This window comes from Thermobia domestica, chromosome 9, assembly GCF_964235325.1.
Source record: "Thermobia domestica chromosome 9, izTheDome1.hap1.1, whole genome shotgun sequence".
Classification (NCBI taxonomy): domain Eukaryota; kingdom Metazoa; phylum Arthropoda; class Insecta; order Zygentoma; family Lepismatidae; genus Thermobia; species Thermobia domestica.
The window spans coordinates 166,633,506-166,777,684 of record NC_137462.1 but is presented as its reverse complement, the minus strand read 5'-3'; the positions used below and the strand labels follow the sequence as shown (position 1 = coordinate 166,777,684).

Here is a 144,179-nt window from a genome sequence, read left to right as displayed (position 1 = left end):
AAAAATATTTGCAACGGATATGAATGTCATTGTCTGAAATTCAGTTATGTTTCTTCAGAAAGAGCTCAGCAGGTATGTTTGTTAGTTCAGTGGTAAACCGCCGGACTTTTAATCGTAAGGTCGATTCCCGTTTGGGTCAGTTTTAGGTATGTAATGCTATATTCCTCAACGCATGAATCTTTATATAAAATAATTTATTAAAATAAATCAGCTGTGTATATATACATGTAATTATTTCAGGACGTAAGTAATTATTATGTTTAAAATACACATCTGAGATGTGGTGGGTGTTAACTGAACGTCGGTATATTATATGTGATTATTAAATTAAGAAAATAATTCCAATATTCTCATTACAACATGGGATTTTCGTTCTTGAAATGAGTCACAGGCGTCAAGAGAACATTCGAGTGTAAACAGAGAATATCCAAAATCGGATCGTTTTTTCCACAATGAAAAAAAAAAAAAAAAAAACTATCCCCAACACCATGTCCACAGCAAGTTCACTATCCTCGCAAATTAATTTAAGACTAAATTGTGCTTGAGTAAAGGCAGAACTCAACTTCTTTTCATAGGTTTTCAGTTCAACACTCTGAAATGCTTTCGTATATGTGAGTGGTGAGGCTTAGGTCGTTCTGTCATCTCTCTCTCTCTCTCTCTCTCTATATATATATATATATATATAATGTATGTATGTACTTGTTTATGTTCCGACATTCTGGAACATCTAGAGCAATTTTAACTAAATTTCCTACACATATTACTTAATTCTGGAAAAGAGTACTCTGTTGGGTAAGACACTCTAGCACACCTATTGGGAGTGAGAGAGAGTATGTATAAAAATGATGAAAAACCATTGATATTAGTGTCCAATCCATAGTTTTCGGAGTCGTTTAGATAAATGTGGCACTCCCGAAACCCTTTAATTCCGATTTAAGCTTCCATTTGCTCTCCCGGGGGTCCTTTTCGATTAAACGGCATCGGAAGTATCACTGTTTATCACAGCAAACCCGCAAACTATGGATTTGGCACTAATATCGGTCATTTTCGATGTTTTTTATACATCACCCTCCCCTTCATGTTGTGAGCCCGGCATCGGAAGTGTAACTGTTCATCTCAGCGACCTCGAAAACCATGGTTATCTTCGATCGTATATATATATAATATATATACTTCCTCCCCTCCCCCAAGTTGTGGTGCTAAATTTGGATTTAAACGGGATTGAACGTGTCATTGTTCATCTCAGTGACTTCGAAAACTATGGATTCGACATTAATATTGGTCAGTTTTAGTTATTTATATGTATCTCTCCCAAGTTGAAGGACTGAATTTGGACGTAAACTGGATCGGAAGTCTCACTGTTCAACCCAGCAACACAGAAAACTATGGGTTCGACACTAATATTGGTCACTTTCGATCATTTTAAATGTCCCTCCCCTAAGTTGCACTGCGGAAGTGATAATAAAAATCATCTCAAGCTCGAACCTCATCTATGTTGAAAATTTGATCGATATCGCTCGGGTGGTCCAAGAGTTATTAAGTTTTATTTATTTTTATATATATCTTTCCCTCCCCTAAGTTGCACCGTCAAAGTGAGATGATAAAAACCATGTCAGGTTCAAACCTCGTCTATGTTGAAAATTTGATTGAGATCAATCGGGTGGTTCAAGAGTGAAGAAGTCACAAAGACAGTCATTTTCATTTTTTTTTTTTCATATCTCCCTCTCCTACGTTCACCATCAAACTGAAATTATAAAAGTCGTCCCAGGCCCGAAACTTATCTATGTTGAAAGTTTGATAGAGATCGGTCTGGTAGTTCAAGAGTTATTAAGTTTTATTCATTTTTATGTATCTCCCCTAAGTTCTAACGTCAAAATGAAATAATAAAAATCTCCCCAGCCTCGAACCTCATCCATGTTGAAAACTTGATTCAGATCGGTCTGGTGGTTCAAGAGTTATTAACTCACGAACATAGTCACTTTTATTTACATTGATTTTTGTATATATTCCCCTCCCTTATGTTGCTCCATCAAAGTAAAATAATAATAAAAAAAAACGTCCCAAGCACGAACCTCATCTATGTTGAAAATTTGATTGAAATTAGTTGTTTGGTCCAAGAGTTATTAAGCTTTATTTATTTTTTATATCTCCCCACTTGTCCCTCTCCTAAGTCACAGAATCAAAATGAATAGATAAAAACACTCCCAGGCTTGAACCTTATCAATGTTGAAAATTTGACCGAGATCGGTCAAGTGGTCCAGAGTCACAAACATAGTTACTTTCAATTTTATAATATGCTATCTTGATGAACGTAAATCCCATGCTGTACTGAGAATATTGAGAAGTAACTTCCGTATGACAAATAGCTGCAGACAAATACAGAACAGACACATTTGCATTATCATTACACGTTTTACTTAATTTGTATTTAACGATCACATATAATACACCGACGTTCTGTCAACACCTATCACATCTCAGATGTTATATTTTAACACTTTGGTGATTTTTGGTGCAGATCTGTACCATGGCGTCGACCTTCGGAATTTGCTTTATAAATCTCTAGTAAAGCTATTCACACCTTTTTTTTTTTTTTTTTTTTTTTTTTTTTTGTCACGCGTACGATGCCTGGGAGCAGTGGCGTCACAAACTTGGACGAAGGAAAAAAGAAAAGGGTAAACTTTAGAGCTTCTAAAAAATCCTGACACATCGCAATTAATCCTAGGATCGTGGTCTGTATCTCGTTGTGTTCGTAATGAAGGAATGTTTCCAACTGTACCACTCAAATTTCCATATTACGTACCAGAATCGGGAATATCCCGCCCAAAGTGGAAAAAAGGGATTTTTTCCTTTTTCGGGAATTTCTGCCCTTAGGGACATGTGAGTGGTAGCGTTTAAAACCTAGCATTATTCTGAACAAAACGAGGTACAAATCATGATCGTAGGGTAAATAGAAATTTTGAAAAAAATCTGAATTTTTTCCCTATTACACATTTTTAGTCAATGTGCTTAGTAGAGTAGCTAAAGTGTCATCTTTATTTGTCGTAGGATCATGGTTCGTACTTCATTTTGTTCATAATGATGCAACGTTTCAACAGGACCACTACCGTTGTGCTGTCGTGTACCACAGGAGATGTGTTTCCGAAAAAGGGAATTTTTGAAAATTTGAATTTCCCGCTACTACTTTATACATTTTGGGCGAGAAATTCTCCCCTCAGGTACAAGATAGGGATATGCAAGTGGTACGATTGGAAACGCTGCTTCATTAAGAACAAAATTAGGTACAAACCATAATCCTAGAATAGTCTTGGTACTAGAGCTGATTTACTAAATTTCCCTCCCCATTTTTGGGTAATAATTACTAATGTATTGTTATTCAATAAGCTAGGGGGCGCGGTGGCTCAATGGTAGAGCGTTCACCTCCGGTGCTTGGGGTCCGTGGTTCGATCCCAGCTCGCGCCGTGTGGACTTTGTGGTGGACAAACATCGTGCTCGTGGGTTTTCTCGGGGTTCTCCCGTTCCCTCCCACTTTCTTCATTTCACTCATTTCTCATTATCACCGTCTCCTTTAGCCTAACCGGCATAACCGTGGGACGTTAAACTTAAAGATTTCATTTCATTTCATTTTTTATTCAATAAGCTCTAGCGTCAAGAGTGTTTATTGTAGGATCATGGTTCGTACCTCATTTTGTTTGTAATGAAGCAACGTTTCAAACTGTATGTACCTGGGGAAACAAATTTCGAAAAAAGTTATTTCTTTCCTGACAAAGATATCTTTTTCGCAATTTGAGCGGGATTTTTCCACTTTTGGTACATAAGAGGGGAATTTGAGTGGTACAGTTGGAAACACTGCTCATTACGAGCACAATGAAGTACAAACTATGATTCTACGATAAAGTCTTGACACTAGAGCTTATTGAATAACAATAGATTGGTAGTTATTAGGAAAAAATGGATCGGGAAAAATAGTAAATGAATTTTAGCACCAAGACTATTTACCCCAGAATCATGGTTCATATATCGTTTTGTTCAGAATGAAGCAAAGTCTTTTTTGGTAACATTCGCATGTCCGTGTCGTTTACCGGAGGGTAGAAATTCGCAGGAAACGGGGATATTTAAAAAAAAATCCTTTTTACTACTTTGGGCGGGAATTTTATTGTCTTAAGTACATATTGGAGAAATTTGACTGGTACAGTTGGAAACACTGCTTCATTCCGAACAAGACGAGGTATGAACCATGATCCTACGATAAATAGTCTCGACGCAATAGCTGCTTGACTGAAAGTCTAAAATTTACCTTAAAAACTGGAAGTCTCAAAGGGGTTAAATATAATAATTACTTGTGTCTTGAAATGATTGTGTGAATACAGGGTTTGTCCGGGAAGTAATAGGACTGATTTTATTCCGCCATGACTGTACTTCGGAGCGTGCGCGCACCGACTGGATCCGGTAGAGGGCGTTCCTAGCTAACGAACGAGCGGCTGGTCAGTTGTCTCCGAGCACACGGAGAGTCAAGACAGGCTTTTTCGCGTGACGTGTTTCTGTGAGTGGTGCAAGCCGAAAATGCAGCGTTCGTTAGAGCAGAGGTACGCGATTAAATTCTGTGTTAAACTCGGTAAATCTGCGACAGAGACGTTTGATATGATCAAGCAGGCTTACCCAGATGATGCTTTAGCAAGAAGTGGTGTGTTTCGGTGGCACAAGGCCTTTTCGGAGGGCCGGGAAGAGGTCGCCGATGAAGACCGTGCTGGAAGACCTTCGACTTCAACAAACACCGACAATGTGACTCGTGTGCGCGAAGTTTTGAACTCAGACCGTGGACTAAGTATTCGTTTAATTGCCCAGATGTTACATTTACCAAAAGCTGTGGTTCATGAAATTGTGACGGAGCATTTGAACATGCGCAAGGTGTGCGCGAAGATTGTCCCAAAAGTGCTCACTGACGACCAGAAATTGCGGCGAGTGGAATTGTGCCAAGAAAATTTGAACATGTGTGAAAGTGACCCCCAATTTTTGAATAACGTAATCACAGGTGACGAATCATGGATCTTTGAGTATGATCCCGAGACAAAGAGACAATCTCGAGTGGCACACGCCGGCGTCTCCTCGCCCAAAAAAAGGGAAGAATGAGCAAATCCAAAGTGAAAACGATGCTCATTGTCTTTTTTGACATCAAAGGCATCGTCCATGAATTTGTTCCTCCTGGACAAACCGTCAACGCCAAGTTTTACGTGGAAGTGCTCAAGAGACTCAAACGAAGGGTCAATCGGAGCCGACTGGAAGCTGCACCACGACAACGCCCCGGCTCACACCGCCTTTCTTGTGAACAGCTACCTGACCAAGGCCGGCATCCCAACGCTTCCGCAGCCGCCCTACAGACCAGATGTGGCCCCCCGGGCTTCTTTTTGTTTCCTCGCCTGAAACGCCCGATGAAAGGCAAGCATTATGAGACGACAGAGGGGATCCAAGCAGCTTGCACCGCGGCTCTCAAGGCTATTCCGGAGAATGACTTCCGTGATGCCTTCAATGCTTGGAAATCGCGCTGGCAGCGCTGCATCGACGCAGAAGGAGCCTATTTTGAAAGTTTTTAAAGAATTGTAACGATTGGCTCAATAATTTGTTTAAAATCGATTCAGTCCTATTACTTTCCGGACAAACCCTGTATATATATACACAACCGATTTATTTTAATGTAATTATATATGCGTTCAGGAATACATGATTAAATATCAAAAATTTTCACCCAAACGGGAATCGAACACAAACTTACAGTTAGAAGTCTCGTGATTTACCGCTGAGCTAACATGAACACCCCTGTGGAGCTGCTTCTGAAGAAATATACCTGAATTTCCAAGACAATGGCATTCATATTTGTTGGAAATGCTGTTTTTTTTCTTTGTCTTTTTCATTCTACTATGGATGCGAGAACTATGTTCGCTGTGTTTCCTTTCATTGGAAATGTTCTTTTATCTATGGAAATGTAGGCGAGAAAACCAGCATGTGTTCACATGTATACATTGTTTCGAAATATGTTTTATTTGAAGATTTTATAAGAAATTTCATAATGATTTCCTTACTAGATTTAATACAAGGAAGTTATATTATCTTCCGAAATATTATATCATTATGTACGTATTTCAATGAATGTTACTTTTTTCTGCATTTAATAAAATTTCAACATGTCTTATTACACTTAAAAGAAGAAAAATTCACGTGCAAAAATTTTCCCGATTACGAAGGTTGGCTTGAGGCTCGAACCTTGCCTATTTGATTCACTGTTTCCGAAGATACCCAAAGTTGGATTAGAATTTTTAGCTCAAAATAGCAATCATTAATATGTTCATTGTTTTTGGAATAAGGTGTACATACAATTCATTTGTAATAGAGTAAGGTACGAACAAGGTGGATTACGAATGTACGAGTAGATCGTAATAAGCAGCTCATTTATGTTGATGGTTTATTATTATTGATTATTGGGTTTCCCGTTGTTTTATATTGCACACATTCATTATCGTTGTCAGGATTGTTCTGTACGCTAAGAAACTACCTTTAACATCATACGAAATGATCAAGTATAGGGTAAATGTGCCAGTCCTCGACCACCTAACTCATTTTCTTATCGTCCTTAATCGTTTTTCACTCAATGGAACAACTTAGGAGGATGCAAGTAGCTCACGTGTGTTCCTAAAACTATATTTTATCTATACTTTCTCCAAAACTGAGGTAACTTATACCATTTATGCAATATTAAGTCGGAGAAACACCAGTAACTGATTTATTTTAGTGTTCGGCCTTTTTCGTTAATGTTCGACCGCCTACTGTTTAGTCATCGACCACTACTCGGTTAATGTGCTTTTAATTATAGTATGAAGGCTAAAGCATAACTTTACCAAACTAATAGCATCTGTAGATGTTACATAATTAGTTTATCAGTATCACTTCGCAGTTTCGCACAATAGTCGCTGAGATTAAGTAATTTTGTGATAGTTTTGTCAAGAAAGGGACCACCAAATTCATTTAAGGTTCAGTGGAATGCAGCACCAAACATGCTTCGTCTTCTCTGGGTTGAACGGGTATAAATCCCATCTTCTAAATTCGTTTTTAATTACTAATTGTGTTGCTACCTTGTATATCACTGTTTTAATTAGTGGTGCAGAAATAACACTGTAACATTTTTACTCAGTTTCCATGTAGAACTCTCGAAAACGATTTGAACACTGATACGTCGCAGGGTTGAAGAATATGTGTGCTGTTTGATGGAAGGCAGTAGAGTACTATAGCATGGCTGGAACAAAATTCGCTGACTTCCATTGCCAAGTGAGTCTTGTGGCCGTCGATTAGCAGAAGGACTGGTTTCCTAATAGAGGGATCATTCACCCATTTTAGAAAGCCGTTTGCTATCCATTCATAGTGTTTCACTTCGCATCGAGCCGCTATCTGACCTGACCTGCCTATGAAAATCTCTGAAGAAACTGCACTGATGACGTCCTTTGGAAAATGTCTTACACACAGATATACGACCATCGGGGATACAATTTCTCTTGCTGCGGAAAAAGTGCAAAGCAGTGTTAATGTTTCTTTCTCGTTGCCCTTCACCTCGTACATATTTTTCCACTTTTTGGACCCCAACGCTTTTCCTGATTTGTGACACAGTTGAAAGCTGGATTCATCAGCATTAAATATTCGCTCAGAATCATTTAGAATATCAGATTGTCCCGTTTGTTTCAAGTATTTCTCAAGGTCCTAAAACCACAAGCGAATGTTTCCCTTCGGTTACAGCGTATCGCGCCTTGTTCAAAGTTTAGGGACACGATTTGTGGGTGTCTCCCCAAGTAAGTGTAGTACCAGGTTTCACCAGCTCGATTGTCTTTGAACGGTATTTTGCGTTTTTCTGAATCGACAATTTTTTAACACTGTTCAGAAGATCGTATTTCTTCTGTAGAAAGCCCTTATGCTCACATTAAGGAGCCAGTTTGCTAATCCCTCTTCTTCTTTCTGTGTTAGGCGTGGTTCTGCATCTATTTTTCGCTTTTTGGGACTGTGACCATGAAATTTATCCATCAGCGTTACCCGAAGTTTTTTTTTTTTTTTTTTTTCGACAAGCCTCCAGAGCTTTTTGTAGATCCTCGTTTGAATAAGCTGGCAGTTTAAGCTTAGGCCTACTCACTCATTATCTCCGAAAGAAACAAAACTTCTTAAGGATATGCAAGGAAAACAAATATATTCCAGACGTAAGCTGATAGTAGCTATTCCGCTAACAATATTTGAATGCATTCCACGACGAAGCGAGAATAGTGTAGTTCAGTATTAAACGAATTTGACCAAATATAATAAATTTATTATTCAAATTAAATGTCATACCCTAACAGTGCCGTTAATTTTCCATGAAAATGTTGGGAAACTATATGAATATTCAGTTACTTGAATTTGAATTTATTTTATGGCCTTTAGGCATCTACGGTTCCGACCGGGATAGGTTGGGGGAGAGGATGTTGGAAGTTAGACGGCCAGGGCCTATTTTGATGATACCATCCCAGCATTTGCCTGGTGTGACTGAGGAAAAACTCGAAAGAACTCAAGATGGTCGATCGCTGGGATCGAACCGATGACCTTCCGAATGCTAAGCCAACGCTTTACTATTTTTTCAAAGTTCGTCTCAGCCGAGACATTAAGCCTGAATGCTCCTCGAGCCAATTGGAGGTAATCCAATCTTGACAGGGACACGAACACAGAAATATCGAGGACAATTAAAAATATCCTTGCTCTTGAGAGGGATTCGAACCCTCAGTGGATTGCCTCTTCACCATTACCACTGAGCCACGGCCATTCGGTGAATATTCATGTATTAACGGTAAGACTCAGCAGATGATTATACAAATGTAAATTAATCAATGAATTAGTGTTTGAATCAAGGAATTCTGCGAGAAAGCACAAACGCAAAGCATGGTCGGACACTGAGAAAGAAACAGCTAATCTTCGACCAGTACAAATGTATTACGGAAAGTAGTGGTCGAACACTAGTAAATGTTTTCGTATTCCATTATAACTTCAGAATTGGTAACTAGGTACTCATTTCATGCAGATGAATCGAAAGTTAGTCGTTATTGTTATTTCTACAATTTTTCAGTGCTCGACCACCCTGTGGTCGAACACTTGTTAACAAAGAATATTTCATAAGTCATTGTCCGACCACTACATTTTATTGATTTATTCTTCATACCTGACATGTTATCACTAAAATTTAATTACTAAAATGTGCTTTACAGTTCAATGTAACAGAATAATATGTGCATTTCTTACCTGGTGAGATAAAACTATGGAAAAGCACGAAAAACAGGGCGCTGTCGTTCCCATTTGCAACAGATTAAAGTTGTCGAAAACTCAGTGCGTCTTCCGTAGGCATGCATGTGCAATATATTTTGACAGTATCTTTGTGATTGGTTCAGAATAAGCTGCAATTCAATTATAACGGAAAAGCATGCTTTTTTTTATCGGAAAATAAGCCTAATATGTGGTTTTAAAGTGAAAAGCGGTCGGCAATTAGGGGGTGGTCGAAGACTGGCACAACCACCCTACTTGTAATTTAGTCTATGCTTGCGATTGACATCAGAGAGAGAGAATGTTTTCTGTTAACGTTAACAAGTAGTCTAAGCTTCCTCGTGGTTATATGGTTAGAGTACTCGTCGTTTGTATGGGAGACCCGGTTTAGCTTTCTCATGGGAGCTTATGTGATTCGGATCACACGATAAGCTACAGGTCCACGTATGATGTAGCCTCGGTGCTGAAAAGGACACTTAAACTTCTCTCTACCAACAACGAATACTTATACAGTTATGGTTACCGGAGGAGTTTTGGATTTTTGTATTTATAATTGACAAAGTCTGTTCCATGTGTCCGATCATGTGAATGCGCAGAATACAAGTTACTTGTTTTCTGAAAATCCTCCCCGACTTACGAAGAGTAGGCTCAATGTTCTTTCTATCAACTATCAAAACCTATATGTACCTGGACGTAGTTTTACAGCTAACATCAGGGAAATCAACTATCTTTTCCAAAAAGATCTGCTGTCATGCATTCGTGAAATATTTTCATAAAAATGAACTGTCAGTAATTAGTTATAGCATAGAGTCTACTGACTTGTCCACTTTCAACACCTTCTACGACACGTGAGTACACCAAGTCTTTATTGCAATAGTAGTATAAAGGTAATCAAGAAAGTTCTGCCGCTTTTTCACTCACCAATTTCGAACATCGATATGTCTCCTAAGACGTATCTGGAATATCAAAAATAGTTCCCATCACCATCGACGACCTTTTGCCAACGTTCTGGAAGGTCATGGATTCCATCGCGGGAGAACTTGGTGGGCTGCGAAGCGAAGAAGGTATCAAGTATTTTGCACCTCTATTAGGGATTTGAACTGACCTCTTCTTTGGTGATTGTCCAAGGAGTGGAACAGGTGATAATCGGATGGTGCAATGTCCGGGCAGTATGGCGGATGCAATAGTCTTTCCCATTAAAGGCGTAGAATGGTGTCCCAGGTCATCCTAGCCACATGGGGACAGCGTTTTCCTGTAACAGGAGAACCCCTTTGCGATTCAGAAGTGCTGGCTCCAGAATTTTGAGTTTTTCTTGAATACGGTTCAACTGCGGACAGTACACAATTGCATTAATGCTCTGACGAGCTGGTAGCAGTTCCCGACTCACGATGCCGCGAGCAGCCCAGTAAACACACAGGAGAACGTTCTTCTGGTGCAGTTCTGGTTTCGGTTGTTTTGGAACCGGTTCATGGGATGCTAACCAATAATGACGGCGCTATGGAGCATCGTACAGAACTTACATCTAATCACATGCCAACATCCTGACCAGACATGGCTCCTTCCTCAGACGAGACAGCAAAGAAACACAGGTGTCTGCTCGCTTGGGGCGAGGAGAACCGGAATATCGTCATTCAATTCTCATTTTCTTCGTTCCTGGAGCGAAGAAATGCCACCAGGTTTCGTCGCAAGCCACATAGTAAGGTTTATAATGTCAGAAATTTAGCTCCCGCTCGATTTGAGTGCTAAGTTTGATGTTTTTGTTCAAATTTATAGAGAGGTTAGTAGATTTTCAGATTTTAGCTTTCCATTTTTTTTAAACATTTGCATCATTTTTCAAGTTGGCGCCCAAAATGTTTACATTTATCATGTCAGAAATTCCAGAAAATTTCTATGTATTTTCTCCGATCATCACACTCTGACACGAAAACCACCCCTCAGTTCAAATGCTGTATACACCATGCTATATAACGTTTCTTGTTAACTCTGTGACTGCCGTAATTTTTAACGGCTTGAAATCAAACTTGGCACAAAAATTGGTTGTATTAATATCTTGGACGATTTCGTTAGCCAGAAAGATCGGGGGGAAACTTCAGAATGGTGGCCCTTTGAACTTTTTTAAAAAAATCGTACATTTCCAATTATAAACCGACTGCAACAAATTTAGTCAAAAATGAATGTTTACAATACATAAGGTGTGTGTGAAAACCAAAACAATCCGTTAGAAAATTTCAAAGTGGCGGCCGTTCAAAGAAATTACCTGTCTGCGGCCCTGAACCGAAAGGTGTATTTTAATTATTTTTCTATTCTGGATGTCAAGTACTACGTTTATTAAAATAAAATTAGCAGATATAATACTGAAAATTATTTTATTCCATACACTTGCGGGTGGAGTATAATACTGAAATTACTACTATAATCATACTGGAGCATACTATAATACTAATACTGAGTCTCCATATAATACTGAAATTTATTTTACTGCGCAGTCCATACATAAAGACACTCGCTCGCGTATATATGTATGCATTTTTTAGTAAGTTTGTTGAAGTTGTATTGGCAGAAAAACTGAACTGTAATTTACTATTCTATTCACTGTCACTCAAACCAATGTCCATTTCACATTTATAATCGCAGGTATTTAAACAACCACTGCATTTGCAGAGAGATGTGCAAGGTAGAGAATTCGTAAAGCACTTGCAATTTCCTTTGGTGCATGAAACATTGCATCCACATTTGGTAAATTCAATGACACTTAATGGTGTTGGCAGGGTGTGACTTTAGATGCGGAAGAACCGTCCTTAGTAGTTTCCCATCCATTTCCAGATAGTGGTGGTATAAGTGGTTTGGGACACTTATAGCCTTTGTCAATAGAAGAAATTACATTCGATCTGAATATATGTACTTCAGAACACCTATTTGTTGGCGTTAATTTCTCTCCTTCCAGGTTTTTGGTCAAGAATAAGTGCCATCTTAAATCTGACATGAGACTGTAAATTTGACTGCTTTTCGCATATGTCATACGGATGAATGTTTCAAATCCTTGCAAGCCACTTAATGAGTCAAAGGTTTCATCACCAAGATGTTGAAAAGCTGTTATTATATCACTGTTAATAGGAGGGCTTAAGGAAGCTTCAATCCACTTCTCCTTCGAGATCCTAAAAAAAATTCCTCCCTAGTCTCCTCCCGTAAATACATGTAAGCCAACAAGTCCTTTACCCGTGTCAAGTTAGACCAACCACGAACAATAAAACGGCTGGAACATATCTCAAAATAATGGACTATTTATGGGCTAATTAGTTGCTCTAATACTAATTTTTGGGCTCCTGACGTTTAGCAGGAAATCGGAATCAAAATGGGCGAGTTTAGCTTGACATCAAGCTAGAACCTCGCCATACGGTTACAATGGTCCGATTGTAAAAATTTAAACGCCAAAATTATGGGCTAATTAGTTGCTCTAACCTCAATATTTGGGCTCCTACTGTTTAGCGGGAAATGGGAATCAAAATAGGCGAGTCTAGTTTGACACCAAGCTACAGGGTCGTATCAAGAAGTAGTAGGACTGTTTTTTTCTCGCACGCGCGGAGCAATGTAGGGGGGCTGCAAGGTCGGATGTTATGGAGGGGAGCCTTGGGAACAGGTGTCGACCGGCGGCAGTCGCCTGCATGCGTTAGTTGAGTGTGGACCACTGTGTTAGTGACCTCCTGTTGTGACGCCTCGTCGTCAGTTGCGATGGAGCGAAATTTGGAGCAGTGGTACACCATCAAGTTTTGCGTCAAACTGGGAAAATCAGGCGTCTCCACGTTGCCTCACCCCCTACAGCCCTGATGTGGCACCGCCGGATTTCTTCCTGTTCCTCCGTATCAAGAGGCAGCTCAAGGGGTCGTTTCGACTCGGTGGAAGCGGTCCAAGCGGCGACAACGAGGGCGCAGAACGGCATCCCGGAGGACGACTTCCAGAAGGCCTTCGCGACCTTTAAGGCTTGCTACCAGAAGTGTGTGAATGTCCAAGGGGCCTATTTTGAAGAGTATGAAGTCGATGTACCAAAATGTTCAATAATTTTTTTCTTTAAAAAACCAGTCCTACTACTTCTGGACACGACCCTGTAGAACTCCCATACGGTTACAATGGTCCGATCGAAAAAATTCAAAAACCAGAATTATGAGCTATTTATTGGGTAATTAGAATTACCTTTCTTAAACTGATTACGTAAATCTGTACTTATATTGTGGTAATGAAGAGCTACAATGAAATTCGAAGAACTTTTGCTTCTCGTATATCCTCTTCACTAGTTTGATAAAAGAAATATACAAAAATAGTTATAGAATATCCATTCAACATACATTATAAAAGTTACCAACGTTATGTTGAAAATTTATAAACGTTAACATATTTAGCATTTTTTAAAATATTTTGGCTGTTTTAAAGCTTGCATTTTGCCTTTTTTTATACTTGTTTTTGCCCCCCCTTCTTTTTTCTTTTTACATGTATAATTTTTGTACATACAAAAAAGCTTTGATTGTGTACAAGAGTCGTTCAAGTTGACCAGGATTTTCGTATGTAAATAATCGATGAATAGCCGGATCATGATTAAACTTGTGGGTGACGTATGTATTTCTTCTCGAGTAACTAGTGCCCGGCATGACGTATTTGGTGCATGCGCAGCAGTTGCAGCGAACATGGCGGCAAGCATTGTGTCTGTGGAGCAGCGGCGTATAATCAAATTTCTTGTGAAGGAGAAAGTTAAACCAGCTGAGATTTTCAGAAGATTGCACGCACAGTATGCTAAACAAACGATGTCACGGACAAGAGTGTACGAATGGTGTGAACAGTTTCCCCGAAGGACGGGAGCTGGTGACAAATGAAGCGCATGGACACATTCGTCCGACTGCAGTTACACCAGCGAATACCGCACGTGTTGAGCAAACGATTCTTAAGAACCGGCGAGTAACAGTGCGGGATATTGCTGCCGAGGTGAATATCAGTGTCGGGAGTGTTGAGATAATCATTCACGACCACTTACGCTTCCGCAAAATCTGTGCAAGGTGGGTTCCCCGCCAGCTGACATTTGATCAGAAGTGGTCACCCGTGACGGTCTGTGAACAGCTTCTGAATCGGTTTCGAGCCGAAGGTGATGGATGAATTCTTGCAATCCATCATCACGTGTGATGAAACATGGTTGCACAATTCAACCCCAGAGACCAAAAGAAACAGCATGGAATGGCGGAATAAAGGTTCCCCACCACCCAAGAAAAGCAAAACGCAGCCGTCCGCTGGAAAGATCATGGCAAGTGTCTTCTGGGATATGAAGGGTGTTATTCATATGGATTTTCTGGGCAAAGGGAGCACAATTAATGCCCAGTATTACTCCACATTGTTGAGTGGTGCTGTACGAATGTCCATTCACAAGAAAAGACCTCGGATGTTGTCTGGGCCCGCCCTCACACGGACAATGTGACAACAACAACTCTGGCCGAAATGCGCTGGGAAGTTCTGCCCCATCCCCCTACAGTCCAGATTTAGCCCCCAGTGATTATCATTTGCTTGCACCCTTTAAAGACCATCTTGGAGGGAAGAAATTCATGACAGATGAAGCACTGCGGAACGGTGCCCTCTAGTGGCTGCGACAACAACCAAGTTCTTTCTACGCCAAAGGAATCAGGGAGCTACTACAACAATGGCAATGGTGCCTCGACGCGCACGGAGAATACTTTGAAAACCTGACATAGTTTGGTGCTTCTTGTGCTATCTGTTTCCTCTGGAGAAATAAAAGTTCCGGTCAACCTTGAACGATCCTTGTATATTTTCATTATTTGGAAGTATGAACTTAAAACACAGTATCTATTGTATTAAGAAGTAATTTGCATAGAAGTATATCGGTAAATAATTGCATATAATACACAGGGGCGGATTAGGGCTTTTGGGGCCCTGGATCCAACTATTTCAAGGGGGCCCTCTGTTACGAATAATTCCAGCGCATACATTTTCTTTGCTGCCTTCCACAGTCTCATAGGCTTATCAAAATACCGAGAACTATGCTGTAGCTCAGAGAGCCCAAATTGATTTCAATAGGAATGTTTTATTGTTAAGGAGATTTGGAAAACCTCCTAGATTTGCTCTAAATAATAACAGAGATGTTTCAAAGGAATAGTCACCACAAGCTAATAATTTGGTTTGTAATAAAAGAGGCCTAAATAGCTCACTCCCTCACACAATAAGTATCGCGAGGACTGGTGGAAGAAGACTTAACTCTAGCAATACCGCGAGCGAAGCGAGTGAGAAAAATAGCATGGGTCTGAAGCCTATAATATAAGGGTAGGGATATGCCGAAGATACCTCGCGATCGAGGTCGAGGTTTAAGTCGCTGTCGCACCCTCAATACTGGCACAAACACATTGATTCAAATGGTTAAGCGCATGCCGAAGATGTACGCTACATCGCGACCTAGAAGTCGACCGCGAGGGTGAATTAGTGGTCGCGATGATGAACAACTGAATTTGTTTTTACATCGATGTTCAGCGGAAGCTTCACTTCACTGCTGTTGCGTCACATATGACGCAGAAATGTTGCCACCGTCTTGAATAAGACCTATCGGCAATTTACAGAGGTAACAACAAAAATGTAAGATAGGTCAAATAGGGTAGAGAATAAACTCTTTGAAATTTAAGAGAAAAGCGGCTGACAAAAGAGAGCACTATGAACTGCAGGGAAACATGCGATTTTTAGAGAGATAAAAGAGAAAAAATTTTAGAAGAGAAATCGGTGTCATGAATAGAATGAAATCCAAGTCGAAAGGTCCTGAACCACAAGTTGCATACAAGAGAGAGTACTACTGGGAACGATAGAGAGAGTACAAAGGACATGAGAAAACCAAATGATTACCTGTACCAAGGTCCACTCCACAGTCGCAGCGGGGAGAGGGACGTTGACGGAGGCGATAGAGGCGAACGGGAGTAGATGCGACATGAAAACGGAGTTGGAGTAAGATACGAATTTGAAGGTGGAGAGGGAGGTGGAAAGAAACCAAGGAGGGGAGGTTAGAGGGGAAGGGTGATGCCAGTACCAATTAGCTGTAGGACTTCGGGGCTCTTCCTGAAGCGCTGCACGAAATAAAGTCTTCATTTGTTTAGAATTTCGTCTGCAGAGGATTGTGTGTGTCCATGCTCGAGAGGTTTTGCTGCACTATTATATTTCATTATGAAAGACATATTAATAGAACTAATGAGGAATGTTCCAGCAATATGGAATAAGAAAAACAATATCATAATAGGCACGTTTTAAATAAAGAATGGAAGAAAATAGCAAGTGAAATGGGAATGTTATTCAATTTTATATAATAAGGCAGTGGCGGTCACATGGAGGGCTTTCGGGCTGAAGTCCGTAAATTGTTGAATTTTTAAAGAAAAAATGAAGCTACTGTTAATCATATCTACGCTTAAAAACTCCACGCCCTCCCCCCCAATTCCGAGATTAATAAAAAGGGTTTCTTCTAAATTCGTTATTGATATAAGTTAAAAGAAATACCTGTAAAGACGGACACGTATCCATAGGGAGGAAATGTCAAATAATGGAATTGTAGTGCCGAAACTTTATTTGCTGCAGTTACTACCCCCTCCCTTTCGAAACCTGAAGACACACCTGATTGATTTATTAAATTTTACTGGGAAACGATTTCTCGCCTGAGTGCTGAAGAGGGCATTTCTTCACGGAAAATTGAATAAAAGGTAAAAGTCTTCGATTTAGAATATTCATAGAGATGAACAAGAGATGAGACTCAAATATTTTTGTGAAACAAGAGACGAGACTTTGGCATTTCTCATATCTCGTTTCGCGTTCATCCCTATTTATAAACTGTTTGGTCCTTTCAATTTCAAAATGTGGTTTCGCAGTGATTTTTATGCACTGACGGAATAATTTCACTTGTGGTCACAGCAATGTTTCTCCTTAAATTGAGAACTTAGCAGCGAGGGTGCGACCTCCTCACTATGTGCGCCCTTCATCCACTGCGACCTAGACATCGAGCTAGCGACCGCGACTTAAACCTGGACCTTGATCGCGAGGTATCTTCGGCATGTCCCTACCCTAATAAGTTGATTACTATATTTTATTATTAAACATAGGTATTTGGGGGGCCTGGAGCCTGGGCTACATTGGCTCCGCCCTTAATCCGCTCCTGATAATACATAACGAGATCTTACAAAAATTAAACTGGTCGTAATAAATCAACCAACAATTAAATTTTGTTGAATCGTATAACTTTTATGCAGTAAATGAATTTCTGATTGGAAAGAAAATTTTCAACAATATATTAGTGACTACACCAACGACATCTGGCACAGACATACACAGTCAACACAAAAAAATAGGCATTATTTTCGGAATGACCATCGTAATATAACTCAAACTATGCATAACAATGAACATAATATCTTTGAAATGGTCTTGTGTTTTTTCTACACCATGGGTACAGAAAAAGACAATACTCACTTTACTTTTTCACTTTTAATTAGTTTAATAAAAATTTCCCAACATGCTTGTGGGGCATAATCTTTACCCTACTCTTCGAGAACTACAAAATAGAGTTACGGTTTATGCAATATCTTTATCATAGGTGAGATTACCTGTATATTTCTTGGAAAAATAAAGCCTCCCCAAATGTTAAAAAAAATGCAGGTACGGGGAAGAAATGAAATATCTAGTTTAACGTCCCACGATTATTCACCGAGGCAAAGGGATACAGTGATAATAAGAAATGAATGAAATGGTGGAATAAATAAATGGGGAGAAAGAGAGAACCCCGATAAAACCCAAGCACACAGTGTTTGCCAACCACAAAGACCACTTGGCGCAAGCTGGGATCGAACCAGGAATCACACGCACAAGAGGTAAACGCTCTACCACGGTGCCACTGCGGCCCCCAGCAACGGCTAAGAGGAATTTCCTTTAAACAAAAAAAGTATATATATATATTTAAAAAATAATATATTTCACTATATAAATTCAATATATACAATACTTACTTCCAAACATAATGAACATAAACACGTGTTGCGGAGAATGCAAATAAATCTTCAGTTAATAAACATCGACGTTTCCTTACTGCAACTTTGAAATTATCCCAAGTTAACTAAAAATCAAAACGAATCTTGCATGATATTTCTTGCTAACGATAGAACAAAAGTCGACATTAGAACAAATAATTAGCACACAAATAACACATAATTCCGACATTTGAATTCCTTTGATGGGAGTATTATAGCCCTAGGTTCATAGCTAGAAGCTAAGCCAAATCCCACAATTTGATAAAGAATTCCTGCTAAACGGTAGCAGCCCAAAAATCGGAACAAGAGCACCAATTAGCCCATAATTCTGGCGTTTAATTTTTTTCGATTCGTGCTTTCTAACCTTACGGGGGATGCTAGTTTGTTGTCAAGCTAGACTCCCCCATTTTGATTAAGATTTCCCGCTAAACAGCAGAAGCCCAAAAATTGGGAGTAGAACAACTAATTAGCCCATAAATAGCCCATAATTCTGGCGTTTGAATTTTTTCGATCGCACCTTCGTAACTGTATGGAAGGGGGGGGGGTCTAGCTTGATGCCAAGCTAAACTCGCCCACTTTGATTCCGATTTCCCGCTAAACAGTAGAAGCCCAAAAATTGGAAGTAGAGCAACTAATTAGCCCGTTATTTTGAGGTATGTTCCGGTCGTTTTACTGGTGGTGGTTGGACTAATTTGACACGGGTAAGTCCTTTGGCTTTAGCCCATACGTAATACTGTTTTTATGGATATTGGTTTTCCTATTCAACGAACTTTAAAAAGTTCGTTACTGAATTCTCTGTCTGTTGTCGTCTCTCGGTCCTCCAGTCTATTATTTGCGAACTTTTCAATTTTAAACCCTGCATTCGATAGAGCATAAAAAACTATCTCAGAAAGTGATACAAAATTTCTCGCGTCACTCTTACGTTCCCGAGATATTGGCCAAAAAATGGCCGATTCCTAGAGATTTAAGGAGCCATATCTCGGGAACCATAAGCCATAGAGAGATCATACTGGTGTTGATCAATACTTAAGGATGGTAAATATTTTGGTACCAAAGTGTTTACCATCCTCTTAGGTATTGATCAACACCAATATCGTCTCTCTATAACTTACCGTTCCAGTGATATTGGCCAAAAAATGGCCGATTTCCAGATATTTAAAGAGCCACCTCTCGAGCACCATAACTTATAGAGACATATCGGTGTTGATCAATACCTAAGAGAATGGTAAATATTTTGATACCAAAATGTTTACCATCCTCTTAGGTATCGATTAACATAAATATCATCTATGACTTACCCTTCCCGTGATATTGGTTGAAAAATAGTTTCGATTTTGGGAGATTTAAGGAGCCATATTTCGGGAATAGTAAGTCACAGAGAGATCATATTGGTGTTGATCAATACCTAAGAAAATGATGAACATTTGGGTACCAAATAGTAACCGTTGGTTACTGATCAACTGGCTACTGGCCACCGTTCCCCAGATATTGGCTAAAAAGTTCGAATTTCGGGAGACTTAAGGAGCCATATCTCGAGAACTGTAAGTCATTGAGAGATGATATTTGGCAAATTTTGCAAAACAGAACAAGGTGCGGATTTTTTTTTTTTTTTAAGTACTTTTACATCTAGGATCAATCACAGTTTCCTTCCCGCTCCATCTCTTCATTCTTTTAAGTTCGTTCTGGCAATGCTTTCGGAGAATTCTCAACTAGTTCTTTCTCCTTTCCCAACGAAAAAATCGGTATCACCTTCGACTGAACAGTTGGAGACTAAGTCCATGAGCAAAATAAAAATATCTTTGTCAGGTGAAAATACCTTAATTTCTTTCTGAATATCATATTGCTGAGAAATAATGCCCAGTAAGTGGAGTGGTATCAAAGTATCGGCTTCTTCATGTGTGTACTCAGTTAAATTAGGGTTGAAGATGTTATAGGAATTATTGGTGTATCTCTGGGTTCTATAGCCAACCACAATATTAAAGTCACTAACTGCAATAGAATTTAGTACTACTTTCCCTTGATACAACGCTACCGATGCTAAGAGATCGTCTTTCAGACTAAAGGAAAATATGGGGAATGACAACCTATTCTGCAATCAAGAAAGGATTAGCCAATGAAGAACGCTGAAACAGACGATCAGCCAAGCAGGATGTTCGATATAATTCTGATACCCTCAATATAACTGCTATGAAATATATCATATAATTTCCATTTACTCTGCGCCTGTCACCTGTAACTCCATCTGGCGGCAATCGATGTAACTACTTGATGAAAACTCGTAGAATAATCTTATATATAAAAGAGAACGCACAAATCCTTTGTTCCCTCATCACGCTAATACGGCTGAACCAATTTCTTTCATTTTTGGGGGGTTATTAGGATTTGGACCCTAGATGGTTTTTATCATATCACTTTAATTTTTAATTACCAGTGTCTTGAGATAATTGACCATTCAAGTGTCCATAACGTACAAATCCTTTGTTAGTTCATCATAGGTAAAAATAAACGTATTTATATGCAACCCGCATGACCGTGTCACTCGGCGGGTTAACATAAATGACAGGCGATATAATGTTAACATTTACTGCAATCTACTATGGTTTTTATCATATCACTTGAAAGCGAAAAAGTAAAAATTATCTAAGTAACAACGTTTATTGCGTTCCGGGGTGACCGCAGCGAAGCGGGGCGGGTTAACATAAATGACAGGCGATATAATGTTAACATTTACTGCAATCTTCTATGGTTTTTATCATATCACTTGAAAGCGAAAAAGTAAAAATTATCTAAGTAACAAAGTTTATTGCGTTCCGGGGTGACCGCAGCGAAGCGGGGTGAACGCTGCTAGTTGCTTATATTTCAAAGTTAATCTACAATGTTGCCACATAGTAAATTTTAGTTCTCTTTAGCGGCTGAAGGAGGCCGCTGAGGGCATTACAACATATACCATTCTCGCTTTGGGCTATATAATAGTGCTCTGTGGTGCGTGGGTGCCATTTTTTTTAGAACACCCAAAATACAGTATGTATCAAAGGTAAATCCACTGACTCACTCAACAATAACTCTCCAAAACTGTTAGGCGTAGAATGGTTGAAATTTTGTATAAATATTGTAAAGTTTCCACACCACGTGCTAAATATAAACGCTCCACAGACGACATCCACGAAGAGGACATCGTCCACCATCGCCAACGATCGGCAAATGACGGAGATCAACGAAGGCAGCCGACATTTTAAGCTGAAAAAGGAGGGCACACCACTGAAGACATCAATCTCGCCCGGTTGATCAAACCACCAACTAAGACGTCTGGTCATTGAGAGCTACCCTTCCTATACGCTCTAAGATACATGGTCATTAAGCTCCTTTCTACCTTTCTAAGAAGTTGGGTCATTGAGAGGCAACTAATCACCAATTTCTCTAAGATGCACAGTCATTGGGAATTTTAACTCCCCTCTCTATGACGCCCGGTCATTGAGAGACATCTATCCAATACGCCCTAAGACGCAATACGCCCTTTAAAATTCACTAACAAACTTCCAAAAAATTAGAGGAACTTGTACTTATTTGTAATATTTTGTATTTAAGAGGAAACCTTTATAATACAAGGTGATCAGAAAGTTCGAACTCCCTCGTACCATCTGTTAGTTCTACCTTAAAAGACAAAAACCTTTACAATATTCTTGCATCACCCTTTAGATGGGGCTACGAAAAACGACCCGTAAGGGAAAAGCAGGAAGATTTATTTATTTTTATTTTACCGTTCTCCAGGTCTCCAAAACCAGGGGGCATAATTTCTGGTCGCCATTGGCGACAAATGTAGAGCTGGCGACCAGTGTTCAGTACGAATGGTTTCTGCCTAAACATATAGGGCTGCGCAGCTTCTGTTTCGGCAAAAAAAAAAAAAAAAAAAATTAAAAGTAATACTGCTTATTACGTACTTGCAACCAGATTTTTACAGTGAAAATGTGGACCTTGTCTTAGGAGAGTGGGCAGAATATAAACTTTTGTTTTCCTCATTGACGTTGAAATCACACACTACAAAAGATTTACAGTGAAAACTCCATTAAGAGATTCCCAAATTTGCGTAGTTTTGAGTGCTGCTTCATGTGAGAGAAGCTTCAGCAGTCTTAACAGAGTTAAGATTGCCTACAGGAATTCACTAAAGACTGCCACACAGGATGATTTGCTGACAATTTCCGTGAATTGCCCTTCACTTACGGACTTTGATCCGAAAACTGCAAACAACTAGTATTTCAGCGCAGAAAGAGAGCTTTACACAAACGTGAAGTCTTAAGGTAAGATTTTAACATGTATATGAATTGTCCAATTCAGAATTGATTATCCTGAGTTTGTCTGGTTTCGAGATTTTATGCCCTAATGTAATCTTTTCTTTGTCAAACCAAAGGCTGTGGAGGAAGGGGGGGGGGTTCTTATAATTTGTACGTGTGATATTAGCGACCATCATCTTTGGATAGGCGAGTACGTCTGACTTTAAAATTTTGCACCCTGTCCAAAATTATTAGGCGCAGAACTCAGAAGTTTTGCATAAACGTTTTCCTTGCACTCTGTTGTAGCTAAGACGAGGTTTTGCGAAATGCGACAGGGAGGAGAGTACTAGGCTCGATTTATTTTTTGCTGTTTGTCGAATCTCCGTCACTGTGAGGCGCAAAACATTGAGATGAACTGCCTCAAGACTATGTGGATAGCGTACACGTCTTTGGCGCGGGAGACTCGAGTTAGATTTCTGTCGGGAGCTCATGTGGTTCGGATCCCACGTCAAGCTGTAGGTCCAAGTCTTTTATAGCCTCGCTTTTGAAAGGGGCGCTAAACTGAAAATTAAATGAAAATCCTACAGAAGCGATATATTTTTGAACAATTTTCTGTAATTACGCGAATCATCGTAATAACATCCTGTTAATTTGCACTTAAGCTTTTTTTTTAAAAAAAAAAAAAAGAAAAGAAAGAAAGAAAGAAAGGAGTGAGATGGTTACGTGTTTTGCAATTCATTGTAGATTAAATTATGTTTCACTAATGATAATATCAATTTCTCAATGTGGTGCCACGTGCCAGATATAAATGTTTGTGTTCTCAAAGAATTTCTAAACAGTATTTCGTGCAGCTAAAACGAGCAAGTTTGTCAATTTTAAAAACTGCGATGTGTGGCTACAGAAAACCGAATTTATTTTGCTACTGGCGAACTGTGACTGCGTCAAAGTTAACTGATGCGTAACTCTATACTATGTTACCTTTCTTATCGAATGAATGATTGACCAGGGCGCAAGCTGCTCAATTCTGTTGTTGTCTTTGGACGAAGCGGATCGTGCCTCTGTGCTCCGTCGGAGAACTGCCTGATGCTTAAACTTTTAAAAAGCGTATCAATGGGAAGTTTCTTCTCAAACTGGAAAAATCCGCGACAGAAACTTACGATTTGCTAAGGGTAGTTCACGGAGATGACTGTTTATCACACACGCAAGTTTTTGAGTGATAAAAATGGTTTAAAAAGGGATGACCCGCATCCTGGTCAACCTTACAATGCAAACATTCAAAAAGTCGACGATGTTATTCGAAAAGACCGTCGCTTGAATATTCGAGCTGTTGCTGAAATCACAGAAATTCACAGTGTTCGTCAAATTTTACGTGGAAGTTTTAACATGAAGAAGTGTGTTCAAAACTAGTGCCAAGGAACCTGACACTGGAACAAAAGGAAACTCGGATGGATGTTTGTGCTCACATTTTGATAAACATTGAAAAAGACAGTGATAACCTGTGACGAATCGTGGTTTTCCATGTATGATCCTGAAACCAAACGCCAGTCAATACATTGAGAGAGTTCGAGTTCGCCATGTGACACGAAAGCCCGAATGAGTAAATCAAAATTCAAAGCGTTTTTTTTTTTCGACCACCATGGGATTTTGTACTTTAATTGGATACCCAAAGGTAAAACTGAGCCAATGTTATTACCTTAAAGTCCTCACAACTCTTAGTAAGTGGATAACAAGAAGACGACCTACAATTCACGTCTTTGCCAGCGTATAAGATTCTCACCATTTCTGTATTCTTTTTTTGTGGAAAAAAAATTCACTGCATATTTGAAAATATATAATGTTATACTTTTAGCAAGTAAACAATGTTATTTGAGAATTCCTATTGGAAGTAAGGAAAACATGAAACAACATACAATCGGGAAAATTAATGGAAACTGAAATAACTACAATATCTTTATCTGCTGTGCAAGTGACATTTTTGGGTTCCTTACTGGTTTTTATATTTAATTATTCTTCAATTTATATATTGCTTTATATCTATATATTAAGTTACTATTACTATTAATTAAGGAATCCAGATCTGAAAATTGATATGATTACTTCTTATCATTTGAGCGAAACCGTATTTGATTGTATTTACTAAGTATAATATATTTCTATTTTCAGCAATTACTAAAAATGAAAAAAAAAAATCCTCTTAGATACAAGAACAGTTAAATACATGCTACCCTGTTCTGGATATAACAGTATGTTCATAGCATCAGAGAATGGTTTCTTCTGTTGGTGGGAGAAACTACCTCTTCGCCGCTCGTTTTTTCTATATATTTTAAGATATAATTTTTCTTCGTGAATAACTTTCCTATACAAATATGTTTTTTTTTTTTTTTTTTTTCCTGGAGAAAGGAAAACTCTAAGATGTAGTTGAATAAGACAGTTCGGCTAAGTGAACCGAACGGAAGCTCTCTCCCATAATAGCATAGGTAATATTGAGAGTCTTTAAGATGTAGTCCTTGTGGACCGGTCAGCTATATAAAGTGTACTTAATTTTCTTCCAAGTTATAGAGTATAAGGAGAAGTTTTAGCGTAGACCTCAGAGACTACGCTGATTCAGTAAAAAATGAGTAGATAACCCTCTCTTTATTTTACCTTTTGCACCACGAGTGTAAATAAGTTAGCAGTACATTTCCTTTTTAGTGAGGGGAAATGAATGTATTCGTTCATAAATGCTTTCTTCCATGTTTTACGTGGATATTGCACTGAATTATTGACTTACAGGAAACATAGACATACCGAATATATTATCCTAAGCCATGTCCGGTCTAAGGCGGGAATTGTTGAGTTAAGTTGATTGAGTTTAATGTCCCTTCCAGACGAGACTATACGAGACAGGACCTATTGATTAACGTGGAATCCGAAAATGAACTTCAGCCGGGAATCGAACCCGGGTCTCTCACGCCAATAGCGCGTACGCTAACCGCTTAGAGGGAATTGTTGAGAGAGAGAGAGAAAATGTAAACTCTCTCTGGGTCTGTCAGTGAGGGATCGATTAGTTGTTTGTGATCTCTGATTCAAAGTACTGGATTCGATACTCCCTGGAGTAGCCTTATAAAAGACTATGTATAGTTTTTTTTTCTAACATATATCCTATATAAGGGAGAATTGGTTCGTTTTTTCCTCTCCCATTGGATCAAAAAAAAAAAAAAAATTCGCTAAATAAGGCGAGATCTGTTACCTGACTAAATTTATCCAGTGTAAAGCTTTACACAGATTTCGTTTAAAGTGCTCTTCCCTTGTTAGGGGGACACTAAGTAGGATTAGGCCAGGATTTTAATTTAATGTGGTCAAAATCCTGTAGTAAATTAAGGAGAAAAGAGATAGGCCCTAATGCGACGGTGTGGTTAAAATCCTCCTCTCTTTCATAGACCCCTATATTAGAGATTAAGATACACTATAGAAACAGCAACAACAAACAAACAAACAAACAGAGGATACTGTAGAAATTTAGAGATAAAAGTACCCAGTTTGGTATATCGCAAAATCGATTTAGAGAACCATTTCAACCAGAGACTCATTTTTATTGAATAAAATTGCTAATAAGACGGAATACTATTATGATTTTATATTTTTGATATGAATCCGTAGTTTAAGCGGAACCTACAGAATTAAACGGCGTGACAAACATCTTGGCAATTGAAGGCGGCGCTCCAAGTTCTCTTTAAATGCTGCTAGCAAATGCGAGGCCAGTAGTATTGCCAAGTTTATTTTGCACACATCCACGTCTATCCCCTGTCACCTGATCGCGCTGTAGCTTGTCTGCTTACCCATAGCCCTTACTTACACCCCTTTACCACTTGGCAACGTCACGCCAGAGCTTGCGTTGTATTCGTTTAGCTGAAATGCCAAGATGTTTGTCACAGGCCTTAGGTATATATTTAATATATAGTATAATAAAAATTACCCTAGATATAATCTTTCTGAAACGATAGAATAATTGAACTGTTCATTACAAGCCTAAATTTTATTTTAATTACATGGAAGTCACCCTTCTTGCAATTTATGCGACAGGGAGATTGTTACTTGATGAGTTATACGCATGAACTGAGATATTTTTCTATTACGACGACTGCGCATAGAAGACTTGTAGATGCACCAATTTTTCTAAATATATACTTCCTTTTAAGAAATATCACCTTTTATACCGATAGATAGGGTGTGCTCTTTTTGTTCCATCTCAAACCGTCACAGAATACAAACAGCTGTCAACTATATTGAGGACAGATTCACATCGTGAACGGGTCCTTTTCTGAAAAAATAATATAGTTGTTGACAAATATCAAAGAACTCTTTCAGTTCAGGAATTGTGTCAATGGCTCTACAAATAACTTAATGTAATTGGCGATTGAAACAGTGAACAAGCAAAATGTTCCTCTTCAAATCCTCAGACAAAAGAGCTTGCACTCCATTTTTCTGTCCACTCATGACAGGTGCTCCATCGTAGCACTGTGCTATTATCGTGTCGGTTTTGAATTCCACTTTTCTTAAACAATCTAAAATGGCGTTCTTAATGCTGGCAGCGTCTTGTTTGTCCAACTTCAGTATAGCTACGCATCTTTCTTGCACTTTAAAATTCACAAGGTACCTAATTGCGACAGACTAATCTTCGATTCGTTGCTTGTCTGTGGTTTCATCTGCAAGTAATGAACAAAATGTACTTTCGTTTGCTTCATTTACTATTTTCCTCTTAACAGATTCTGGCATGAAATGAATTATCTCATTCTGAATATCCGGACTAGTGTATGTTGCATTGGCAGGGATAGTTTTGACAATTTCTGCTAATTTCGGATCTTTACGAATACTAAATTCAAACAAATTTAAGAACAAACCACTTGATTGTTTTCCGAGTTGCTCACACCCATAATCTCCCTTAAAGGACAACTGATTCACAGCCAAGAATTGAATAACTTCAATCATACTTTTCACATAGTATAACACAACCAGCGAACGAGTGCGGGCGGCCGGTTTTGGAACTAAAATGCAAGCAGCAGTGTTTCTAACTGGACTACTTGTAATGAATCTATCACAGTTCTGTAATCAGTTCTTTCTGTCTTGTACGTAATAAACCACTTCACGCATATGCTCAAGTCAGGGGCGGAGCGATCGGGGTCTTGAGTAAGAAAATTCTTTTGCATTGACATCATATTCAGATGTACTTCAAAAGTTTGGTGAGAGAGAGAACTGATAATCCTTCACCGCCACACTCCTAACCGTCTCCCCAGGGATCCTGGGTCCACCCCTGATTGAGATGGTACATAAAGATAATTTTGTCTAATCTCTGTCATTATTTAGCATGGTTTAGTAATTTAAAAAAAGATATTTCTGCCACATTTTGAAAACTTTCAAATAAAGTTTTCAAAATGTGGCAGAAATATAGTTTTTTAAAAAATATTAAACCATGCTAAATAATGACAGAGATTAGACAAAATTATCTTTATGTACCATCTCAATCAGGGGTGGACCCAGGACCCCTGGGGAGACGGTTAGAAGTGTTGCATTGACGGCGGAGGGGGAGTGATTAAAATGGGGTGCCTGATAATTGAAGGTTCCTTATAACTCCAGTAAAATTCAGACAAAATCTCTGAATTACATAAAAAAGAAAACATACAAAATACATTTTCAGGGTAACTCTTACAGCCATTACGTTATTCTAAGATTAATGTTACTTCTGAAATTGATTAGAGCGAATCTGTATTTGAATAACAAAACCACTTTCATAAGTTTTTCAAAGTATCAAGTTTGAAAAGAACGAAGTTTGTCTTCCATTGTTATCTCATTGCTCAAAGATACCGGTGATGAAGTAATTGGCTGGAAATCAATCGGCCGTTTCTTACGTCAATTTATAAAGAAGATGAGTGCCAATGTTAGCTATGTCAGTTCAGTATTTTAAAAAAAGCCACCCAACCTCTTGCAACCATGCGTAGCGCATTTTAATACTTACACTTGAAATAAAAATACAACTGAATAAAGACGATTGACTTTGCCTTTGAATTTCATATGTGAATAACAATATAGGACTTTTCAGATAGAGGACAGGGAGGAGCAGGTTTTATTAAACAAGACCGTACATCTGATATGTTTGAACAATTGGCAACTTGTGTTTACGGGCTAAACTCAGTCCTCTGAAGTCAATCGACAAATACCTTTAAGATGTTCAACAGAATAATGTATCAGCATTATTATATACTACAGACACAAATATAACACTAGGCTCCCAAGTTTCAAAATTATATTGTGTGTGAAAACAGTTAGTAGATTTAATTCTTTGTCACCTGATAGCTAAAACCTGAGAGAAATTCAGAGTTAGTCCAGAGGTAATTTCTTTCCTCATAAATAAAATTTATTGTGTGCTGAAGCAATGATACTTACTCTTACACTACCCATACGCTGATGTTTTATCAATACTTTTATTCGAACTCTACCAAAGGGTTGGATTTCCATAATGATCCTAAAAGAAGGGTGCACTGAACCAAATTGTACAAATCAATCCCTAAAGGCAAGCTATCCAATCCCATAAATCTTTAAAAATGAAGGAAAAATTTCTTCACCTCCTTTTCCTCCAAAGGGTTCACATTTCTCGAACAAAAAAACGAAATTTCTTTATTTTAAGGATTATGTTGTTTATGCTAGAGGAGAAAGATGATTAACGAAAGTGAAGGATTGTAAAATTAAATTTTGTTCTCTCAATGGGAATCAAACTCGGAACCACATACAATAAAAGCACATGCGCTGGCCAATAGACCAGTGGAAAGAACTTTCACAGTTCTCGAGAGGAAACGTTTCGAGATTCCTCACTGGCTAAAACTCGAAAAAATAATTTATTTGTCAATCGATAAACATACACTTAAACAGCAGCATCATGAGCCTTTTGATATAAACTTACAGTTACAAGATATTGCGTAAAACTCTAAGCTATCAAGCCAAAATTAATCTTTTAGTCACTGACATTGTCATTCCTGCGTTTTACAGGCTGTTACTGTTTTATAATGAAATCGAATAAAACGTAATCAATTTTTATACAATCTGCTTAATACACGGTAGAAGCTCACTGAATTGTCAACTGTGCTATGTTGTTCTTAAATTGGTAATTTCCATTCATAAATCATTATTTACAATACATCTGCATTACTTCAGGAATGGTTCACTACAATACATACATAAGTTACGGCGTTTTTTATTAAGCGTAAAGAGATTAGACTATGCATAACATCTAAACTGCAACTTTAAAAAACCGTTGGATACACTGCAAAGTGAAACTCTCCGCTCCCCTGTCCCACCGCGCTTGCCAAGAAACTGATGTAAACACAACAGCAGCGCCATCCTCCCAAAACCGCACAGCTATCCTGGTCAGGTTATAATTACATCGCTACGCACCTTCTTCACGACCGTTTCGCCCGAGTCCTTACGTTTCCGTTGCTCCAAGTATCAAGCCACAGCGTGCCTATGCGTTTCATAATCGGCGTGACGAGAAAATCCCTTATTTTTCTAGGTTGCATGCTTCCAGTCTCTGAAACCATTCTGCACAAATGAGGGATCACTGTTTCTTGACGGATATTTCCGGCATGGGAAGCAAAAGGCACCATCTAACATAACAGAATACTCGAGCTAATCCCACGTCTTGCACCATATTAGACGAAATTATCGAATTGAACCAGAAATGCTGGAACCTGGAAAATTTGCAAGATGCCGCTGAGCGGGTTTTGTATCGCCAAGGTCTGATACATAGTGGAAATCAACACTAACATGGTGGAATTCAGATGTTTGAAGTTTAGTTTCTTTTGACCTTCTACACATGTTGATACAGATGACTCTGCTTCTGAATTGGTTTCATTTTCGATAACTTTTGCACCAAAAAATGACTTGATGGATGGCTGCTTCATATTTATGGCGTTATAATAGTCGGTAGAGTAATCGGAAACGTGTGGCGAGGTACATCTGCCTGTAGTTCATTTACTACTGTTTTTGTTTCTTTCTGGAAATTCGCTAAGCACTCTGCTACTTATTATTGCGCGCAATTATAATGGTGTGTGACAAAATCTTTTTAAAATAATAGGTTCAGTGTTCTGTTGCCTCTTGATTTTTTTTCTCTGAGTGCATATAAGGAATTAACGTTCTTTTCATTCCGTATATTTGTAAACAAATCGTAAAACAAATGGTTCGGGGCCACTCAGAAAACACAAAGTGAGCCGATGCAAACTGCTATTTCGAAACATTTTACAATCATTGATTTATGATCATCGTGGGCACTCCCCGAAAATTACGTGAAAAACAGCATTGTTGCCGCTTTTACAATAAACAAAACTTCCGAATTCCTCACTGTTTTTTTTTGTATCTCACTATTCTAGATGTTTTCTCCATACATCACAGTTTCGGTACCAGTTTCATATATGAGACATGCGTTTTCCTTGCACTGTAAGGAACATGGACATATTGCATGTTTTACACGTTAATTACAGGCACACGTGGGGCATGTACTGTCAAGTCGACAAACAAATGTTTTTTTACCTGTAATATTACACATGCACAAGCCAGATACTCACATTCATGTAACATAGCCTGTTTTCGGGTCAATTTTCATATGGGAATTTTGGGAAGGGCATCTTGTCCAACGCCTTGATGCTTGTCGTGGTTGTGATTCTTCAAACTCTTGGAATGAGGAAAAGTAATACATGGGAGATTATTGAGTATATTTAGCAACAAGAATAACTGTTGTTTTTCGTAGAAATATACGCCATGTTCAATTTCATTTGTTAGTAGTAGTAAATGCGCGCTAAGTTCAATTTTATTTAGTAAATAAAATCACAAGATTTTCCTATTTGTGATTTGCTGAAACAATTTGAAACTTCTGGACAACGCCCTTTTTAGAGTGGAAAAAATATTTTAGAGCGGGCATTGCCCGCTCTAGCCCCTCCCTGGCTACGAGCCTGAGAACAAGGATTCTTTTTCATTACTGCTTTGGATATTCGACAGTATTAATAAAACAAAATTAACCAAAGCACTAAATATCAGTGGCGGCTCGTGCTTTGAATTTTAGGTGGTGCACAATACAGGGTGGCCCAAAAGTAGGTATATACCCCTGCATTGATCAAGTATAACATTCTAGTTTATGGGTTTATTTGCTTCGGCTCTTCTGAGCTTAAGATATAAGTAAAATACATTAAGAATAAATAATAAAGAAACTAAGTCTATCTGATGGATAACAATAAGAAATGATATTAAATGCAATGAGCTGATCAGTACGGTACTGTATACCTACTTTTGGACCACTCATGACCTCGTATTTTTCATCATTATTAATATTATTATAAATAATAGTAATAGAGCACAGGCTATAGGTTAGTGGCGATTCATGACCCAAAGATTTAGTAATGAGAAAAGTACTAAGTATTTCTCAATTAATAAATAGAAAATTTTGTGTAAAGAAAATAAAAATATTTACCCTACTTGTAGAGAAAATCCATTCTTCTTTCTTTGCTTCTGGCAAACTTTTCAATAACTTTGTTATTAAAATCCTTGATTCGCATAATAAAGTCTCTTTCAATTATAGCATTGCAAGAGCAGATAACCGTTCCTGAGACATCGAATTTCTCAGAAATGTTTTCACACGTTTCAATGTGCTAAAGCAACGTTCTGCTTCTGATGTTGTCATTGGAATTGTAACGATAATTTTTAGAAGTTTTTCACATTCACTAAACGTTGATGACAAATTATTTTCGCAAATGAAATCTAATAAACAGAGAGCACCAGACATTGCTCTGAACTCTTGCATACCGTAAATTACACCAAGTTCCGTTCGAAGTTTTTTCAGATCTAAGCAAGGATACGCGTCACATGTCGTTTGCAACTGTTCGTCAGGGAAATGTGTGTTGTACTTCAAAAAGTTGTTAGGGGTAACCAGAGAGGCTGCAGTAAGGTGTCCACTGAAGCTAAATCTGTTTTTGGCCTGGCAAACAATAACATCACACACCTCTTTCGCTTCTCTTTTCCACGCGGAAATGTATTTTCTCCTTTTCTCAGGTGGTTCACATTCAACGTCACCAATATTCTCTCGGACTTCCAATATATTTCGCTCAAAAGACTGGAGAATCTCTCTGACGTAAACAGCATCAATGTCTCGTTTCTGCAATTGATTGTATAAGATGTCGACGTGAGGCATTATAGAATGAAAAAATGACAGCCAAAAGTTGAAACTTTCCCTTTGTTAAGTTTCAATATGACGGGATGCTTGGTCGATGGTACTATTATTCAAATCTGTATTTTGGATTGTTTCGAAGCACCTAATCAGCTCTTCTCTATATTCATTAACAGTGTTCACACTCCGCAAATTAAAATTCCATCTCGTTGGAACAGATCGTGGCAACCGCTTTCTTACTATGTCGTCCAATATAGATGTCCGCTGTGGAGAATTTGAAAAGAAAGTACAAATACCCTGTAGATTTGCAAAGAAAATCTTGACGTTTCTATTAGTCGACGCTGCATTTAACATAATCAAATTGAGTTGATGAGCATGACAGTGAACGTAAGCAGCACTTGGATAATCTTTTTTCACAATAGCCTGTACACCACCAGAAGAACCACTCATTACTGCAGCACCGTCGTATGTTTGTGATATCAACTTCTCTTTATTATTTACCACGTGGAGACCAACTTCTTCAATAATACAAGAAGCCAAAGTTCGAGCGTCGTGTTTAGAGGGAGTGACGAAGTTCCAAAATCGTTCCACTGGTTTGCCATTGACAATGTACCTGTAGACAATCACCATTTGAAATACGTTAGCTACGTCACTTGTTTCATCTGCTATGACAGATAAAAATTCCGCCTCTCTTATTTCCTGAGCGATTTCTTCATGGCATACTTCAAGCATGCAGTGGAGAAGCTCATTTTGTATAATTTTAAAAACTGTTGCGCTTTCCAAATGACTTTTGAGAGCGCTGTCAAGTTCAGCACTAAAATTAATTAATCCACGAAATACGCCTGGAGTTGAAGAAGAGTCTGTTTCATCATGCCCTCTTAAAGCCAGTTCGAAGGCGCCACAAAACCGAATGCAATTGATAATTATATTGAGCACGTACCTGTTTTGCGTCACTTTTTGATTGTGGTTCTGAATGGACAGCCTATAACCAGCATCCAGTTGAGCAGCAATATTCACATTTCCCAACACAGTTAGATTAAGAACGTGTTTTATATGGGCTGACGAATTTTCATGTTTTTTTATTTTGTCGTGCAGATGCTGGATATCCACACCTTTTTTACTCCACGCATCTTCCCCTGCCCCGAACAACAAACACGGAAAACAAAACAAAGCATTTTTAATTTCACATCCACATAACCACTTATGCTGTTCGTACAAATTTGGATTAAACTTCCTTGTAAATGTTCGTTTCGCACTTCTTATTACTTGTGTTATATTGAGAGTCGGAATCGGCCTTCCGATGTTTTTCACAAGTAGCTTTGCTTCTAAACTTCTTTTTGAAAACGGCTCATTTAACAGAGACGTTACAGAATTCATTGTTACTTCACGTATATAAGGAACAGACATAATTATGCAATCACAGCAATCATGTTCCAATGAACAACAAAGACCGGTACACGCACGCACACACACATACACAAACACACAACACTACGAACAGATTCGACAATTCGATCTCACTAGCAGCTTCGTGAACATACTCCCGTCCGACTCTAAATAAAAGATTTTTTCCAGTGTGATTTATTTTGCGTTAAAAGAAACCATCGAAATACTCCCCCTCAAAGACCTTTTAGTAAGAGGGGTGTTAGCCCTTATTTAAGCAGCCAAAGGCGTGGGTGCTAGTAGGCGGAAGGGGGAAGTAAAAAAGGACAAGGGTTTCGTTCCGTATGTTCTACATTGTTTCTGCGAGGACATTGGTTAGTTGAGGGCTTGCAGTCCGCTTTTGCAATTAACGCTCTTTTTTTGCTCTCCAAAAAAAAAAAAAAAAAAAAATATTCTGTCTATGCTGCCAAATTTCTACTCATTCAGATACAAGTGTATTAAATATTGACACCCTCAATCTATCTTCACTCTTCACGGAGTCGCCTTTACTGTCTTCATAGCTGCCTTTATCTTACTTGGTTGACAGAACCAATAGTTATGAGCACTTGGCAATCTCGCATTTAGGCAAGGCACAAGTTTTTTCTTTTTTTTTCCTCTATGCGACTTGGAGGAGCGGACTATTCCCCTTCAGGCGAGAACCGTGTCAACCAATATTGCAGGGAGAGGGATGGTGGAGAATTTCCCGTTCCAAAGCGTTTCGTTTTGGAAAACTTGTGTTTGTTGGTAGAATTGTTTGTAAACGATCTGCAAACATAGTAGATCCTTATGAGGCACTATAAGAATCCTTGCACCTCGCAACCCCCGCAGTAGCCAAGCTGGGGAGCTTGTCAAACTCGCAAGCAGAAAGCTATTAGCCAACCCCATTTGAAACGCACTTCTTTAAGGAAAGATTATGTTGACAATAAAACGAAAAGTGATTTAGCACAAATAAAAATTGAAAATATTGGAAGGAGGTTTGTACAAACATGCAAACATTAAGAGAAACCGCCGCTGCTAAATATATACTGAAAACCTTGTGTAACAGTTTCGGCAATGTAACATTCCCTTCATCAGATACGTTACTAGTACGATGTTTGCTGTACCACACCACTACCAAGAGCCCGGCGCTGCGGTCGCCGCTGACCGTTTCCAGCCCAGGCATCTGACCTGTTTCCATTAAATTGTTAAGCATTTGTGTCTTGGATTCTTAAGTCATACACATCACAAATACTCACACTATTAATGAACACGTCTTCTCAATTACGGTCAGCAGGATTCGAATCAAGCTTTCTCATGAGAGTAAAATTTTTCAATCCTGTATATTTTTCTGGTGTATGGGTCGATTCCCAGTGGGACAACTTCGAAATCTGAACTCATTGCAGCGGTTCGAATTCCACTTTAAGCTGTAGGTTCACGTCTCATATAACCTGTACTTTTAATAATCAGGAATATCACAAACGCTACTACTTTTGTCTGCATTCGATTTCGAAGTTTAACAATTGCTATTTATTACATTAGAACCTCTTTCACATTCTGCGTAAGACTAGTATTCTTTACATTTTGACAAACAATGTATTTGTACTTATAAAAACAATCAAACTTTGAATCACTTTATTGTGTTTCCAGCATTTGCATACGAATATTAAATTATTAATGTTATTTTACACAGTAATTTAAAATACAGATGGGGAAAAATATAACCCTGGGATGAAAGAACTTCTTTGACGATTCTGAGAAATTACTTGACTGGAAGAATCTACTCCCTCCGTCGTGGATTCGAAACGTGACGGTCATCCTTCCACAATCTGTTGACCCTGTCGCAAAGTATAAGCAGATAAACAGAAGCAACTCTAAGAATGTTTTGTGTGTTAGTGAAACCCTTTCCTTTCGAAGTATGTTGCAAGGTACCATACTTGGCGGGGTTACTTTCGTTTATTGAACTCTTCACAGTTCCAGCGTATGAAAACAACAGAGGATATTGAATACCAAAATATAGAAAAGTATCAAGTAGTTCGTAGGTATATGGCCTGAAGTTTTATTTCTTTATTGCCATTTTTTTTCATTTTATATATGTTTTTGTATATTTAATTTTCACGTACTTCAGATACCAGTGAAATTTGCATGATTTCGTAAATGTACGGTAGATCTAACGTCGTACAACTACTCTTCGAAAGTTGCAACATGCCTTTAAACCTGAAGGAACGACAATTATTAAAACAGAGTGCGAAGTATTTTCATGACACAGAAATTAATTGCTGTAATCGATGCACTTAACATGATGTTCTGTTTGCAATCCTTCAATTTGCTGTAAGCTTTTACAATTTGCTGTAAACATTTATAACAACAACATTGCGAAATTAATTAATACTCATCCAGGTTTATGTAAATTAGCGAGACGTAGAAGATGTCTTGCTAAAAGGCAAAAGTTTCCCAGCTGGGAAGACAGGATTAAACGTAGAGGCAGATCTAGGATGGGGAAATTTCTGCTTTTGTCATACGATTAAATCTTTTGAAAGTAATTCAACTAGACGAATCAGAGTTTACACTCATTATAATGATTGCATAATATATGGCAGTATTACTGGTAAGCAGTTATACTCTTTAGGCTGAGAACACTACGTCATTACTGTCACTGAACGCTCCGTAAAACCGAGTTTCACTTTTAAAAATGTAAGCTTAAATTTTCTTTTAATTAATTTAGAAGAGACTTTTGTGCATGTACGTACGTGCGAGGGGGAGCTGCTAGAATGTCAAAACTCTACTCGACTCGAAAATAATTTCCTAAGCCAAAGTGTATGTTCCAATTTCAAATATCTTCTGTGTATTTGCGTTGACCATATCTCTCATCGGGAAAAAACAGTCAGTTTTGCTTCATATAACATACCAATTATCGCAAATACAGAATATTCCATGGGCTGCCACAGTGGAATATACCCAGCGGGAAAGAGGGCAAGAGCTTAGGAACACACTTGCGCACTACCAGGTTATATATCCACGTTTAGAGGCATCGGTGCTATATATCCTAGAACTCTAGAAAGATCACGGAAACTTAAGTCGTTCCTCTTATGAGCGAATGATCGTAGCTCTCCAATGAAGGAAAGTGTAGCTGTCATGTATACAGAATTGAAAGAAATTTTTGTTCAGATAGATAGACAATGATTTTGAAGCCAAGTAACAGATTGACTGCAGGTGTGTTGTTACACAGGCTGATCGTTTTTCATCCGAACAACTTGCAGACAACAACACCTGTTAAATCAGGTTTTACAAAGCAAGAAAACTACGCACATGTGTACTAGTTCCTCAGGCGTTGTGCAGCAGAATAGAAGTGTTGGGCTCTGAAAAATCTCTTCGAAAAATGATACGACATGGATCTTTTCTATGCAAACTTTGGCATTTTCCGCTTGTCGGAACAATGACTTCATGGTAGTAGGGTACTGTTAGTGTTATAATTAAACGTCATGCTGCACAGCATCTTAGTCCACAACCCCATCACCAACGATATTCCATTCGAAAAGAGTGTCAGTAAAACTCACAAGACCTGTCTAAGGAAGATCCGGGGTACAGCAGCCTGTGAGAATCCAATACCACAGCGTGTTATGACCAATGCAACAGTGGCTTGTTCAATTGTGAATCTTTGAGTCAATCACAAATTGTGGTTTCAAACTGTCCGCAAGGCCACCATACATACGTTAACGCCACGGTATATCGCGAAAGAATAAAGGCAGAAGACTACGAATGCCATCTAGTTGGTGACCGCTGGAAATTTGTAATAATGGGCGAAGCATAGACCTAAGTTCGGAATATGAAAAAGTTCCAGCCATCATCTAAAGGTGTGCATAAAAAAGTGATGTAACTTCGTGCGTCAATGCAAAAGATGTTTCTCAAAAGCTTTTATAGTGTTACTGCATTGGCTGTTGCTTCAGAGGCTTAAGGTTCGTAAGGTCGAAAAAAATGTCAAAATCACTGCTGCTTATTACCAAGAGCGTGACCTATGTATACTAAATAGCAACATTGTATGGCAACGATATCCATCGTGCGGAAATGCACCAGAAGAAAGCTTTAAGTTACACGGCCAAAACATTGCTGGCTTTCTACTGACGCACGGTGCTGAAACTGATGTCCATACTATTCCGTTCCTCTCAACTGATTATTGTGCTTTTGGACTTCTTGAACAATACCTTTCATTCGGATGGAAACTCCAATCCAATGTGTAATTTTGGCTCGTGAACAAATCTGAAAGTTTATGCACTTAGGTGACGAATTCAACTAGGTTATGCATGGTCAACGCTATTATTAATACTGGTTTCACAGATAGAATCAATTATATTTAAGTACAAAAGTTGAATTCAATTTTCAAAATCGTTTTCCCTTCAAAGAAGTGTGTTTTTGGCTGCGTAACAAGTAATAACTGAAAAGATTACTTACATATGAGTGAGACCCGATACAAAGTATTTGTAGTCACAGGAAGAAAAGTTAAAACGTTGTAACCTCTTCGAATAAGCTTTATAATGCATAATTTGCAATTAAAAACTGCAATCCGATATCCCGACTTCCTTCGTAAAATGTTCATAATGTAGTAGTTTCAACCGCTTCTGTTTTCATAATTTACACGCTCTTGTATTTTATTTTCATATATTCTTTTAACTTCTATCACGTTGTATCTATGAAAAGATGTAGCATTTGGCTGTGCATATTAGATTTTCTAATTGCACCCCATATATCAAAACTGGGTTGAAAAAACATCACAATGAGTATTAAAAAGGAAAAAAAAAATACAAATCCCAAAGTAAAAATTAAATATTATATATATACAATACTTATCGTTTGATTCTTCTTCTATGTACACTATTCATATAAAATACACTTGATACAGCATTTAGCAGTCTTACTGTCAACAGTGAACAGTGTATTAAATTATTTCGCGAACTTCATTTAATAATGTAGAATGAAGTTTAAAAGATATCTGATCCAGTCTTTCTTGCTTGCTGCCAAGCTTCTTCCGCTGTAATTTTCTCTTCTGCGCTCGGCTCTATAGGACTACCATCATCATTTAATTTATTATTTTTAAAATCTTCCACTATCTTCTTACTATATACAGCATCAAACAAGTCTTGAGCTACGAAACTGGACTGTACAACATCTGGCGCTTTGTAAGATACGTATGGCTTCAACTAAAAGAAAAAAATAAGGATCAGAATTAGTATTAGCAATAATATCCAAATTATTTTTCTAGTAAGAAATTTGGTTTGACCTCAGGTTAATCTGATGATACCTTTACATTTCTTATCTCCATTAACTTACAACTACAACTGTGGAACATATATCCAGTTGATTGATTCTAAAAAGGAAGCACGTCAAATGAGTCATAGATGGATTGCTCCAGCAAATATTTTTTATTGGACACATTAATACTTATGTGTTTTTGAAATATTTCCTGCAGTTGAAAAATTTAAGGTCCATAACATAATGACTCTAAATTTATTGCTTCTTTGTAGAAATTATCATCTAATGCTCTAAAAAGGTTTGTTTTATTAACCACTTTCTACTGTATGTCAGACCAGGTAAGGAATAACTTTAATTACATTTGTTTACTGATAGTTCCCTAATGTATTACAAACTCCTGTTCCATTATAAAGTTTCTACTTTTACTAGATTTGCCTGAACGACAGGATTTACGCAAAGGTGTGTATAGCAAAGATACTCATGACGCCCAAAGCACATGAAAAAATGCTTTGCTATCATTGTCACTTAAAATACTTAGGAAAATGCATGTAAAGTAGTAGAGTATCCATAGCTTCCGTTAGGGTTAGAGGCCTACATAAACTAACTCCTCGGACATCAGCCTTCCTTTCTTAAATAGGTTTTACCTGTAAATTTTCCATATTAACCTCCGATTGTTTTAAGTAAAAATAAGATGACTAACGTTACTGCTTATATTTAAATTATATCACACACTCAAGTACATTTCAAAACATTACGGAAACAATGAAAACTCACAATTTCAGTCTTTGTATGCTACTTTCTTAAGGATTTATTTTAGTGATTGTTTAAACCCAGCCCACGAAAATTTCGTCTCAAAATTGGGAAATTTGTTTAAAATGTTAACATGCTTGTCCATTCGTGCACATTTTGTACTAGAGACTTTTGCTGAACACAGTAAAGCATCCCTCTGTGTGTGTCTGATTATTTCATATAGCCCTACCAGACAATGTCTGAGCATGCTGAGATATTACATGATAGATACCAATTTCCTCTACAAAGAATAATGACAGATTTAAAAAGGAAAAGTATAAGCTACACAAGATTAATACTTTTTTTTTTTCAGCAACGAAATTCATGTTTTAAAAACTCAATAATCATTAATATCTTATTCTCTAAAATAAAAATTCAAAGTTGTTCTTACACGTCATTTCCAACCAACTCAAAGCATGCAATTATCTAGCATCAGTAGTTACGTGGACAGAGCTATTTTTTAATGATGTGTTAGCTTTTTGGTTATAAAGCTTTCTTGATGTTTCGGATTAAAGTCCCTTTCGGCAGCGAAACTACATGAGACCTGGATCTACAGCGTGACGTGGGATTTGAACAACATGAACTCCAAGATGGAAATTTAACTCGAGTCTTTCGCCCCGAGGAAGCGTGTGCTACCAATATGTTGTTTATAAATAAATTTCATTAGCTGAATGCCACTGTCGTATCTCGACATCTGCACTATATTGAAAGTTCTTTAATGTAACTACAGCTTATTTATGATTCGACAAGATAGCATAGAAATAGAAAAGATTATTAAGCTCGCAGCGAATGCAGCAAATACATTAACGAAAGTTTTATCTAACACAAAAAATAGACACACATAATCTGAGAATTAAACTTTGAAAATCTTGGATTAAGCTGGCGAAAGTTTAATTTCAACTTTATATAAATATATAATGTGAACAGTATTCTTTGCTTACTGACTCTTCCTATATTTGCCCTCTCCCATTTTTCTGCTTTCGGCCGTCCAGTAGGATCTATGTTTATTGTGCCCTCCGCCCTTCGCTCCGCCTCCATTGTGTATATAGTTAATTTATGTAATATAGTTTGCTCTCCTCATTTTGCAGTATCATAAAAAGCTTTAAGTTAAGAGCTTTCCTATTACAACTAATATTTCACGAAAATGACGATTTCAATTAGATCTATTAGACTTGAATTTATTTTCATTATGCCTTGCCCACCTAGCTTGCCTAGAGCTCTGTGAAACTCACCAAGAACAAATGTCAGAGATAATTCGACATATAAACTTTGAGTAATAAGCTATTGTAGTTGTCAAAGGAGTCTTTCTTACAATTTTTTAAGCCCATAAACAAGATGCATTAAATATTGCAACAACTGCAGAAAGATACATTACCTTTCGAACTGTCGAACGCATTATTACCGCAATGCATTTGTAACATCTGGTACAAATCAGGAATGCAACAAAGACGTGCTGCACTTAACTCAAAAATTATGTTTGTTAACTGTGATAACCACACTTTCTTTAGTTTTGGTTCATGCTCTTAGTCACGAGGCAGGTGTGACAGTTTTCAGTACTGTGCAAGCTGTGTGTTTATTTTTCGCGGTCAACCCTTCCATGGGAAAGGCTGATATTGGTGTATCAATGAAGTCAGTCAGAAACTCGCTGCAGTGATCGAGTTGAAGTGTTAAACAGATACATTATTATTAGAACATTTTGTAGAATTACTAATAAATATTGCAGATGATGAGGATGAAAATTCACATACAAGAAGTGATTGAGTTCAGTCGTTACACTGGGTTTTAACATTTGAGTTTTTGGTTCTTCATCCAGAATACTGCACTTGCCAAGATTGATAGGGCTCAGAAAAGGCTTCAGGAGCACATCATAAATTTCCATAATGCTGCCCAAGATATGCACGCTTCACAAGGGTGTTTCTTATAAAACACTGATGTCATATGCAAGAATTCTTCTGAAGAAGCACAGGAATTGTACAGTAAATGTCTTGTTATGTCCAAATTGAGAGACGAAAAGAGAAAGAAAATGCCTAGAGAAACAGAAAAGGATATAGGGCTCACAGCATAAAATCAAATGCTACGACTTATGAAAGGTATGTCTGACAAAATTCGTACGGAAATGGGAGACAGATTCATCAGCTTGAAGAAACTGGACTCTAGTCTTGCTCTCTTTTAGACATAAAGAAACTGATATACAGAATAATGAAAATATCTTGAAACAAAGATGCATTCTTATGGGAATTTTTTATGATACAGACTTGGATGGCTTAGAAATATTCAGTGAAATAATGGACGGCGTAATGATACAGGATAGTCAAGACAAAGGATGATGTATTTCCAAATCTGAGAGTTGGTCTTCAGATCTTACTATTGTTACAACTCCATTGCCAGTTGTGGAACGTTTTATAGTAAATTAAAAAATGTCCTATCCTACTTGAGATCATCCATGAAACAGGAAAGAATGTAAGCTTAGGCTTTCCTCAGAATGGAGCGGGAGATTATCGTCAGCATAAATTTTGATGAACTAGCCAGTAAATTTGAAGCAGAAGAGGCAAAAAATAATTAAATTTAAAGCATTACATCGAACTATTTCTTTTACTTTATATTAACTGTTTAGATTATTACAACGACAGTAATGTTTTAAGTTTTCACAATATTATATTTGACTAATATTTTAGTATAAAATAATTCTGCATTCTATTTTAAATATGCATTTGTGTTTTTTAATTCTCCCCTTCTCTGCTATTCAATTATATCTTCAAAGTTTTGTGCTTTAATTATTTTAGCTTTTCCATCCTCTTTATACGCCATAAATATGCCATGAAATGCAGTTTTCAGTTATAAAATTTAAAAATTTTCGGAAAAGCTTGACGGACTGTTATGGCTTACACCTTGTCATGAGGGGTAGAGGAAAGGGTGCGAAAACTAACTTTCTCCCTGGGCCCTGAAAACCCTAGCTACGTCCCTGTAACCAAGAACACTGCCTCCAAGGCGCGTACGTTAATGTTATAGCCACGAGGAGGCTTTAGGCATGAGCATGGCTTCGTATAACTTCAATCTTTGAACGGATTTGACGTTCGTTGAAAAAGAAAGAAAAGAGGAAAAAGTAGATTACTTTTAAAATAATTTGAGCATATGATTTTTATGTTGCTGTCAATCTCCAATTATTAGTTCTGTAAGAATATGTAAAACGTTTTGTACTATGCATTTTCTCAGAACTCAATTAATATTCGAAACAGATTTCACTTTCACATTGGCAGAAAATAGCCTTTTCGTTTCGAAATAACAGAAATTAGTGGTGTTGTAAGCAGCTGTAAGTTCGAGAATTCATTCACTCCTCTTATCCCTGACAATTTCATCCATAGCAATAATAACCATCACACAAAAGACGCCATTTCATGGAAATCGAAAGAAAAATATGGAAATTAGGGTAGAATCACTTTCTTCTTTATTTCAACTTTAAGAGGGGAAGGGAACTTACCTCATAGTCATATCAACTTGACTTAAAATAATAATATATTTAAGCCAGAAAGAAAGTGCGTACTACGCTTCATGAATTATAATTTTACCAGGTGTGCCAGCTAATAATTCTTAATTTTTCTTAACGAAAACAATTATACTTTGGGAGAAAGGCAACAAATGCTTTATTCAAACTATACGCCATCGCAAGCTACATGTTTTTTAATTTGTGGATATTCTTCCACAAAAATCGTTCACATTTTGGGGTGATCCAGTCAGCAAGCTCTATTTTGACATCTTCGTAGTTACTGAAGTGTTGCTGGGAAAGTGCGTGTGACATTGACGAAAATAAGTGGTAGTCCGAAGGAGCTAAGCCTTGTGAGTACGTTGGGAGGGTCACAAGTTCCCGACCAAGCGCAGAAATGGTGTCTCTGACGTCTTTCGTTGTGTGTGTGTGTGAGATAAGGCATTGTTTTGCAGCAAAATCAATTTTTCGTGTCTTGTTACCCAATCTGGGTGCTTTTCGATGCACGATTCAAATTTATCAGCTGTTGATTGTAGTGATCGGTATTCACTCTTGCATCTGGTTTTAGAAGCTCATGGTACACCACAACCCTCTGATCTCACCAAATATACAGCATTGCCTTTTTTCCGAAGCGATAGGTTCTGAGGTTGATGTGGATGGTTGTCGTAGGTCAACCAGGGTTTGAAAAAACCCGGGAGGTTTTGAAAAAATCCCAACCCACCTTGGCCCATATGGGTTTTTTCGGGCTTAATCGTTTCTTTCTTTCTTTCTTTTTTTTTTTTTTTTAATATTTCAATGTCTTTGGTATAAAAGTGTTAAAATGTGATTTATATTTCAAGATTGTCATTGTCACAACTTGCAACAATTTTCTATTCACTACTGTTTTGAAAAAAAAAAATGGCCGCCAATTTGAAAGTTTACATTGGATCGCTGAGAAAATCTATACAGCAAATTTAGAATTTCTCTTGCTTCTACCCTTAAAATTTCAACTTAAAAGTCCGAAAATTGTAACCTGTAGCGTGGAAACCCACTTGTTGAAAAATGGCCGCCATTTTGAAATTTTACGTTTGATCGCCGCCAAAATATATATACAGCTAATTTAGAGTGTCTCGTGCTTCTACTCTGAAAATTTTTACTTAAAAGACCGAAAGTTGTACTCTGTAATGTGTATGTGGTACAGGAAAACGAACAAATGTAGATCGAGTCATCCCAGAAGCCTTAGTAACGTTTGCCAAATATGAATATCAAACATATTAATTTAAAACAAAGATCTAATTCATGTATTATAAAATAAACGTTTCAAAATGTCTTACATGGCAAATATTTTCCAGCGTAAAATAAATGGTTTTATTGTTGAACTTCACTTCCGATACTTTGCGCTTTCAATTACGAGAATTTCCCTAGCACTAACAAGACGGTTCTTTCCTGAAAATTAATTTAAAACAATTAACAAAGAGATAATTCATATTTTATAAAGTAAATGTTTCAAAATGTCTTAAATGAAATTAAATATGTTCCAGCTCAAAATAAATAGTTTTATTGTTGAAGTATTCACTTCCGATGCCTTGTGTGTTCAATTGCGGGAATTTCCCGAGCACTTATTTCACGACGGGTTTTCCCCGAAAATGCAGCTTTCGTTCTGGTACAGGTGGTTTCGTTACTGTATATCGACATTTCCACTAGTACGGAAGTTTAAATTAAGCATTTGAAATAGTAGCGTTACATAGTCTTCGGAACTGCGAGCATTGAGCTTCTTAAATTTGACAAGAATTTTTATGTTATTGCTGGTGTTGATTCTACAGAATGCTTATTTGAAGAGTAGCAACTAATGACTAAACTAAACTACTGTTGTTGGGAAACAAAATTTTACTGAAGAATACTTGTATTATCATCAAATGTATGAAACAATACTAATAGTTTTACTAATGTATTTACATATTTACTGGTGATACAGGCACCTATGGTCTTGAACTCGTCAAACGTATGAAGGATAATGTCCCCCGGTGTCGCCGAGCACACTAGTCACGGAAAGTATTTTACTTCAAATAGGCTATAAACAGAATCCATACAGTAATTTGTTCTGTAATTATTTCAAGCTAAGATAAGCTTTTTTTATTCATTCAGTGCACTCAGAACTTTATATAGGTCTAACGTTGAATGTTGTATACTTTAACCTGAAAGCATATAATTCGCTCAAGGGAAGTCCAAAATCTGATAAAATTACTGTCAATGTGATCACCTTAGTTGTACCAATAATACACTAACAATAAGTTCAAAAACCCAGGGTTTTTTTTCAGGCTGGGCCCGCTTGGGCAAACCCCGAGGTCAACCCATGACTATTTGCGTTTTGGATCTTGAAGTAGATCCATTTTTCGTCTCCAGGAAGAGAGAATTTCTTTTATCCGAGAAAGCAATACTTCACATACTGCTTTTCCATTTGCCTGTCGTTCAGATGATGATAAGTTTGCGTATCGTCTTTGTTCAATAGTGCCTGCAATTCGGCGTCTTGGAATGTTTTCAGTTTGCCCGGGCGACCTTTGTCTTTCAAATCGAATCCACCATTTCTGAATCGCCTAAACCAACGCACAGACGCGTCTTGCGTTAGACATTGCCACTGTAAGTTTCCACAAGAATACGACGGCTATCACTCGCGTTTCTCTTTTGATTGAACAAGAAAAGCAGTACGTGCCGCACATGCTATTTATTTGGTTTGAAACTAGACATGTTTACCACACAATATCAAGCTAACTCAGGTGCATATCAGCAGCGTTTTGACAGGTACTGTCCTGAGATAACAGTTAGACAGTGAACCACCCCATGCTTCCAGCGCCATCCAGTTAAGAAATTAGGAATTGTTAACCGGCAAACCTGGTAGCAGAATCTGGCATAAGTTAGGGAGAAGGACGCATTCATTTCCTTATCCTTGATCAATTTTAATTTCAAGCAACTAGAATGATTGGTAAGCTCAAAGAATACAGACAAACTATTTTAACATCGGATAGTTTTATATATATATATATATATATATATATATATATATGAAAGGTGCTCTTGTTACGGTTCAATGAAACACCGGCACATGCAGCAGAACCAACAATGCCTCAGCTGGTTTAAAATCTGCTATATGAACATACAATTTCAGGACGAAAAATTCCTGGTCGCCATTGGCGACTCGAAATTTAGAGCTGAAAACCATTGTTCAGTAAGAATGGTTTCTGCATAAACTCACGGGGCTGCGCAGTTTCTGTTTCTCACGAAAATAATTGTCACTGTGTGAGAGAAAACACGGAATGTGAAGTCTTCACAACGTTGTTTGTAATTTGCCTCTCCTTTCCCACCCTCATTAACGTTGAATCAGACACTGAAAAAGATTTACAGTGAAAACTTCATTACTAGATTCCCAGATTTGCTTCCAATTGTCACATTTTGTGCAGTTTAACCTGTGAGTACTGCTATATGTGAGAGAGAATTCAGCAGTCTCAACAGAGTTAAGACTGGCTACAGGAATTCACTGAAGACTGACATACTAGATGATTTGCTGACAATTTTCATCAATGGCTCTTTACTTACAGGACTTTGATCCGAAATCTGCAATCGACAACTGGTGCAGAGGGAGAGCGTTACGCAAACATGCAGTCTTAAGGTAAGATGTTTTTTAATGTCTATATGAATTGTTCAATTGAAAATTTATCATCCTGAATCTAATCCTCTAGTTTTGAAATTTTATGCCTTGATGTAATCTGTTTCTTTGTCGAGCCAAAGACCGTGTGGGGAGGGGGATCTATCATAATTTGTACGTGAGAGATACTGGCAACCATTATTTTTGGATTGGCGAGTGCATCTGACTGAAATTTTGTGCCCTGCAATTTGGAAAAGATACATTCCCCACACGACGATATTTTCGGAGCCGTTATAATGTCATGAACTGACGCTCTTCATACACGTCATGACCTGAGTAGATTTTTCTAGGTTCAGATTTATACAGTATTGCATAAAAGACAGTGCTTCATGCAGTAGCCAAAATGCTACGATAAATGTGAATTCCTCCTCCGTATATCAAACCTGTGTTGCAATATAGTATCTACTGCAATGATAATAAAGCAATACGAATAAAATGAATATTCTTCGCAATAACTTTACCTTAAATCCTGTAAGGTCAGGTACTATAAGTTCAGGGATCATTTCAGGTATTCTTAATGATCGTCGTCCAAGTTTCATTACGGGTTCTTTCACACCATAGTCTGAAAAATAAATAAATAAAATAATAAATAACTTAAAGTGTATTATCAATTACATAGGCCTATTCATCATTCGATTTGCGAGTTATTTCTATAATAAAACTAAAACTTTCAGTATACGGTAGAGACAGGGAATATTTGATCGATAAAATAATACGAAAATTTGGACTTGACTGGATAGAATTTAAAAACGGTTGTTGGGAGATTATTTTGCCAGTAATAGGAACTTACAGGTTTTACCAAACCTAACGCTCTCATATACTAGAGGTCTGCCCGGGCTGGAATTTTTAGCCCGGGTCCGGCCTGTGAATTTATGTGTAATGTGAGGCCCGACCCGAGTCCGAAATATGTTTTTAGCATTTAGGCCCATGCCCGGCCCGAGTGATAATCAAATGAGCCCGATTTACAGAAACTTAATAATTAACGCAAAGATGTATTTTTGTTTACAGCAATTACAGGTTTTAATTCTCTAGTTGTGCTTTAAAATTCTCCAGAAAGAATGGTCCAAAAAATATCGTTGTACAGTATATTTACAAAGTTAGGCTCGAAAAGGCCCAAGAAATATGGTTGTATATTTAAAAACAAACTTACGGCCCGAGCCCGTGCAAACCTCTATCATATACAGAAAAAACAAAATAACTTTGTATAATAAACTTCTAGATTCCCTCGGATGCATATTTAAACACATAAAAGAACACGTCTTGCATCCCGCGCTACTAAAAAGGTTTCGTCCACAGGCTTTGAATCCGGTACATCCTAGCTGCGATGTAACAAACAATAACCACTAACATACGCCCATTGTATATCATATTTCATGTATCTGTAGATATAAAAAAATAATATTAGGAACATCCGACTGTAACAGACGGGGCATTTGTACATATTTAAACCCACGAAAATGTGATGAAAATTCGACATGCGTACCAGATTTTGAAGAAAGCATTATTTACCTTATCACTTGTATATATGTTACTTGTTAAGGTATAGAACAATGCTAACTTGCAAATGATATAACTAAATCAGGAAAATAGTTATGTCACGTACGGGACTTCGAGATTTAACTAAAATGGAGATTTTTTTTTTCTGAAATATACTGACAATAATCACTGTTGTTATATGCACATTAAAAGTATACTTTTTTAAAAAAATATAAATTTTTTGTATCTTGTCACATACGCGATTTATGCACTTGTCACACACGGCACTTATATAAACCAAATTTGAATCACAGTGTTACTTAAATTCCAAAACACCAATAGCTGATGTGATTACTATATGTAGTAGGTAGATTACAGAAACAAACTATAATACTCTGTGCTGCCTAACAGTAAACAAACAATTTCTGTCTGGTCTACAGAGAAACAAAAGAAAATACTTCTCCCCAGCCTAAATATAAAATGAAAAACAAAATATGTAAAACACTTTACGAACAAAAAGTACATTGGAAAAAGTTTACATATTAAACTTGTAAAGACCTTTATTATTAACAACAGGTGGAGAAATTATTTTTCACACTTTGTTGCTAAGTAATGCAGTCAACAGTTTGAGGCAATTTGTAATGACGTAGAGCAGCAGTTCTACCACGACAGAAGCTTCACTGCACTATCAGATATGATTTCTGTACCTTTACTAGGATACTGTGTTCCATTATAAATTACAACTACCCAGTTCAGTTACTAGGAACAATTTTAAAATAAGAAGAGTATTTGCTCGAAATATGCTCTGCGCAGCTACTGTAACATTTTTCTTTCCCCTCGTAGAACTGTTTGAAGCTGTGACAATGTGAAGAGTTTTAATACCTTCACCTCACACTACTTTTCCATGGGGCTTTCAGATTTTATCACTCCTTCTATATAGCTAGCGTAAACATGTATCATTTCAAATTTCTGTGTATTTAAGACTTTGCAGCTTCTGCGAAATCCTTTGCTGACTCAATAATTATGAGGCATCATCCTCATTCGAACAAAGCTTTTAATATGGACAAAGACACTATCCACTATTCCTTTCCTATGTGGTGTTACGAAACACTTTGTAGTAATTTTGAGCAGTATTACCATGTATTTGTTTTTCAGTTATGATGGGCCATCACTCACCACTCGAGCAGCTCTACTGCGCTCTTATGCTGACTCTGTTGAATAACAATCATGCTTTTAGGACCACCTAGCACAGGTTGACGAGTGATTCTATATTATAGGTTTCATCGTATGTTTCCGGACGCAGTACTTAGGCGCAAAACGGTAACTTCTCTCCAAAGTGAACGTGTAACCAAGAATTCTTAAGAAATACTTTCTTTCTAAGGTAGTGACCGTGAATTTCATGACAAATGACAAAATTTCAGATACTGGTGTAATTTTGACACACCACATTCTGGAACACTTACAGATAAAATTCAATACTTTACATGATAAGACATGTTTATAAGGAACAAATTTCTGCAGGCGACAGAATTAAATACAGCTGTATTTTATGTTTACATGTGTAAGTTTACTAGTGTAAAATCATTACAAGTGCTTTACGAGGGATAAAATAAGTGAGTGTATATGAAAGATGACTCTACTAGCTGCTATTTTCGGTAAGAATGCACTTTGAGCAGAAACAAGTAATTTTGAGAATCTATTAGTTTCTCCTGTAACCTTGCAAATACAAGATCTCCAGTGTTACTTCATAAAACAAAGCTGAGCGAGTGATAGCGAGCAAAGGGGTTAGAAATCTCGCAGGGTTCGTTTAGATATGGTTCCTATGAACGCTCTGCTCGAAGTGCACTTTTTCCCTATTTTCCGCCGGCGGTATATTTCTGCACAGTGTACAGAACCTGTATATTATGTTTACAAGTGCTTTACAAGTGCAGGCTTACGAGTATGAAACAGTGACAAGCGCTACTGAAACTCGAATAATTGCCAAAACCCACTTCCTTTCACTAGCCTCGCGTAAGCACATATTCACCATCGCTGATGCATATGCTCTCTTCGGATGCACCCCCCGTGCGGGCCCACAAGCTTTGCCCTGCGCTGACCGGTTAGCATTCGTGCTTTTAGTGGCCACACAGCACAGATTCGTTTCTGCTTAAGCATAGTAATTTTTATATCACATATCCGGAAGCCGTATTTATAAGCAAATCATAAAAGAATCGTAAGCTTTCAACAATTACTATTAGTGACCCCCTTGAATTTTACCTATGAGAAGTGAGATATTTTCATGTCGTTCAGCGGAAATCTTTTAGGAAGCAATGAGAAGGAAATTAGTCCAAGGGGTTAACTTTACAACGCTCGCTCCATATCGTATACCCACTCAGAAACGAGAACCCTACACCTACTCTACTTACCCTATTCTATTCTATTATACCCTTTTAAAGCGGTCCTACTTATCGATGCGCAGCTGGAGCATGTATTATAAAGTTTACCCGTTCTTTTAAGCCTGAAAATACTGGACCTACTTTGAGGCACAAAGACTTCTCGTATAAATAACATACTTACTGTATACTGGTACATCGGGGTCAGGGTTAGTCTTCTGACGCTCTTTGAACATTTTCGTTCCTCGCTCGTGCAACATGAATTTTCTGAAATTTCTTTTACCGTAACAACTTTCTGAAGTGTGAAATGGACGATATGACAACGGTACATTTATTTGTTTTAATATACTCCAACGGACATTTCCATGACACTTTAATTGCCCTAATACAACTTCCATTTTTAACACAGGATTAAATTCTCACTAATTCCTGAACCATGCAATAAAACAATGCTTGAAACCACAACACAACAGTCGTCTGCCGACGGTGTCTAACATCTTCTTCTTCTTCCGTAACAAATTCCTCTGCGAAGATCGCTCTCGAGTTTAGCGGTGACTTTGCTAGTTATAACTTCCTGTTGTGTTGTAAAGAAGAGAAAGTGATTAAAAAGTGATAGGTGTCCATCCTACATATAATTCACATATCCACATTTAATCACAAACACACTTACACTTATCCACAATTATGCTATTCATCTAGAATTCATTTATTTTCACTTGTTCCAATTTTTCACACCCTGATCAACTGGGTAGTTGGCCCTCTTCGTCCCACTGGACCACCTTCCTGATTTCGACTTTGATACTTCTCTATTATGACAATTTTACGCTTTTCCCGATTTTGACATATTCTTTACTTTTTTCATGACTATACTGAATTCAATTTTTTACTTATATTAATTTATTAATAATACAATACAGGTACTTCGACTTTCAAGTCGACCAATCATTGCAAATTGCGGTGTCCGCCATTTGGAAATTTTTTGTGGAATTTTATACAGATAATTCATTTCTACACAAATAATTCAATATTTCTGCAGTTTAGCACACATGCACCAAATATTTAAACACCATTAATGGTGGCGAAGACAAGACAAGAAGGCTCTCCGGGCAATTGAAGAGGGTAACTTCAGAAGAAAATGATGGAAGAATGAGATCAGCGGTCGAAATGAGACGGTATGCGGTGGTATGCCATACCGACTTTTGTTTTTCATTGACAAAGACACCGTCACTGGAAAGTGGATGATATACCTTTAATACATCAATTTTTATACACAGTAATTAAGGATTAGCGTTGCACATCAAAGATTTTTATTTCTAATGTAGAAATAATTTCTAAGTTTTCAATACCGACATTTTTGTTATTTTTCGCATTTTTTGTTTTTAAAATGGGGTATTTACAAATAAAACCTCTTCCTCCTACGCGAGAACTCGTGTTGGTTGTGTTGGTTACAGATAAGGGTCACAGAAAGGAATGAATTATGGGCCCAACAATGTTTCTTTCAGATATGTTTTTAGGAGGGCACTGCCCCCGAGCTCTGAGAGTGCTCCGGGATACTAACTGTGCCCCCGGAACATTATTTCTGAAAGAAACACTGGAGCCCAATCCAAATAAAAGTAGTTTATTGAGGCAGATAATGAGGACTGATAATCGACTCTATTACTCCATGACGCAACGTTTGCGTCATGCGTATTAAAAGAGTTAAACGGAAATCGGAAAATATTGTTGTGAGTTGATTGGATTTCTTTTGTGCCTACAATGATAAAGAAATACCTGTCTCTGGTATTTAGGAGAAAAAAATAGTTTATGTAGTCAAATGATCTGTTGTTTTAACTTTAAAAAATATTTTTGCACCTTTCTGATAATTGGATAACATTGTGAGTACGCATGCAGTGATAATCTCTGTGCGTAAGTGTATCCCTAATGTTTACATCTTTGTGGCGATTGCTTTTAGTTTAATTTGCTATTGTTAGTTAATTGAAGTTAAATATTTTCAATACGGAAAAGTTATTAGTAAAAAGAGAAATGCTAGTCTCCTATATGTTTTCCCAATAATTTCATTTATCAGGAAATTAATCCTAAGGACATTAATATCTCTACTTTTCCTGCTTGTCTTACTAATGCACAATGACAGGCCAAATTTAAGAATATATGTGGCTGACATACAATAATGGTGGATTTAGTTGTTTTATATATACAAATGCGAAGGGAATTTTGAGCGCATTCAAATCTGAAAATTTCAGATGGGCGGATATAGGGGTTTTCTGCTGTGGAGGTGGGCGAATTTTCCGGGAGTCTAGAATACCTCTCAGTTGAGTGGTGGTCCGGGAGTAGTATCGCGAGAAATTGTTTAAAAATTGTCCATATATATAGGTTATTTTTTAATCTTTCTCAGAAAGTTGGGGAGGGGACAAGCCTCTCCAAGCTCCCGTTCTGTGGAACTACGGAGAAATTCTCCCATGGTTTTGAGTCATTATGTAAATAGAAAGGAAATTTTTTGTATAACATCTCTCACTGTATTTCAACATTTAGATAGCCAGTATGTCGAGTCAGAATGAGATACCGCGTCTGTTTCTTTTTTTTTTTTTTTCACTTCGAACACTGAATGAGATGCGAAATAACGAAGAACGTTGTAAACATGCGCGCCGAGTACGTGGGTGCTCCGGGGTGGCACACACACAAGATTTTTAGTTAGGAAACGGATTTGAACCCGTTTCTCTTGCATTTAAGACAACCGTTTTACCGATTGAGCTAGGATATCCCCAACTTATCGTTATAGTGCCGGTATATTATACTTTATCACAGTACAGCACTTTATAACAGTGTTCATAAAAGATTTTAACTAAAAATAAATCAAATATCGAAATTTCCTGAAAACATATAGGCTAACACAGTGTTCGAAGTGGAAAAAGAGCAGAGGAGGTATGTTTTATTACGATTTTGACTCGACATACCGGCTACCCAAATGTTGAAATACAGTGAGGGTATGATGCCTGAAAGATTGCATGTCTATTTGCACGAAGACTGAAAACCATTGGAGAGTTTCTCTTTAGTTACGGGGAGGGAGGGGGGATGGAGAGACGTTGATCCCTAGCCAACAACTTTCGCCTTACGTTGTATTATAGAGTTATAAAGTGCTCAAAAACCGAGCTTTTATATTAACAGTTTCCTGCAGGAGAGCTCCAGGACCCCAACTCGACTAAAGGATATTCTAAATCCCCGGAAGAATCGTCCCCACCGCAGACAACCCCTAAATCCGTTCATGCTCAAAACACGACATTTATTTGAATTAAGACAAGAAGACATGCACGTACAAACGAAGGAAACAATTCAATATGGCACATCAAAATTTAAACTAGACGAATTTCTTTGAAGACCCTCATTTTAAAAACAAAAGGTAGGAAAAAGTTTAAACATGTCGTTGTTGTCAACTTAGAAATTATTTAGGAAATATTAATAAGAAGTAAAATCATTTTACGTGGAAAGCTATTCGTCAATTACTGTGTATAAAAATTGATTTATTAAAGATATTTAGCATCTACTCACTCAGGACGGTATGTCTTCATTACTGACAAACCAGAGTCGTTATGACTTCATCATTGAATAACCAGAGGTGGTATGGTATACCACCGCATGCCGTCTCACTTCGACCACTGGGCTAACACGTCCAGCCATTGACGTGCACCCACATAAATTTTGAAAAGTCGGCGCCGTTGGTTAAATATATATAATAGGCGTGTAAAACGGGTGGAGATAGGGTGAAAATTAACGAATCGACATCAAAGGGACCAGAACCAAGACATTTATGGAGAATTACGAGAAAAGACAGGTGATGTTGCTCGTAGAGAGGACAAGAGAAAATGAGAAGATGATTAATGGTGCCAATGTCAAGACCACAATTATAAAAAGGAGTAGTGCGTTTTCGAAGAAGAAATATGAATTGGGACGTGTGCCTAAGGCTAGTTTTAGACTGAAGCATTTCTCGTAAAAGGTGTGCTTCCAAAAATTTCATATAATATTCTATGCCATCAAAAGTATAGGTGCTTTTAAACGGTAGCATTTTGATAAGCATCTGTCGTGAGATAGCAAACAAATCACTGGAGAAGAGCGCAATTATGGTTCCGAAATTAAGCGTGAGGTAGCTAAAGCTATAGTAATTGTAAGAACAGTTCTTGTCGGTAATATTTAAAAAAAAATCACAAAGAAGTATGTGGGCAAACAGCATCCCTACTCCAACTCATTTTTCTTTATTACAATTCAATTTCCCACACAGAACAAAGAGCATGGATATTTGGCACAAAATTTTTCGCTTCTTTTTAACACACCACGGCGCTGCAATCGGACCAGAAATGATGTGGGAAATGTTACGAAATAGAGCAGGTTCTATCAACAAGAAATGCCATAGGGTATGCCATGGCATGGGAAATGCTATAGCATTTGCTACTTTATACGGTAGGATATCGATGATACGATTTTTGCTACGGGAAATGCTACGATAAATGCTTCCGTCTAAAACTAGCCTAACATTATACTGCTGATCTGCTCTATTCTGTTCATTGTTGCCATCTTCTATTAGCAAAATGTCGCTAAATTCAGCTTCGAAAATCGCTAAAACTGGTATTTGCCGAATTTAAGCCCAAAAACTTTTTTTTTATTTTGCAAAACACTATAAACTTAACTAGTACATATAAATATTAACTAAAACAAAAACCATGTAAAATAATTTACTTATTCGTAAAGAATCACGAGCTCATTACGTGTCAGTCTTCTGAAAATTCTGCGTACAACAACGCAATGAGAATGGTAAAAAGTCACTATATCTGCCATGTGAATTACTGCAAATTTTACATTCCCTTGACGCAAACCGTTGCGAATTGTGCCCGACTGTCTGCTAGTTTACAAGTCAGACACCCCGAGGGAATTATGGAGAGTTGTTTTGAAGTATGATTAGCATCGTCTACTGCAGGTCTAGCTACTGAAGGTACTTGTTAGTATGACTCTAATCACATGTCAGATCGAATCTGCGCCCATAAACCATGGAACATCATTGGCAAAGGATTCGAGAACAATTCACTGCTTTAATTTAATACGATAATGTGAGTGTTAGGATAGATGTGACGCAAACTTGTCAACATATTAACTTTCGTAACTGGGATTGGATTTCTATGACATTTTGCTGATACATTAAGTGCCTTAATAGCGCTATCCAGTTCGACAATGGGTGTCGTGGATACAAGGAGAGCAAACCCCCTTACCATATAGACGTGGCAATGATTATGGTACTAGAAAGATGGAACAAGCGCCACTCGCAAGTTTGTGCACAACTGAACACAAACAAAAGCGGGACTAATTACTGCACCATGCGTATTTTTTGAGATCTAGCATCAAACATATCCAAATATTAAATTTTTCCGGGCTACGAACATCATCACGCACGTGCTTTCTTCGCGGTTTTACCATGTCCACACATTTTCCTCCATGTAATATCAGTCATGATTTTTTTTAAATAGTTTACTCACATACAGAATTTCTTTGTAACCTAAGCAGCAATTTTTAACACTATGGCTTCCTGAAATATTACGCCCCAAAACGACATCAAAATCACAAACTTCAATTTTTTGACCCCAATAAATCTATGGTGCCAGTAGTATCATAACTGTGGATATTTCTGCAGACTCTTTACATGCAATAGTATTCAGCACAAAACTTACGAATCACCCACTTTGTGCCATTCTAAAATGTAACCCCTTTAAAAGTGTAAGTTTCTGAAGTTTTTCTGGTGATTTCATGTATTGGTTCGTAACCCTGCATATATATTTAGAAGCAAAAGTTTGTATTCTCCGTGTACTTCAATCTCTCCTGTAAACATTCGTTTTTGTTTGGTGTTCGTCTGATTCTACGTCGTGAGCAGCTGTAGTTTTCGTAAATGCTTGCAAATAAAAAAAATTGGCACTCCACCGACAACAAAGATGGCCGCCATTCAGGAACGTTTGTACATACGACAACGTGAATCACGTTATTGACCTTCTCATACACATGGCTCGTCACGATCCAATTTCTATTATTTTTGGAGATGGTCGAGCAACCATTTTCACCATGTTTGGGCCATTTCAGATGGATTGACTCTTATCTTAAGTACTTTTCTCCCGCCTACCTGTCGAGAGTCCAGAAATTCTTTCTTATTGGGAATTCGATAACAAACCCTATGCCATGTTTATAATTTATAAGTGCATGTTCAATATAATCCTGAACATCGGACTTGTTTATGACTATATAACTGTCTCAAACTCGCAGGGGAATTGTTTCAATAGTTGCTTTCTTGTATTTAAATTATATACTAGTTTAAGGTGTATAATAAATTTCTTTACTGTAAGACTAGTCAGGTTATGAGTTCGTCAGTTGTTAGAGGTTGGCTAATTCTAATGATAACAATATTTGTTAAAGTATATTAGGTTAATATCCCTGACAACATATCTCAGGGATAATTAGCTCAACTAGAACGGAGATCTAACGTCCAATGAGATGGCGCACCATCTAGTTGAAGAATTAAGTCCAGAATGTCCTGAATCTGTGGCACAAGGAACAACTGTAACATATCAAGATAGATATTGGCTATGATCATCTTTTCACTGAAGAAAAAAGATCTTATGATTTTATTTTGTATGAGACCACACGACACGTTCAGCTTAGGACCATGGTGGAAAGACTACAAGGTGGATGCAATGCAGTGCTACATTCTTGTCGCTCTGGCGCATGACGTCATCTTGGTCTCAGACGTGGCCAGCGAGAGTCAGATGAACTTTTAACAAGCGTTTGCTCGCTGGTATCTTACACGCAAAGTTCTCTTCTATTTATAGTGATCTTCAACGAAGTAAAAGTTTTAGTACAAACAATAATTATATAAACGTAATGTAATCAATGCTTAAGCTAAGTGAATTCAAAGGAAGATATTTACAATAGCAAAAGAAACAGCAATATCAGTTCGTATTAAATAACTTTGAAGCTTGAACAAACTAGTATTGCTCACTACATTTTCTGCTTTTTCTTTCTTTTCTTTTTTAAACATCTGAAGTAATACACTCGAGTACGTATAGGCCTGAATAATCTATAACAGTATGTAATTAATGCATTTCATTATTATATATTTATGTATGCTCAAGTATATTTTCGTAACACATTGATCGGTTTTGATTTACTATTATTATTATTATTTTGTTTGAAAGAGAATTCTTTACTCATGATCCCATATAAATTTTGAGAATAACTCAAGGGAGAATTCATGGTTTTCGTAAACAGAAATGCACGTACGTATATTTTTCTTATGCTTGGAGAGTTTTTTTTAAGAGGTTGCTACCATGTAAGTTTCGTCAGAATCTCAGGGGAGGTTAGAAACTTTATTGAGCAGGGACGCACGTATTTAATATTTTAAACATTGTTTTTATTTTTGATTTATAAAAAAATCATTTTATTTGAAATCCCTGATCGCTTATTTATAGAATTTGTATTTGAACCAAAGGTTTGGTAAAACTGACAGTTCTCTGAATATTAGTGTCAAAATTTACGCCATAACAAACTGTGTTATTAAATATTTGTACGAAATAAAACGTTACATATACTATTGTGTTCTAAAAATATATAGAAATAAATATGTATATACAAAGCACCTCAAACAAAGAAATTGCAAGATGACTATTTCAAGCAAGAAACAAAGTACTAGGCGTAGGTGAAGACGATGTAGGAGTCTTACAGCTAGACTAGAAAACATATAAACCATAAAATTACATAATCTTTTTTCTCTTTTCTGTCCCGTGGACTAAACAAGACAAAAGATAAATGCAAGTGAATGATTATGTGGAATTTGGTGGAATGAGAATGCGGGAGTACCCCGAGAAACTCACGGACACGATGTTTTCCACCAGAAACTCACTTGACCGAGAAGCGGACCAGTATCCCTTGCACCAGAAGTGAGCCTTCTGCCACTGAGCCACCGTGCTTTCTTGATTGGTTGAGAATCTACCATATATTTAAATTTACTGCAGTCATTCTTAATTTTGTAGTTCTGGAGGGAACCCCTAAATATGTATCCAAAGTAAATTATCCAAAGTTATGATTAAAATGAACAAAAATTTCAAAATCTGAGTGTGATAATGTCCCGACAATGTCGCCCTGACATGGTAGGTGGATACTTCATTCTCTTGATCTAATACATTGTTATAAATCTTTGTAACCATTAATCGTTATTACGTGTAACTGTACCAAAATTTTGCTTAAAATATTTTTCGTATAAACGCAAATTCTGCGTTAGTGCATTATGTGATGTTCATCTGAATTTGTACACTTTGTGTGGTATGTGTTTCTCATTCATCGTGCTGCCGCCTGGTGGTGCTAAAAGACAGAGTAGAAGAAAAGGAAAAGGAAAGAAATGAGAGGCAATAGTTAGTTTTTCGATGTAAGTGTGTGTGTGCAAAGAATGACTCAACAAAAATTCTAGAACAAAGTCGAGCCTAGACCCCAATATACTTTTAAAAATATAAAAATTAATATACTTTTAAAAGAAACATCGATATTCGTAAAACTGTAAATAATCAGTAAAAATAGTGTTGTTGATATGGATGTTTTGGTGATTTTTACGTAAGTCGTTGTCAAAGTAAATCAGCCCCAAGTAATATTTTATGACGACAAGGGGGCGTGATCGAGATTACGAGTGAAACGAAGAACTTGGCAAGGTGCACTCGAAGGTAATGGACTCATGATTACCGACTAAAGTGAAAATGTCCGAATAACATATTTTCTCCAACAGTAGCTGCAACATAATGCTGTTATTACGTCAGCCAGGAAAGACTGTTTCATAAACTCTTAAAATTGGAAGAAAGGACAATTTCTACAAGAAGATTATTTCGGATTCGTAGTGTGTCTACTAAAATGTGATTACAGTAACAGGCGCCACGACGAACTAAAACTGTTCTTGTGAACGATTTCAAAACGTTTCTACGAACTTGCTACGTAATTGGGGCAATATATCCAAAATAATCAATGTGTTACAGGTATGTTTAACTATTGAATAAATGGCACTCTAATGTTTAGATTTGTTTGTTTTCTCTTTTTCTAGATCGCATGACGAAGTGAGAATATGGTTGTTACGTTACTTGTAAGCAATCTATGAAAGTGGGTGATGTTCTCATCTATTTTTCATAACATGCCTTAGATCTTCGCCCAGGTGATTCCGTCCGAATCTGGACCATTACGGTGAGGTGTGTCGCGCCTTCCTTAAACGATTGTCGTGGGGACGAACTTTCTGAACCCACAAATAAAATAGTGCAAAGCTATAATATTTGAGGGCAAAGAGTAGAGAGTTCTCCGCGGTGGCCGGTTGAGAATGGGGTGTACCGGGCAGCGCTATGCTGTACCGTAATAGAATGGCGCCCGAACAGGGACAGACAAGAATCGAACCCAGGATCGCAATAGAATGGCGCCCGAATCCAGGACCATTAATAGAATAGCGCCCGAACCCAAAACCATTAATAGAATGGCGTTCCCTCTCAGGGACGGATCAATTAATAATAATTCACGTTTTTATTAATTGATTCGTAACGGATGTAACATTGGGAGAGGACCTAGGTGTTGTGATATTTGACAGGTTTTATTTCTCATGATATGCTATATGTGCTGACTTGAAGATATTATTGATGTTTATTGTGTTTGTGTATTTGTAACTTGTAGTCATGGCAGAAAGTGAAAATTTAAGTTTGCAAACTTTGCTTGAAGCTATTAATAAAATTAACGATGTTGTCAATGATACCAAACAATTAATGCAATCACTTAATCTTGCTGTCAATGACAACAAGCAACAAATGCAATTACTTAACGGTGCTGTTAACGATACTAAAGAACAAATGCAATCACTTAATGGTGCTGTAAATGATACTAAGCAACAACTCATTGATGTTTTTAATGAGACAAACAATGAAATCCACCAACAAATAGAAAAATGTCATAATGAAACGAAACAACAGTTAGAAAAATGTTTTGACGGTATTACAATTGGAGTATCAACGTTACAGGAATCTTCTGTTAAATTGAAAAAGAGCTTAGAGCGAAGTGTAGACAAAATCAATCGTGCAGGTTCAGATAGCGTTAAACGATTTTCGATACAGTTCGATAATAAGTTTGAGTCACAAGAGAAAGAAAGTGATGAAGTAAATAGTGTTGTTGTTACTAGTACTTGTACAGGTAAAGAATATGAGAACACTCCTAGTCCAGTTATTGACGAAAGTTCTTGTTGTCAGATTGCTGTAGCAGACACACCTAGTCTGTAAATAGTTGAAAAGCGACAGGTAAGAGAAAATTGTGTGTTGTGTGAAGGGTTGAATAACATTCACGAGCTGTGTGTATACCGTTTAGCCAAAAACAGCACTAATGTCGTTGTTTATTGTAATGAAATTCGAGGCAAAGAGACCTCAATGCTCGTTGGTAGCTTGTTATCGCAAACATTTAAAAGTGTCTTAGGTAGTGTACCGCTTAGTAAATTAGAATGTGTCCCCGTCCACACTAGTTGCTTTTACTTTGTTAATGTAACGATTGTTAAACTAGGTCATGTTAAAAGTAATCTGCACTGTTGTGAGTTAGTAGTCAGTCAAGTACAAGTTAAGCAAATTAAGCAAGTAACTTTCTTTGTACTCGTATGCACGATGTCTGTACATTCAAAGATCAAAGATAATAGTTTTGAGTTCAGTAAGCTTCCCAATTGTAGTAACAACTTTGTCTCATAGAAAGAAAAGAGTCTAGTTTGTCGTGAAATTTTCAGTAGCGTAAAGCATCTGTGTAGTAAACTTGTCAAAAACCGCATTCATTTACTAGCTTACAGTAAAAAGAGTAAGAAAAACAAACGAAAGTTGCATAAAGTCCGTAAGAAAGTGAAGAAATTATTCCGCTTATTGCATAACTTTCATAAATTCTCAAACAAGGTCCTGCGTTCCAATCTTAAAAGTAGATTTGAATACCATCGTAGTGTAGTGATAGAGCATGGTACACGCAAAAATGCTTCTGCTTATGTCTCTGAATTGTCTTCCGAAAGTTTTTGCACGAATAACAGTAATTTGAAATCTAGGGATCATAGTAGATCATTAAGTATTGAATCAGCTGTTGCATTAGGTGCAAACCGCAGATCATTGGTAACTGGTAAGAATTGTAAAATTTTTCAAAAAACGTCCGTCAGGCTATTGAGCAAATCACACGCACTGGTAAGAACCAAAAGTAAAAATAAATGCAAAACAAAATGTAGGTCAAAAATGCTTGTTGATAAAACACCGTATGTTAATTGCGTCATCACAATGAAAAAACCCAAACATGCAGGTGCGTGTTTTTGTTATAGTGATTTGAAATTGTTAGTTTACTATTATCGAGTTACTGAAAGGTGGCCTCTGACAGATAGCTGCGCGTGTTGTAAACAAAACCAGAGGGAGGATTATTCGCCAATCACAGCAGTATTCTTTCACGCTGTTGCTAGGTAACGAAGGTCACTGACCGCACTGTTGCCGGTACTTGAGACGACTTGTTAAATGTCTTAAGTCTATTGCCAAAGCTCCTGTCTCTGTTGCGGAGCCTCTGGCAACAGCGCCTCCAGTACTCCACGTGCTCTACCGAACTGTCAGAAGCCACCTTTCCTTGCGCACACAGTAGTCAGTGGGGTACGCAGTGGGTGTTTGGGATTTAAACCACCGCCTTCAGTAAGATATTATAGAAAACTAAACAATTACTATATTAATATAGTTTATACATAGCCAACAAAAATCACATTTGTACTAAAGGGAAATAAAAATGAGTGCTTGAACTCCCCTCTCACTTGACGACATTCTGCATATGCTACTGTCTTCGCTTCCAAATATTGAATCTTTAGTTAAAGAATGATACAACAGTCTTCAGTTTCCAGATTTAAATTATAGTAAAATAACTGCAATAATTATAAAAATACAAATATGAAAATATATGTCAACCTTCCCCGGTCTCTCTTAGTCAGGGGTGCCAATCCTTCCCAAAGGCTGTGATGCCAATCCCCCCAAATTAAAAAAGTACCCCCTCACATTTAGTTTTACAGCTCTTCCTATCACAACATGTGAGATCATTGGTAAAAACGGAACTCGAAGACCGACGTTGCAATCACAAAAAACAAGTATATTTCAACGTAAAATTGATAATTAATCTTTTACATTTAAGATATTTCATTTTGTAAGGCAAAAAACTGAATTTTTTGCAAACTTTGCTTATGTCCCGAGTTTCAGTGATGTAAATATATATATATATATATATATATATATATATATATATATATATATATATATATATATATATATATATATTAAGGTTGCAGTTTTATAAAAATAGGAAAAAGTACTTTTAATGATAATTACTTTTTTTTTAAACTAGACATCACACACTTAGAATAATACTAAAACTAGACACTAAGATTAATAGGTAGAATGATAGGCAAAACATGTGTTATATTAATCAACTAGCAGCGTTCACCCCGCTTCGCTGCGGTCACCCCGGAACGCAATAAACTTTGTTACTTAGATAATTTTTACTTTTTCGCTTTCAAGTGATATGATAAAAACCATAGAAGATTGCACTAAATGTTAACATTATATCGCCTGTCATTTATGTTAACCCGCCCCGCTTCGCTGCGGTCACCCTGGAACGCAATAAACTTTGTTACTTAGATAATTTTTACTTTTTCGCTTTCAAGTGATATGATAAAAACCATAGTAGATTGCAGTAAATGTTAACATTATATCGCCTGTCATTTATGTTAACCCGCCGAGTGACACGGTCATGCGGGTTGCATATAAATACGTTTATTTTTACCTATGATGAACTAACAAAGGATTTGTACGTTATGGACACTTGAATGGTCAATTATCTCAAGACACTGGTAATTAAAAATTAAAGTGATATGATAAAAACCATCTAGGGTCCAAATCCTAATAACCCCCCAAAAATGAAAGAAATTGGTTCAGCCGTATTAGCGTGATGAGGGAACAAAGGATTTGTGCGTTCTCTTTTATATATAAGAAGATTGAATGATGCAAAAATCCTTTTGTTTCCTTGCTGAAGACTTTTTTGATGTTCAACTACCCTCAAGAATATTTTATTGTTCGCCCCTGACTTTAAACTTTTAATTTCTTTTTTATCTGAGTAATTCCTCTTTCCCCGGTACACTTAATTGAAAATTATTTTTATTTTACTTTTTAACTGACCTAAAATTGCCTATACACCTCGATATTAACTTATAATCACTTGTAACAATGCTTCTTTTTGCGGAGCTCCCTGTGGCTAAGCGGTTAGTGTACAAGCCTTTGACGTGGGAAACCCGGGTTCGATTTCCGGGGAAGCTCATGTGATTCGGATGTTAATCAGTAGGCCCATCTCTCATTTAACCTTGCTGCTGTAAGGGACGTTAAACTGAAAATGCAATGCAATGCTTCTTCTTGTAGTTAGACCTACTTACACTGTCGATGTAGTGTTACACCGGCATTTATTCTTGCATGTCCGTTTTAATGGTCGAGGCATTTCTGCTGAGATAACAATTAATATCCAAAATAAATACGAAAAGTACAGACGGTATTACACAAACTTCCTTCTTATCACAACCACTAACAGGTAGCAATTCTTTGTTGTCTAGTGGTTGTAATCCGATCCGAGTCGAGGGAAGGGCTGTCAGTCTCGGAAGTAGAGGGGATACAGCGTTTTCATTTGACTCTAAAAATAATTCTGTTTTCCTGTTTGTAAAATTATTTTTTCACTCCTATATAAGTAAGTATTAAGTGAATTTTCGTTATGTATGAATTTGAAGATTATTGTCTACCCGTACTAGGAAGAATTTATGATAGACTTAAGACATTTTTTTTGGGGGGGGGAGAAATTTTATTATGTTTGTGATATGGTTCTTCTGTGTTTAAACGGAAGAATCAGATTACAAGCAGAAAAACATTAATTAAAATGGATATGATGTTATGGAGGCAGGGGGGAGGAGGAGCAGGAAAGTAAAATTAATGTAGTAATTAACTGTCTTCATGTTTTTCTGTCTTTGCGTGAAATGAGGAAATTTTAATTATTTTACATTAAAAGAATCCCCCCTGAAATTTCAATGACGCTATTGGTGCCATGTTCCTCTCTTGTGGGCACCCCTGCTCTTAGTAACTCAAATTTCGGATAATTTTCAGTCCTCTGTATGCGGGTGTGGAAACCTCCACGGTTCCCCAACGAGGCAAGGACAATGAACCAGAGCATCGGCATAGTGACACAGAATCTCCGCTGTATACTGTAGATCGTCAGCCGCTCTATCATTGTGGAGACATCGCTTGGAAGAGGCTTTAGCGAAAGATCTCTACAGTTACTAAAGGAGAAAATTTCATCTCCTCATGAGAGCTTTATATAATAGTACAATCACGACGTCCTAGTGTTTTGAACCTTCATAGCGAGATAACTATGTCTTATCTGTGACGTAACCTACTAACCTTTATTTCATGTGTGAGCTTTGGCAACAAATATATACTCAGTCTGCTCAGTGCTTCTTCACTATACGTATAAGAAACATACGAGACTGACCTTAGCTTGGTGAAAAAAATGCCTGGTAAGTCATAAACATTTAACAGTGTCGTAACTAAAGTTGTTAACTGTAATAATGCCATTAGTCATACATGCTTCGTAAATCATTAAAGGCGAGATTTTAATGGGCTTGATTAAAATGAATTATCCGTTTCGATCCAATGGTGAGACGATTCATGAAAAATGTGGCTGTGCTCTCCTAAAATTTCCGGCTTTCTTTTTTCTTTCGTGAGATAATATATATTTAGATGCCTTTTGTCCGTTCGTTCCGATGTATGTTCACATGTCTAGATGCCACACCATTTAACGTACCCGAGCAAAATTTTAAATTTAAGTTTTTTTTTAAAAAAAATAAAATTTTCCAGTTTTCTGAAATATAATTTTCTTCTATCTCAAAAAAAGAAGAATGGAAAGAATTAGTTGGGTCGAGCGGAAGACGAATGAGAATTTGTTAGAAATCGTGGGGGAGAAAAGAACACTTTTAGGTATTATTGAGAAGAAGAAGAGAAACTGGTTGGAACATGACCTAAGAAGAAATTGTATCATGAGAGAAGTGCTAGAGGGTATGGTGGCAGGAAAGAGAGAGAGAGAGCGAAGCAGGATACGATTAATGGACGATATAAAAACAGAAAGATCATACGTGAAGACGAAGAGGTTAACGGAAAATCGTGGAGCATGGAAACTTCTCAGCTGTGGCAAATGACCTACCAATAATGGCAGAATACCTATGTATGAATGCAAAAAATAAGGTAATTTACTGGATCACGAAAAAATTATAAGTTTCTGGAAAGGTGAAACTTCTGGTGTCACGGCTCTCTAGTTCGATCATCAGCCATGCAGTTTTGTGGTAAGCAACTGTGGGCAACACTATAGTGTCAACGGGTTCTTTCGTTACCTCCCACATTCTGATTCCACCAGTTATTTCTACATTATTAGTTTCCATTAATTCATCCATCCCCTTTTGCCTAACGGGTAAAATCTTGGGACATAAAACTTGAAATTTCACTTGAAAAACGACTCAGGATTTTTTCATATTTTATAAATAAGAATTTCATTAAACTCCTTCGGAGACACGATGGCTTAGTGGTAAAGTGCTTACTTATGGTGTGTGGAGTTCCTGGTTCGATCCAAGTAAGTTTGTGGTGGACAACATCGTGTTCTTGGATTTCCTCGGAGTACTCTCGTTTCCTTCCACTTTCGCATTCCACCAATTCTTCTATCATCAATCACTTGCCCTACCCATCGTTTCCCTTAGCCTAAAGGACATAATTGTGGGACGTTAAACTGAAATATTTTATTTTCATCAAAACCTTTCAACATAACGTAATCTTATGGAAAAAAAAGATGTAATGTAGTCTCGGGGGGATTTTTAATTTATTTTTTATTGTTTTCAACAACGACTTTGATAATGTTGTTCACGTTTATTCTGTATGTATTATATAAATATCATGATCGTGTTGATATTTATAAAGAATATATTACAGATTGACTTCTCTACGAAAGACTTTTGAATATGTAGTGTTGGTTAAATTACCGTTTAATTACGAACAATATATGGATCTATAACGGATGCAAAGTTTAAAGGGTAGACAACAACTGATAACAGAAGTAAATAAATAATTAAAATAAAAATGAAATGAAATAAATTGTTTTTTCTATTTTAACGTTTCACGGTAATACCATTGAAGCGCAAGGAGAGAGCAACTAATAACTTATTAGTGGGTTATTTAATGTTGTTGCATGCAGTGATTAATTTCAGGTGGTAACTTAGGAAGGAAATCTTTCACCCCTCCTTCTGAAGCTACAAAATTTCTTGCAGGACATTTCTCCGATCGTGCTCAAGCAGTATTATCAGTATATTCGCAATAATATTTTTACTCTCTGCTATGTATTGAAATTTCTCCCTTCCTCTCCGAGAGAAATCTGAAATTATTACTGCTCTAATATTTTGATTCGATGAAATCCCAAAAGTTTGCTGCGGACACAGTGGCTCAGTGGCTCGGTTGCGATAAAGTCTGGTTGAACGAAGAATCAAATAATAGGAAACTCACTCTAGTGCAGAGTTCTTGGTTCAATCCCAGACTATGAGCTTTTTAGTGGAGAATTTCGTGTTTGTGTTTTTTGTTCGGAATTGTGCAGTTTCTTTCAACATCGTCATTCCATCAGTTATTTCATAATCGTTAATTTTCATTAATCCCCCCCCCCTTTAGCATACAGGTCATAATCGTGGGACATAAAACTATAAACTTCATTTTCTAAATTTTGCGATTAGTACTTGAAATGAAATGAAATGAGATCTTTGAGTTTTACGTCCCACGATTATGCCGGCTAGGCTACGCGTAAAGGAGACGGTTTTGATGAGAAATGAATGAAATGGTGAAATAAAGAAAGTGGGAGGAAACTGGAGAATCCCAAAAACGAAATGAAATCTTTGAGTTTCACGTCCCACGGTTATGCCGATTAGGCTAAAAGAGACGGTGATGATGAGTAATGAATGAAATGGTGGAATGTAGAAAGTGGGAGGAAACGGGAGAACCCCGAGCAAACCCACGCACACGGTGTTTGTCCACCACAAAGTTCACTTGGCGGGGGCTGGGATCGAAGGCTGGACCCCAAGCACCAGAGGAAGTCTCCATTTTGTAGCGAACATGCAGCCATAATGGGTTAAATTATAAGTTTATTTTAAAACAACTTTTATTATTAAGAAATTAGTATTTTTGGGTTGGAACAGTACACATTCGGACATGCGTTGCGATTTTAAAATAGAGTGCTATTTAAGGAAAACAACGAACCTAATTCCAGAAACAAGCACACGGATGTCACATAAACACAATTTTACCACCTTAAAATTAAATATCCATTTGAGTAAACAAGGATGCTTATCCATATAAAAGCAAAAATTTTGAAAGTTTACTCGTCCAGTTCATGACTATCTATTAGAGTGTATACGCTGGCACTCCGTGCCGAGCGTCGCTCAAAAGGACCCGACGCCTTTACTCTGGTGATGTAGAAGCCAACACCTATAGTTTAAGAAGTTAAGCCGGCATACGTTCAAGTTTTGAAACACGTCACCGCATTAGACGACCTCCAGGGAGGACTTTAAGCTCACGAGTCCAGTTCCATAGAGGGAGACATTGAGGACAGCCGTCAGCCAGTTCGAACCCAGGACCACGACGTCCCGTGTCGAGCAGCGAGGAGATTCTACGAGTCTGCGAGGCAACGCCAAGAAGAGAAGAGAAAGAGACTTCCAGCGGGTTCGAAGCAAGGACTTTCACACTCAAAATTAAGTGCTTAAGTGGGTCGTAAATTACCAGCCAAAAGTGACAGCAGCTAGCCCCAGTGCCATTGGACAGCATCAAGCAGAAAAACATGAATAAGCAAAACCATATTTTAATTTGTTCTCAAAGATGTTCGTTTGAGGAAAAAGGAAGCTGATATTCTATTTACACACACATAGCTTTGCATTGGCATATTTGAAATTTATTAATCTCATTTGGTTAGCCTTCAGCTAATGAGACAACAGGTCAAAAACCGAGACCCTTCAGGTCAATGTGTTAATCGGCTTTAAAAATTCTAACTATTCCCTTTTATTTAAAACTCCCAATCTTTCATTAAATTCATTTCATCATTTCATCATCATCATCCTTTTGTAATAAAATACAAAATTCAATTTCCTATCTTTTATTTAAGTAACCGGCATCATTCTGATGCGTAGTTTATAACTTAAGCAATTAAGAAATTATTTAACATATTAAATTTAATCTAATTTAACTTCCTGCAAACAAATTACATTACTAAGCTTTTATTACATAACTCCCTGGTAATAGGGAGAGTAACTAAGCTGTCCTTAAGCTCCTAGAATTATCATTCTAATTATCTCTGTAATTAATATCATTAGCAACATTAGTATCCATTTTAAGTATCATTGATTCTACTAAATATCGTTGTATTTTTTTCATTTACTACTGAGCCACCGCGGTCCCGATTAGTACTTGAATCTTCGTTATTCAATCTTTGACGACGCGACATATCCACTTCTCAAATAGCATAGAGTTGTAACGTAAGGCTTTCCAATACAATTACTACGATTCGCTGCAACTTGCAAACGTACTGCCACTCCATTCTTGTTAAGTTACACTGATGCACAAAATGTAAAATAAAAGTAAAATTGAGGTTCTCCCGTTTCCTCCCACTTTCTTCATTCACCATTTCATTCATGTCTCATCATTACCGTTTAGTCTAGCCAGCATAACGTGGGACGTAAAACTCATAGATTTCCTTTCATTTTTGACATAGTTGTTTCCATCATAAAACTGACTGCGACAGCAATATATTTTGTTGATCCAACTATATTTTTAACCATATAATATTGCCCTCTCAGCTGTAAGTATTGCTGGAACCATATTGTTGCATTCAACCATACTTCTGGTTATTTCAACTATACCGTTACTAGAGTGTGGGATTCGAACCACATAAGCTTCCACCGAAAATCGAACCCGGGTCTTCTATACCGAAGGCGCGTGCGCGAGGCATATAGCAACCAAGGAGCTTGCCTGTTGTGTATGATCATATTACATAGAGACGGTTGGACAGTTTTAAATTAATATTGGAACATAGTTAGTACCTATTTCCAGATGGGATTTTTATCATATCATTTTTTTTTTTAAAAAAAAAAAGGGGGGAGCATCAGAATAGAGGAATTCAGAATTTATCCCGAATATAGAGCATTTTAATTGTTTTTTTTTAAAATGAATAAACTGTCTATACCCAGTTCTTCTTATTTTCCCTGCTTTTCTTTAGTACTTACAGTTGAGTGGACAACTAGACGTAAAAGTTTGTCAGCTGAGTGTTAGCATTTTCTCGCATGACATTGCGAACAGAATGCATAGGTAGTGCATAAAACTATCCGCACTGTTTAAGCATTCTGTCAGTCCGTCTAAATCGGCGCTAATACAAGAAACTAATTTTGAGAAATATTTTCACTGTTCAATTGTCCATGTATGCTATAAGTAATATATTATAGAAATACGTTGAATACGAGCCTTGCCGCTCTCATTTGCAGCCATTAAGTGTATTTTATGTAATAGCTATATTAAGAAATTGATGGCTTTTAATATGTGAAAGTTCTTTGAAGGAGTATATTTTTTATTATAGTCAGTGGCGTCTCTTGACGGAAGTCACATCGGGTAAAAAATAAATTTTATAGCTATAGAACTTAAAAAACTGCATACAAGATTAAGTACAATAGATAAGCTTTCTACCTTTAGCGTGTAATAGTAAAGTTTAATTTCTCACTATGTAACTTCTCTCAAGAGCCACCATTGATTGCAGTTAATGATTAGAGAATAACATTTAAATACGTAATTCTCTAAATTATATTTTAATTATTTAATTCGTTTTTTTTTTTTTTTTTTTAAGTCACTTCACGATCAAGTCATACTCCAAGCTACATTGGACGGCGCATCCATGAACTACCTACTCCAGCATTTCTTGTTGATAAGAAGAAAGTGGAAAGAAATTGCAACTTTATGTTGAAAAATGTTGCAGATTTTGGCTTGAAGTTGCGTGCCCAAACCAAAACACATAAAACAATGTATGTCAAAACTATCGATATACAGTAATTTTTTTTGATTTTGACTTATTTAGCCTAGCCTTAAGTTAAACACATATATTTGTCTTGTAGACCGCGGAAAATATAAAATAGGAAATATTATAAATTCACTAATTCCCTAACAGCACAGTAAACCGAAAATACATTTGACTCAAACTTCTAAGGCAAAGCTACCAGATAGTTTTGTCAAGTCTCCCAACTATAATCTTGAAGTCTATATTTCACCTATTCCAAGTATCGAAGTTCCTGGTCTCCAAGTGTAATTCAGACTTGTCCCTCAGGCTGAAGCAAGTCTAGTATATAAATTAAATTCAAGGCTCACATCTAATAATTATATTTAAACTAGGACATTTTCAAGTCTAAACCAGTATTTAATTCAAATGTAGCATCAAATTAACGCTGAATACTCATAATATTGTTATAGCTGATTCAAGGATACATTCTTTTCAGTTTCAGCCTATGTTATTCCAGATACGAAATAAGAAGAACCATACACACACAAATAATTCCTTCCTTTCCACGGAGATCTTTAGTAAAAGCCACAAGATTTATACAATTTGAAAGGAAACCAGAGCTAGTACAAGCTACGGTAGTAACGATCTAGGTCCATTATAGAAAACAATTTTCAATCAGTGTTAATAACGTCTTAAATCTTAAAGATACTTTTATTACTTCTTAAAGATTACAACATTTATAATAATATAATTAGGGAAAGTCATAAAATGATCCCTCGCAGTAAAACGATTCCTCACTTCTACAACAGAAACTACCTGTCACTACATGTGCATGCCACGGCACACACCAAGGTTATCCCAGTGATGCCAACCAATAGTAAAATCCCATTTCGTGGGACTTTTTGACATTAATTGTTCGGAATGGGACAAAGGGAATTTTTATCTAGATAGACAACACGTATGGGATTTTTTTAATTATATGTATAATCCACACCAACAAAATTCTATACAAGCAAGAGGGAGACATAACAAATCATCAATAAGCGTGTCAGTGTTGTCAACTTTTAGTCTGAAGTTTTTCTTTGTTATTGGCAAAGTCCCTGCTAGTGAGGACTTGATCATATGTGATTCTTAGAAATTAAGTACCAAGAAACGAAATTTGTACCGGTACTCTGGTATTTGAAGAAAGAAGGGTATGAGCAAACGAACGCAAGAATGTAAAGTATCACACGAACATTTATTTCCAAACGTTCGAGATGAAATGTATGGAGAACAAAACTTTTTAAAGTATTGTTCGGCTCAGTATCAAGTAAGGGAGGGGGGATACTGTACAGTCAGAAACAATCTTAAATATAGATTGGTGGTATAAGAAATGATAGTTCCAATCTACAACTACTTAATATTGTTTCTGACTGTAACAGGGTGTTATTGAGTCACTGAATTTTTAACTACATAACAAAATATATTTGTTCTCGATTGAGAAAAGTTATTCGTGAACTATTCTATATACGTAGAAAATCTAAATTTATTGATAATTCACCCCGAAATTGAAGAAAATAACACATTTCGTACTTAAGTTTCATTTGAATAATAATAATAATAATAATAATAATAATAATAATAATAATAATAATAATAATAATAATAATAATAATAATAATAATAATAATAATAATAATAATAATAATAATAAAGTGAAAAAATCAGATGCAAAATGGGATTTTTTGCTTCTTGAAGCAGGATTTTATAGCATTTCAGGCTGACATCACTGGGTTCTCCTAGTTACACATCGAAAGTTGGAAGAAGAGCTATTTGTTTTACTGCAGTAGGAAAAAAAAACAGCATTTCACGCGTATCCTTTATTACTACTTTTTGCAGTTTTCGTAGCGACATAACTATTCATTATTATCTAAAATGCTACACTAATTATTGGAAAGTTAGTGCTTTATGCTCTTCATTGAGCAATGCAGACGGAAGTCTTCTCCATGAATTGTCACGCAAAAGCGTTATTTAATGGAAGCTATAATCTAAAACAAGGCCACCCTAGGATCGTTTTGCCTTCGGTGCAAACCCTCTATGTTAGGAAATAGAGAAAGAACGATCTTAGAGGGTTTTAAGCATTAAAATCAAATTTCATGTAGCTCTGCCTACGCCAGTTCAATTATGTATATGCGTGTATAGATACCAACCCCAATAATAAACGACAAACATCTCAGTCTGTTATATCTATTTAAACTATGTTAGTGTCAGGAATATCTTCTATATATTGTGTCAAATTATGGCTATATTATATTAAACTTTTGATGTAACAATTACATTTTAAGGTAAATTTTTACATTACATAATTTTACAGAATAAGGAACTTTACTTTTAAAGAGAGTAATTAAATTTCTTTCATACTAACATCAAATATGTCAATACAAAAAAATATCCTATTTAGAAGTTATAAATGAAAAGTTTGATTAAAAACAAGATAGTATAAGTCTTTCCTTAAAATATTATCCCAATTGAAAGGAATTATCTGTACAGAATGAGCCCTGCGAATCACAATAAAAATATATTTTGAGCTACCAACATTGAATAATTTGAGTAATAGTTGAATTCGTTTATCTTCTTTTTAAGACAATACAGACTGTGTATGATTTACAATTTTACTAACTTCAAGAACGCTTAAACTCCTCTCTGTCTCTTTACTTTCTTATTCGCCTGTTCTACGTGCCTCTTGTTTCGCTTTGCTGGCCTCAGAAAGCTTCCTAATATACGAGTACATGACTCCTCGAATTGCTACGTGTTCAGCATGATCGGAGATATTTTCCAAGAAACCACAGCTCGCATACACACCTTTGTTCCCATAGTGTTTGGCAGGTAATACTAACTGCTTTCAATGGCTCCAACAGGTCATGTTATGTCACTGTCTTGACGTACGGTTTAGCATTCTGCCGTAATTTTTCATATAAAGTTATGGACTGTGAGCTGTCTCTCCATACTCCTTGCTCGGTTGTTACATAAATTGTTGTACCAATGATTTGTTTTTACTTAAAACCTCCCTGCTCTCCAATCACGGAAGAAAGACCTCTTCTAGTTCTTTACCTGTGGGTAACGTTCCCATAATAGCCGACACGTTCCTACGTTGAATGGCTATGCTAATGCGTTGAATCAGGAAAGATTTTACTCGAGTATCTCCTGATTTAATTGACAGACGGTGGCCGATTTCATTTATAAATTGGAGGCCGTCTTCTTCCCAAGAGCCGCTACACTCAATTGCTATTGCAACAAAGCAATAGGTATCAAGTAGATTACTATGTTTATTCCTTTTTCTTTTGCTCTTCGAGCAGCTAAGAGTCCAGCTTGTTCTAAGGAATATTGAAGGTTGGAGGGGGCATAAGTATCTGAATATGTGAAATCCCTAATCAATGCCTTTCCTTTCTTCCATGGTACTAATGTCATTACATCAGGTCTTTTTCCGTCTGAACGGCTACATCCATTCGGTTCCCTCACTGCTGGGAGCCCCGCAGATAAAAAAGCTCTTAATATTATATTACTCACACTTGAGTGACGTGGATGTCTGCCGGCGCTGCTTTTGCACGACAAACCGTGTAATCCATTTTTATCTACTAAGGTGTTGCAATTGGGGCAGTGGTGTGGTTCACATATATCTGCTCCCAACCGTAGAGCGACGGATACTCGGAAGCTCTCATTGGATACATGTAGACCCAGAGAAGGTGGTGATAGAGCTTGAAGCCATGCACCGTTTTCAGGGGACATGACTGCGGGAATCCTGGCATTATCTTCAATGTTATTTGTAGTCTGCAATAAGGAAGCTACATGGTAATTAACGATGGGCTCGTCCCAGGCCGACTGATTGTTACGATTTTCGAGAGCCGGAGGGTCTAACCCAACTAAATTTGACCATTTAGCTATGCAGTCCAGCACATCTGGATTGGTGATTTCGTCGTTATTCCATTGAAGAAGAGAGCTAATTAATTGACTTGCACCATAGAAAGACGCAAGAAAAGACGGAATAGCCATATCTGTAGACCGCCGGATTGCAAGACCTCCATTTTTGACTAGTAATGAAGCTTGTTTCCAAGAGTTATTATCAAGAGAACAATTGAGGATGGATTCCAGTCCAGTTTTAAGAGTATCGTCAAACTTTTCCAATAGGACATCTTCCTTCCAAGATGGAGAGTATCAAAGGAAATAAAATAATCTCGGCATTCCAAATGAAGCCCTTAATAAATAAAATGCAGAATGGGCCGAAAGCTTGGAAAGTCGTGACAAAAAAAAACTAGTTTGGAGGTCTTGTCTAATAACATTTTGCTCTGTGCTTCCGTTGAGATAGCTGAACCTAAAAACTCTGCATTAGTTGGAGTAAGAAGCTGAATACCAAGTGCTGATTTATTAAAGATATCATATAGGTTCTTAATTTGTTCTTCTGTAGCACCGAGGAATCCCACTTCACATTTGGAGTAATTTAGCGATAAGCCAATTGATGATGCATGTGTACGAATGTTGTCTAATGTTTGTAGTATTATGTCTGTATTTCAAGCTATTGTTCCATCATCCAAATACCAGACGTTCAGCTCTGCTTTAATATTATTAACAATTGGTTGGAGAGTCAAGGCAAACAGCGCTGGGCCTAACGGATCACCTTGTTGAACGCCTCGCTGTGATAGAATAGTGTTATCTCCTATATATATGTTGCTTGGCTGAGAATAGCATTGAGAGATGTACGAAAAATATGATGGAAAATTGTTTTTAACAGATAATAACATGGAATCTCGATTTAATTCCTTGAAGGCATTTTTGAAATCGATTTTTAAAAATGCTTTCACTTGGGTGTGCGAAGTAGAATAATATGTGCGGGCGGCATGTACCGCGGCTTCCGCCCCAAATGGGACGCAGACTCCTAGTTGGTGTGGATATAGTATATTGATTAGTGATTCGCGCATCTTGTTGCAGATTATTTTGGCCGACAATCGTCTCCAATCATTGCCCACAGCTATTGGCCGAACACCACCACTTTTTTCTTAATAGCAAGTAACGACGCACCGAAGAATATCGGTCTCAATATGGTGGGTACATTTCCCGATATAATGAGGTGTAACAGTTCTCTGGTAGCCGTAATGAGATGATCTCTTGATTCGTAATCGTGGGATAGGACTAAATCTTTTAAAATCGAAGGTCTGAGGTTATCCATTCCACCGGCGGATCAGGAAGGAAAAGATTTAATTGCTTTCAATAATTCCGTTGCTGATACTTTAGTTGCTGATGCTGAGGTCTCAGGAGGTTCCGAGATGGCTAATAAATGTGAGTTAGCTGGATGTTTTGCTCTGAGTGCTTCTAGCACTGAATTATCTGGCGTTGCTACCGAGTCTTCGGATGTTAGTAGTCTTACTGCTCCTCTTACATCACCGTCAGATTGTTTATTTTCAATATTCTTGCTGTGGAATTATGCGGATTTTGACAAACCACGAACTTTGTATAATTTAATGAATTAGACTGACAAAGCTTCTCGATGATTATCAAACCAGTTTTTTAGTCTCTGCTTCACCCATGTGGTGAGGTTGGTAACTTTCTTGGCATATGGCGCAATACAGATAACCACATAAGGGAAAATTAAAAGATCTAGCCAAGCATCAATACTATTAGTATTCGTGACCTTTTGTAGAACTCCACTTAAGGAGTGAGCCATAGCTGGCCTGGCATCTCGAAGAACTCGTCGGAGTGTAGGAATGTGGTACTTTAAAAAAATTAACAGTTCTATTTTAGATGTTGAGTCAATTCAACTTTCATCAATCGCTTCGTGTGTTAATATATTTGAAATGTAAGTAATGGTACGTTTCGCATTAAAAAAGATTTTTCTTGACTGATTCGCGATGGCGTCTACTAGTATGAACGGCTAGACCACGTTGGCTAAGAAAATATTTATGGCAATATGAACATTGTGCTTCATTTGGTTTTTTAGATATATCCAAATTTGGGCCTGGATTTTCTTTCTGGCAAGAGGTATCCGATTCACAATCCGCATCATGAATATTGGTTGCATATTGAGCCTCCTCTCCTACTTCTAGTTTATTGAAAACCTCTCTTTCTGTCAATGTTGGATATAATTGTGCTTATTGTGTTAATTTAAAATAGTTTAATACAAACTGATTTAATTACATAATTGTATTTCTTTTACAAATATAGGCCTACACATTATTGGAGGTTTATCGGGTTTTTCCATTATTTTCAACGGTGAGATCAGTTTTAGCTAATTCCAAAGGCAAAATGATCCTGTTGCAAATATACCGTAAGACGCGGTTACTTTGCACAAAATTTAAGGAATTCTAAAGGAAATCGCATGCAACTTACAAACATAATGATTTAGAACACTGCATTTTAAACATATAATAGCTAGATATATAAGGAAAACATTAGTGCAAGTTCATTAGTAAACATTCAGTATGACTATAGTTATTGAAATATAAACTTTTGGTGCAAAGTAACCTTATACGAAGGGTTACTTTGCACAACGTACCGTACAAAAAAGTACTGTATGTTAACATACGAACATAACGTTTCAGTGCAATGTTTTCCCTTCAGTATACATTTTACTTTCTACACAAAATTGCATGTAATCTACAAATTTTGATATTAGTATGAAGGTACCGGTATCGATATTTAGTATGAATTACTAATATTTGTAAAGAAAATTATGTATTTCTGGTACCGGCACAGGAACCACATTCTAGTAGTTAAGCATATGTCCCACAAAAATGCCAACTCAGGAACAGAAAAAAATCCCAGTGAACTTATTTGCCTTGGTTATTCCTTATGTCCAAGAATATCATCCCAACGTAATTAGTGAAAGATTTACGGGGTTTGGGACTTTCAGCCTGAAGTCCAACCAAATTCCATGATTTATTTTTTTAAAGAAACTCTAGTGTTAGTCATTCCTATGCGTGTAAGCTTCAAGCCCCCCCAAAAAATCTAATGATTTCTTAAAAAAACAAAGCCTTTGTGAATGGAGCTCCTCTCAAATTATTTTTCTGGATCCGCCACTGTTCATAATTTATTTTCCAAAAGAAATTAATTTCACCATCTATCTAAATAGGAAGTTTATCTAAATTTGGAATGCAGGAGGTTCCAGTAGTAATAATTTCCTATCTAAGGAGTATTTTGGACCGGTACAAAGTAATCCCGAGTAGAGGCTGAAACCACTTTCTCCCAGGTTTAGTTTTTTTTATGACTTTAAAACGTTTCACATTTCAACTACTGCATCAAAATCCCATTATACACAGTAGTATTCTACGAAAATGACTTGACTTTGATGAAAATTCTTGTAGGTGATATGTTTCAAGTTCTGGCGGCCTTTACAGTGTCTGCTTTCCATACCTCTACAACAACAAACCCTCCGGGTAATTAGAACTGATGTTAACCGCCAACATTATAGCCAAAATACAGTTAGATTTTCTATCTTACGGTGGCAGTTGAAACTTCCTCTTTACACTTCATGGTTTTACCGACACAGGACTGTGGAACTCTTTTCATATATAGTGCAAAGTAACCTCGTCTTACGGTATGTGGAATTAACATCTAAAATGATAGTTAATGTTCAAAGTACATGTTACAATTCTTAGATAATGACTAATCGTATTGACTCAGTGGTCACACTGGATCATTCGAGGTAATATCTAAACGCAGATTTGTGCTGAGGGGATCATTTTACAGACCTTTCCCCTAAATTTTAAGATATAATAAGAAGTCAAATAAGCAAAAAGTATGTTTTTTTTTTTATTTAGCAGTAGAACATCCGTAATTTGGTTGACAGTCCATAGTATACCATGGAGTACTATTTTTAGATCATAACTTGTTCGCTTGCACAATGTAGTGGATATTTTCTCTTGAATTAAGGTAGTAGCTTGTACAATACGTGTGTATCGTCTTCAACGTATGTTTTCACCCTTATTACTTGCAGAGAAGGAGCAGTACTCCAAACAGGAGGAACTCGACGAAGCATTGTCGTGTCGACGTTAGATGAAGCCCAATTTTATGCAGCGCATGGCTTTGATGATATATTATATGGCTATCCATTCAACGAAATTCATTTGAGCCGATGCTGGCAGTTGACCAACCAACTTGAAACCTTCCATGTAATGATCGACAGCGAATTGGCTTTTAATCTTCTGAAAAACAATCCTCCTCCGGAAAATAAGAAATGGTCCGTATTTGTAAAAATTGATGCTGGAAACAACAGAGGTTAGGAAAAGTTCTTTTTTATATAGTTATTATCTTTTATCTTTTAGTATTTATTCAATATTCTGAAATCAATTCTTTACCTCTAACTTCCTTAACTTGGAAATGCTAGATGATTTCAATGTGTGAATTTATATATTTGTTTTTTTAAAGAACATTTTACAAGACTTACAAAACAGTTCATTCAAAATTTCTGATAAAGGATTTGAAAATGTGATTGCTCTAACTTATTGATATGAAGTCAACAGAACATCTAGTCGTCTTCAATTAACCACATTTCTTTGAGGGTTTAGATACTAAACAAGAGGTCCTAACGATAAACTACAGCAAACATTATGTGAAAATATTATATTGTCATCGGGTTTGCGTATCTGTACACAATTTCAGAGCTCTAGTTGGTATAGTAGTTGGCGTGAAATTTAAGTTACAACATTTGACTCTAATTAACAACTGGAAAAGTTAAAAAAATCTATAATTATTTTTTAAAAATGAACTTAGCTAGAATATGTTACATTTCCACTCTAAGTGAACACTGTAGTTTGCTTCCTATTAGAAACATTTGTGACGCAGAATTTTTATAAGTCCTGGTCCTTAAGTCCTAAATCTTTTTCTCAAAGCCCAATCTTCTTACTTGTAGAAAAAAATATATAAAATAAAAGTGTCTTTCAAGCTTCAGTGTTAAAACAAGCTACCCAATGTTTTGAGTAGATAATGAGTTGCAAAGACAACTAGTCGGAAATTTTTAAACGTGACTGTACAATCTGACTGTTATGATAATATATTTCCATATATTACGCTACTCTTCATGGAAAAAAGCAAGTTAAATTAATAGCTGCTTCATATAGATTTTCTGAAGAGATATCACAAAGGCTTTTCCTTTTACTTTCCCTTTCTTATTTTGTCAAAGATAGTCTTTTCTTGGCAATCGCACTCTTTTCTCCCCCCCCAAAAAAAAAAATTATCGTAAACAACTTTACCACGAAGCTCTTTAGGTATGAGATATGTAATCTATTATCTTCTCAACTCACAATGCAAACTATTTAGTAATAAATTATCATTGTCTTTTCAGCTGGAATTTGGTGGGAAGACTTTGAGACTGTTGTGAAAATAGCCTCTCTATTGGAAGCCGAAGATAGCATGATTTTCCAAGGACTTTATCTTCATTGCGGAAATTCTTACAAAAGTTCAACTGTCTCGAAGGTTGAAGAAATCCGTAATGAGAGCACTAAGCGTATTCTACAAGTAGCGAACAAGCTTAAAGAAAAAGGAATCAACTGCAAAGTATTTGGAATTGGATCAACTCCATCCTGCAGTCATCCTGACCCTGTCATGAAAGACTTGATGGAGATTCATCCTGGAAACTACGTTTTCTACGGTAAGATTGGGTAAGGAGTAGAATGTGTGTTAGGAATAGTGTTGTAAATAGAAAAAAAACGGTTCGTATTTTTTCAGAAATGTACGTTTTTTTTAGAAAAAAAACATTGCCTCTCGTTTTTTTTCTAAATTTCGTTTTTTTTCAAATAGTCATTTGTAATGCATCTTACGTCTATTTAAGTATGAAATATTTTTATGTAGGTGTAATCACCGTAAAATGCAACATAAATTAAACGCTAGATACTGATACGCTGCAAATATTTTACAATTTACATGAATACCATACCTATTAACTATTCGGGTTTCAGCACTTTTAATCAATATCAACTAAGAAATAAAAGTAGAAATGAAATTTTGTTTTTTCGTGAAAGCAGGCCTTTAATAAGTACGAAAATAATGTCACGAACAGTATAAAATTCCAATAACTTGTCTAAAGGTAAAAACTAATACTAATTTGCCTAATAGTATTTTTCTAAATGTCATATATAAATAATCTGTCGACTAGATATATATGATATGCAGAGCCGGCTCTACCATATATGCAACACGTGCATTTGCGTGGAGCGGCAAGCTTGGATGGTCCGGCAAAATCTGTCATAAGAATATTATTTAAATTAAATATTTCTTGTTGGAAACAGACTTCATGGTGATGGTAGTTACATTTACTAAGCGGACCTTCTATTTGAATACTATATTCATAAATTATGTTTAGGTTGCATTTGTTTAAGGTCACATGGACAATGCTAAAGCAAATGGTCGAATAAATCCGAGCACAAATTGCTTGATTGTTGTCAAGTGCAAGAATTCAATTCTCGAATAGTAGTGAATACCTGTTCCATTTAGTGAGTTATCACAGTTTTGATATGAAACTAGTATTGCTTTTGTCAGAAACAAGTTCCTTATCATTGAAGATAGAAACAAGTTTTTTTTTTTGTTTTAAAAAAATGTTAGATGTAGAAGAAAAACCAAGAAATAAAGATAAAAGAGCTAGTTGCACTGGAATTGCAAACAGATACATTGAGATTGAAGATAGATTGAGATTGATGAATTCCATAAAAAGGATTTCAATCTTTCCTCTGCAGGTGTGTTTGCTTTATCTTTCACTAACATAATAGATTAATATTTAAAGAAAAGAAAAACAGACATAACTGTATTGTATTTTTAGGAAGTATCTAAGCCTTTCTAAGTGCAACTGCACTTACCCCCCTCCCTTCGTTGTTCATGCTGGAGTAGCATACTTAAAATCATGACTTTTAAGATTTGTTCTTTCTGGAGAAAGGGGAGGCGGCAAATTATGTATGCCATTGCACGAGGTGACAAATTGACTAGGACCGGCCCTGATGATATGTATATAAAAACATGAATATGGGATGACTCAATTTGAAGTAATGCAGAGTGTTTCAAAATTAATTTTAGGGTTTTGAAACTTTGTAGTATATATTACAATTAACTTACAATTATAAATATTATATCAAATGAAAGAGCAACTCAAACAGTTTTGTACGCACGCATGTACATGCATTGTTTCTTCTGTCTGCCGTTAGAAAGAGCAAGTAGCAAAGATGGAGACTAGAGAGCAGAAAGCTTTTTGGGTTTTAATAAAGACTGAATCTGTACAGTGCAACGGTCTGTGTGAAGAATATTAAGGAGACGCTTGCAACTACGTCTTTATCGTTTGCAGTTGCTACAGGTCTAAAGCCTACAGACTACGATTTACGTGCCAATTTCGCAAGTGAAATATTCCTGCATAACAATAAAGATTTTCTGGATCGTGTCGTCTTCAGTGATAAATCGACCTTTCACCTAAGAGCTAATGTGAACACCAGGGGCGGATTCAGGGGGGGCGATCGGGGCGATCGCCACCCCCCCAGAAGAGGAAACTTTCTTATTTTATATATATAAATAAAACCCATCCCAAAGTTTGGAGCCCTTAAGAGTAGGAGTATGACAACCCACCGCCCCCCCAGAAGTCGGTCCTGGATTCGCCCCTGGTGAACACTCATAATGTTTGGATCTGGCCGTCAGCAAATCCTCAGGAGATGGTACAGTTGAAACGAGACTTCCCTAAATTGAATGTGTTTTGTGCCATATGGCGTAAAGTTTATGGTCCTTTCTCGCTATCGAATAGATGTTTGCCGTGTGACGAATGAATCTCACATTGAACACATGTAGCAAAGACTGTTTGAGGCGCTCTTTTACTTGATGCATTGCTTATAATTGTACATAAAATGTAATAAGTACTACGAAGACTTAAAAACCCAAAAATTATTTTGAAACGCCCTGCATTTCTCACCAACAGTGTTGGAACTAAGATGTAAAAAGGAGAGAAAATTTTCCTTATAAAGTTATTGTTTACAACTATATTATTATTATTATTATTATTATTATTATTATTATTATTATTATTATTATTATTATTATTATTATTAGTTCAGATTATAACTACAACAACAACACGAGTTAGTAGTCAAAAAATGTAATCAAAGTATACTCGGTGGCCCGTGTGGCCAAAATGGCACACACGGGTGTGTCACTTCTTTAATCCGCTCCTGTGTGAACACTAATTAAGATATCGGGATATTATTCTTGCAAAATATGGTTGGACTATAGTTTATCATATTAATTTCTTTTCCTTCTGGTGTCGAATTTCCTTCTCAAATTTCACCCCAGTCAAAAATTCGAGAATTTTCTAATTTCGAATTTCCTTTACTTCTTTTTTTCCTTGTAGCTTCTTTCGTTGTAGAAAAACATCCTTAAGACTTGCCAGGTAGATACCTCGGATGGATACCTAACTGTTGACATCAATTGGGCGGGCCTGCGCGCAGTGTTGCCAACTAGGAAATTAAAAATCTCCTATATTTGGGCAAAATATTAGAAATTTTTGTTTATAAATCCGTACCTATACGTCCGAGTGCAAGCCAATCGAACATTTGTCCTTACTTAACAAACGCAAGTACAGATCGTTACAATGGGGTAATTAGGGGAGGCACGTAAAATTCGTATTTAGGTTTTAACCCTTGATTTTTCTAGTTTTTCCTTACTTTTCTGTTTACCGTAATATATTTTTGGTAATTAGAAGCTTTGTTCCTTAAATATCGCCATAATACTTGTAGGATATATTAGTGGTGTACCAATGTTTAATTTAAGATAGTTTGCGTCTGTCTGGTAGCAGTGTTGCCAGCTACAGAAAATTTTAATTCTAGATTTTAGGGGAAAATTTTGGAAAAATTATATGTTTTGTCTCTATGATTTCCCTCTTGTTGGTTATATTGGAACAAACGTACCAGTATCTGGAAGTCTCGTCTTTGCTCTACACAACGCACTATAGAAAGTTTCAATAGGATAATTAGGGGAAGTACAGTTGAGGTTTACATTAGACCTTGTTCTCTAATTGGAAAGATAACTGTGATTTTTTTTTAAGATAGAATGAGATTTTTTTATTGACATGCTTACTTTATTAGATATCGTCACAATACTTCTAGGATATATTAGAGGGATACCAAAGCTTATTTTAAGATAGTTTGTGTGTGTATGATAGTAGTGTTGCCAGCTACAGAAAATTTTAATTCCAGATTTTAGGGGCAAATTTTGGAAAAAAAATCCCTTTTATATTTCTATTATTTCCTTCTTGTTAGCTACATTTGAACAAACGTATCAGTGTCTAACAGCCTCATTTTTAGCCTACACAGCGCACCATAAAAAGTTTCACTAGAATAATTAGCGGAAGTACAGTTGAGCTTTATAATAAACCATGTTCTGGAAATAGTAAGAAAATGGTGAATTTCTGAGGTAGAATGAGATTTTTTTTTTAAATTTCATGCTTACCTTGTTATATATCGCCATGATACTTGTAGGATATATTCTTGGAGTACTACGGTTAATTTTCAGATAGTTTTCGTCTGTCTGATGGCAGCGTTTCCAGCCAAAACAATTAATTCCCGCTATTAGGTGAAAAATTCGGAAAATTTCCCTTTTCCCCTCTATTATTACCCTCTTACTGGTTACATTGAAACAAACGTACCACTATCTGAAAGCTTCCTCTTTGCCCTACAGAACGCACCATAAAAAGTTTCAATAGGATAATTAGAGAAGCTGTAGCCCCGGCATATTTGATTTTTGCTTCTGAGGCGTAAAAAGTATCCAAATTTCATGTGTATGACAGAATTTTTTGTTTTTCTCTTTGAATGGAAGCCAGCGACTTCAGGATTTCACTGTACCTTGTCAACACACCAAAGATTTGTTTAGATGACTTGAACCCATATAGCAGCAGTGGTGCTAGATACAAAAAAATGAAATTCGGTTAGGGAATTTTTTATAAATTTTCACCCCTACATTTCCCTCAATAATTTCCCATCCGTTGACAACACTGGAATGCAACTTACACCAAAAAATAGCCACATCCTTTTTCTAAAAAACAAGGCCTTAACCATATCAATAGAATGAATACTTTTTTAGCAATAAGTCACTAACTGGAAAGGTAGGAAAACGCCAAAAATGACCTGGGACCGAAAGGAAAAATCACACAATTTTGCTCGTATAGGTACAAAGAAACAAACGATTTGTAAATTACGAGGGCTTCGACTCAAGTTCTGTTGATTATTTCAATAATTTGCAACATAAATCAATAAATAATAGTTGCCAGAAAAAAAACAGACATTTGAAAAAAAAACATGAAAAAGAACAATGTTTTTTATTGAAAAAAAACTTCACAGAAAAAAAACGGTTTTTTTACAACACTAGTTAGGAAGTTTATTGTGGACATTTTACAAAGTAATTATATAATTTGCTCAGTTATTGGACATAGAGAAAAAATCTTATTTTACTTAGAAAGGGCAACATATAGCCGTGCACGTCAGGATTTCAAATTTCATTCTATGTACTGTATTTGTTTTCTGTGTATATATTGTTGCAGTGACGATGCCAGAGGGGCAAGAAATGATCGTATCCCGATTCTCACCTAGATAGGTTGTATTCAAATATAGAGCAAGTACGCAATATGCAACTATTTTTTCGCTATAAAAAATATATAAATAAATAACTGTACCCTAATTTTTTCTTCTTTTTCGCTTACCCTCCTAAGAAATTAAAGTTAGCGTAATCACTGCTTTAGTCCCATCACAATGCAAAATGAACTTTAATTAGGTCTGTTAACTTGGAGTTCGTCAGAGACTTGTCCTAAAGAAAGATACCAAATTTTCTACAGTTTTGTCCATCGCTCTTGAATTTTGTGCACCTTAAAAACGTGAAAAGTTTTCAACTGTATGCCAGGTCTGAGTTCGTCCAACTGAAAAATCTGAAAAACATAAATCAATTTTTAGGGCAAGTTTAGTGCAGTTTTTTGCATCACCTCCCGAGTTTTGTGCGCTTTATGTAATAGGGATACATCCTCTTGAAAATAGTGTGTATGTCGGACGCTGGAGTTTGAATAAAACCATTTATATCAATCATTATCATTCATTTTATGTAATTTTTTGCATTACCTATCGAGTTTTGTGCACCGCAGATAATCAAGATATAGCCACTGGATAATAGTACATAACGGGCACTGGAGCTCGCATAACATCGTTTACGGGAATAGTTATTTCAATCGTTAGCATTCACTTTGTGCAATTCTGTGTACCTCAGACACCGACATGTAGCCACTTGAAAATAGTGCATATCTCAATCGCCAAAGTGCGTACTACACAAACCAAGACGATTGTTATATCGAATATTAAGGCTCATTTTGTGCAGTTATGGAAACCATCTTCCCAGTTTTGTGCAGCTCAAATTACAGAGACATAATGCTTTAAAGATATTGCGTGTCCTAATCGCCCGAGTGCATACAATACGGACCAAGGCGGTTTGTATTTATTTGAAGCAGTTCCGTGTATCATCTCCTGAGTTTTGTGCAGTTCAGTCGTCTAATTAAAGCCAAAGCAAAAGGTGCATCTACTCTCTATATACCTATTACCAAAATTTTATTACATTTGGACCATTGCTGAGGTCGGAGCAACTATATTTAAGGAAATTGACGAAATAGTTAGATGATTTGTGAGGAAGACCTTTCACCAGGCAGCATTTGTCACTAAAAACTTCCCCTACACTAGAAGAAGAGATGGCAGACTAGCTATACTGCAAACGAAGAGGATCACCAGGAGAGACATTGCCAGGATGTACCTGAGATGAATAAAGAATTACCGTCAAGTACCTTGAAATCAAAGGAAGATTGGAGATGCTAAAGGGGATGTCCAATCAACTTGGAATCCATAGTTGAATTAATTTAGAAAAATTGGTGAGAAGGGATTAGCAAAAGAATCAAACCATTGAAGAGTGGACAAAAGAAATTTCGAAAGGGAAAGGATTCCATTGTTTTAGGAGATGCCCTCTTTGAAGATGCCTTATGACAGATAATCATTTTGTCTACGCTCTAAAGTTTCACACTAATACATTTGGCGTGAAAGCGACTTTAGTTAGAGCTAAGATGATCAGCGACTTCACATGTAGTAAATGCCGCTGTAAAAATGAAACTTGAGGACATGTTTTAGGTAAATACTTTGTGCATAAACCGAAACGTAATTATAGCGCAATGAAGTCGTTCACATAATTAAAACTGAATGTGTAAAGAGAGGACATACGGTTGATGAAGAGTACTCGATTACAGTTAAGGATGGGGTATTGAAACTGGATCATATAGTAGAGGCTGATTTACGGCGCTATGTGTTCGTCTTAACAGCAAGATTTAAGAAAAGTGCTGTACATTCCTCGAAAGAGCCAGCCAAAAGAAAATACAGAAGCAAAATAGATGTATTCAACTGTAACAAGCAATTTAAGATTTTCTATCGTATTCGGAAGTAGAGTTGCGTTACCAGGACAATACAAAGAGCTTTGGCCAAACTGTCCATCGTTGGGAAATCTATTTTGTGATATTTTGTCGATGATAACCCTAACATCATCAGTCGAGATCGGTAATGCTCACGCAGACTACTGACGCTGAAGGATTTTAGCGTGTGATAATTATACGTGTATTTTATTTCTTTGGAAGAAACGTCGGAACAATAAGAGGACAAATTAATTTTTGAAAGGACCAATGGTGAGGTTTTAGAGACATGAAATTTGGTATTTAAACTTTTTATTTAAAATAATAAACTACATGTTTCAGAGTTTATATATATATCTGTGGAGTTCAGAAAGTCCACAGATCGGAATTTCTTAAGGCTAAAGACATCAAAGTTCCCATCTGCAGTCTTCGACGCGTCTTTCAGGGTTTTTCTAATATTTGACCTAGAAGAAACAAAAATGTGATAGTAGGAAAAAGAATTGAGATTACAGTTATCAAGTAGTCTAAAAAGTATGGAGTATTTTGCACATGAGATGGCGTTATTGTCCCAAATTTTAGGGTGTATGAGTCACAGCAGATCAGGTCTAATGTAATTTGACAGCTGACAACTAAATCTATTTCTGACACACTCAAGATTTAATGTTTGTTTTCATAGTTGTTAAGTTATGGTAGGCTTCCAAACTATGCGAATTCAATATTGAAACAGATCTATATTTTCTATTATTATTTATCAATATTTAATTGTTTCTTATTTATTCATTTTGCCTCAAATAGATTTCCAAACACGTTTAATAGGCAGATCGCTCTAATATGATTTTCAGTCACCTTGGTCCAATCTTGTCCCCGTAATAAGATTAGTAACTTTACTTTGCTCCCCATTCTTTGAAATTGAACTATTGACCGAATTTAATTCACACTTAGTGGGAAAGTAGCCCATTATCTAAGGAATAGTGATCACTATATTTAGTGACCGAGCTCGGCCAAAAACAGGCTCGTCTTGTATGTGGTATTTTGTTTGTCTGTAACTACTGGTCGAATCTAAACCAATTTTGGTGGACAAGTAGCCCACTGTCTAATGAATAGAGATCGCTACATTTGGCGGCCGAGCTCGGTGAATAACAGGCTCGGTTTAACTTCCATGTAGTATTTATTTCTCGAGAATCACCGACCGGAACGAACGAAATTTGGCGGACAAGTATCTCATTGTCTAGGGAATAAGATTGCTATAATTGATGGCCGAGCTCTGCCAGGGACAGGCTCGACTCAAGAACACAGGCTGTGTTCCACAACTTTGCATGGTGGGAATTTTTGAGTTCGATTGTGTTTCGCTTGTTGATTGCACTTGTCTTTGGACAAAGTTTGAATATTTATTTCTTGAAGCTGATTCCATTATTGTGAATATTGTTCTGTGTTTTGAACATTTACATGTTCGATAATAGTTTTAGGTATTTATTCAGCGTGTGAATCCTTCGTGTGAAAAACAGATAGTAAGAGTTAAACATTTGGTTTCTTCTTGTAAGCTCATAATTTTCTGAAAGAACCAATCACAACTAATATTTTCAGCGTATTTAGAATTTAAAAAGTGAAAACAATAACATAATTTGATTACATAAATCATTCTTTTACACCAAAAAATATTTTTAAGATGATATTCCGGGAACCTCGTGTTAACATGTTTTAGTTGGAGGTATAGAAAACCATTTCAAGCTAAACTTCAAATTTACTTTCTTTTCTTTTTTTTTAAGTTGACAGTTTTAAAGTAGAACTTCTTATCAGAGTTTTGACTAGACACGTTAGGAGGGAATATTTTCCCTCCAAAGTTCTAGTATTTTCCCCAAATTCTTAAAGATATAAGTGTAGTATGTAGGTAATGAATATGGTTTATCAACGAGCGCTTTAGACCCCCCTCGAAGTCGAGGAAACTAGATAAAGCACTCTGCTTCTTATCAATTGTTCAGGTTCCTTGGTTCGCAAAAATATAAATTTCTTTGTATTTTTATAATAGACTATCAAAATAAAACAAAACTTAACCTATGATAGTTATTTTATTTTATATTAATATTCCTACTTTGAATAGATTTTAACATTTCATTATTATTTGCAACAATGCCATACTTTCAATAGTAATATAAAATACATACTTACTTAATAAATATGTTTATTGTATCATGAGAAGATGGCTGACAATTAAGTAGCAGAGTTCTATGCTCAATTTTAATATATTTCTTATACTTCCAAAGATATTTACTTTAGAATGAATGTCGTTTGTTACAATTTTTATAATCTGTAGTTTAAGTAAAATATAACAAACGCCAGTCCCAGGATCTTCTTATGACAATTTAACTAACAATTCAGGCAATCTTGAATCCATGTCTGTGCCACTTCAGTTACAACATATGCTCTAACTGCTAATATTATATATATATATATATATATATATATATATATATATATATATATATATATATATATATATATATATATATATATATATATATATATATATATATATATATATGTAACTACATGAGCTGACAAATTATTGAGCACTTCCTGTAGGGCTACAATGATTAAATTTAGCATGATTGTAGCTTTCCGAAACTAACCTACAGGAAAATTGCCAAAAGTGAATGCTTTTTAATTTTTAGGGGGTCTAAAGAGGGGATGAAGAATTTCCCCATGTTATTTAAATAAGCCTTTTTTGGACATATAATCTCATGTTTTAGGTAGCCTACTTAAAATTGGAATAAAAACTTGAAATTCGGTATGCTTGTACGTTTTTATTAGCACTACCTAAGAAAATCAGTAAAAATAAAAAAATCCAACCCTAGAGTGGTTTTATAGGGAACTGAAAAAATTTTCCCATGTTATTTATATGGGACACTTTTTACACGCCCAAATTATTGAGCACTTCCTGTAGGGCTACAATGATTAAATTTGACATGATTGTAGCTTTTCGGGACAAGCCGACAGGAAAATTGCCAAAAGTGAATATTTTTAATTAATATTATCTTTTAGATAGTTGAAATAGGAAAAGAAACGATAGATTTGTGGATTCAAGAGGTGCAAGGCCGTAGGCCGAGCAAAGACAGTGTGTGGGGGCGAAGACAGACAAAATGAATTTCATGCAAGACAAGAATTTAAATTTATAAAACTGAAATAGTATAAGTTATTAAATCGTCACTCAATATATTTATTATTTATCAACACAACAGGCATATGCCCAATTAGTGTGTAGAAATATTATAATTCATTTTACAGTTTTTTTAGTGCTTTATGGGACATTGTACATATATGAGTTTCATCATGTTTATGACATAATTCGTTAAAAAGAAAACATGTTCTCGAGATAGGTGACTTAAGCATTATGTTGGTTCTAGCCTTTTTGCAATAAAAGAGACCTGTATGATTGGTTCTAGTTCTAACTGAAGGAATATGGAAGTATAATTAAGATATTGTCTTTAAACAATCGAATTCATTTTTTGGAGTATTACCAGATCGGCAATATTATGCCTCTGTTCTAATGAGTAAATATTAAAATTGTCTACCAGTGTAGGCTACTATGATTTTCAAGTGAGAGATAAATTCTAGTTATTTTGTATATCAAATACAGTAGAAATTTTTGATTGAACTCTAAACGCATCATGAATAACATGTTCGATATTTTTCATGAACGTTAATTTAGGGTCGACTGCAATACCCAGATCTTTAACTGTAGTATTACTAAGCTTATAATCATATTGAAGGGTACTTTTGTTTCTGATAATACGTTGCATTTGTGTGCATTTACTCCAAATTTCTTAACTGAACACCAGTTCGCAATAATCTCGCAATAAGTTGTATTGTAAATCAAGACAATCATGCACAGATTTTATCTTAGCTTATATTTTGAGATCACCAGCGAACAATAATTTGTCACTGTTGTGTATATGATCATGAAGATTGTTGATAAATAATAGAAATAGTAAAGGGCATAGGTTGGAACCTTGTGGTGTAACTGCTCCAAATTTATGCCTAATATATGTTTTCGCTTGAACGCAAATTTTACACTAGTGTGCATTGGTGACGTTCCTCTGAATTCGTACAGTTTACTTGTGTGTGCCTTCCGTTGATTGTGCTGCCACCTGGTAGTACGCAAAGGAACATGAGTAGAAGAAAAGGAAGAAGAAAGGTGAGAGAAATGTTAAAATGTGAAGAAACTAAGCTTTTCTGTTTTTGTGTTGGTGCATAACGTGATTCAGCATATTTTCGTTGAATTTGAATATTACTCTCGGCCCCAGGTATCAGTTTAATATATCAACTACTTATAACTTTAAAAAGTTGAAGTTGTATGTGATATGTTACCATTCATCTACTGAATTGGTAATTAATATTTTAGTAATGTCTGCTAGTGCTTTATTAACTAATACTAAAGTAAAACTCTACCACATTGTACTTCGTGATAAAAAGATGTGTGAGGACGAGATACTTTTAAGCGAACAAAGCATTCGGCGCTAAAACCAGGGTAGGAAAAGACATGAATTAGACAATTCTCCGTCAAAATTACATTACAATTCAACATACTTTGAACTAAACGTGGAATAGCATTGTCATTATGATTTTCCAGAGTAGACATCCTACGGTTTGGTGAATGTGGCGGTAAGAACGAATATTGTAAGAAGATTAAACTGCTATTGAAAATGAAAAGACTTGTGCTGTGTGATAGTAAACGTTCACATGCGGATCTGGAGCAAGACATTAATTTTGCAAGGACTATCGAATCAATTCTACGAACCAATTACACTACTGGGACAAGGTTACTTTGTAATTTTGTTAACGTTTCAGGTATGTTTAATTTTTAATAATAAATGACACCGAAAGTATTTATGGTTATTTGTTCCATGTCCAGAAAGCACGACATCATCTAACATTTAATGCAACAAGTGCATGAAAGTGGATGATGGCCTCACCTATTTTCATCATTACATTTTAGGTCTTCTCGCGGGTGCCTCCCGAATCTGGACCATTGCAGTAAGGCAAATTGTGCTCCCTCGAATCGTTGGACGACTGACGGAGAGATGGACATTTTCTAAACCTATCGGTAACACAGTGCAAGGCTATATTGCTTGGGGGTGAAGGGTCGTGCCTACTCTGCGGGAGTAGCTGAACGATTGGACTTTCGTGCTGTAATAATATGTCTTCCCAACTAGGGACAAAAGGACTTGTACGCAGAACCATAATAATATGGCCCAAACGAAGGACTCGAACCTGGACTGCTACGTAATAGTGGAACTAGTGATAAGGCAAAATACCCGTCTGATTTAAATTCTTTTTACACAATTAAGTGCTTACGTTCGCTCATATGTGATGAAAAATGGTGAGGGTTGAAGAAAAGTTATAATGATTTAATTTGTTTAACAGTATTTTATGACTTACTCTGTCGAAAGCCTTCTCAAAGTCAATATATATTACGTCAACTTGGTATCATTCTTCTATCGAGTTAGCTATAAAGTCAGTGACTATTGCTAGATTAGTTGTTGTTGATTTGCGAGTAACAATGCCATGTTAATAGATTGAAATTGCTGATTTAACATGATCAATAATCCGTTTACATAATATCTGTTCAAATACTTTCGTAAAAGTGAATAAAGTTGATATAGGTCTAAAATTAATAATTTCACACTTATTACTATAAAGATAATCAAGAAAGTTCTGTCGCTTTTTCACAAACCACCTTCGAACATCGATATGTCATGTAAGACGTACCTGGAAGATGAAAATAGTCCCCATCACCATCGACGACCTTCTGCCAACGTTCTGGAAGGTCATGGATTCCATCGCGGTATAACTTGGGAACTGTGAAGCGAAAAAGGTATCAAGTACATTTTTCACCTCTACTAGGGATTTGAACTGGCGTCCTCTAAGGCATTTCGCAAAATTTCCGGTCGCCATTGGCAACTAAAAATTTAGGGCTGGCGACCAGTGTTCAGTAGGTCACTGGATGATTTGCTGACAATTTCCATCAATGGCCCTTCACTTAAGGATTTTGATCCGAAAACTGCAGTCGAAGTGCAGAGAGAGCGTTACACGAACGTGAACTCTTAAGGTAAGATTTTTTGTAACATGTACATGAATTGTCCAATTCTAAATTGATTATCCTGAATCTAATAATGTGGTTTTGAAATTTTATACCCTAGTATAGTCTTTCTCTTTGTCGAACCAAAGACCTAGGTTGGGAAGAATCTCTCATAATTTGTATGTGAGAGATACTGGCGACCATCACTTTTGGATTGGCGAGTTCGTTTGACTTCGAAATTTTATGCCCTGCTCTAAGGTGATTGTCCAAGGAATGAAACAGGTGATAATCGGACGGTGCAATGTCCGGAGAGTATGATGGATGCAATAGTGTTTCCTATTCAAGGCGTAGAATGATGCACCGGGTCATCCTAGTCACGTGGAGCTTAGCGATGTCTTGTAATAGGACAACCCCTTTACAATTCAGATGTGATGGCTCCAGAGTTTTGAGGTCTTTTCGTGAACACGGCTCAACTGCTGACAGTACACAGTTGCATTGATGCTCTGACCAGCTGGTAGCAGTTCCTGATGCACGATGCCGCGAGCAGTCCATATAATACACAGGAGGACCTTCTTCTGGTACAATGCTGGGTTTGGCTGTTGTGAAACCGGTTCATGGGATCTAACCAATGATGACGGCGCCGTGGAGGTTCGTACAGGACCTACTTTTCATCACACGTCAACACCCTGTCCAGAAATGGCTCCTTCCTCAGACGAGACAGCAAAGAAACAGGTGTCTGTTCGCATTGCCTTCTGGCCCTGAGTCAAATCATGTGGGACACATCGACCCAACCTGGAGTACTTCCCAAGTTGATGGAGATGTTGCCGAATGATTTCTCCGCTCACACTGAATTGTAGTCCTAGTTCCTCACATATCTGGCCAGTGTAAGCCTCAATTGCTGCCTGAAGATCTTCATTTGTACATGTGTTGGTCTTCCGGAACGTGGTGCGTCTTCGAGTGCTTCGTCACCGTTCTTAAACTTGTTAAATCACCGCTGCACTGTTTGCATAGTCACGACATCCTCACCAAAGGCCTGTCATATCTTCCGCTTCGCATCAGCGGCGTTTTACCCCAGTTTGAACTCGTACTTCATACACGACCTTATGACGCTCTGTGGAGGTCTCATGTTCATTCTGTCCTTACGCAAGTTCACGATGTAACTGAATTGCCACAGCCAGGTAGTATGTTGGATATACCCACACCAACAACTGACCTTTGCCTTATCTCCATTCGCATTCAACTTACGGTGTGAGGGTCAATTGAACATAAACCTCCACAAAAAAAGCGACAGTACTTTCTTGGTTACCTTTATAGATTTAAATATCGGGCAGACCAACGAGGATTTCCGTTCATCAAGGAAGATGTAAGTTTTAATGGAAAGGTTGAAAGCAATCCATAGGGAATATTTAAATTTATCAATATAGGATTTGATTATATACAAGGGTATCCCGTCAGGTCCTGCAGGTGCTCTGGACTTCAAGTTTTTTTTATTGCTATATCTTTAGATAACATACACAGTGTGTTTAATTATACCAATGAGAAAAAATAGTACAATATAGCTCTATTCAGATATTTTTTTATTAACATATACCTTAGCAACTTAGAAAAAAGGAGATAGAATAAATCCATCGTTTTTTTTAAAGAATTATCGAAGATAAATTCAGAATCTAAAGCAACGAAGAATGAAGGTGACAGTGACTTTCTCTTTGACCCGTACATCAAGAAGATTCCTCTTAAATGGTCAACAGCGAGGAAGTGTGTTTAAAATACAACTACTATAGATAAATACACGTTCGCAGCAAACTTCATAGGCCCTATGCAGGCTAATGGTCATCACGGTTGTAATTTGGAAGAAATGTCAAAAATAAAGTTATGAAATTTGTTGGTCTAACGTAATTTAAAAAGTATAATAGCCAATCATGCAATTTGCTGTCATTTATGCAACAGATTCGACCTTGTATCCATAATCTCAATTTTATTTATCTTGTAGGGATTTCGTTGGCAATTGAGTTGGTTGGCAAATAGTCGACAAAGTAGTCAATTAGAACGTAGGGCCAACGTTGGCAGTTGCTTAGCCTGCCGTTTGTCAGTGTTTAACAAATCGATAGAGAGCAAAACGTAAGAGGTTTCTTTGGTGATTGTCATCCTGAAATTTTTAATTTGTCGATATATACTATAAAAAAAGTGACATCGACCATGGTAAATTTTTACACACTTTGAAAATTAGTACGGGCTAGTACATCTAGTGCACTCAGAAACCGTTGAAACACCCTTTAGGGGACAGGAAGTGCTTTGGGGCTGGACCACCATTGGACGCATCCCTTCCTGTAAGTACACCTCTGCATATTGTGGTTGCAAAGTTATTACTGTTTTATATTATACTTCAAACATCTCAGAAAAAAAATGATCTACCCTTCTTGATTCCGATTTGGCTGCCAGCTGGCCTAATAATCTGCTCATAGTGTCTGCGATGTTCTCTCTTTACAGTATTGCAAGTTTAAATTTTTATTAACAAATTTAGTTAATACGAAATATGTATACAATTACTTTCCAGATTCTCAGCAGGAATCTCTGGGATCTTGTACTTTTAATCAGATTGCTTGTAGAGTAATGACGAGGGTAATAGGCCATTATCCACGTAGGAATCAGATACTTATTGACTGTGGTTTCATGGGACTCACCAAACAGGGGGCACTTCCAACAGGCTTTGCAGTGTTTCAAGACAACCCAAATCTCAAGTAAGTAAATGCAATAAATTACGTACAATCATATACTGTATATATAGATAGATATAGCTAGCTAGATGTAGATATAGATATATAGTATATTAATAGACTGAAACATGCGTATGATAAAAATAATTGTATTTTGAGTACGATCTCCATGTTCAGAAATAATTTTTTGATCCAGTGATGACCGAACGGCACTTTTTCAACTGAATTTTCGTTATCATGATATCTGCAATTAAATTAAAATCTACATCTCATTTCCCAATATGTTTCCACTAGATTGTGATAATAGCGCTAAGTGTTTCGTAGGCTTTCTCTGACACTATTCAATATGATTCAGACCTTGAGTTGCACGAAGATGACACAAGCAACCCTTCGTATAGGTAAAACAGTTGGTAATTATCACGGCAGAAAGGTTGGGCACCACCTCCGGAGCAAGAGAATACGTCATCTGATCTAATTGTGCACCTTCTATTTCATGCTGTCAGAAATGATTAAGAAAAAGAACAGATCAAGAGAAGAAAGCTATAGTTGAGTACAAAGAGTACACTGACAAAATTGACAAAACAAAAGTACGTTCAAACAAAGCCGTCCAAAACAAATTTACGTTGCTTACAGATCCTAAAGATGTAATATTTTCTCGGTCTCTTTCTTTTGCAAGTTGGTCATAGAATGAACTAGCAAAAGGAGGAAATCTTAGAATATTGTAAAACAGATACGAGAGGACAATTTAAAATATTTTATTACAGCGCAAGAAGCTGATATCAAAGTCCACAATATAGACCTTCAACTCGGGGCTTTTAAAATACAGCAAAACATGACTTTCCATTTTCTGCATCTGATGGTTAAGTCCACAATTTCAAATGCCAAAACAATATCGTTAGTCGTAATGACGCAAGCTGAAATAAGAGGAAGAGGAGAGAATCTTGCACAAGAATCAAAAGAATTACTTGCAAAAATCTGCGACAATGTAAACGAACTTCGCAAGTCTACAACTTCGATCAGTCTCCATTCCGGTACGAACTGACAGGAAACATATCACATGTGTTCAAGGGGTTAAAGACGTGAGAAGACTTTTCAAAGCAAGAAAGTTTCATTTCATTCGTTCACTGTTCTTCCTGTCGTTTCAATGGGTGAAACTTTGCATAGTAAGATGCTAGTCAATTTTCAAAAAAAGGTGGAAAATTTGGTCCACGTGTTGAGCGTGACATACTTAAGCCTCTCAATCTGATGTTTAAAGCAACATGTATAACACACCAAATTTTACGATCATAAAAGAAATGAATACATATCAGGCAAATCCTGCATTGGATCGTCAATTTATAACAGCCTAGCTTCACATATTATAGCAAAGGGTCGCCGATTTATGACAGTCTTTTCCAGGGATGAGAAAATCTCAAGAATAAAACAATTTATAGCAAACCATTTTCTTTGGTTATGTTTTAACTTAATGTTTAGGTTATGTTAGCTTAAAAAAAAATCAGTTCAAGCATGCGCAACAAATTTTATCAAAAGATTCCAAATTCTTGTTAAGTGGCCAATCGAAATGAAAGAAGACTCAACGTCGTTAAGTTAAATGAAAGAAAAAAATATCAAACTTACATATGCTTAACTCTATGAGCAGTATTCAAAATTATAAAATTGAGATTCGGTCGTGATTGTTTATTTGTGCCAATCAGTCAACAGTTACATTGTAATTATCCAGAGCAACAGAATAAAGTCTGTTAGATATTTGCCTACATCGCAGTACGTTTAAACAATTACGATATTATGTTACTACATTGACTTAATTTCAAAATTGTATCAATTTTCACATTTCAATATCTTTACAATACATACTCAGTTCGTGATCACTTAAGAATAACAGTCCGTATGCTCTAATTATTCATTTAACAAAATGACATTATCATTACTAAAATTATTACTAAATAGACGTTCACGATTCATAACCCTGTACATATCATTTGAGTTAGGCGACAACATAAGCCTACATGACTGCTACTACATTCTCATTGTACTCTAGAACAAGCAAGTAGCATGTATCAATCGTACATAATACATCTACAAAAAAAATCTACTATTAATGAGATGATATATTTACAAATGAAAAAAAAATGCTCTACTTCTACTTCTCTACGCCAGGGTTTACATATTTTATGAGAGATTAGAACGTCATTATCAACATTATTATCACTTTTAACTTCACAATATAATGTCATTAATTTTCAAGAGCAATGGACACATAATAAATTTCAAATTGTGTTTAAGATCGACAAATTGCATAAATGTAAGTACGTATATGTTTATCAGTAAAGTTGAACATCAGTTAACTACGTTGACTTCCGATGAGGCAAATATGTAAGAAATTCCATGACGCGTGAATGGCACCTTTAAATTAAATATATGCCCAAGACAGAGTCTTGCACGGAAGCATATTCGAACAAGATTTTAAATATATCTGAAATCTGCATAGATCAAGTATGCACTCGCATATCATGAGACAACAACAATGAAAAACCGGTATATTTACTATCCTAAATTACCAAAACCTTTTCCACATTTAAGTCCCGAGTCATATGGACGAAATCATTTTCAAAATATAATTTCTTAACCTACATAAAGCCCTAACCTACGCAATTGGAAATACATGTAAAAAAAAAATATATCGCGAAACAGAATAACAGGACATTATTTTACGGTAAGCACACAAGTTCATTTTACGTAACCTAAGCAAGCAATCAAAATATGTATTTCCCAAAATATATCACAAGACAAAATAATAGCACATTATTTAACCGTAAGCACACAAGTTCAATTTACCTAACCTAAACAAGCAATTGAGATATATTTTTCCCGAAATATATCACAAGACCACACAAAAGTACATTATTTAACAGCAAGCACACAATCTGATTTCCTAACCTAACAATCAAGATAGATGTATATTATAGGACACGTTAAATTTAAATCTTACCTAACCTAAGCAACCTAAACACATTATTTAATAAGGTACACGTTAAAATGACATTTCAGGGCGGAGATATTACTTAATCTAACAATAAAGGAAAACCGTATCAATTCTCACATGGAAAATATTAATATCAAGCGGTGCGCTTAAAGTAAAGTTCACCAACAATTTTCGATGTTGATCACATATTCTTATGATATCATTCTATTGAGTGGTAACGAGATGAGCTGTCTAAACGCGTAACGTCTTTCGTTTTAACTATACATTTTTATTTTGCAACACTCCATTTGGTAAATTAGTGGTTCTGTTTATGATCGGAACAAGAAGAAAATAAAAAAAAATAAAATGGATGAATGTTACCCAATTGGTTGAGGTTCCTACAAAATGGTCCCTTTGGTCCTCGTCACTTGGATCCTTGACTTCACAGAACAGAATAGGTTAGCAAACCTATTTATCTACATGTTGCAATCAATCTCCTCGGGTATCAGTTCCATGCCCTATTAAATATGGGACTTGGTCCCGTTATCCGCTGAGATGAACTCCAACAAACCTACTTCCTGCACATTACGCTATCACTCGTAATGGCGGAAGTAACACTCGATGGCTTTAGCCAAAACTTGTTTTATGGAATTTTCACTTCGGTCAGACTCCTCAGTGTTCCCTTTTTTCCAAATAATTCAGGTTAACACCAATTAGTAATTTATACTAGGTTTAGTTCCGAGAGATTATACTTTTGGTTACAAAATTTCTATATTTTAAGGAGCCGACCTAGCCATCGTTCTTTTTACATTGTAAAACGGCGTTTCACTGCGTCATCATCCTCGCGTCACCAGACCTTAATAAACGCGTTTTTAAATATTATATGTTCGACTGTAATTAACACAGTTTTACCATAAATACATATCGATACAAGAATCTAACCTTAAAGATCACGAATATTTATATATATTTCCAATTTCTAACTTACTGGGGATCACATTTGATAATTTAGAAATACCTGTTTACTTCTGTCTGGTGATTATTTCTCCTCACCATGGCTACGATTCAATCACGACTGCTAACAAACCGCCATTTTATACTTTTTAGCATTTCTTTTTCGTCAAAAGGTGATTCGAATGCCCTCTTGCGGAAATAACCAGAAATAATCGCTACGTTCTTAACAGAAGAATGACGGAAAACAACAAAATAACACGAGCAGTCAAATTTTCTTTAGCCAAAGACTTGTTTTGGATTGTTATTTCAATAAGGTAAGGTAAATTGAAGTAGAATAAAAGTGTAAATTAAATTTTTTACTATATTAAACTATAACCTGAGTTGAATTATTACAGTAACGCGAAAAACATTGTAAAAAGAAACAATTCGAAATTTTGTGATAAACTATTGGTGTGTTTGCGTATCTCATATGTGTTTTGCATATCGCATATAAAACTAATAACCCTTTTGTGCCATTTATTTCATTGGCAACGAAACAAATTAACATCAAACGAATCTTTGGAGGCACTCGGGTGCAGTATTAAAATACACGAACCAACTTTAACGCTGCATAAGCAACCGGTAAACATTTCAATACGGGTAAACATTACAATCCGGGAGCCAATTCAAATACAATGTAAACAACCGTTAATCGGTCTGTTACATTTTTCCCGGCGGCTTTAAGAAAAAAAAAATTTTATTACTTAAAAGATTAACAAATATATATTTTTTATGACTATTTAAAGTTTTTTAACAATTCTTCTCTCTTTTCTGGAGAGCAATTGAATAATTTTACATTTGATAAATTTTGAGTCGGCACTTCTCTCCCCTCCAAATCTTTTAAAGAAACAGAGTTGTGATGCACTCGAGTCGCAACAAAAGGCCCTGTGAATACAGGCATATACTTATGTGTGATTTTCTTAAACGCATCCGATTGAAAATGGGTTTTAACCATAACCAAATCCATTTCCTTAATTTCAATCACATTATTTTGCGACTTTCGTTTTCGTTTTGATAACAAACGGGGTTCCACCTGAATATGCCGTTTAGAATTTTCTATTGTTTTCAATTCAGAAGGCCATGAAAATTTTTCTCGAAATCTATCAGCAGCCGAAAAAGAAATGAACACCTCCGCAGGCGTACATCCAATGGTACTATTGTAAGAATAGTTTAGTATGTCTTGTGCCACCTTTAGCACTGTTTTCCACTTAATGTGGTTATGGCTGCACAATAATCGAATGATTCGATTGAGTTCTCGATGCGAATGTTCCACTATGCCATTCCCAGAAGGGTTGTATGGCGAGACCAAAATGTGTTGAATTTGGTGATCATTACAGTAAGTCTTCCACGTGTTCGAGAGTAACTGTGGGCCCTGGTCGGATATAATAAAATTTGGATAATTGAAGAGGTAAAAATATTCCTTTTCTAACGTTCGAACAATCTCAGCAGTTGTGGCAGTCCTTAACGGTAAGTAACACAGAAACCGTGAATAGACATCAACAATTGAGAGGATGTAGTAGAATCCATAGCTACATGGCAATTTCCCCACGAGATCTATGCACAATTTGATATGTGGCTTATCTGCCTCAATATGCAGATCCTCACGAACAATGATTCTATTGGAGAACTTCGTTCGGGCACACAATTCACAATTATTAATGAAATTTTGGAACGTACGTTTTTGTCCTTTCCAGAAAAACAATTCTTGAACTAATTTCAAACATTTACTAACACCAAAATGCCCCGTTTCATGAACCTTCCTAATCGTTCTCTCAATCAATAACTCTGGGATCACTAGCAGCCAACGTTTCGTTTTTAAATTTTGAATATATACCAAATTATTTACTAGACGAATTCGAGAGTCGACACTGTCTGACATTTTCGCTTTCAATTCGTTACAGTACTTATCACCCTCTTGCATTTGCATTAACTCATCCACAGTGAACCACGTACTCTCATCATAACAAACAAAATTAACAAAATTAACATGGTATTCTTCAGGTTCGGCAGGGAGTTCCGGAGTATTGCGACTCAATATGTCAGCTATTTTATTGTCCACCCCCTTTATGTGCTCGAACCGAAGATCGAACCTCTGTAACTTTAACAAAATTTTTGTGGTTCGGGGATCTAAGTTCTGTAACGTAAAAGCGTATGTTACTGCGCTGTTGTCACAATGGACCGTAACTTTTCTACCTAAAATATAATACGAAAAATGTTCGCACAGAAACAATACTGCCAGCAACTCCAGTTGGAAGATCGAATAGGAAACTTCATATAACTTTAATTTTCTACTTGCATAACCGATAACAAGAAGTTCTCCAGTATCATCATACTGAGCCAGATAGCCAGCCAAATTTTCTAGCGACGCATCTGAAAATAAGTGAAACGGTTGGTCGAAATTAGGTTGACTGAGCGCTGGAGGCTCACTCAACAATTCTCTCAATTGTTGAAATCTATTCAGCAATTCCTCAGTTAGACAATATTTCTTGTCTTTCTTTAACAAATCGAAAAATGGCGCTGTTAGAGCGGCGAACTGAGGAATGAATTTTCTTCGCCAGGAAAGAATGCCTAAGAAGGACCGAAGTTTCTTCTTAGTTTTCGGTATCGGAAAGTACTTTATCGCTTCGTTTTGTTTGGGATTCGGCTTTAATTCCTTCCCATTCACAATGTGTCCCAAAAATAAAATTTCAGACTTGACGAACTGACATTTCCTAAAATTTAGCGCAAAATTTCCAAAGGTTAGAATTTCAAAAAGTTGTTCCAAATGAATAACGTGTTCGTCCAACTTAGAACTAGAGCACATCACAAATCGTAAAGAGAAGTGAACTTATTAATAGTTCAGCCTTCAATTTTAGCTGTAATTACCGGTATACTTCAAATGTATACTGGAAACAAGTCGAGCTTAGCCGCACGAAAAGAATTAAAAAAAAATCCAAATATTATAAATGAAGAGATTCAGTTCAGCTCTTGTGTTCAGGATACATTTTATTTATATTTCGATTCGCGGTACTTCCTTCAGAACAAAGTACGTCGATAAATTTTAAACAAGGCAGTACAAAATCATTTCGTCTCGGAACGAATGCATTTTAATTTCAAAATATTATTTCGAGGAGAGAAGTTCAGTCGAGCAATTATCGCTTTCCTTTAATACCAACTGCTCAATCTGTTTTCCCGCATTAAGACCAAAATAGCTAACAAAATGGGAAACTTTATTGTTATTATCATTATTGTTACTAACCAGCTTCGCTGCAACAAAAGAATACGGCGATATAAAGAAGATGTGACCGTAGTCCTTATTAGTACGTTTGAAAAAAGACAGAGGAATCACTTGACCCAAAAGGAATTAATTGACAGGTAGGTTATACTGTTAGATTATACATTTCTGATACTGCATACTATACTGATACGTAAACAAATCCTGAATGTTCAAAGTTAGTCCGAATAATCCCTTTTCCGCGAATTTAACCATTTTTTTTAATCCTGTTATTATCATTCCCACTGACTAAACGAATTTGACTCAACTTGCCGTTCTTTTACACAATTTCAGTTCTTAGGTTCAATAAAGCCACTAAAAGAGAAGTTTATAGATCAAGATTCTAAATTCCCATTTTGTTATTGAATATCTATATAATCTTTTACCTCCTACATTATTCACAAAACATCATGAACACAAATTAAACTACTAGAAACACAACAAAAGGAAGAGAAAACAAAAAGCAGGGTTACAAAATCAGTTGTAGGAGGAGCTAATACAGGCGGTGATATCTTTGCCTGTCTTATCCTACGGAGTGCTTCTAGCCACTTGCAACAGTGTTTTCAGATTAACGTATGTCTCAGACCCTGGCTAGAGCAGTTCCCTATCAACCATAGAAATACTTTTGATCTGTTTTCATTAGCATCTATGACTAGTATTAGATTAGGTTTCCCTGTCTCTTTTCTACGTTTTTGGAATCTATTCATTCTTGTGTCATCACTACAGAAGGAATTATCAACGTCATCACCACCTAGTACGTAAAGTTTTACAATATACGATCTACTCAGATTCGCTACTCTATCACATGGATCCATTCTATAACCGACATACTTAAAAGAGCTATTATTTACTTCATCGCACATTATTTGGGGTACATTCAACAAATATTTATGAGACATATTATATCTACTACTACAAACTAAATCTACATCTACATCATTATAACAATCATCAGTCTCATCATTTACATTATCATTAACAACATTTCTACGAGACTGAAGCTCAGGCGCTCCTAACGCAGCCGTATCATTTCGCAAATTATTATTCATTTCTAAGACATCACAAAAATTATTATTTACTAATTGAATATCTGTGCCTTCAACATTATTATTTGCACTTGACCCCGTAGTTCTTATTTCTAATTTATCAGTAGCGAGTTCATTTACTTCATTCCCAGACGTCAATATTGATGACATTAATGATGACATTTCCTTTCGGAAGACTGACATGTTAGACGATAATTCAATTTTCACCGCTTTCGCCTCAGATGATACTTCATGTTTAAGCGCTTTCACATCGGAGATTATTTCACCGAATAGCTCATCCATAGTACTAACTATGCGTTGTTGGCATGGAACACAAACCCAACATGAGTCTACTTCAATACTTCGTTCGACTCCGGGCTGCGATATTTTCAAACAGTCAAAGTGAACTTCTTTGCTACAATTCGCACATGCCATCGTTTTCACATTATTTTGATATAAACTTTCTTGACAATAAACACAAGCTCGAAGTTCCTGATCGTCACTAACAGAATCACTTAACATCATCTATTTACATCATATTAATTGGGTCACGCGTTTAGCAACTCATCATCGTTATATCCACTCATTATTTAACTTTCATCTCGGTTAGCACACAAAACAGAATACTTTATCAAGTAAGCAAATATCCTAAAGCTGAAGTCGCCAATTTATAACACACCAAATTTTACGATCATAAAAGAAATGAATACATATCAGGCAAATCCTGCATTGGATCGTCAATTTATAACAGCCTAGCTTCACATATTATAGCAAAGGGTCGCCGATTTATGACAGTCTTTTCCAGGGATGAGAAAATCTCAAGAATAAAACAATTTATAGCAAACCATTTTCTTTGGTTATGTTTTAACTTAATGTTTAGGTTATGTTAGCTTAAAAAAAAATCAGTTCAAGCATGCGCAACAAATTTTATCAAAAGATTCCAAATTCTTGTTAAGTGGCCAATCGAAATGAAAGAAGACTCAACGTCGTTAACTTAAGTTAAATGAAAGAAAAAAAATATCAAACTTACATATGCTTAACTCTATGAGCAGTATTCAAAATTATAAAATTGAGATTCGGTCGTGATTGTTTATTTGTGCCAATCAGTCAACAGTTACATTGTAATTATCCAGAGCAACAGAATAAAGTCTGTTAGATATTTGCCTACATCGCAGTACGTTTAAACAATTACGATATTATGTTACTACATTGACTTAATTTCAAAATTGTATCAATTTTCACATTTCAATATCTTTACAATACATACTCAGTTCGTGATCACTTAAGAATAACAGTCCGTATGCTCTAATTATTCATTTAACAAAATGACATTATCATTACTAAAATTATTACTAAATAGACGTTCACGATTCATAACCCTGTACATATCATTTGAGTTAGGCGACAACATAAGCCTACATGACTGCTACTACATTCTCATTGTACTCTAGAACAAGCAAGTAGCATGTATCAATCGTACATAATACATCTACAAAAAAAATCTACTATTAATGAGATGATATATTTACAAATGAAAAAAAATGCTCTACTTCTACTTCTCTACGCCAGGGTTTACATATTTTATGAGAGATTAGAACGTCATTATCAACATTATTATCACTTTTAACTTCACAATATAATGTCATTAATTTTCAAGAGCAATGGACACATAATAAATTTCAAATTGTGTTTAAGATCGACAAATTGCATAAATGTAAGTACGTATATGTTTATCAGTAAAGTTGAACATCAGTTAACTACGTTGACTTCCGATGAGGCAAATATGTAAGAAATTCCATGACGCGTGAATGGCGCCTTTAAACTAAATATATGCCCAAGACAGAGTCTTGCACGGAAGCAAATTCGAACAAGATTTTAAATATATCTGAAATCTGCATAGATCAAGTATGCACTCGCATATCATGAGACAACAACAATGAAAAACCGGTATATTTACTATCCTAAATTACCAAAACCCTTTTCACATTTAAGACCCGAGTCATATGGACGAAATCATTTTCAAAATATAATTTCTTAACCTACATAAAGCCCTAACCTACGCAATTGGAAATACATGTAAAAAAAATATATCGCGAAACAGAATAACAGGACATTATTTTACGGTAAGCACACAAGTTCATTTTACGTAACCTAAGCAAGCAATCAAAATATGTATTTCCCAAAATATATCACAAGACAAAATAATAGCACATTATTTAACCGTAAGCACACAAGTTCAATTTACCTAACCTAAACAAGCAATTGAGATATATTTTTCCCGAAATATATCACAAGACCACACAAAAGTACATTATTTAACAGCAAGCACACAATCTGATTTCCTAACCTAACAATCAAGATAGATGTATATTATAGGACACGTTAAATTTAAATCTTACCTAACCTAAGCAACCTAAACACATTATTTAATAAGGTACACGTTAAAATGACATTTCAGAGCGGAGATATTACTTAATCTAACAATAAAGGAAAACCGTATCAATTCTCACATGGAAAATATTAATATCAAGCGGTGCGCTTAAAGTAAAGTTCACCAACAATTTTCGATGTTGATCACATATTCTTATGATATCATTCTATTGAGTGGTAACGAGATGAGCTGTCTAAACGCGTAACGTCTTTCGTTTTAACTATACATTTTTATTTTGCAACACTCCATTTGGTAAATTAGTGGTTCTGTTTATGATCGGAACAAGAAGAAAATAAAAAAAATAAAATGGATGAATGTTACCCAATTGGTTGAGGTTCCTACAAAATGGTCCCTTTGGTCCTCGTCACTTGGATCCTTGACTTCACAGAACAGAATAGGTTAGCAAACCTATTTATCTACATGTTGCAATCAATCTCCTCGGGTATCAGTTCCATGCCCTATTAAATATGGGACTTGGTCCCGTTATCCGCTGAGATGAACTCCAACAAACCTACTTCCTGCACATTACGCTATCACTCGTAATGGCGGAAGTAACACTCGATGGCTTTAGCCAAAACTTGTTTTATGGAATTTTCACTTCGGTCAGACTCCTCAGTGTTCCCTTTTTTCCAAATAATTCAGGTTAACACCAATTAGTAATTTATACTAGGTTTAGTTCCGAGAGATTATACTTTTGGTTACAAAATTTCTATATTTTAAGGAGCCGACCTAGCCATCGTTCTTTTTACATTGTAAAACGGCGTTTCACTGCGTCATCATCCTCGCGTCACCAGACCTTAATAAACGCGTTTTTAAATATTATATGTTCGACTGTAATTAACACAGTTTTACCATAAATACATATCGATACAAGAATCTAACCTTAAAGATCACGAATATTTATATATATTTCCAATTTCTAACTTACTGGGGATCACATTTGATAATTTAGAAATACCTGTTTACTTCTGTCTGGTGATTATTTCTCCTCACCATGGCTACGATTCAATCACGACTGCTAACAAACCGCCATTTTATACTTTTTAGCATTTCTTTTTCGTCAAAAGGTGATTCGAATGCCCTCTTGCGGAAATAACCAGAAATAATCGCTACGTTCTTAACAGAAGAATGACGGAAAACAACAAAATAACACGAGCAGTCAAATTTTCTTTAGCCAAAGACTTGTTTTGGATTGTTATTTCAATAAGGTAAGGTAAATTGAAGTAGAATAAAAGTGTAAATTAAATTTTTTACTATATTAAACTATAACCTGAGTTGAATTATTACAGTAACGCGAAAAACATTGTAAAAAGAAACAATTCGAAATTTTGTGATAAACTATTGGTGTGTTTGCGTATCTCATATGTGTTTTGCATATCGCATATAAAACTAATAACCCTTTTGTGCCATTTATTTCATTGGCAACGAAACAAATTAACATCAAACGAATCTTTGGAGGCACTCGGGTGCAGTATTAAAATACACGAACCAACTTTAACGCTGCATAAGCAACCGGTAAACATTTCAATACGGGTAAACATTACAATCCGGGAGCCAATTCAAATACAATGTAAACAACCGTTAATCGGTCTGTTACACATGAAACGGTATTGTGGATACTAAAGGATGTCAGCTAGTCATAGAATACATGTTTGGATCCATTGCTTCTGCTGATGGCTTGAACCTTTTATTTTCAAGGAACAAATTGAAGAATGGATACCAGAATTAAAATGATGACGGTTGGGAACAAAAGAAATGAACCAAGTATTTTCAGCCATTTGAAATTTTTGGTTTCCGGCCGATGAAGGGTTCTGTGAGGCGTTTAACTCATTATGTCAAAATACACCATTCTGACATTGAGGTCTATCAACGTGACAAAGTGAGCACAATCATGTCAATTATGCTAAACTAGTTTTCTCCCCGCACGACTTTGAACTTTGGCAATACCATTTGTCAAGGATTGTTGTCGAACAGATGGATACACTCCTTTTCAGATACCAATACAAGCTGCATTTGACTTTGGCTACGAGAATCTCAAGGAAGATGAATGCAATGCGACGTCTTTCATACAATGTGCTTTATGTTCATTGTTACGTTTTGATTAAATTTTTATTTCCATCTCTTGGTTATGATTTTCATTATTCTGAAAATTATGTACCTTAATTTATTCAAATTTATTCATAATAATGTAAGCTATTTATCATTTAATGGAGAGTTTTGTCTGCACAAAATGAAATGAAATGATTTTGTTCAGTAGAAAGGTTCACTTTGGCCAAGTCGTGAAAATCGATTTTCTCGAATTGCTGTTTGGGATTAAAGTTTAGGTTTTTGATAGTTAATATGATGAGGCTATCTAACGAGCTGATTGTCTCTTTGGTCCTCATTGGTATCTCGTGAGGTCCCTGTTTAAGCAAATGATTGCTTGTTTCTTCGGTTCCACCAGAAATGTGGAAATCATAGATTTAGGAGATCGAAGGACTGTAAATGCTGAATGGTAAACAAGAATTTGTTTGCCAGAAGTCATCAATGAATTGCGCAAAACAAACCAAAATCATCGCATCATTCTTCAACATCATAACGCCAGTCCTCAAGCAGTACATCAAGCTGCTGATGTTTGGTACAGTAAAAAGTCTATTTAATGACTCATTGTCCGTACTCGCCTAATTTATCACGTAATGTCTTATTTTTATTCCCATACATAAGAAATAAGATGTGTAGTTAAGAATTTGTGCGCCTTAAAGCAGTAGTTGACACATTCCGAATTGCAGTTTCTGAGATAGCAACCCCAGAGTTGAAAAAAATACTTTCAAAATTGGTTTCAGTGTATGCAAAAGTGTGTATATCAATTTTAAGTCATTTCCAGTATTTCATGTGTTTTTGTTTGTTTGTTTGTTTGTTTTTTGGTCATATTGCAGTTTTGCCAGCAGTCCTCGGATAAACAACATTTAAAAAAAATCGTGAAGTGAAAAATAAAAGGAAGAAGTGAAGGAATGAAATGTGTAGTACGAGTTTACTCATAAGAATTGTTGGTGCTAATGTTTCTTTAAGAATTATCTCCAAAACTCATGAGTATCTTTAATATACCTATTTGAAGAAAAATTTAAAATTCCAATTTAATTTTAAAATTAAGTAATTTTGTTTCAAATTTGATTCAGTAGCACAGTTATCAAGCATTTCTCCATCAGTTGCTTCTTGCTTAAAAATAGTAATGGTTTATATTTATATTTGGGTTGGGGTGAAGCATTGTAGCACCTTAAATATTTCTCACAATTATTGCAGATCTCGATGAGAGAAACAAATGGTACAAAAATTTTACGACTCTCGAAACTTCAAATAATCATAATTCTTTGATCCTTTCACTTTCACTCAAGAAGCATTGTGGCATCAATTTTAGATATATTGCAATTATTCATGAAGGAGTAGAAGTTTTATTTCATGTTAGTGTTAATGTATTGTATAAATTAGTGTAAATTGTATGAGTTTTGTAAGAATCTCTAAGATGAGAAAATAAGGTAAACTAAAATAATTAATGAGTGCAATATTTTAATGACTGAAGTTAGCATCTTTTCGACAATATACTATGGAAAATGTTTTGATTTATTTTCTTTTAAATCTAAACTATATAATTAATTCCAGGTTAGTGGATATGACACAAGAAATCGGGAAAGTTGAGCCTTTGGAAGGAAAAATGAATTATGAGAAATATCCTGTTGGTTCCATACTCTTCTTATATCCTTTTCACGTGAGTAACTGTAGCATAGATATGAAATATTAGATACTGAAAGGGTGAACGTGCATTTTCACTTTCTGATGCATGTATGCAAATTAGTATTGAAATGAATGTTAGTAAGAAGAAATTGTCATGTTCATAAAACAAAATCGCATGCGGTGTGACTGACATATTTCTTCTGATACTCCTATTCCCTTTAAATTTTATTTTTCTCGAGAGATCATCAACAAAAAAGGTTAGTAACTAATGATTATTTAAACTTTAGTGCAAAATAATGCAAAGAAAGTAATTACAAGCAATAAATCTAAACCAATACCAACTTCAAAATTTCTGTCAACGTTGAGTTGCATTTAAGAAATACTAAAGACATTAGATTGCGATAGCATATATAGTTGGAATGTTGAGGAAGAAAATTTATTTGCAGAGATCAAGATATGGTCATGAAGTTAATACACATTTCTATTACCTTTATATTTCGAATTTGTACATTCAAACATTTATTGCAACAAGTTAATGAAAAGACAGGAAAACAGAACTTCCAAACTCGAACTTGATTAAATTTAAGAGTGGTTTATAGACAATATAAAGGTATTCCTTTCAACCTGAGGGTGTATAGGCACGTGTATTAAGCATTGATTAATAACTCTATGTAAATGATAAATGCAACTTCTTCATCTTAAATTATATGAGGCTTGTTGTGATAAACCCTATTAAGTCTACTCTAACAAATTTGAGGAGGGAGCAACAAATCAAAATTCCTAAGGGACAAAATATTAGTTTTAGATAACAATGGTATGAATAAATAATTATAAGAGCATGCATTATATTATGTATTAAATATGTATGTGTAAGAGCATATATGGCTTATGTTCTTTGACTCTACTTTCAATATAGTATAGAGCATATGTATTAGTATTCTAGTTTGCATATGGCAAAATAGTATAACGTAACTAGCTCTATGGTTTATAGAACTGAGAGATTCATGCCACATTTACAAAAGATCTCCATTGAGTTCTACTCATCTGGATTTAGTTCTTACTTTGCATTCCAATTTCTGTGAAGTCCATTTTAATATTTTCCTCCTGTCTGTTCCTATGTCTGCCTAATGGTGTTTTTTTTATTGGGTTTCCAGTTAAAATTTCTACTTTCTACTTTCTAGAAAGCGTTTCTACTTTGTTCTACTCTGTCTACATGACCTACTCACCTGATCGGCCTAGACTTAATGACCTTAACGATATTACGTAACCTGAGTTGAGTTGAGTTGATTTTGAGTTTTACGTCCCGTTCAGCAGCGAGGCTATATGAGACGTGGACCTACTGATTAACGTGGAATCCGAACCACATGAGCTCCCGCCGGGAATCGAACCCGGGTCTCCCACGCCAAAGGCGCGTACGCTAACCGCTTAGCCACGGAGGAGCTCAATATTACGTAACCTGTATAAATTATGCAATTCTTATTTATGTAGTTTCCGCCATTCCCTACTCCCGTTTTTCTGGCCTATGAATATTCACCTCAGATTTTTTTCAAATATTTATAGACTGCGTTCTTCCCTCAGAGCTTCGCAACAATATCACACAAGAGACATATTATCTTTTATACACTTTACTCATCCATGTACAAAGTGTTGTTCCTTTATATCCAACAGTTCTTTTATATCCTTCCTTCTCCTTGATCCGTCTTTTCCATTTCATCCTCTTTCTTTTTTTAAAGTGGAAGTTATAATATTGTTCATAAAAGTGATTGTGTTTGTTCGCTGCAGCGTATAGAGAAATCTCTATACACTAAATTTCGCGCATTACATCCAACTGTTCAAATGCTATGTTTGGGGGACTAGAAGAAGTAACCCCAAATTTACTCCTCAACGAGTTGAATTTTAGTTTGTCTTGATAACACCTAGGAGTTAAACATAACTATGGTGACAAATTTAGGATTGACTTTTTTCCAAAGTCAGGAGACACTCCTACAACTAATGAGAGAGGCAATGGAAGAAATGTATCAGCGGTCCTTTCCCCATAACAATGTAACGGTCTTTCAATGAAAAGCGAATCATATTCATCTAATTAATAAAAAGAAAGTGAGAAAACTTAGACCACATTATAACGGTATGGGTGTGGATGAAAACAGTTTTATTCATTCCTCGTACATACAGGCTAATTTTTTGGAATGAGTCTTTTGCCGGACGTAATTCGCAGAAGAGCAGAATTGTGGAATTTTTCTACCCAGAAGGTGCCAGTAGAGTGGGGTCACTTGGCGCAGTTTTTTTCCTACTGCGCATGCGCAAACCCTTGACGCTGATTGGCTGGCGCAGGTCACGTGACCCCGCCCCCTTGGCCACGCCCCTTGACGCTGATTGGCTGGCCACGCCCCCTTGGCCACGCCCCTTCACGCTGATTGGTCGGTGCAGGCCACGCCCCCTGCCACGCCCCTTGACGCTGATAGGCCGGCGCAGGCCACACCCCTTAACTGCGATTGGTCACGCTCTTTTACGACCTCCGATTGGCTGGCAGCGGACCCCGCCCCGTACGCTCCGATTGGCTGGCGCAGGGACCCCCTTCCGATTGGCTGGCAGCGGACCCCGCCCCCTTGATCCGATTGGCGGACCACGCGCACGGTCTGCGCAGATCGGTCGGCGGCGGATCCCCGTCCACGCACATGTCACATAAGATTCGTTCCCTTTTATAAGCACTTTACGAACACATAACGCAGCACATATTACACAGAGACTCGTTCCCTTTTATGAGCACTCTTTTAAACAGCAAAGACTCGTTCCCTTTTATGAACACTTTACAATCACATAGCAGAGCTAATAAAGAGTATGGCATATTTTCCAACCCAAATTCAAAACATAGCAGAATTAATAAAAGAGTATGGCTTATTTTCCACCCCATTCATTCAACATGAGAGCAGAAAGTGGTGGAACCCCTTGAAAACTTGTTCTTTAAGCTGTGTCGAAAATTGCGATTTTCAAAAAAAAAGTTGAAAGTTGGCTGATGTTTACCAAACGTAGGCAGATGATACATTTGATGATCCTAAATCGAATACCGTTAAAATTTTATTTCTATCTCTCACCGTTTTCGAGATATGACGATCCGAAGTTTTTTTTGACAACTTGGCCCACCCTGGTCGTACAAGTTTGAAACATGGTTCCATGGGTTCTTCATGTGTAAAATCGGCAAGAGGATTCACAAAGGGGAGATTTTTTCGATTATTTTTTCGATATTTTTGACCGCTTTCGAGATATGGGCCATTTTATGATTTTTGGACAGCCGAAAATGGACTTACACGATTTGTCTGGAGTATTTCTAGCAATGACTCTATGAAAGCGGGGAAACACCACTTCAATGTGTTATGATTTTTTTGGACCCGCCGTGGCCCCCCTCCCTTGTCGTACAAGATTGAAACATGGTTCCATGGGTTCTTCATGTCTAAAAACGACAAGAGGTGAGGTACGGGGGGATTTTTTCGATATTTTTGACCGTTTTCCAGATATGGGCCATTTTATGATTTTTGGACATCCAAAAATGGACTTAGAAAATATTTAGCACATATCTTAGTCGTTTTTGTTTGGAGCCAATAGTAAATAGTTTTATTTTAGCCAATGAGATACTTGACTTGTAGATTTTGCTCCAATGAAAAAAAGTTTTATTTTAGCCAATCAGAGGAAAGCAGAACACTATATAAGGGTGAGGTTCGAGGCAGTTCTCAGTCAGTTATTCGTCGGATTGCAAAAAGATAACATCGTGTGCAGTGTGTGAGAACAGTGAAGTGAATTTTGTGTGAATTAATGGTATTTTTTGAACTTTGTCAAAATTTTCGATGCGGGTTTTTAAGTGTTCCTCATAACTGCACCCCGGACCAATTATTTTTTGAAGAATATGTTGTGCTGAATACGATCGTGAAAACCCGGTGTCACAGCGGTCAAAAATAAGCCGAATATAGATTTTTTTTAAAATAAGCATTTTTTTAACTCAAAATTTTCGGTGGTGGATTTTAAGTGTTCCTCATAACCTCACCCAAAACCGATTATTTTTTGAAGAATACGTTGTGTTGAATACGATCGTGAAAACCCGGTGTCACAGCGGTCAAAAATAAGCCGAATATAGATTTTTTTTAAAATAAGCATTTTTTGAACCAAAATTTTCGGTGCGGATTTTAAGTGTTCCTCATAACTGCACCCAAGATAGATTATTTTTTGAAGAATATGTTGTGTTGAATACGATCGTGAAAACCCGGTGTCACAGCGGTCAAAAATAAGCCGAATATAGATTTTTTTTAAAATAAGCATTTTTTGAACTTCAAAATTTTCGGTGCGGATTTTAAGTGTTCCTCATAACTGCACCCAAGATAGATTATTTTTTGAAGAATACGTTGTGTTGAATACGATCGTGAAAACCCGGTGTCACAGCGGCCAAAAATAAGCCGAGTATAGATTTTTTTTAAATAAGCATTTTTTGAACTTTGTCAAAATTTTCGGTGGTGGATTTTAAGTGTTCCTCATAACCTCACCCAAGATAGATTATTTTTTGAAGAATACGTTGTGCTGAATACGATCGTGAAAACCACGCGTCACAGCGGTCAAAAATAAGCCGAATATAGATTTTTTTTAAATAAGCATTTTTTGAACTCAAAATTTTCGGTGGTGGATTTTAAGTGTTCCTCATAACTTCACCCAAGATAGATTATTTTTTGAAGAATACGTTGTGTTGAATACGATCGTGAAAACCACGCGTCACAGCGGCCAGAAATAAGCCGAATATAGATTTTTTAAGAATAAGCATTTTTTGAACTTCGTCAAAATTTTCGGTGGTGGATTTTAAGTGTTCCTCATAACTGCACCCAAGATAGATTATTTTTTGAAGAATACGTTGTGTTGAATACGATCGTGAAAACCCGGTGTCACAGCGGCAAAAATAAGCCGAATATAGATTTTTTTAAAAATAAGCATTTTTTGAACTTTGTCAAAATTTTCGCTGCAGATTTTAAGTGTTCCTCATAACCTCGCCCAAGATAGATTATTTTTTGAAATATACGTTGTGCTGAATACGATCGTGAAAACCCGGTGTCACAGCTGCCAAAAATAAGCCGAATATAGATTTTTTTAAAAAATAAGCATTTTTTTTAACTTTGTCAAAATTTTCGGTGGTTGTTTTGCAAAGTAAAATTCCGTTTTTTTCTATTTACAGGTTTAGAAAATACGTTATTGGGAAAAACATTAATTGGTTTTCTATAGTTGGAACAGTCCCAATTACTTTTTTCTTGCAAATACCTGATTTTTCCGAGAAGAATTTTGCAAAAAAAATATATATATAAGCATTGCTTTACAGTGAATAATTGTTGAACGTTAAGAATAATAGGCTATTAGAAAAAACATTAATTGGTGTTCTATAGTTGGAACAGTCCCAATTACTTTTTTCTTGCAAATACCTGATTTTTTCGAGAAGAATTCTGAAAAAAAATATAGCGTTACAGTGAATAATTGTTGAACGTTAAGAATAATAGGCTATTAGAAAAAACACTAATTGGTGTTCTATAGTTGGAAGACAGCAATTAAGATTTTACAATATTCTAAAAGTTAGATAAACAGCAAAAAATGGAGCGATTTAATATAATATCCGAATCTCAGCAATATTATAGACAGTTTAAAGATAATGGGAATTTACTGACAATTGAATTAACTCCTCCCCCAGAGGGAGAAAACCCCCTTGAATGGGTAGAAAACGGTATTAATGATTTGGTACGGTATGTAATGAGAGGTGTGCTCCCTCATCATCGTGTAGGGTTGACTTTTATAAACCAAAATCACCCAGATAAACCATTCTATTTGTCGTTTCGAACTGCTAATAATATGACTGCTGAAAATGTGTGGGGTGCGTTAGAAAAAGTAATTCAATCCAATACTTCATTCTTATATCAAGATCACTTTATTCTCTATTTTCACCACGTCGAATTACCTATTGGTATGGGACGAGTGAAACAGAATTTTTCTGACATAAACGAATACATAAAACATAACAGAGGAATTATAGTCATTAAAAACCCTGAATACTATTGTTTGGGTCAAGCTCTGGTGGTGGCTATAGGGCTTATTGAACATAAAAATGATAAAAAAGAAAGAGATAGATATTACCATCAATGCCCAAAAAATATGTTTCAAAAGGTATCCGAACTAAGTGAAAAGGCTGGTGTTAGCCTAGAGAATGGCGGGGGATACCGAAATTAAAAAAATTTCAGGCATATTTAGCGGATTATAAAATCACCGTGTATGATGGGTTATCGGGGGAAAAAATATTTTTCGAGGGTCACGGTCATGGCAAACAGATTAACTTGTTATATATTAACAGCCATTATAACGTGATCACTAGTCTGACAGCAGCCTTTTCATGTGTTTACTATTGCGAAGAATGTCACAAAAAATTTCAGACTAAAGACAGGCACGTGGGGAAGTGTAAAGCTTTATGCAATAAATGCCAGAACAGACCACCATGCACAATTACGGAAAGTGTAGTATACTGCCGGGAATGCAATAGATGTTTTTATGGGCCTCAGTGCCTCAAAAACCATAAGGCTTCATTGTACGCTATTCTGAAGGTGTGTCCTCAATGTCGTAAAGCCTACGTCGTGAAAAAAGAGCGGAATCCACATGTCTGTGGGGAGGTATTCTGCACAGGGTGTAATAATATGATGCCGTCAGGCCATTTATGTTATATACAACCCTGCCGAATGCGTACCCCACAGAAATGGCTATTAGTGTTTTACGATATCGAGTGCCGCCAAGATAAAGAGATAGCCGGTGGTATTTTTGAGCATGAGCCCAACCTGTTAGTCAGCCAACAGGTGTGCTACTGTTGTAAAAACAGTGAGACTGAACGGTGTGGTGTATGCGGCGATAGAACACATGTATTTTACGGGGACAAATGCATCGGCGAATTTTTAGACTATTTAGCACAAAGGCGTTCTGAAATAAATAGAATAGTCGTTGTGGCTCATAACGCAAAGGGCTACGACGCCCATTTTATTTTACGCGCAATGATGCTTCATAAAGAGTGGACGCCTCGAATTATTATGCGGGGGTGCAAAATTTTATCGATGAAGTATTTATATTTAAAATTTATCGATAGTCTAAATTTCTTGCCGATGCCTTTGGCCAAATTAGGCGACGCGTTCGATTTGTCCGTCTCGAAGGGTCATTTCCCTCATTTATTTAACGCAAAAGCTAATCAGGGGTATAGGGGTGCTTTACCGGGTATCGAGTATTACGATGTGGGGGGTTTGAAAAAGAAACAGAAAGAGAAGTTTTTGCGTTGGTACAATGAGGAAAAGGAAACACTTGGAGAGACGGGTTTCGTTTTAAAAGAACAACTTATAAAATACTGTATGAACGATGTGGACGTGCTGCGCAATGCTTGCGTAAAATTTATGAACGAGTTTGAGGCTATTTCTGGCGTCAACCCGTTCCTCGAGACTATAAGCATTGCCAGCGCGTGCAACTTAATGTATCGAAAAAAGTTCCTGCGACAAGACACCATTGGTATTATCCCGCATAGTGGCTACAGGTGGCGTGATAATCAATCTGTCGGCGCCGTTCAGTGGCTCGTGTACGAGGCCGACAGATTGAAAACACGAATCCAGCATTCTGGTAACGGGCGAGAGGTTGTGGTGAGAGGAGGGTATAAAGTGGATGGATATGCACACTATAACGGAGAAGAACACGTTTGGGAGTACCAAGGGTGTCTATTTCACGGGTGCCGGGAGTGTTACCCCACAGGCCGTGACAACCCCATATATAATGACGCGTACACTACTTTTAATATGCGTTATGAAAGTAGTGAAAACAAAATTAATCGTTTAAAAGAGCTGGGGTATATAGTTCATGAAATGTGGGAATGCCGGTGGCGTGAGTTTTTAAAAGAACACCCACCGGTGAGTATATTTGTAAAAAACCACATCATGACTAAAAAAGCACCAATTCACCCGCGGGATGCCCTGTATGGCGGTAGAGTCGACAGCGTGAAACTCTACAGAAAGACGAAAGAGGGAGAACGTATCATGTATACAGATACAATCTCCCTCTATCCTTACTGTTGTAAGGTGAAAAAATATTCTGTGGGTCATCCGAAAGTTTATGTAGGTGATGACGAGTGTCCCGATATTTCAGCGTTTGAGGGAATAATAAAGTGTTCGGTTTTACCCCCGGCCAATCTCTACCACCCGGTGCTGCCCTATCGGAGTGGTGGAAAATTATTGTTCCCCTTATGCCGAACGTGCGCGGACACTCTGAATGAGGAAGAAGAATGCCGGCATTCAGAAGGGGAAAGAGCTTTGACTGGAGTGTGGGTTGTAGACGAAGTGCGGGTAGCTGTCGAGAAAGGATATAGAGTGCTAGAAAAACACGAGGTATGGAGCTATGAGGTTGTAATGTATGACGCTGAAAAGAAAGAGGGCGGTCTTTTCACGGAATACATTAACCTGTTTATGAAGATCAAGACTGAGTGTAACGGTTGGCCTGCAGGATGCGTCACCGAACAACAAAAATACCAGTTCATACAGGAGTATTATGAGAAAGAGGGTATCCGATTAGACCGGGAAAAGATTATGCGCAGCAAACCTAAGAAACGAATTTCAAAGCTAGGAGTAAACAGCCTGTGGGGTAAGTTCGCACAAAGAGAAAACATGGAGCAAATCGCTATCATTAAAACTCCCGAGGAGTATTTCGATAAATTAACAAATCCGAATATTGAGGTTAATTCGTGTATTCCAATCGGCGACAAATTCCGTGTGCTCAACTGGAGTGTTAATGAGAGCGTTATTGCTTTTGCTAAAAACATTAACGTGATAATCGCCGCATACACCACGACACACGCTCGCCTCGAGTTATTTCGTTATTTGGATTTACTTGGCGAGCGTGTGTTATATTATGATACCGATAGTATTATTTACACTCAATCGCCTGGTGAGCCACAGTTAAAAATAGGAGTGCATTTAGGGGAATGGAAGAATGAGTTGGCAGAATATGGTCCGGATGCATATATCGAAGAATTTTGTGCTGGTGGTCCCAAATGTTACGGCTATTCTGTTGTTAACACTCTTAATGGTAAAACAAAGACAGTATGTAAAATCAAGGGAATCACACTGAATAATAAAACATTAAAATATGTTAACTTTGAACAAATGAAAGATATGATTTTAAATAATTCGCCTTCTATTAGCGTTCCTCTCGGTCGACAAATTGTACGTACTAAAGATTATAAATTGATTACTAAGCCGGAGGCGCATAAAATCTATCAGGTTACTGCTAGTAAAAGGAAACGAATAGAAAATTTTGATACACTTCCCTACGGTTATAAAAGAAATCGAATAGGGTAAATACAGTATTAGTAGAAACGATAGTTTTTAATTAAGTAGAGAGTAAAAAAAATGGATAATCAAATTTTAAATCAATATTATTATTATTTCAATGAACTCGAGGTATGTGTTTGTCTAGCATGCGATGATGAGGGAGAATTTTCTGTTATTATCACTTTACATAAGTACTCTGATCGTATTCGTCTTTCACCTGATGAGTGGTATACTTTTCTATCATATTATTCATATATTGAAAACTACTTTAATGCTGTTACAAATTCTTCATTGCCTACACAATTTTTCATTAGTGAAAATTATAAAATATCATTGTCAGATACTCTTAAAGGTATTCGTCAGTGTTTTATTCGCTCGTCAGATGACGATAGTAATGGTCAGGTAAATTTCTGTGTTTGTACATGGCGAAAACTCCAGCTTCATTTGCCGTGCATTCAGCGGACCATAATTACTTGTTCTCAATTATGTAAAGTTGTAAACATGCCTGAAAAGTAATAATAATAATATGTTATTATATTCATAATTATTTTGTGGTGTAACAGAATATGGAGTTTCAACACCCATTTACTTGTATTATAGCTGGCCCCACTGGGTGTGGTAAATCATATTTTGTAAAAGAGTTTTTAAAACATTATGCCGAAAAATGGAAAAATGTAGTATGGTGTTATGGTGAGTGGCAACCTCTGTATGAAACTCTATCCTCAGGTTGTACATTTAAAGAAGGGCTCCCCAAAATAGATGATTTTCCAGCACAAGCTGGCCCCCATCTGGTAATTATTGACGATTTAATGCGAGAATGTGATACACGAATTGTTGACTTTTTTACTAAAGGTAGCCACCACCGAGATTTAAGTGTTATTTTTATAACACAAAATATGTTTCATCAAGCTAAAGGTATGCGAGACATATCATTAAATTGCCATTATATAATATGTTTTAAAAACCCCAGAGACCAGGCTCAAATTAATTATCTAGCACGCCAATTATATCCTGGTAACACAAAATTTGTACAGGAAGCCTATCAGGACGCAACACAAGATCCTCATAGTTATTTGGTTTTTGATTTAAAACAGGGCACTCCCGACGAACATCGTGTTCGAACAAAAGTTTTCCCCTCAGATTCTTACAATTATGTTTATGTACCGGTAAAAAAAATAATCTCAATAACTGATATATTTTAATACTCAATTTTAATATAATAGCTACAAAAAGAAAAATGATTAGCAAAGAGAGTGCACATTTACTAAAACTTTTAGCAAAGGCGAAACCCAAAGTACGCCAAGCAATTTTACAAAATGCTGATCACGAATTAATTCGTTCTATTTGTGAATGTTCCTATAACGTATTACAAGGAAATGTTCCGTTAAATAAAAAAGAGAAAAATAGATTAAAAAGATATAGAAAGGAATTGAGGTATTTAGCGAAAAAAGGTCCATCATTAAAACAAAAGAAAAAACGAATAATTGTACAAAAAGGTGGGTTTCTTACTGCTTTGCTTGCACCTATTATTGGAGGTATACTATCTACTTTAATTAAATAATTATGCAGCATGCACAAAAGCTTGTTTTAATTGCACCAGAAAAATTGCACCAATATCAAACTATATCTAATTTAGATGATGAGATGAAAAATATTTTAAATAATAAAAATATGAGTGTTGAAGAAAAATGGATACGCTATAAAGAGGTGTTACAAAAATATTTACACATTGTGCAAAAACCTACTGCAACAACATCAACTAGTGTTGGTACTAAGAAGGAGGAGGAGGAGGATGAGGACGGGGAGGACGATGAAATACTATCTACTCTCCCCGAAAATTGTCTGCGTAAAGCAAGACCTTTATTACGTAGATTAAAACAAAATTCCAACATTCATTGGGATGACAATGGTAATGTTAATATTTATAATAAATTAATTCCTGGAGCTAATATAGTAGATCTAATAGCAGATTTTGTCAGGTATCGCAAGAAAAATATTCCCCCTACAGGCTGGGAACCCTTCGCTGTACTGTTAGCAAAATCCAATATACCTTTAGAGTATATAGGCAACCCACAGCGTATAGAATATATTCGTAAGCTGACATCATCATCTGCTGCTGCTGATCCAAAACAGGAAGAAGAAGAGGAGGAGGAGGAGCCACCACGTAAACGTAAAGTTGTCAACAGATGGTGTGATTATAAAATATGAAGAAGCTGGCCGATATTTATTATAACACTTCACACCCTGCCTCGTTTTCAACCGCAACGTCATTATGGAGAGCTGTGAAGAAATCTATTCCTTTACACAAAGTGCAACAGTGGGTAAAAGAACAGTCGACTTATACTCTGCATAAGCCAGTACGTAAAAAGTTTCCACGTAATCCCTATTTAGTGTTCAATATCGACGATCAGTGGCAAGCTGATTTAAACGATATGCACAGTCTGCAAAAGTATAATGATGGTAATAGGTATATTTTAACAGTGATTGATTTGTTTAGTCGTTATGCCTGGGCTGTGCCTGTACGTACAAAAACTGGTGAAAACATTATAAAAGCATTTAAGCAAATATTTGCATCTACACGTCGTAGACCCTTACGTCTACAAACAGATAAAGGTACAGAGTTTGTTAATAGACCATTTCAGTTATACTTAAAAAAGCAAAATATTAAATTCTTCACAACACAAAACGCCGATATTAAAGCAAGTGTGCTGGAACGTTTTAATCGAACTCTTAAAGAACGAATGTGGAAATATTTTACAGCCAAGAAGACTTACTGACACTCGAAAAATATTTTTTCCCCCGATAACCCATCATACACGGTGATTTTATAATCCGCTAAATATGCCTGAAATTTTTTTAATTCCGGTATCCCCCCGCCATTCTCTAGGCTAACACCAGCCTTTTCACTTAGTTCGGATACCTTTTGAAACATATTTTTTGGGCATTGATGGTAATATCTATCTCTTTCTTTTTTATCATTTTTATGTTCAATAAGCCCTATAGCCACCACCAGAGCTTGACCCAAACAATAGTATTCAGGGTTTTTAATGACTATAATTCCTCTGTTATGTTTTATGTACTCGTTTATGTCAGAAAAATTCTGTTTCACTCGTCCCATACCAATAGGTAATTCGACGTGGTGAAAATAGAAAATAAAGCGATCTTGATATAAGAATGAAGTATTGGATTGAATTACTTTTTCTAACGCACCCCACACATTTTCAGCAGTCATATTATTAGCAGTTCGAAACGACAAATAGAATGGTTTATCTGGGTGATTTTGGTTTATAAAAGTCAACCCTACACGATGATGAGGGAGCACACCTCTCATTACATACCGTACCAAATCATTAATACCGTTTTCTACCCATTCAAGGGGATTTTCTCCCTCTGGGGGAGGAGTTAATTCAATTGTCAGTAAATTCCCATTATCTTTAAACTGTCTATAATATTGCTGAGATTCGGATATTATATTAAATCGCTCCATTTTTTGCTGTTTATCTAACTTTTAGAATATTGTAAAATCTTAATTGCTGTCTTCCAACTATAGAACACCAATTAGTGTTTTTTCTAATAGCCTATTATTCTTAACGTTCAACAATTATTCACTGTAACGCTATATTTTTTTTCAGAATTCTTCTCGAAAAAATCAGGTATTTGCAAGAAAAAAGTAATTGGGACTGTTCCAACTATAGAACACCAATTAATGTTTTTTCTAATAGCCTATTATTCTTAACGTTCAACAATTATTCACTGTAAAGCAATGCTTATATATATATTTTTTTTGCAAAATTCTTCTCGGAAAAATCAGATATTTGCAAGAAAAAAGTAATTGGGACTGTTCCAACTATAGAACACCAATTAATGTTTTTCCCAATAACGTATTCTTTCTAAACCTGTAAATAGAAAAAAACGGAATTTTACTTTGCAAAACAACCACCGAAAATTTTGACAAAGTTCAAAAAAAAAATGCTTATTTTTTAAAAAAATCTATATTCGGCTTATTTTTGGCAGCTGTGATACCGGGTTTTCACGATCGTATTCAGCACAACGTATATTTCAAAAAATAATCTATCTTGGGCGAGGTTATGAGGAACACTTAAAATCTGCAGCGAAAATTTTGACAGTTCAAAAAATGCTTATTTTTAAAAAAATCTATATTCGGCTTATTTTTTGCCGCTGTGACACCGGGTTTTCACGATCGTATTCAACACAACGTATTCTTCAAAAAATAATCTATATTGGGTGAGGTTATGAGGAACACTTAAAATCCACCACCGAAAATTTTGAGTTCAAAAAATGCTTATTTTTAAAAAAAATCTATATTCGGCTTATTTTTGACCGCTGTGACACCGGGTTTTCACGATCGTATTCAACACAACGTATTCTTCAAAAAATAATCTATCTTGGGTGAGGTTATGAGGAACACTTAAAATCCGCACCGAAAATTTTGACAAAGTTCAAAAAATGCTTATTTTAAAAAAATATATATTCGGCTTATTTTTTGCCGCTGTGACGCGTGGTTTTCACGATCGTATTCAACACAACGTATTCTTCAAAAAATAATCTATCTTGGGTGCAGTTATGAGGAATACTTAAAATCCGCACCGAAAATTTTGACAAAGTTCAAAAAATGCTTATTTTAAAAAAAATCTATATTCGGCTTATTTTTGACCGCTGTGACGCGTGGTTTTCACGATCGTATTCAGCACAACGTATTCTTCAAAAAATAATCTATCTTGGGTGAGGTTATGAGGAACACTTAAAATCCACCACCGAAAATTTTGACAAAGTTCAAAAAATGCTTATTTAAAAAAATCTATATTCGGCTTATTTTTGGCCGCTGTGACACCGGGTTTTCACGATCGTATTCAACACAACGTATTCTTCAAAAAATAATCTATCTTGGGTGCAGTTATGAGGAACACTTAAAATCCGCACCGAAAATTTTTTCAAAAAATGCTTATTTTAAAAAAATCTATATTCGGCTTATTTTTGACCGCTGTGACACCGGGTTTTCACGATCGTATTCAACACAACGTATTCTTCAAAAAATAATCGGTTTTGGGTGAGGTTATGAGGAACACTTAAAATCCACCACCGAAAATTTTGACAGTTTAAAAAATGCTTATTTTAAAAAAAATCTATATTCGGCTTATTTTTTGCCGCTGTGACACCGGGTTTTCACGATCGTATTCAGCACAACATATTCTTCAAAAAATAATTGGTCCGGGGTGCAGTTATGAGGAACACTTAAAAACCCGCATCGAAAATTTTGACAAAGTTCAAAAAATACCATTAATTCACACAAATTTCACTTCACTGTTCTCACACACTGCACACGATGTTATCTTTTTGCAATCCGACGAATAACTGACTGAGAACTGCCTCGAACCTCACCCTTATATAGTGTTCTGCTTTCCTCTGATTGGCTAAAATAAAACTTTTTTTCATTGGAGCAAAATCTACAAGTCAAGTATCTCATTGGCTAAAATAAAACTATTTACTATTGGCTCCAAAGAAAAACGACTAAGATATGTGCTAAATATTTTCTAAGTCCATTTTTGGATGTCCAAAAATCATAAAATGGCCCATATCTCGAAAACGGTCAAAAATATCGAAAAAAATCCCCCCGTACCTCACCTCTTGTCGTTTTTAGACATGAAGAACCCATGGAACCATGTTTCAATCTTGTACGACAAGGGAGGGGGGCTACGGCGGGTCCAAAAAAATCATAACACATTGAAGTGGTGTTTCCCCGCTTTCATAGAGTCATTGCTAGAAATACTCCAGACAAATCGTGTAAGTCCATTTTTGGATGTCCAAAAATCATAAAATGGCCCATATCTCGAAAACGGTCAAAAATATCGAAAAAATCCCCCCGTACCTCACCTCTTGTCGTTTTTAGACATGAAGAACCCATGGAACCATGTTTCAAACTTGTACGACCAGGGTGGGCCAAGTTGTCAAAAAAAACTTCGGATCGTCATATCTCGAAAACGGTGAGAGATAGAAATAAAATTTTAACGGCATTCGATTTAGGATCATCAAATGTATAATCTACCCAAGATTGGTAAACATCGCCCAACTTTCAACGGTTTTTTTTCGAAAGTCGAAATTTTTTGCCTCTAAACCGTCATATCTCGAAAGCGGTAAGAGATAGAGCCACATTTTTGACCGGTCTTTCCAGTGGAGTACACATATAGAGAGTTTCAAAAACTCAAAAACCAAATGGGTCGAAATTTTGAAAAAATTCGAATCGTTATATCTGGAAAACAGTGAGAGATAGAAATAAAATTTTAACGGTATTCGATTTAGGATCATCAAATGTATCATCTGCCTACGTTTGGTAAACATCAGCCAACTTTCAACTTTTTTTTCGAAAATCGCAATTTTCGACACAGCTTAAAGAACAAGTTTTCAAGGGGTTCCACCACTTTCTGCTCTCATGTTGAATGAATGGGGTGGAAAATAAGCCATACTCTTTTATTAATTCTGCTATGTTTTAAATTTGGGTTGGAAAATATGCCATACTCTTTATTAGCTCTGCTATGTGATTGTAAAGTGTTCATAAAAGGGAACGAGTCTTTGCTGTTTAAAAGAGTGCTCATAAAAGGGAACGAGTCTCTGTGTAATATGTGCTGCGTTATGTGTTCGTAAAGTGCTCATAAAGGGAACGAATCTTATGTGACATGTGCGTGGACGGGGATCCGCCGCCGACCGATCTGCGCAGACCGTGCGCGTGGTCCGCCAATCGGATCAAGGGGGCGGGGTCCGCTGCCAGCCAATCGGAAGGGGGTCCCTGCGCCAGCCAATCGGCGCGTACGGGGCGGGGTCCGCTGCCAGCCAATCGGAGGTCGTAAAAGAGCGTGACCAATCGCAGTTAAGGGGGTGTGGCCTGCGCCGGCCAATCAGCGTCAAGGGGCGTGGCAGGGGGCGTGGCCTGCACCGACCAATCAGCGTGAAGGGACGTGGCCAAGGGGGCGTGGCCAGCCAATCAGCGTCAAGGGGCGTGGCCAAGGGGGCGGGGTCACGTGACCTGCGCCAGCCAATCAGCGTCAAGGGTTTGCGCATGCGCAGTAGGAAAAAAACTGCGCCAAGTGACCCCACTCTACTGTGCCTCTTCTCTCAAGACAACTCAATACCTCTCGTCGAACCATGTTTGGGAAGATATTTATTCGTTCCCTTACTCACGCCTACACATTTCGTTGTCCAGTGCATTGATATATTCAATTATTTGTTATTGATTTATATTAAGTGAACTATCTTGTGTGTACGTGTTAATTGTTTAACTTACATATATTCGATTTTCTAATAGTGTTTAAAAGATTATAATATTTAAAAACAATACGTAGTTTCATTGGAACTATATTCAAGCAATATTTATATTAATCCGCTCTCTTTTGTCTGCAAAAATGCTGATGTGAGAGAGGTGGGCACTGTGCACCCAGAAGCCATAGCAAGAAGAAAACTAGGTAATTCCACAAGATCGTCCAAAAAATGGACAAAACTGCACAGCCAAAATGATAGTATTTGCACTTTCATTTTATATAGTGCTAAAAATGTTACAAGTTAAACAGTGTTGTTCGCTATGTGAAAATTGAAGATATCAATTGTGATTTCTTCTTGTTTTCGTTCAAGTTGTTTAGTGAAAATGAAGACGACGATAACGTAAAGTTCCACACCTACCACAAACTAGTTTAAGCATGGTGCTTAAAATTATATATCATCTATCGTATGAAGACATGGAATAATGAACAATGGAAAATTTTTCAATTGCCATAAAATGGAATTATAAATTTCGAGTTTATTCAACATAATCGCGTCGCGTCCGTATTTTATACTTCCGTTCGAGTCATGTAACAAATAAATGGGCCATCTTAATACCTAAAATTTTTATCACATCTGTAATCAATTCAGCGTCTATAATATTGATATTGTGAGTGCTTTTTACCCAATAAATCTAATCATTTTTAAGTGATTTAATTTTTGTTTTGTGATTCGTATAAAATATCGAAATAGGTATTGTAGATAAATAAGCTAAGATAGTGTTATATTTAAGTGTTTTAATATGATGTTGATCTTGTTATGTAGTAATGTACAGCGTAGCACAAGAGATTATCGTCTATTGGATACAAATATCAGATGTTAAATGAAAATACCTTTGAAACTTACTATAAATAGAAGGAAGACACAGGTACACTTAACAGTATCTACTACGTACTCCAACCCGGACGGTGGGTATCCATTGGAGAGAGCTATCTAAATTTACAAACCAGTAGACTGAAGGACATGTCACGAACACGATGTTAATAGAATGTTATCTATTAGTAGTTTGGATCCCTATTTTTCGTATTTAAGATACTCTTGAGTAAATATCTTGAATATAGCGATGAATGTCACACACTATTGTGCTCAATCCATCGTCTCTTGGCTAAGCCTTCATTGGAGTACAAGAACCGAACCCCGAACTCTTACAACGCAGGCCTCAGATCATATAAAAATAAGGGCAAATTCTTATCTTAAGTGTTGTATAATAATATCTAAACTAGGCTCCAATATTTCTAATAATAATAGTCACTAACTTCAGCAATAAACATAGGACATGGAACATTTTGAAGTCCCGACACCGTCACGTCGAAACGTGGAACATTTTCTTTGAAACCATGACTGTCACGACAAAATTGAGACGGATTGTAACCCCAGACACATTTCACCTTGTTCGGTAAAGATAAAGATGCAGTGATCAGTCTGTCAGTCAATGGCATTTCGCTGTTTCATATTAGTAGGATTAAATATGTATAATTATCTCGAATTGCATGCTGGAATGCAATCTTAAATTATACACATTTAATTAAAAACGTTAATTATTTTTCAGGCTTGTGCTACTGCTGCGATGTATCCTGTATACTTTGTTCATGAAGGTGATACTATAATTGAAGAATGGTTTCCAACTAGAGGCTGGTAAATAATCATGATAAACTAAATAAGAGGGTAGCTCCGGCTCCACTGTACTTCTGTACATAACTCAAATTACAATAAAATATGTTATATTAATTATAATAAAAACTAGTATACAAAACTTACGGTTGATGATTTATTCACACTTTCGTTTGGAATCCCTCTTATGTACAGGTATAGTGTTGCCCATAAGAAGTTCATTTTCAACGAATTTTAAAAATTTCTTATTGAATTCTTTATGTCTGTGTGTGTGTGTGTGTGTGCCTGTTATTTGAGAATTTTTCAATTTTGAGCCTTCCATTCGATAGAGCATCCACCTGAGAAAGTGATGACATTTTTCGCGTGACTCTCGACGTTCCCGAGATATTGGTCCAAAAAGTTCCGATTTCGGCAGATTTAAGGGGCCATATCTTGGGAACTGTAAGCCGTAGAGAGATGATATTGATGTTGAGCAATACCTAAGAGGATGGTGAACATTTTGGTATCAAATAGCAATTGATGACCATTGTTCAACTGGCCACTGGTTTGTGAAAGTATAGTCGAAGATGGCGTGTTCTTAACATTAAAATGTTCGTATCGTTTACGAAATTGAGTGATTTAGAACTTGGTGTACTGTACAGGATTAGAGACTATATGAAAAGTTGGTGTGTGTTTCATTACAAGAAGGATAAAGTGATTTCACCAAGTAGCTATACGGAAAAATTAGAATCAGATAATTATTCTGATTCTATTATTATTATATTTATTAATATTATATTTCCAAAGTTGAAGTATTGTTTTAATTTATAACGGAATGAAGATAAATGTATCTGTACGTAGCATGCAAAATTTGGAATTCATTGAATTGGTGTCGTCATAAGTGTGCAGCGAGCATGTGCAAACATTTGAAACTTGAATTATTTTCTTCCTTATATGTGGATAGGTGTTAGTGTGTGTGTAGAAATTATTCGGCGTTGAACATGTCTATACGAGTATTTATACATCAACAAATGCAGCTCATTATTTGTTGAGTATAGAATATGGTCTAATTCTAAGAAAACGAATTACTAATTTGTTATGGATTCGGAAATGATTCTTTTGATCCAGTAATTCTAATTGCCATAGGACTTGTGTTCAGAGTGAAATTAAATTTGGTTGAGTGGGGAAAACTTGTTAATTTGCCAGTGTTGGTTTCGGATTATTTGCATTTCAAAGTGATAACGTTTATTAAAACACTTGAACGTCATAATGAACTAGTGGTTCGTAAATTATTGAAAGATAAATTAAAGATGATTGAAAATAAAGGAATATTCACGCACCTCGAAACACAGTATATTTGTATACAAACGAGTGGCGTTATGCAACATAATATAAACAACTGCAAGAATTAAAATGTTGTGTAGCATGAATATTTTGAATAATGTTAAGATAGTATTCGTGCACACGTGCAAACACGATGTCTTACAGGCAGAGGATGGCTATGTGAATGGGGGTGTGATGCGTGGATGACGTAAGAAAATAAAGCAGTGGAATGCTAATGTGGGAGACTACATCACACTCATGTATGCAAATGGGGATTAAACTAATCGGACTCTGCATACAATCACAAGCTGAAGGCCAAAAGAATTTAGTACAGTCGGTAGAGCTAATGTTTAAATAATGCAAAATTTAGAAAGGTTACTTTACTTTATGATGAAACTCGTGGTGTCAGGGCCCTCTGCAGTTTTAACGCACGACCTGAGAAAGAAAATTACTCACAAAACATAAAATAGGCCCAGCAGATTCATGGATTTATCCAAATCACAGCATACGGCCTGAAAAGAAACATATTACATTGAAATGTTGGCACATACCTTTATCTGTCCTGAGGTGATCGGGAAAGGAGACTCTCCAAGTAAGATGGTTAATCCTTTTAATATTGCTCATCGATCGAAATATGAGATCTAACACTGTACACATCACTCGCACAAGCAAAATGAAAAAGAAAGAAAAAATTGCATTTTAACACTGTAACTTTACGAGCTCAGATCTGGCCTATTTTGATTGAGTTCACAGTTCGTGCACGCTCTTATTTTACATTACAACGGAATCCTCTTCACCGATGCATCTCTGTTGGCTCTTGGAGTTCTACGACCACTTCCGGTTCTGGATGATGTCTGGAAGCATGCAGGTTGTCGTAGGGAAGTCTGGAGGGTGTCAACTTCCTCTCTGCTCCTGGGCTCTGTTGTTACAGATGGCAGGTGGTTCTCATCATCTGGTCCCCTTTCTCTCTCTCTGCTGTCGAACCTCGGGGATCGGTTGTCACAACCCTGGGTGTTGACGCCTTGTTGTGTTGTTGCCTCTCAGTGATTGTAGCGTTTTACGGCGATGCATTGAATAAATGAAGAATGTTTTACACAAAATTAACACAAAAATCCATTCTCACTAGGCACTGAAGACTATATACATTTATATACAACGATTTATAAGTGACGATGCCGCTCCAAGAATAGCATATTTTCGGTACGAAGCTATAAGGCTCAGTTCCTCGTACTGTGTACTCAAATATAGCTGTGGAATACACTGTTATGCTAAACTACATATATTAAACGACGTGAGCCGACATCACTGTTCGTCACACTGCTAATTCGTAATAGGTACAAAATAACTATTAAACTTCCAAAAAATGAAAGTAACTGCACTCGCGATTGTTCTGGACTAAGCACAAATGAGATTGTTTGAGCGTCGAAATTGCATGAGTTCGCCCGATACTAAGCAACAACTGAACTCCACTCGAAGTGAGTTCTTTAACAGCGCCGTAACAACTGATCGTCTCGAAGTGATCGTTTCCGATACAAAGTCACAACTCATCTCGAGTCTTTGACCCGCGTTGTTTTTAAAACAACCGCAAGTTCATTGTCTTGTCAGAAACTCGCTAAAGACGCACCCATTTTCAAAATTACTGGAGAATAGGGGTGCAGGTATTTGCCATCTTGAGCACATTGCTCCGTGACCTAGATTTGGTCTAGTTTTACACTTTGACTGATTTTTCTGTCCGTATTTCCTCACACGATTTAAATATCTGTAAATGCATATGTTCGTTGCACAGAGCATTAAATAAGCTATCCACTGGTATATAGTACTTCACATTAGTAAAAAGTTTAGTATACGAAATCGAAGTATAAACACAAAAATTATAACAATTTTACTTCCAGCCACACTTGCTTGACAGTAGCTGTCCTTTGCTGCCACCTGTCGGCAGGTTCACAAACTTCTACCTGTATGACAAAAGGGGTTGGTGGTGTAAACATATTCATTATTTTAATGTTTTTAGTTTTTTCAGTGTTTATCTGTTAATTATGAGTGTGAGAACGAAACTACATATATTAATGCTCTTGTATGCAGCCTCTCAAGCACTGTCACACCTTAGAAACCTTATAAAAGGATAAATAGACCTGTAGAGCATCCCTTTCGCTCCTCAGGTTTGCATCTGCAGTGGTTCTTAAAAAAAACTTTGGTATGTTCTGTAAACATGGAGCTTGACAGAACCGCAACCACTATTCGGACATGTATTGATACAAGCCATTATCTCTTTCTAATAACATAACAACGATCTACTCTTAAAATATATAACGAAACATCCAGAAAGTTTTCTATTCATAACATTATCATAGGATCATAGCAGAAGCTACTCATAACAACAACAGAGGTGCCATCTAATGGGATTATCATGCAGAATTCGTCGACTGCTGTGGTGACTGCTAAAATTTTGAATTCTAGAGCTTCGCTGTGCCAGCTTGAAATTCATTAACGGACGCGACGCTCAAGAGGTGTAGAACGCGAAAAAGAGGAGGAGTCAGAAAAAGTAACACTCTATTATACTCGTCGATTCATATAGACATGTGAAAATTTCTCGTACTTGGGAGACAATGTCTTCTCCCGACTTCGTGTCTACAGTACGCACAGTGTTCTACTCGTATACAAGGGACTAGAAATGTTACCCTATCTCTCTCATTCTATTCTACAGGGTGCGGCACGTAAAACCGGCCCGTAAAGTGAACACATAAAATGAAATGTAATGTATTGAATATGATTAACTACAACACATAAATGAAATGTAATGTATTGAATATGACTACTCACCTTCACAGCAGCCTTCACAGCAGGTGCTGAAAGTGTCCTCCGCCCACTTCAACACACATGTGAGCACGATTGAGGAGATTCTTATATACCCTTGTCAGTTCTTGTGTTGTAATGCTATTGGTGACATCCTGGATCCTGGTCTTGAGTTCTTCAATTGTGTGTGGATTTGTTTCGTATACTCTTCGCTTTAACAGTCCCCATAAGTAAAAGTCACACGTGGACAAGTCTGGTGACCGAGGAGGACACAAGCCTTTGTTGATTGTCCTCTCTGGTGTAAACATCTCATGCACAAGGGACAATGATGCAGCTGATGTGTGGCATGTTGCACCGTCCTGCTGAAAGTAACATAACTGACGCTCCTCTTCGGTCAAGTGTGTATAAAACTCCTCCAGGATTCCCATATACACGTCACTGTTTACTGTCGTCTCAAAGAATATGGGCCTTATAACGCGTGTGGCGGAAATGGCACACCAAACACCAATCTTCTCATCATGCAAGGGTACCTGGTGGATTGCGTGTGGATTTTCTGTCGACAAATACCGGTTGTTTTGGGAATTTACGTACCCAGACAGGTGGAACCACGCCTCGTCACTCATGATGAGCATTAGTGGATCCAAGAAACCACTGGCAACATTGATCAAGAGCCATGAACAGAAATGCACCCTCTTCTGCAGGTCAGGCTCCTTCAGTTCTTGCACAACACTTATCCGGTACGGTTTTAACTTCAGTCCCCTTAAAACACGTCTGCAACTTCTCTCACTCGCATGAACCTGTTGACTCAATCTCCTGGTTGACTTTCAAGGACTTCTTGTCATTATCTCCTCCACCTGCATCTTTAATTCAGGTGTGCAGACAGATGGTCGTCTGTTCCTGGGAGCATTTTGAACTGATCCTGTACGCCGCCATTTTTCAATCAATTCCTGAATGGTGCTTTTTGCTGGCACAGAACGTCCTGGAAATTCCTCCCGAAACAAATTCTTTGTTTTCACAAAAGATCCAGTGAGAATGAACCCTTCAACAATGACAACACGCTCGGGTATCGAATACGGCATTATCACACACTGACACTCACCCGGCTTAACACAACGAGGCCTTTTTCTCAACTGGTTTCGACAAGTTTCACTGGCTGCGGCTGCACGTGACTGCTGCAGGTCACGTAAATCGACCCGACCTCGACACGCCATCTCTTGGTAGGAAGGTAGATTATTTAAGTGTTGCCAAAAACACAATATACCAGAATATTACGACGGGCCGGTTTTACGTGCCGCACCCTGTATAATTCATATTCATTCCTATTTCTGAAAATGAGATGGTAACAATGTCCTGGGTTTGCGCTACTAAAAGCACGCATCCTTGCTCACACAAAGATTGAGCTTCGAAGTTCGCTTTCTTCTCTTTTTTTCTCTGTTCCGCTGACTCTGTGAAACTCCAATTTTCAACGTATTTTCTGCTCCTTAGAATCCCCATGTCCAAATATCTTCCAGTTTCAATTAATTTATGCAGTCTTATTTACATGTACTGACGATGATTTGATGTCACGTTACCCAATACTATAAAACATACACAATATTTATATACAAGCTTCATCTAATTAGCGCAGCTTCTGTATAATCCTTTAATCTAAACCTAATTAAAATAAAATAAAACTAATTAAATCACGAATTACACATGCAAATTAGGCAAAAATTCGGTATGCAAATTAACTAAAATATAAATACTATTGTGCCTATCACAGCTAGTATTAATGCATTTGCATTTGTTAATTAATACAGTATAATAAATTTAATGAGCATGGATTTTCCAAGCATACATGATGCTGGGTATAAATTGATGGTGAAAAACAAATTAGAAACGAAAGTGTAAAAGACAAGTTAATTGATCAAATTTGGGATGAACTGTTTGATCATGAACATACAGAATCATGGTAGAGAAAACAAATATACAACCTTTGAAAGGTGTTGATAAAGTGGACATGTGCTAATTTTTTTGAAAGAAGAAAAATTAATTTTCAAATCATAATGCAAACATAGTAGACCGAGGGCCAACGGGGTAACTCCCCTCCCTCCGAGTAACTTTTGCCACTACATTAAAATGTTCCTTAGGATCCTTAGAAGCAAATAATAGTTGTTGGTCAACATATAAGTGCAACACCTGGGTCCTGGGACCTTTAACCTTTTAGCACCCGTTTATATTGACATACGTCGATGGGATCTCTTTAAATGACCATAGATCATACCGTTAGTTCAACACTGGAACAACTTATACCTCGATCGCTTTGTAGGTTGTAGGCTTTCAGTTTATGTAATGAACGGGATATTTCTGTGTACAAAGGAAAACTAATCGATGGATATTTAAGAAAAGTTTCCTTAAAAACGTTCCTTCACGCTATTCTTTTAATTACATGGTAACACTGGAAACTAGGTGAATTATAAAATGTGTCCTATTCTATGTTCAACTTTAACTGAAAATTTCGTCTTGATCCACCAAATAGCAGCAGAGGAAATATGTTTTTTTTTATAGTTTTCACAGAGTTCATAATAATAGATTTTCATGGAAGTATGACTTTGTATCAATGTTCCGACCGTCAGTGCAACACTGGAACAAATTATACCTCAATCGATTTCTAAGAGTGTAGGATTTCAGTGCAATGAACTAAACATTTCTGCGTACAAAGGAAAAATAATTGAGGGATGTTTAAGAAAATTTTCCTTTAAACTCCGTTCTCGCGACTCTTTTAGTTATTACGTGGCAACACTGCAAACTAGATGACTATCAAAATGTATTTATGTGTTTTGTATTATGTTCAACTGAAAATTTCACCTTGAACCTTCAATTTTATACTGGACTTAAATACATACAAACATTTATCCATAAGGTACCCCTTCTTCCTTGCTTTACATGGCAATATACTATCAATTTAGTAAATATAAATGTCACGATTCCGAATTTTATAAAAATCGAAAATTCGGAATTACGTAAAGTATATAAAAATATTTGGGAAGAAGAAATTCAAAAATTACGCACCGACACTGTTTTAATTTATACAGATGCATCAAAATACCCAGATTCTTCAGTGGGCACTGCAATATTCATATCATCTAATAATCTTACTCTTAAATATAAATTACCATCATCTTTATCAATTTTTGAAGCAGAAGCTTTTGCTATTCGTCAGGCATTATTATATATTTTAAAACATAAAATACATACATCATGTATATGTACTGATTCACTTAGTGTCCTTCAAACACTGCAAAATACATACTGGAATGTAAAAGTTACTTGGACAATTTTAAATATAAAACATCTTTACAAAACACTTCAAAACAAGAATTACACTGTACAGTTTTACTTTATGCCTTCCCACATTGGTCTAAAATATGGCGATCTTATTGACAATGCAGCTAAGTCTGCAACTAGAATTGGAAAACCATATTATATAAAAATTCCTTATAGAAGTTACCTTTATATTATAGATACACATTTTTTAACATTAGTAAATCAATGGCAACAAAATAATAAATTATCACCTGAAAATACTTATTGGTAAACCATCGAACATCATTCCCATAAACCCAGGGAATTCATAAAACATTGGGCAAGAAAGGAAATCATTGCATATTATAGAATACTTTTAGGTACAGCACTTACCCCAATTAAATTATTCCAAATTAGAAAAAAGGAGACTTATCACTGTTGGTGTGATAAGGGTATAGGTACCCTAGATCATTTATTATTTGAATGTACTTACTTACAAAACCAAAGATCTACATTTCTTCAAAAATTAAATTATCATATCGGAATGGGACCATATAATTACAAATATATTATAGCAACATATAATTGGAAAGCAATTCGAAGCATGATACAATTTATTCTCCTTAATGGTATACATATTTATGGTGTAGACCCAGATATAACCATGGATGAACTGTTGTCAGACATTCAATGCGATGTTCAAGTCACCTCAGCTCGCAGAATCTACCGTAAAAATGACAATAAAGAACTCCAACCAACCTCAACAGTAATATTACGCACAAACACTCCCAATAGATATCAAACTATACTACATGAAAAGAGATGTACATTTGTATATCCCAAGTATCAAACAATGTTTATTAGGTTGTTATAAATTTGGGCACAGGAAAAATAGCTGTCGCGCCAAAAAACTCACATGTGTCAAGTGCGGGCAAGGGCATCAACCTGAAGTTTGCAATAATTCAGTTAAATGCTTAAATTGTGGAGGCAATCATAGAGCAGATTACAACCAATGCGTTGAACGCATAAGACAAGCCAAAATCATGGAATTAATGGCTAAAGACAAAATATCGTTTAACGAAGCCAATACAATAATAAAACGACCTCCAGCTTTAGAAAATTCTACATCTTTATTCGAAACACTTGCAGATACCATAACAAATTCATCTCTGGCACCATTCCCTCCTAGAGGTAAACAATTTACTTACTCGGAGGCTATCTCAAATAAATTCACCTCACCTATTGAATCCCAGCGCGGAGAGACATTTGGTAGTCCTTCAGGGAAAAAAAGAAAAAACATAGTAGAACATAAATCATTAAAAAGTACGAGTGACAACAACGCCAGAAAAATGGTGCAATTTAACATTGCTACTGAACTAAACATTAAAGATCCCTCGACATCTAAAACCTTTCTTCAAAATTCCTTCAGTGTGAAGAAGGATAGTTACAAAAACTATATGGGCTCAAGAGAAGAAGCTCCGGCTTCCAAAAGGAAAATACCCTTAAAACCATCTTCACAGCATTCCCTTTGGAATAATGCTATTCCTCAAGGAAAAGATCATTCTAATAAAACCAATACCTATTATTCAAACTTTAATACTACTCAAGAAAGGGACCTAGCGGAATCTAATTTTGTAATAGATAGCATAAATGACCCAGCAAGAAAATCTCAATGTAAAATGTGTAAATTAAGAGAAATTATCCAACGACATTTGACTAATTCTCAGCCAGACTCTAATGAAAACGAAACACAACTAAGAATCAACACAATTATGCAAGAAATACACTCAATCTTAGATTTAAAAAAAAGTTTTCCAAAAAAAAAACCTCAAAGAAAAATCAACTACAGCTTATATCAAGATAAACTTGAATGGTTACCAAAATTAATAGAAAACTGGTAATTTTACAATGGAACGCACAAAGTATATATGGAAAACTTTATCATTTAAAATCACTAATCAACATATACTCTCCAGATATAGTTTTGGTACAGGAAACATGGTGTAAACCTAACATTCCATTAAGAATTAAGGGTTTTACTTGTATCAACCACTTCAGACACGATTCACACGGAGGAATTGCTACATGTATTAAATCAAATATACAATTTAAAACTATTAACGTTCAGTTAGCCGATCATCACGAGCATATTCAATACATTGGAATTCAAATATATAACATAAAGCTGATGAATATCTATATTCCTCCCAAAACAAAAGTTAATAATTCTTTTTGGAAATCTTTATTACAAAATCAGCAAGAATTTGATTATATTTGTGGTGATTTAAATGTATCTCTTATCATATGGGGATCAAATAGAACAGATTCAGAAGGCCGCAGATTTCTTAAAATTCTCACAGAATCTTCATATACTTTCATAAACAACGGGGCTCCAACTAGAGTACAGAACAATTCCTTCAGTGCTCCAGATTTAACTCTAACAAAAAGAGATCATTACGTCGAAACAGAATGGTCTACATACTTTCACACGTGCAATAGTGACCACTATCCTATTATCTTCAAAACTCACATAATTAAACAGATTCCTGACAACTCATATAATTGCAAGGCACCGTTTAAATCTAAACTCCAGCATGTGACAAAGGAAATAAATTGGACATCATTTAGCAGCTTAATACAAGAAAACATTGAAAAATTAAATAGAGAACAAGACTTGTTCAAACTAATTAAAATTGTTGCTTCCAGACTATCAGAGAGAAAAAATCAGGAGCGGAATAAAACTAAAAACCCAAAACAGAATACAAATAATAAACCAATATGGTGGACCGTAGAATGCCAAAAAAGCGTCAACAGATGCATACTCGCCTTCAAACAATTTATAAATGTAAAATCTCCAGAAAATTTTATAAACTATCAACAAAAGAAGGCTCTAACAAAAACCATAATCAAGCAAGCAAAAAGACAATACTGGCAAAATTTCTGTAATTCCTTATCAGAGCACACGTCAACATACAGAATCTGGAATTTCTGGAAGAAATTCAGAAATTACCAAATTAATAATGCTAACTCGAATACAATCAATGACCTCACGTGGATTGATACCTTTCATCATAAGCTAACACCTTGCTCTGTCAACAACGACAGAATGCTACTAAGCACTTATTTATTTAACAACCCAAATCCTCAATTAGACAAAGACTTTACAATAAAAGAACTGGAAATAGTTCTTAAAAATATACATAAAATCTCAGCCCCTGGAATAGACGGCATTGGATTTAAACATTATAAAAATCTTCCTCCAGAAGGACTTCAGATATTGCTAAATTACTACAACAATATCTGGAACTCCGGTATTATACCATCAACATGGAAGAAAATTTTAGTAACCCCAATACCAAAAATTAAACAACAGAATGATAATTCAACTAACTTTCGACCTATAGCACTACTAAATTTTTCTATGAAAATATTTGAGAATCTTTTACTAAATCGCCTCATGTGGTTTATAGAACATTTTCAAATTCTTTCTCCTAATGTAACTGGTTTCAGGAAAAATTCTTCAACTCAAGACGCTTTGTCCCTATTGTTAACAGATGTTTACAAATCTTTCTACTTAAGGCGTTCACTACTGGCAGTATCTCTAGACATTAAGGGCGCATATGATAATGTCATATTAGATATTCTTATCAAAAAAATGCATAAACTAAAAATACCAGGAAAAATTATAAGAATTATACATAATTCTTTAATTAATAGGAAACTGTACATTAAATGGAATAATTCATATTCTCTTCCTAGGGAAACTTCATTGGGTTTATTGCAAGGTAGTAAATTAAGTCCTATCTTGTTTAACATAAACATTTCAGATTTAATGAAATTGAATTTACAGCCATGTCAATTGATAAGCTTCGCAGATGATGTTTTGATAAGCATGCAAACCAATAACTTCGAAAGCAGTCTTCCCATATTAGAAAGGAACTTAGACAAAATTAACAATTGGATGAATCAGAACGGATTCGAACTCAATGAAAGAAAAACTAAATTCATCATCTTTAATAGAAAGAGGAACAATTTACAATATAAAATAAAAATGAAAAATAACATAATCAATCCAGTGAGCGAAATGAAATATCTAGGAATGTATCTTGACAGAAAATTAACATGGAGAATACACATTCAACATTTAATGTCTAAATTTATAAAATATCAGAACCTTCTCAGTTGTCTCTCATCAAAAACATGGGGCATCAATCCTATATCACTAGTTACAATCCTTAAACAAGGTTTTATATCAAAAGTATTTTATGGCATTATATTCATGTACTACATCCAGTCACATATCGACAAACTAGAAAAGATGTTTTATTCGCTAGCAAGATTGATTTATGCTTAACCGGCATTCTGCCCAAAAAGAGGTCTACTATCAGAAATAGGTTGTAATCCAAGTCACATTATTATTTCGAAATACGCTCACAAATACATTTTAAATGTTCTTGGAAAATCTAACACTCCAATCGTAAATAAATTGCAACAAATAGATATAATACTGAAAAAAAGAAATATTCCGTATTCAAAAAACAGACCATGGTTCATTCAAGCATATCTAAATTTAAGAAACGTCAGTCCATATATTCAGAAAGTACCCACGTTAAGCTGTTATGTCTGGAACTACCAAGTAAACACTACGCAGATCAATCCAGTAATACCGAACTATATAAAAATTTATCACGAAGATCTCAAACAATCAATTTACCAGAATATTTGGAAAAACATCATTCATACTTTTGACGAAGATTCTACATTTATATATACTGATGCTTCAAAATTTCCAAATTCAAAAGTCGGAGCAGCAATATTTATCCCCAAAGACTCCAAAATTATTAAATACAGACTACCACAACATACTTCCATATTCGAAGGAGAAGCTTTTGTTGATTGTTGTTGAGTTGAGTTTAACGTCCCGTTCTGCAGCGAGGCTATTTGAGACGTGGACCTACTGATTAACGTGGAATTCGAACCACATGAGCTGCCGCCGGGAATCGAGAGAAGCTTTTGCGATACGTCAAGCTCTATTATACATAAAAAGAAACAAAATACTAAAGACAGTAATATGTTCTGACTCCTTAAGTGTATTAATGTCTCTAAATTCAACTCACTGGAATAAAAAGTCTACCTGGATCATATTAAATATAAAATATCTTTATGCAAATATGTAGAGATGCAAGGGCTCGGAAAAAAACCGGCTTTTTTGGAAAAAAACTCGGTTTTTTCTGCTTTGCTTTTTTGCTTGGGAAATTTTGGGCTTTTTTTCAAAATTCTGCTTTAAATCGATAAAGCAGACTTTGTTTCGCTTCTCTATAACACAGAAAGTCATTTGATTAGTGGTTGATGCCGATAATAATATAAAACCTCGAAAGTAAACCATGAATTTCGAAAAGATATTTTAAACAATTTTACTTCAACATTTTTACATTATGAATTCCAAAGGATTAACCAATGTATATAATAAACACATTTTAACCTCCTATATACAAAAGTAAGCAGAGCTGGCAAGAACCATGGTTGTTTCTGAAAATGCTAAAAACCCGTTTTGGGGGGGCAGTTTAAACCAGGCTTTTTTGGGATATTTTGCTTTATGTATTTATATTACATATTCACAGAAATAAGTTTGTTTCGCCTTGGTGTTATTATTCAACAACGGGGTTATGCTGGAAGAGGTCCCATAAGCTTAAAGAAGTCCGGTCAGTAAATTTCTTAAATTGAGAAACTCCCGCCCTAGCCATCGGGAAAATCCCGTCATTCTTTTAAATGTAAAACAATAACAGGAAAATCCTGTAAAATTTAATTTGCATGTAAAATTTAAAGGTCAACGTATTATAATCAGTACGCTAAAACTGAGTGACACACAATCATAGTCAACGTCTTACGTATAAAATCAGAAAAATAAACACACTGCTGAACAAGACTGCACTTATTTAATATAAAAACACATTTCCACGTGACGTTTCGATCTTCTATCCAAGATCCTCATCAGACGTGAGTGTACGTCTGATGAGGATCTTGGATAGAAGATCGAAACGTCACGTATAAATGTGTTTTTATATTAAATAAGTGCAGTCTTGTTCAGCAGTGTGTTTATTTTTCTAAAACTGAGGTATTAAATTACAAATTTAGTATGTAGGTATCATTGAAAGTCCAATCCAAGCTAATGTTGGAAGCTAAGTAGGCAATCGATAAATTTTACCAATTTTAATCAATATATTTAAGCAACCTTCGCTTCTTTATAAAACAACAGGCATGCAGAAATATATAATTTGGTTTCGTTTTGTATGTTTAGGCTTAACATCCTTACGTAATACCGAGGTTACCAAGGAGAAGACTTTCGCTTAAAGTGACATCCGAAAGAGAACTTGGTTTACACATGAAAAAAGGGTTGTGGTTCGACCGAGAATTGAACATTTGACACCTTGATTAAAAGGTGAAAAGGAAATAAGACTAATGCAGATGGTTTGACATGTGAAACGTCACCATGAAGTTCACACGATTCGCATTTTTGTTCTTTTAATTTTTTTTAGTTTAAACCAGTTATTTAAAAAAAAAAAGCTGGTGTAAACGAGCCAACCCTAAGAGTAAAAACTTCTTTCAAAAAATACACAAATAACTAGCAAAATTGTATGTAGTATTTTTACTTCAAAATATTCCATACTCTCTTTTTGAAACAAAATAAAATTAAAATAAAACATAAGAGAAATACTTAGATTTGTATGATACAATTAAAGGCTGCACATGGTTCTGTATATTCTTGAAATTCTACAGTCAAGTTTTTTATAACCACCATCAAGGGCGCCCATCAGGGGGGTTAAGGGGGCGCTTGCCCCCCCCTAGAGGAAAATGTACTTCAGCATATTGAAAATCCAATAGGATTTTTACATTAGTTACAGCAAAATTTGAAACTATTTTTGAAACGTCGCTTATACTTGCCCCTCCTTGGAAACCACAACATGGGCGCCCTTGACCACCATCACGGTTTACCCAGTCCTCAAGGTTTCCGAATTTTTAACAAGAGGGATTCAACATATCATTACGAAAAAAAAAAAGACTACGGAATATATTTAAGTTAAGCTAAATACAACTGCACAACAAACGTGACTGAGTGGTTGGCTTTTGCGCTTCTATCGGGAAGTCCGGGATTCAACCCAGCATTCGACCATTCTGACAAAGCCTTCCTTCATTCCATCTGAGAATGTAGAAATAGTGCGTGTGCTGGCCGACTAGGAGTGTAGGAGTTGGCCGACTTCCTTTCTTATTGTTTTTAAATCGTTATTATTACTAATTACCAGCAGTGACGTTTTGCGAAGGTTAGAGGATCGGTCTTTCGGACTGAAGCCTGTTCTCCAAAGTTGTGGAATGTCTAAAACGAACGAAATATCTATTAGTTATGCCTTTACTCATAAACTTTAAGCTCCCGTCAAATAAAAATTACGAATGTTTAGAAAAACTAAACATTAGTAGTAAGAAAACCCCTCCCAAAACACTTTTTTAAATTCG

The 144,179-nt window shown here is 36.3% G+C and overlaps 3 protein-coding genes across 4 annotated transcripts; 1 reads left to right on the top strand and 2 right to left on the bottom strand.

Moving 5' to 3' along the window:
* Window positions 1-32,876: 32,876 nt before the first annotated feature.
* On the bottom strand, window positions 32,877-33,539 carry LOC145661077 (52 kDa repressor of the inhibitor of the protein kinase-like). The gene has a single exon (XM_081726519.1). It carries the CDS (start codon window positions 33,537-33,539, stop codon window positions 32,877-32,879), a length of 663 nt encoding a protein of 220 aa, XP_081582645.1.
* Window positions 33,540-39,016: 5,477 nt separating this feature from the next.
* On the bottom strand, window positions 39,017-52,323 carry mRpL41 (mitochondrial ribosomal protein L41). 2 transcript variants are annotated; one of them, XM_081772143.1, is made up of 3 exons: window positions 51,920-52,323; window positions 47,863-47,963; window positions 39,017-39,400 (listed from the first exon to the last, which is right to left on the bottom strand). In XM_081772143.1, the coding sequence occupies exons 1-3, from the start codon at window positions 51,942-51,944 to the stop codon at window positions 39,182-39,184; spliced, it is 345 nt and encodes a 114-aa protein (XP_081628269.1). In that variant the 5' UTR covers window positions 51,945-52,323; the 3' UTR covers window positions 39,017-39,181. The 2 variants fall into 2 exon arrangements, with proteins under 2 accessions (XP_081628269.1, XP_081628268.1); XM_081772142.1 differs by lacking the exon at window positions 51,920-52,323 and adding an exon at window positions 51,434-51,782.
* Window positions 52,324-65,716: 13,393 nt separating this feature from the next.
* LOC145695177 (D-serine dehydratase-like) lies at window positions 65,717-129,436 on the top strand. The gene is made up of 7 exons (XM_081772141.1): window positions 65,717-65,875; window positions 71,269-71,443; window positions 79,379-79,659; window positions 80,726-81,031; window positions 96,460-96,643; window positions 110,920-111,025; window positions 129,229-129,436. The coding sequence occupies exons 1-7, from the start codon at window positions 65,869-65,871 to the stop codon at window positions 129,316-129,318; spliced, it is 1,149 nt and encodes a 382-aa protein (XP_081628267.1). The 5' UTR covers window positions 65,717-65,868; the 3' UTR covers window positions 129,319-129,436.
* The last annotated feature ends 14,743 nt before the right edge of the window (window positions 129,437-144,179 follow it).

Excerpts from the sequence above, each read along its gene's own strand:
- LOC145661077 (XM_081726519.1), bottom strand. The coding sequence starts at position 33,539 with ATGCTTGAAGTATGCCATGAAGAAATCGCTCAGGAAATAAGAGAGGCG.
- mRpL41 (XM_081772142.1), bottom strand. The coding sequence starts at position 51,647 with ATGGAAGTTGTATTAGGGCAATTAAAGTGTCATGGAAATGTCCGTTGG. Across the intron at positions 47,964-51,433 it reads CCCCGATGTACCAGTATACA|ACTATGGTGTGAAAGAACCC; the intron begins GTAAGTATGTTA and ends TTTATTTTTCAG. Across the intron at positions 39,401-47,862 it reads CTGACCTTACAGGATTTAAG|TTGAAGCCATACGTATCTTA; the intron begins GTAAAGTTATTG and ends TTTTTCTTTTAG.
- LOC145695177 (XM_081772141.1), top strand. Across the intron at positions 71,444-79,378 it reads ACCAAAACACATAAAACAAT|AGAAGGAGCAGTACTCCAAA; the intron begins GTATGTCAAAAC and ends TATTACTTGCAG. Across the intron at positions 96,644-110,919 it reads CAAGACAACCCAAATCTCAA|GTTAGTGGATATGACACAAG; the intron begins GTAAGTAAATGC and ends AATTAATTCCAG.